This window comes from Cornus florida, unplaced genomic scaffold (assembly GCF_030987335.1).
Source record: "Cornus florida cultivar Cherokee Brave unplaced genomic scaffold, ASM3098733v1 CherokeeBrave_3.0.0_Hap2_Chr01, whole genome shotgun sequence".
Classification (NCBI taxonomy): domain Eukaryota; kingdom Viridiplantae; phylum Streptophyta; class Magnoliopsida; order Cornales; family Cornaceae; genus Cornus; species Cornus florida.
Genome location: NW_026775571.1, coordinates 95,660,579 through 95,785,631, shown reverse-complemented (window position 1 = coordinate 95,785,631; position 125,053 = coordinate 95,660,579). Strand labels below are relative to the sequence as shown.

Genomic DNA, 125,053 nt, shown 5'->3' with positions numbered 1-125,053 from the left:
GATGTTGTCCATGATGGGTCCATTTGCCATTGTTTGAGCAAAATTTTCCACCATATTATTTTCATCGGGTGCGAATCGTGAACTTTCCACTAGAAGTTCACTGACTTGCATCTCTTCTAGTTCGGCAGGGTCTTGGACAGACTTGCCTTGCCTTCTTCCACCGGCCATTAAACAATCTGTCTAGATGTCCAGCCAGGCGTGCCAAGAATGTTCGGCTCGCGAAAAAGCGCTAGTTCCACTTTCCAGGTGAGTGGAAAGTAGGAGTGGATGTCGGGCGTGCCAGGAACTGCTGTCGTTCCAAAATGGATATCCGAACAACTATCCAGTAGGAGATTGTAAGAATTAGGCGATTGTATGAAGGACTGGAATTACCACCTTCAAGGGTTCTTTTTGACTGAACTATGGCTAGTGGTAAGGAAAGCTATATTGAAAGTGCAGGACTTCAAAGTAAAGTGCTGAAAAGTATGAATAATAAGTGTATGACTTGAATTAAATATATTGAAAAGTACATTACATGAATGTAAAGTAATTGAAGTGCTGTTGGTTGTGTGTGTTGAACAAGATTTGCAAACTAGCTCTAAGTGCTATATTTATAGGACTTTCCATGCATGCAGTAGCTTAAGGTGGCAGCTTCAGCAGCTTCTACATAGACTGACTCCGGACTGCTACGTATCCCATGAACTTCTAACCTTCTCTAGATATTACCAAGTGTAAAACCATTTTCTTCCATGATCTACAACTGATAATTAGTGGCCTTGGCAGTTATATACATGTTGGTGAGCCTTCTCCCACGTTCTGGAACTGCCCAGATGGAAAAGCAACAATTGTAGCAACAGTTAAGAATTTCCACCTGGAAGGTCCGGATCATGCCACATGTCCCATGTCTTCCTTAGTCTTCTCCCTCATGCGTGGTCTTCTCTTTTATTTCAGACCCTGATTCCCTTAATTTTAGCCATGTCATCCATTATCTTCAAACACTCCCTTAGTTAGTGGTAGTTACCATATGAAGTTCCACCACTTTCAACCGACGTGTTCTTATTTGGCCAAATGTCCCCACGATCCTTGTAATTCCATATATACATGTATATATATATGTGTGTGTCTAATTCTGTAAACCCACATCTCCTTTATTTGCTGCTGATTTCTTCCTCTTCTCAAACACGAATTACTTACTTCAAATAGTGGTAGTTACCTTTCATGGTTCAACTACTTTCAACTGATCATGTTCCACGATTTCTTGTAATTCCTCCCTTCTTTAGAATCATTCTCTCCCTCTAATTCCATACACCATGCATATATATGGAAGTTATTCCATGACCCACGTTTCCCTTATCCTTTTGCACCCATGTTTCCTTAATTTTAGTAACCCCCTCAATTAGACTTTCCTTTCTGATTTTGGAATTCATGCGTCGTGGCTGGAGTTAAAAAAAAGGCCCCAAGACTCCAGCGATTTTTCTCTTCATGGGTAAGATATATATAAATATATAACCAGAAATATACGTCATTGTCCACGATCTTCTGCCAACCACGTTCCCTTGGATTTTGGTAACTTCCCTTCTTGAGACTTCCCTTCTAGGTTTGGAGTTCATAATGCCTTGTACTCCCTAATTTCAGTAGCTTCTTCATCGTGGATAGTATCTTGATATAATATATATATATATATATATATATATATATATATATATATAAGTCGCTGCCCACGTTCCCTCTTTTGCCAAATTATCTGCTGAAGCCTCCTATAATTTAGGAGAAAATCCGGCCCAATTACCTTACTTAGTCAACTTTGGTCTTGCCACCTTTGGTAAGTCTTCATTTTACTTAGGAATATACGATCTTTTGCTCCCCTGAAATCTTTATAACAAACAAATAATTCCTAAAAGAATTGAAATATTTCATGGTAAGTTCTATAGAACTCGCCATGTGTCGAAAGCCAATTGATTGAATTTGTCTTGAACAATTGCATGATGGTAGTATTTCATAAAATAATTCCTTCATTCCAAATAGGAATTTGTAGGCCATCGCTTTAAAGATGACAAGTCCTAATAGGACTCATCTCTTTCCTTTTAAAATAGAAAATCCCATATGGCAGGATTATACTGGTCCACTTGTTTAATTACTACGTAATATTGCATAATTTTCAATAATAATTCATAAGAGTTGCAATTCAGCGTGGTAAGTTCCATTGGAACTCGCCACATGTCGTCTTTTCATTGGGCCAAAAATAATAGAATAAACAATATGTGTTTATATTTTATATATTATATCTTTATAACAATAATATAATATGTAGAAAATATTTAAGACAAAAATATAATATATACAGTATTCAGATTTCAACTTTTACATTTAACAAATTTTAATAAATTTAATACTTAAAATTAAAATAATATCAAATAAATTTACAAATCAGAACATTTAACACTTAAAATTCGAATGACGTCCATGGAAGCTACCCTTCCAAAGAAAAGTATAATGTTAAATTGGACGGTCCAACACCTGTCATCATCAAAGTCATGGACTGGTTCCTCATTTCCACACCGAACAACCTAACCTATCTATTCCTCCATCTGGATCCTTTATTGACCCGGCTTCATTTAGTCCTCTGGGCCCAACTTGATTTTGATAACTTAACCCTTCGCATTTTTTTGGTAAAGTGCTCAATGATAATAACAATGCTTTTCTTTAATTATTATTATCCTCCCAAGTTCCAAACAGAGCCTATCATGGCAAATATTGATCGGATGTCATTAGCATTTTTTTAGTTTTAAACTAAAACCACTCCCAACAATTTTGTTGGGAACAGACGAAATTAGAAATGAAAGGGATTAATACAATGAGATATTATATTATTTTGAAAATTCCAACGAAATGATTGGATTTTATGAAATTTAAAATTACTAACGAACTTGTTTGATTGTTAGAAAACAATTTTTTTATTTTTTTATTTTTATTTTTTTTTAAGGAATAACAAATAAGAACTAAACTTTTATCATTTAGTCAGTGCCACCCTTATTTTAATATACTTTAAATTCCAAATGCATACACAGGATTTCATTTCAAACTAGTACAAATTCTTTTATTATGGTCCAAATACACATTAATTCCACGAGATGTTTTCATTAATTGCTCAATTTGGGATCACTGTTAAAGAATTTTTTTTCAGTGCGTGTAAAATGAAAAATTATATATATTTAGTGATAAATTATAAATTATGACATGTTCTAAGAAATTAAACATCTTCATTATCTCCAAAGAGAATATATATATATATATATATATATATATATATATATATATATATATATTTCTAAGACAATACTATAACTAGAGTTTAAAATTGAAATGAAAATTGTGAAGTTGAACATGATGTCATGCTCTATTTTGTCACGGCAACGCTCCACTCAACTTTTGGAGACTACTAATCTTCCATCATGCTCTTGCTTTTATTCTCATAAACAAAGAATGATCAACTCAAAGGACTAAATTTTAAAATTAAAGCTTGGCTTTGCATGATTAACTTTCCTTGCAACCTTTTGATCCACTATGTTGGCTAAAAATTAAAATTGGGTCCTGATTCAGATAACCCAATTAATCAATTTAGGGTTATTTTTTTAAATGTCTTCTTTGAAAATTGTGATTAATAAAATTATAAGTCACAGTTCTTAGTGATGACATTTAAAATGGGACAAAAGTAGTATTTCGTATTATCATTAGATATTTTGTAATGATATTTGAAATGAACCGTACTGGAGATATTATTTTAATGAATATGAATATAATAAGTAATTTGGTGAAAGTATCGAGCTTGATTATTTATTTTAAAATTTATCTTTCTTTTGATAGATGGAGTTTTTTTATTTTTATTTTTTTATTTTAAATTAGAGCATGAAATTGAAAAGAAAATTGTGAGGTTGAAAGTTGTCTTAGTTTTTTTTACTTCACTTAATACAAAGTTGGCACCACTTCACTTTCTGGACTCCACTAATCTTTCATGGTGGACTTGCTTTTTCCTTAAATCAAAGGTATGGTTGTTAAAAATAAGGATAAATTTCATTTACCATTTTTAAAGTTTGTCAATATTTTATATACACCGTTTCTATATTTCATAATTTTACATAATTTTCTAATCAGTGACAACCATCAAACTTTAATAACAATAGTATGTTATTTTATTATTTTTTTCATAAATTATATATTGATTAAAAATATCATTTAACATATTAGAACGGCAAAATTAGCATTTTATTAAATTTGTCTTATGATATGAGTAGAATTTATCAGATGCTAAATGACAATAAAAATTTGTTACATAAATCAGAATCTCAGAAAAAGGAGTGAGATTCTAAAAACGTTAAAAAGAGTGTCCATGTTTTACATTCGTGTGCGTCTTTTGGATCCACTGTGCGCTTAAAGAATGCTTTATGATTCACACAAAATAACCCAATAAACCAAGCCCAAAATGGGTCACCCTTTTCTTAAATGCAAGAAAAGTTCCAACATATCATCAATATTCGACACCTGTCCTCATCAATGTCTTTAGTTTCTGCAACCAAACAATGTCAGTGCTCTACGTCTTGGGGCTAAAAATCAAAATTGCTTTATCACCGCCATGAATAAGTCTTCCTTAACCGCCCTTTGCACATTCACCACTCATTTCTGAATCCGCTAAATCTGATTTGGATAAGCCAAACCCCTTTCTGTATGCCCAAAAAAAAAGTCTGATCACCCACAATGCCTTTCTTCAATAACTTCACAGCCCTTCTCTCTCTTTGCTTGCTCATCCTCACCACTAAAATTAGCTCCGAACCTCTTTCAAGTTACTGCCCAAATACAACCACTTTCACTCCTAACACCACCTACCACACCAATCTCAATCTCCTCCTCTCCAACCTCTCCTCCAACGCCACCACACCCGACAACGGATTCTATACCACCACCGCCGGTCGCAGCCCCAACACAGTCCACGGCCTCTTTCTATGCCGGGGCGATGTTAGCACCGATCAATGTCACAATTGTGTCAAAACTGCAAGTCAAGAAATCCTACAAGAGTGTCCCAATAGGACCGTTGCCACGGTTTGGTATGACGAGTGCTTATTGCGTTATTCAAGCAGAAACATCTTCTCCACAATGGACACATCTGTTTGGATTATTCTGCCCAACTCTACGAATGTGAGCGAGGAACCTGACCGGTTTATGGAGCTGTTGGCGAGCACAATGAATGAGTTAGCGGCTTGGGCAGAGATAGACCGGTCAGGTAAGAAATTTGGTGCTAAAGAAGCTAACTTCACAGCGGTTCAGAAGCTGTATGGGCTTGTGCAGTGCACACCGGACTTGTCTACCGATGATTGCAACACCTGCTTTCGAGATGCTATAGCACGTCTTCCAAGTTGCTGCGGCGGAAAGCAGGGTGGAAGAGTTCTGTTTCCGAGCTGTAATATTCGCTACGAGACTCACCCTTTCTTCAATATCTCTGCCTCTACTCCAGTGCCTGCGCCAGTTCTTCCTCCTCCTCCGGGTTCTAGTACAGGTAAATATGAACTCATAGAGTCATGAATTTGTTGGTAGTATAATGTATAAGCCATTGCTGGAGTGATCAAAATTGATAACAATGCACTGGAGAGGGTCTGGATTGCATAAACACTTTAACATATTATATTACCCTTTAGTCTTACTATTTTATTTATTTTGTTGTCTACAAAATCAAGGAAAATATTATTTGTTCATAGAGGATTTCCAATCAAGCAGTTTTCTTTCTTTGGTGCAGTAAAAGGAGGAACCTCAACGGGGGTAATTATTGGCACTGTTGTGGCAGTAGTTGTGGTAGCGGTGCTCTTTTCCGTTGGCGTATGGTGCAAAGTGATGAAAACAAGGAAGGAATACAATAACATTAGAGAGGAATCTGGTAATACAAAAAGAAGAAAGAATCCAACTGCACTTGTTTAAACCAAATTTGCTTTTTCCAGTATGACAAATACTGATGTCAATAATACATTTCATTTTTGATTGTGTAGTTGGGGATGATATCACAACATTACAGTCCTTGTCATATGATTTTGGAACAATTGAAGCAGCCACAAATAATTTCTCTCATCAAAACAAAATTGGTGAAGGTGGATTTGGTGTGGTTTATAAGGTAAGTGGTTAGTGCCTGTACTTTATGTCAAGGATAACTACCAAATTATATGGTTCAGAACCCATGTTTACTGAAGTATGAAAAACTAGTTGGACCAATTCCATTTACATAAACTTTCAGCTGTATATACTTTGTTAAAGACCAAAACCCCAATTGCCAAGACACATCGATTTGTAATTTTGGCGTACAAAAAATTATGCACTGGTTCATAAATTTATCAATGTGTATGTTCAAATTTACAGATTGGAACATAAAGTAGGGATGTCCAAGTTTTCACTCATTCGGTAATTTAGTACCACAGTCCAAAATATACATACTGGTGCATGGGACAATAACATCTTATGAATTAGTCCTCATCTTATGAATTGTTCACAGTTTTGTAATTTAAGGAACAAAAGTCAATACTTATATAGTTCGTCCTTGATTTTAAGTATGCCAAATTCAGACACTCCAAAACTTTACAGATTAATGAAGTTTTAGATAAAATATTCAATAATTGATTATCATTATAACATAAATACACAGGGTACACTTTCAAGTGGACAAGAGATAGCTGTGAAGAGACTATCCAAAAGGTCCGGACAAGGTGCAGAAGAATTCAAGAATGAAGTTGTATTGGTAGCCAAGCTTCAACACAGAAATCTAGTTAGACTGCTGGGATTCTGCTTGGAAAGAGAAGAAAAGTTGCTTATCTATGAATACGTCCCCAACAAAAGCCTTGACTATATCCTATTTGGTTTGGCCCATCTTTAAAAATTTATCCAGTTATTGAATTTATCTATTTTTTTTATGTTCTACTACTTACAAATACATTATCTCCATAACACCCTATTTGAATTAGCAAACAAAAAAATTGGATCTTAAATAAACATATATACTGTGTATATAGATGTTCTAAAGGCCAAGAAATAGTTTATTTATTTTGGGTTTCTATATTGTGAGTCATGGCATTAAGTACACTGCATTTGTATGATTGTTAAAAATAAATAAAAATATTGTTATGAAATCTAAGTTCTCTCTATTCTAACTCTGAATATTTATTATGATCAATGTATAGATCCGGCAAAACGAGTTCAGTTGGATTGGTCAAGACGTTACAAGATTATAGGAGGCATTGCACGTGGAATTCTTTATCTTCATGAAGATTCTCGACTTAGAATTATACATCGTGATCTCAAGGCTAGTAATATACTTTTAGATGAAGATATGAGTGCAAAAATTTCAGATTTTGGCATGGCAAGGATTTTTGGCGTGAATCAAACTCAAGGAAATACGAAAAGAATCGTTGGGACATAGTGAGTTTTCCAATCCCAAAATCCCCAGCTTCATTCTATCCCATAGTTTGAATTAACAGATAAAGAATGTCTAATCTCAACTAGAAGTTAGGTGGGGAAGAAAAAGCCAAAGGTCATTTTGATAATCCCACACTTCTTCGACTCAGACAAAACAGCTAGCTTCCTTCTAACAAGTACTAGTCTGTGCTTTAATTGTTGCTTATGCATTGCATTATCAAATGTTTAGCTTTACTATTAAGTGTCAAACATACTTTGTTGTTGTATTCTTGAATTGATGTGTTGGATTACAGTGGTTACATGTCTCCAGAGTATGCAATGCGCGGACAATTCTCTGTAAAGTCTGATGTGTTCAGTTTTGGAGTACTAATTCTAGAGATCATAACCGGCAAGAAAAATAGTAATTTCAATGAATCAGATGGTGCCAGAGACCTTCTGAGCTTTGTGAGTGCAAAACTGAATATTAAATTTGTTATTTTTGTTTGTTAATATCAATATGAGCATTGCAACGTGCATTTAGGGACAAAACACATCTTTTAAACATCAATTGACAAATTGTCACAGGCTTGGAAACATTGGAAGAATGGAACATCCATGGAATTGTTGGATCCAATTCTGGCAGATTCAAATTCAAGAAATGAAGTCATTAGATGCATCCATATTGGCTTATTGTGTGTTCAAGAAGATGTGGATGCCAGGCCCTCCATGGCATCTGTGGTTGTTATGCTCAACAGTTATTCTGTTACTCTAAAATTGCCCCATCATCCTCCGATCTTTGGCCGTAGCGAAACCGGGTCGACCATACCAAAAGTGCTGGAGTCAGATCAATCTACAAGCCAGTCAGTCCAATGGTCTTTGATTGAAGCCTCAATTACTGAACTACACCCTAGATAATGTTAGAAAAGTAAGTGTATGCTGTAAAGAGTGAAATAAATAAATTCAAGGTCACAGGATCTGAATGTGTATATATATCATCAGAGATTGAGAGATTTGCATTTGTACTCACCTATTGCTAATTTTAAAATTTTCAGCATGTTTCATTACTTGTCAAACAAAATCCCATTTTCCATCTCTAATTACTGCACAAATGCATCTTTGACTCTCCTAACAGGACCTATCATGGAAATTATTGATCGAATGTCCTCCTATCTGCTCTTTCTCTGTGATTTACTAATCAATTTCCTGAAATATCGCTATAGGCGCATCACCATCATTAAATCCCACTTTACTTTACTAGTGTAGTGGGATTACTAGTGTTGACGCTAAAATCATCGATTCTAATTTTGTATGTTGCGGGAGTGCCAGAACTAATTGTATGGTTCAAGTCTATTTAGTCAACGATAGTCTCTTTGAGGATTTTGACTTCCATACAATTATAGGAGAAAGAGAACAAATATACTCCTTCGTGAGTTCAATTTGCCTTAATTAGTGAGATAATAGAAAGGGGAGAAGATATAGATATAGAAGGAGATTGAGAGAAAGAGAGATAGAAAGAGATCCTATAAAAAGAGATTGAGAGAGAGAAAGAAAGAAATAGCAAGGTTGTTGTGAAGACCCCATGGGCGGGTGCGAGACACTGATAGGCGGCTACCACACTGGCGAGTTACGGGTGCACAATCCTACATCGCCTGGGAAAGGAAAAGGTGAAGTGTTTATATGTAGGTGTGTCATTATAATTGGTATATATAAGGCCTTTTAGGGTAAAACTCAAGAGCAAAACTATGCGGGCGCAGATCCAAAGTGGACAATATCATACCATGTAGTGGAGTGAGTCATTACAAATTGCATCAGAGCCTGACCTAGCCGGAATTGTGCCGACGGGGACATCGGGCCTCCAAGGGGGGTGGATTGTGATAGACTCTGTGGGCAAGTGTGCCGGCGAGATAATAATACTTCGTAAAACAAACTCCTAACCATTTCAGTCCAAATTATAGCCACGTCACTGCCCAGTAATTCTACCGGATGTTCCACTTCAAACCATTGCTTACTCCCACGTCAATGCCCCGAAAATTCAAATTACACCCATTGTATCAAGTTGAGCATCTCAACGGGAACAACACACGTCTTTTTAACTTCAATTGTCACAGGCTTGGAAACATTAGAGGGATGGAACACCCATGGAATTGATGGATCCAACACTGGCAGATTCTCATTCAAGCAAGGAAGTCATGAGATGCATCCACATTGGCTTACTGTGTGTTCAAGAAGATGAGGATGCCAGGCCCTCCATGGCATCCGTGGTTCTTATGCTCAACCGTTATTCCGTTACCCTACAATTGCCACAACATCCTCCTATCTTTGGCGGTAGCGGAACTGACTCGAGCATACCAAAAGGGCTGGAGTCAGATCAATATACAAGCAAGTCTGTCCAATGGTCTTTGAATGAAGCATCGATTACTGAACTACACCCTAGATAATGTAAGTTAAATAAGTGTATGCTATAAAGTGTGAAATTAATAAATTCAACGTCACAGACTATGAATGTATCGTCAGAGGTTTAGAGATTAGCATTTGTACTCACCTATTGCTATTTTTTGAATTTTCAGCATTACTAGTCAAACAAAAACCCCATTTTGACATATAATCACTCCAAAAATGCATCCCTTACTCTCCTAACAGGACCTATCGGGGCAATATTGAACGGATGTCCTCCTATCTTCTCTTTCCTCTTATTTACTAATCAAGTTCCCGAAATAACACTAAAGGTGTATAACCATCATTAAATCCTAAAGGACATATATGCAAATGAAAATTATTTTGTTTGGAACAAACAAAATTTGAAAGAGTTAACGTAAATGAGATATTATACTATTTTGAATATGCCATTAAGAAATGATTGGATTTTATGAAATTTGAAAATTACTAAGGACTTGTTTGATTATTAGAAAACATTTTTTTTCCCTAAAGAATAACAAATAAGAACTAAATTTTATCATTTACTCAGTGCTTTTCTTATTTTAACATTTTAAATTCGGTCAGTGCCACCCTTATATTTTAACATTATAAATTTGAAATGCATGTAATGGATTTCGTTTCAAAATTTTTTAATTTTTTTTAAGGTCCAAATATACAATGTGTTACTGTTGGTTCCCTTGTGAGGAAAGATATTACACCGCATGGAGATACTTGCACTAAAAATAATTAATTGTTACTCAAAGAATTAGTTTCAAAGGAATCAAGGGGCCGAGTCAGTGTATGCCCGGGGCACTTGCCCTCCTTATATAATATATATAGTAATTTTTTTATTTTTCATATATGTATATAAAAAATTTATGTAATGCCCCCTTAAAATTATTAATTTTTTAAAATTTAATATTTCAGTTAAAGCATGAAACTAAAAAAAAAAATTTGTGAGGTTGAACGAGATGTCATATATTTTATTTTGTCACTTAATACAAAGTTGGCAACCCTCCACTAAATTTTTGGAGACCACTAATCCTTTCATGATACATTTGCTTTTATTCTCATAAATAAGAATTATCAAATCAAAGGAATAGATTTTAAAAATTAAAGCGTGGCTTTGCATCTTCTTGATCCACTATGTTGGTTAAAAATTAAAATTTGGTAATGATTCAGATAACCCAAATGACCAAGGCAAAAATGGGTGACCCCTTTTCTTGGTGCGATGTGCAAAGAAAATTCCAACCTATCATATCCATTCCACTCCTATCCTCATCAATTATGTCATCACTCTCTCATTATTTTCTACAACGAACAATCTGGTAAAAATTCCAAACTAAAAATCATAATTGCTTTATTGACTCCAATCAATCGAGTCTTTCTAAGCCGCCTCAACCCTTAACACCTTCACCACTCATTTCCTGTGAACTTATATCTCAATCTGATCGATTTTGATAAACCAAACAACCTCTTTCTATGCCCAAATCCAAGCAAGAGATTGATTGATCACCCACTATGCCTTCCTTTAATATCTCCATAGCCCTTCTCTACTTTCTTTGCTTGCTTAGCCTCCTCACCACTAAAAGCAGCTCCCAACCTCTTTCAGATTACTGTCCAAACACCACGACTTACAGCACTACTCTTAACAGCACCTACCATGCCAATCTCAATCTCCTCCTCTCCAACCTCTCCTCCAACGCCACCAAACCCGACACCGGATTCTATAGCATCATCGCCGGTCGCAGCCCCAATGCCGTCTACGGCCTCTTTCTATGCCGGGGCGATGTCACCACCGATCAATGTCACGATTGTGTCCGAAATGCAAGTCAAGAGATACTGCAGCGGTGTCCCAACAGGACAGAGGCCGTGATTTGGTATGACTTTTGCTTATTACGTTACTCCAACAGAAATATCTTCTCCATTGCGGACTCATCAGTTTGGATAACTATGTGGAACCAACAAAATGTGACCAACGAGCCTGTGCGGTTTATGGAGGTGATGGGGAACGCAATGAACGAGTTAGCGACTCGGGCAGCAAGTGGCGGGTCAGGTAAGAAGTTTGCAGTCCAAGAGACCAACTTCACAGTGTTTCAGAAGATATATTCACTTGTGCAGTGCACACCGGACCTGTCTACTAATGATTGCAACACCTGCCTTCAAGATGGCATTAGCAAAATTCCAGGTTGCTGCGACAGAAAGCAGGGGGGGAGAGTAATATTTCCGAGCTGTAATGTTCGCTACGAGACTTACCCTTTCTTCAATGTCACTGCCTCTACACCACCGGTGCCTACACCACCGATTCTTTCTCCTCCTCCTCCTCCAATTTCTACTGGTATGAACTTCACATCCCACATACCTTAATTATAACCTTATACTACTAAAATTGAAGACATTGCTTAAAGAACCTCATGTCATGACATTTATACTATGTTCCATTGCATATAATAGCTGCCTTAGAATTCGAATTGGAGATAATTTTATTAATAATTGGAATTGGAGATAATTTAATTAGAAGAAAACTTAGTTTGATGCACCAATTCCATGCAACCAAACATAGGATAACTGAAATTTGTTCAGTGCATAATTTATTAGAATTAATTTGGTGGCGATCACAATATTACCAGTGCACATGAGAGGATCTGAATTCGATATATGACCCTTACCATCAGGCACGGACCCAACATAGAACCAGTGGGGTGGATTATTTATTTTTTCTTTTTATACCTCAAATTTTTTGAAATTTATGAAGATGTCTCTACTAAAATTATAATTCGCCCGCACTGGATTCTTTTTTTTTTTTTTTGGCATTTTATACTTTAAAATTTTTGAGAATTTTTGAAAATGCCCCCACTAAAATTATAATTCTCCCCATTGATTTATTATTATTATTATTATTTTTTGCATCTTATACCTTAAATTTTTTAAAATTTATGAAAAAAAAAAAAAAACAATTGGAATTACAAAATAGACTCACTATATAAGTTTGCCCCCACAAATTAAAAGACCGCCCCTCACAAAATTTTTTGGGTCACTTAATGTATAGCACTTTCATCTTATTTTATTTTTTATTTTTTTTTTGGGGTATGAAACATAGTCTACCAAATTAATTTCATCAAGGGAATATTATTTGTTCATATGGAATTTTCAATCAAGTAGTTTTCTTTGATGCAGGAAATGGGGGAATCTCAACCGGAGTAATTATTGCCATTGTTGTCCCAGTAGTCGTGGCAGTGCTGCTCTTGTCTGTTGGCTTCTGGTGCATAGCGAAGAAAGCAAGGAAGAAATCCAATACAGTCAGAAAGGAATCTGGTAATACACATACACGGAAAATATATATATAGATATCCAACTGCACTTGTGTAAACCAAATTTACTTTTTCAGTGTCAGAAATATTACTGATTTCAATACATTTGGTGGTTGATCGTGTAGCTGAGGATGATATCACAACAGTACAGTCCTTGTCATTTGATTTTGCAACAATTGAAGAAGCTACAAATAACTTCTCTGATGACAACAAAATTGGCCAAGGTGGATTTGGTGCCGTTTATAAGGTAAATGGTTTGTATAAAACTGTACTTTATTTCAAGGATAGCTATGAAATTATGTGGTTCAGCACCCATGTTTACTGAACTATGAAAAACAAGTTGAACCAATTCCATTTATAAAATTTTCATAGAATAATTACCAAACCCCATTTGCAAATACATATCAATTTGAAATTTTGGATATAAAATATTCGTTCAAATTTAAAGATTGGTACATGAAGTTAGGAAGTGATGTTCAAGTTTTTCTCTGTCTAAAGATTGGTACATGAAGTTAGGAAGTGATGCTCAAGTTTTTCTATGTCTATAAGATTGTTACATAAAGTTATGATGATCAAGTTTTCACTCAGAATTTAGGACCGTTGATGATTCTGCTTTTATTTATTTATTTATTTATTTTTTTTTTTGCTGATTTTGAATCTTTTGCATCCTTTTCTAGTTTTTATATGTTCCAATTTAAAGATTCGAACATAAAGTTCTGAAGTGATGATAAAATTTTCACTCATAATTTAGGACCAGAGTCCCTAATGCGGGGCAAAAGTTTGGTACCAGTGTGGATGTTTATGCCCAAATATGTATACTAGTAGCATCTTATGAATTAGTACTATGTTTATGCTCACATTTCAGAACCACAACATTTTATACGATTAGCTATAGTATTTCCACAAACAGTGGAAGTTCATAGTTCTCACAAATTCATGGATGTAGACCACTTTGATTGTTCACAGTTTGGTAATTTAAGTACCAAAAGTCCATATTTATGTATTCTCCCTTGATTTTAATTATGCCACATTCAGGCACTCCAAAACATTACAAGGCAGATAAAACATTCAATAATTGATTATCATATTATTACATATATATGCGCAGGGCACACTTGCAGATGGACAAGAGATAGCTGTGAAGAGACTGTCCAAAAGATCCAGACAAGGTGCACAAGAATTTAAGAATGAGGTTGTATTGGTAGCCAAGCTTCAACACAGAAATCTAGTGAGACTGCTGGGATTCTGCTTGGAAGGAGAAGAAAAATTACTTGTCTATGAATTCGTCCCCAACAAAAGCCTTGACTATTTCCTATTTGGTTTTGTTCATCTCTAAAAATTTATCTATTTTTGTCTTATGTTCTACATGACAACACATTATCTGAATTTGCAAACAGAAAAAAAAGAAAAAAAAGAAAAAAAAGAAAAAAAGGGTATCTTAAATAAACATATATATTGATGTTCAAATGCCCTACAAAATGTTGATTTATTATGGGTTCCAAACATTGTGAGTCATAGTATAATGTACACTAGATTCGTCTATTTGCTGAATCACATTTTTATTTAGTATTATGAAATCTAAATTCTTGATTCTAACTTGAATTTTTTTTTTTTTTTTTTTGATCATGATTAATGTATAGATCCGGTTAAGCAACTTCAGTTGGATTGGATGAAACGTTACAAGATTATAGGAGGCATTGCACGTGGAATTTTGTATCTTCATGAAGATTCTCGACTTAGAATAATACATCGTGATCTTAAGGCTAGCAATGTACTTTTAGATGAAAATATGAATGCCAAAATTTCAGATTTTGGCATGGCAAGGATTTTTGGTGTGGATCAAACTCAAGGAAATACGAGTAGAATCGTTGGGACATAGTAAGTTTTGAACCCCAGACATCCCTTGCTTCTTTCTTTCCCAAAGTATGCATTAATGAATTCAGAATGCCTAATCTCAATTAGCACTTATTGGAGGCCAAAAAAAAAAGAAGGGTAAAGGTCATTTTGATAATTCAAACAGTGTCTGCTTTAATTGTTGCTTTTCCATTAACTTTTGTGCATTCCATCACCAAATGTTTTGCTTTACTATGAAGTACTGTCAAATAGACTTTGTTGTTGTGTTCTTAACTTCTTACGTTGTTGTACCAATGATGCTGGGTTGCAGTGGTTACATGTCTCCAGAATATGCAATGCATGGACAATTTTCTGTGAAGTCTGATGTGTTCAGTTTTGGAGTCCTAATTCTAGAGATGATAACTGGCAGGAAAAATAGTAGTTTCTATCAATCCGATGGTGTTGGAGACCTTTTGGGCCATGTGAGTGCAAACTGAATGTTACAAATGTTATTCTTCTTTGTCAATATCAATATGAGCATCTCAGCATGCATTTAGGAGCAACACATCTTTTTAACATCAATTAACAAATTGTCACAGGCTTGGAAACATTGGAGGGATGGAACACCCTTGGAATTGATGGATCCAACTCTAACAGATTCTTATTCAAGAAATGAAGTCATTAGATGCATCCATATTGGCTTATTGTGTGTTCAAGAAGATGTGGATGCCAGACCCTCTATGGCAACTGTGGTTCTTATGCTCAATAGTTATTCTGTTACTCTACAATTGCCTCGACATCCTCCGGTCTTTGGCCGTAGCAGAACCAAGGCGACCATACCAAAAGGGCTGGAGTCAGATCAATCTACAAGCAAGTCAGTCCAATGGTCTGTGAATGAAGCATCAATTACTGAACTACACCCTAGATAGTTAAGGTTAGAAACCAAGACACTTATTAAAAATTCCTCTTCAAAGTTTAATGTGAGCTTTCGATCACATCACAATAGATAGCCTTTTCCTAAACAAAGAATTAAGCAATTTTAAAAAATTTCTTTTCTTTTTATGCTGAGTAATCTTTTTTTTTTTTTTTTTTTTTTTTTTTTTTAAGCTCCTATTATTATGTTTTTTTTTTTTTTCAGACAATAGCTTTTATACCTTTTGTGATCAATAATATCCTAGTCAACAATTCAAATATTTTCAATCAAATTTTCCAAAGATGGACCAGTATGCTATGAAATGTGAAATGAATAAATTCAAGCCCACGTGATATGAATGTATCAGCTGAGGTTGAGAGATTAGTATTTGTACAGACCTATTGCTTAAGTCTTGAATTTTCTGCTTGTTACATGACTTGTCAAACAAAAACCAACATTGCACATTCAATGGAAAGTTCAACATGTTCTGTTTGAATGCCAAATTGAGCACTAGAAGTAAATTACAATTCTATTCTGACTTTTCTATGACTACCATTCCAGGTAGCACAAGTTACATTAGAAGACTTTGTGTGTGATGGTGGTAAAACTGGAAGAAATTTAAGTCCTTTCCTGGAAATTGATCATATGCTTTCTTCAATTAGTTCAGACCATAGTGCTCAAGAGGCTGACTTGGTCAACATGACTTAAAATTGTGGTTTCTCGATGCTTAGAATTTTCCTTGGGTTGTCCAGTGTCTCAATCTGTATCAATTTTTGTATCACGTATATATTACGTTGTCTGTTTGTCTTGACCACTCCCATCAGTGTCAGCTTTTGTTTGATTTTGAAAAGTCTTAGACGTGTCATCCGGAATGAACATATTTTTCATAGATTTTTTTGGCTACATTTTGCAGCCAATTTATTGCTGCTAGCAAGGATTGAGCACACGACTTGTAACGCAGTCAGAATTGACCAAATAGTTTAGGGTATAGCCCAAAAGCTAGATAAATTATTGGGAGTCATGTTATTGTTAGAGATGTGAGAATTTAAATTTTGCAATAATTTATAAGAATCAGATATGAACTAGATAAAGCCTGCATTATTGGAGAACATCAGAGGGCCTTTGTTAAGCCACGTCTAGAATTTCAAGAATCAATTGAGTTCAAAGCAATTGAATAATCATACTGGTCTATAAATTATTATTTTTGATTCAGCCATTATCTAAAACTATGTTTGTATGATCACGAAAAAGAGGTTTAGAGTTCTTTTTAAGAGGGCATAACAAGATGTGGCTACTGGGATTCGGCCACAACGTGGAATTCTTACAACAAAACTACAGCCACATAGTGGCTACAAAAGTGCGCGTCAAAATTCAACATATACAAGTCAAGAAATCACGAATTTTTGTGTATTCACGTATAATTTACAAGATTCAAGTTTCAACATTAATATAATCATGTGTTACATTTGATATAAGCCTAAAATATCATACATGACCAAGGATTACAGTGTAGTGAAATTTTCTTTACATTCCAAAGTAAAAGGGTGATGGTTCAAGTCTTGTATAATTAAGGATAATTTATACAAACTTCCTCTATGGTTTGTCATAATTACAGGCGATACCCTTCCTGTTACGAAAATTACGCAGACTTTCCTTACTTTTTAAAATATCTTACACGGATCTTCCTTCAGTTACGGTCAACGCCAGTCTATATAATTAAATAAATATTATATTTAAAAGATAGATAGATATATATATATATATATATATAGCCTTCATCTGGTTTAGTTGGTGATGGCGGTGAGTATCTATGACGGCGGCGAGGATCTGTGACGGCGACGGGTTGTGGTGGTGGGTATCTGTGATGGCGACGGGTTGTGGTGGTGGGTTTGAGATGGTGAAGCTGTGAGATGGCGACGGCAAGGCTGTGAGATGGCGACAGTGAGGATCTGTGACGGTGAGGATCTGTGATGGCGGCGAGGATCTGTGGCGCGACAGGTTGTGGTGGTGGGTTTGAGACGGTGAGGCTGTGAGATGGCGACAGTGAGGATCTGGGACGGCGAGGTTGTGAGACAATCTAATTTCCGGCGAGCTTGGACCTGAAAGTTCCGGCCGAAGGTGGGTACGATTCCTCCAGCACTGCAAGAGAATTTGGACTAGAAACATGAATTTGCTGATCTAGTGTGAGAAAGTGATTGGTCATCTCTTGAAATACACATCATGTGAAACTTAGGCACCAGAGACCAGACCATATGGTCTACCACATCTATATATATATATATATATATATATATATATATATTACCATCAAAATGATATCATGATATATATACTATGATAGACTAAGATCATTAGATTTACTGCTCCCAAAAATATATAATTAATTTACCTTTTAATTGCTATACCATTTATGACACAACATTTTTTCTTGTTTCAGTAAATTATGATTCCACATACTTTCTGCAGGTTTATTGTCTTTCAATGAAGTGCCATAAGGATCACTGGTCATTCTTTTTCTTGTTCCTAGTTGACTAGAAACATGAACTAGGGCGCCACCAATTTCCATTCAAAACGATCACAAATTTCCAAAACACAGAGAAAAAAAAAAAAAAAACAAAAAAAAAAAATCTAGATTGCTGAACTTTTAACAAACTTGGAATCCGAAAGTGAAAAAAAAAAATTTGTGAATTCAGAGTTTCTATAGATTTATCATCTTCTCTCTCTTTCGCCGGTGGCTATTGTTTGACGCCGACAAGTATTTCCAACGCCGGTGAGCTTTTCTATTTTCAGTGGTAGTCTCTTCAAATTGGTATTCAGTATTCCTTTTCAACCAATTTTTAAGTTTTTTTGGTTCAAGTAAACTATTATTTGAGGTGATTAGGGTTTTGAATGATGATATTGGTAGTTCAAAGCTAATGGTGTTCTCTGTTCTGTACACACACATGAAAATTTGCTTTTGGAGAAGATGACAAGCTGATGTCATGCCTACCCAATAACTGAGAGGGGTAGTTTCGTAATTTTAGATGCCAAGGAGAGGGTATTTCAGTAATTTTGATAGCTCTATAGGTGTATTTGACCATCCGTCACAGATGAGGAGGTCCTTGTAAGATATTTTAAAAAGTATGGGAGGTCTGCGTAATTTCAAAAACAGAAAGGGTGTCGTCTGTAATTATGACAAACCATAAGGAATGTCTGTGTAAATTACCCTATAATTAAATATGTGCATGAGTTGACTCTCTCTAACCTTCTTCTCTAGAGGCTTCGCGTCGGGATCTGACGACAACGACGTCGTGGTGATCGACGGCGGCTACGCCTAGGGCTTCTAATATATCTTTATAGTTTATGTATGTGTACATATGTATATAAAGATAGCTGTATATTTCAATCATCAAATTCCTAACCAGTTATACTGAAGAAGATAAGGGTGTTTTTAGAATTTTAATTTATTCAGTACATGAAATTTGTAAAATTCATCATTGACTCGTGTTGAATGTCACGTAAAAGAGGTTTGTACAGGTCAGTTACATTTTTAAGGGAGTCTGTGTAATTTCTGAAACTACAGAAAAGCGTATAATTAACCCTATATATAATAAACCCTATACTAATAAATGAAAATATAAATTTAATCAACTGATAGCTTTAAATTAAAGGAAAAAGATAAATGAGCTCTAGGGATGAGCTTTCAAAACCAAGTGCAATTTTGTCTAGTTTTAGGATAAAGATTGGAGACACAAATTCTGCACAGACTACTTAGGTTCAGCTCATGGTGTAGAACTAAGAACCCTGGGTATTGGGGGCCACTTAGCTCGAGCCCATTTTCACTCAAAGCCTTGACCCGAAACTCAGTCCAAACTTCAGGTTCATATCAAGTTTGTGCATGCACAAGTGAGTGGCCCATGTATGTGTACCAAAAGGCAAAATGGCTAGGCTAACTTTCCATCACTAGCAATGGCCCACAACTCAGCCATAAGACTACCACAGCCTTTTAATTTCAAGTGGCTGAGATCTTGTAAAGCTCTGTAAATCTTGTTTTGGTGGCCTTCTATGGCCTGGTATGGTGATGTATCTCTGTACAGATTTTTATTTCATCTATAAAATTACCCTTGACCAAATAAATAAATAAGTTCCGGAGATCAATGCCAACATTCTGTCGATAAATACGGTGACGAATTTTTTTGGAATTGTTTAGCAACTAGTGTATGTCTTTCAATAAATGCCCCAACGACGACATTTTAGAAGAAGGGTTTCTTTTAGGGGGATGCCACCAAACCTGAAATTGCAGCTATTGTGATTAGTTGCAATAGAATTAGGTTTTTCGGTTAAATTCTAGTTCCGGAATATAGCATTTGATTTTTTTTGAACTTATGATCAGCTGAATCAAACCCATTAGAGCAAATGATCCCAAATATTTGATGTAAATAATGACATGATATGATTTGATAATATTTTACAAGTACTATCCGTAGTTTAAACCATATGTTTGACAATTTAGTACAAACCCCTAGAAAAAAACTTTTCCATAGCAATCTGATTTTTTTTTTTGGGAAAATGAAGCAACTGAAATATGTACAAGGTTGGGGCCATAGCCCATTACAAGACCATAAGTAAAACAGGCCCAAGTAGGCAATCTAGGGCACAAGCCCAGCCAAAATAACAAAAGATGAGCAATCAAATAACTGCCATTTTAACCGTTAATTGAGATCATTTTAACCACATTCCGGTGTCCGATTCAAGGTCCGGTTGTTGTCATAATTGAGTTAATCTGGAGGACGGGGAGGAGGTTTGCAGTAAGAAGGAGGAAGATTCCATTCAGTGAGGATTCTCGTCGAAGTAGCGTAATCCTTTAGAAACCCAAGTCTAAGAATTGATGTGATAGAGGAATTGATCTTGGCCAGCACTACTCTCTATGAACATTTCTCTTTCCTAAATATTCTTCTGTTGCGTTCCTCCCAAGTGTGATGTGATGAAGGTGTAAGATTATTTATTTACTTATTGCTCACATGATTTGGACATGTGACATATTACTTGGTGGCTAAGTAAATAGATATCAATTAATTTTTCTTGGTCAACTTATAATTACCTTTTTGGTAATTACTTATTGGAGAAGTGTTTTCCTTCTAATTCCTTACTTTGATGGAAAGTAAAATTATGTTACTAAAAGGAAAACTGGTTCTCTCTCTACCTTTATAAAAGTGCATATATTCCATCAATTATGTACGATTATTGATATAACGCGTAATAGTTTTATGTGTGCAAAAGGCCAGGAGAGAGAAACCAGTTTCCATCTTTGGCTGTTGATCAGAGTTGCAGATTAGTTCGCGGTTAAAGGATCTAGACGTTAGACCTAATCTCAACAAGGTTTGATATCATGAATCGAGGTATGTATATCTAACTATATAGATATATGCGTTATGAGGATATGAAATTAATTGAAATTCTAAGATCTAGGGATTTATGATTATTTGTGATTAATGTTTAACACAAATTAATTAGGGTTTTTACATGTGGTATCAGAGCCCAAGTTTTGGAACTCATTATTTTTTCATTATATTTGCATAAATAATATGTTTAAGTTTAAATTAAAATTAAACAATTAAATAATTTTAATTTAACAGATCTGATCAAACCTTTTTCAATTTCGTACACTAGTAGCGTTTTTTGAATTACTGTCACGGATCTATTTGTCTGTGATCAGTTTTGTCTCATTATGATACACCTATATATGTTGTATGTGATCTGTTTTGTCAGATTTTGGTTTCATAAAATATATCTCTCAGTACATATAATATTTCAATTACTAGATTTGTTATTTTTATTAAATTGCGTGACCTGATTTGGTACCTAATGAATGGTTAATAGTTATATATATATATATATATATATATATATGCAACTTATATATATATAAGCATAATGAGACAAATCTAAGTGTTTTTCGTGCATGCCTATCAGTAGTATAGAGAATGAAATTTTATTTTTTATTTTTACTTTTGATTCTGCGTAAAACGAGATGCCAAATTGTAATGATGTCTTTTGTTTTGTACATGATTACATATGCTTATTGATATACACCTACAGTACATATATCTATGAAATTTTTGGGCACTCACTAGCAATTTAATTAAATGATTTTGTAAAATATGTGTGCATAATATGGTGGGTAATTTAATGTTGAATTTATCACTAAATAATTAAATATTCGTATTATAGAAAGGTTGGTAATTACCAAAGTGGCCTAACCATAATGATTAATGGATATTAATTTTAGTGGTAGACATACTTGCAATATTTCATGAATAATGATGCTTATAATTTTTTGTAAAATTCATGAATATTGGGTTTATTCAATTATTAGAAATAATTCCTCAAAGGGAATTAATTTTTAAGTGATTAAATAAACATTAAGGGTTTATATGTAATTTTTAATTGGGTAGATATTGGATATCCAAAGGTAACTTGTCTATTTAATTACTTTGTGCATCACCAATGAAGCTATATATAAATAAATACATCTAAACATCATTTTTTTTGTATTTTGATATTACTACCCAAAGGGGTACCATAGTTGTACAATGTATTTATTTATTTTTAAATGTGTTGTTATCTCAAAGTATTAATGTTATGAGCATTTACCTTATTATGATTATTTTATTGCAGTATATCTTCCTGTTTCAGTGAATTCGCATGCTTCATCTGTTCCAATTCTCAATGGGACTAACTTCTCAGAATCGAATGAGCAAGTTCAGTTCAACTTAGGTGTGCTAGATCTTGATTTAGCATTTCAAATTAAGAAACCTACTGCTATTCCTGGTGAAAGCAATGAGGAAGAAAAGTCTCTCCATAAAGTTTGGGAGAAATCGAACAGATTGAGTATTATGTTTATGCGAATGACTATTGCAAACAATATCAAAACAACTCTTCCCCAAACTGATAGTGCTAAGGAATATTTGAAAAATATTGAAGAACGTTTTCGTATTGCAGATAAGTCTCTTGCAGGAAAATTAATGGCTGACCTCACTACTATGCATTTTGATGGTACTCGAAGTATGCATGAGCATGTTCTTGACATGACTAATCTTGTTGCGAAATTGAAAACTTTAGGGATGAATGTGGATGAGACTTTTCTCGTTCAATTTATTCTCAATTTCTTACCTACTCAGTATGGGCCATTTCAAATTCACTCTGACACTATTAAGGACAAATGGAATGTGAATGAATTGGCCAGTATATTAGTTCAGGAGGAAGGAAGGCTTAAGCAACAAGATAATCATAATGTTCATCTCATGACTCAAAAAGCTAGAAAAAAATTTGGGAAAAGGCCTGGAAAAGGCATTAAGCGAGCAACATCCCAAATAAAGGATTCTGATCAAGCTACTCAAAAGAAGAAACGCAAGAATGATAAGTGTCATTTTTGTAACAAATCTGGACACTTTCAGAAAGATTGCATAAAACGTAAAGAATGGTTCAAAAAGAAGGGTAAGCCTTTAGCTTTTGTATGTTTTGAATCAAATTTAATTGAAGTTCCTTCTAATACTTGGTGGGTTGATTCAGGCTCTAATGTTTATATTTCCAATACGATGCAGGGATTCCTTTTAACCCAAACCACAAATCCAAATGATGATTTCTTATTCATAGGGAATAGGGAGAAAATTTCAGTTGAAGCCATTGGGACATTTCGTTTAGTTTTAGATAGTGGATCTCATTTAGATTTGTTTAAAACTCTTTGTGTTCCTTCAATTTCCCGTAATTTGATTTCTTTGTCCAAACTTGATATTGATGGTTTTTTCATTTAAATTTGGTAATGGATGTTTCAGTTTGTTCAAAAAATCCCAATTTGTTGGTTCTGATATTCTTGTTGATGGTTTATACAAGATAAAGCTTGATGATTTATTTTCTTAAACACTTTTGACCTTGCATCATAATGTTGGAACCAAACGTAGCTCAATTAATGAAAATTCATCTTTCTTGTGGCATAAAAGATTGGGTCATATATCCAGTGAAAGGTTAAAAAGATTAGTAAAAGATGGAATTCTTTGAAATCTAGATTTTACTGATTTTATTGTGTGTGTGGATTGTATTAAAGGTAAACAAACCAAACACACAAAGAAATGAGCCACAAGAAGTATAGAGCTTCTTGAAATTATTCATACTGACATTTATAGACCTTTTGATGTTCCATCTTTTGGTGGAGAAAAATATTTTATCACCTTTATAAATGATTTTTCACGTTATAGATATATCTATTTGTTGCATGAAAAATCTCAAGCAGTGAATACTCTTGAAGTATACATAAATGAGGTTGAAAAGTAACTAGATAAAAAAGTGAAAATAGTAAGGTCAGATAGAGGTGGTGAATATTATGAAAAGTATGATGAAACGGGTAAATGCCCTGGACCATTTGCTAAATTCCTTGAAAAGCGTAGCATTTGTGTACAATACACTATGCCAGGCACACCACAGCAGAATGGTGTAGCTGAAAGGCATAATCATACTCTTATGGAAATGGTTAGGATTATGTTAAGTAATTCCTCTTTACCCATATCATTGTGGATGTATGCTCTTAGAACTGCTATGTATATATTAAACAGGGTTCCTAGTAAGGCAGTTCCAAAAACTCCATTTGAATTGTGGACAGGAAGGAAACCTAGTTTAAGGCACCTGTATGTTTGGGGTTGCCCAGCGGAAGTTAGGATTTATAATCCACATGAAAAGAAATTGGATTTTAGAACAGTTAGTGGGTACTTTATTGGTTACCAAGAAAAATCCAAAGGGTATAGGTTTTACTGTCCTACACATAGTACAAGAATTGTTGAAACCGGTAATGTCAGATTCATTGAGGATAGTGAAATCAGTGGGAGTGACATAGTACAAGAATGATTGGGGCAGTAGCTTATCGTCTGGCTCTACCAGATAATCTTCATAGGGTACATAATGTTTTTCATGTATCCATGCTGTGGAAATTTCTACGGGAAGAAGATCGATATCAACACATTGATGTGGGTGAGATTGAGTTGCAACCCGATGCAACCTATTTAGAACAACCTTACTGTATTCTCGATCGTAGGAACCAGACACTGCGCACGAAGACTATTCCATTAGTACGTGTACCACTATAGTGAGACAGAATCTACTTGGGAACAGGAAAATATTATCCGTGCCAAGTATCCAGAGCTCTTTAATACAGGTATGTAGTGAATTTCGGGGACAAAATTCCTTTGTTAGGGGGGGAGAATGTAATACCCCATATTTCATAAAAAGTTTACTTAAATTATTTCTGTATTGGGTTAATTATTTAATGTGTAGATTTATTCACCTATTAATTGTGTATGTTAAATTTTAAATTTATTTTATTTATATGTGCATGTAATATTAATTATATGTTCTTTATATTATAATGTTAGTTTATATATTTTATTGGTTATATTCAATATTAGTAGTGCATTTGTATTGTAGTGTATTATTACATAAAATAAAAAAATAAAGAAAAAACATGTCATGACTTCCATTAGATATTAGTTTGGAATGATAGGATTGCATTTACTGTTATATAAGTTTATGTAAATAGGTTGACTTAGATTGTATTGCCTTAACTTAAATTAGGTAGGAATGTTTTGGTATTTATTATAAGTTAGATATTTATAATATTTATATTATACAAGTTAGTATATATATTAGTTAGCTAGCTTACCATTTGAAGGCAACTCACTTAATAGAAGAGGAAAAAAATAACAGTGAGCTATTCTAAAAGAGTGAAAGGAAAAGAGAGAGAAAGAAGCTTGGACCGGTGTAGGTGATTTTACCCGACTACGCGCAACCGGCGGATTTGTTTCAAATCCTTAAGGCAAGTTATTATCTACTTTTCCCCTTTGAATCCATAAATTATTCATTGAATTTATTCGGCTATTTTTTAGGTTAGAAACCATGCTAGGACAATGATAAATTAAATTTAGTTTATTAAATTAATGTGATATTAATTATTTAGGGTGTTAGATAATTTATTATTGGCCTATATAATTAATTAAAGCTTAGGAATAATTATTTAAGGCTTTAGGAATTTTTATAGAATTTTTCGGGATTTTTCAGGGATTTTCTGTAATTTCCGGCGAGGTTTTCGACCACCAGCAGTGAGGAAGGTGACTTGAATGATCCCGTGTGATGCGGCGTACTGTAGGTTAGTGTACCCGTGCATCCTGGCCATTGGTAGAATCAGATGGATCCGGTGCATCGTAATTCATGTTACTGCAGTACACCCGGATCAATAACCGTTGGATTAGGTGAAGATAAGATAGATTCATCCACTGCAGCGAGCCCATAGTAAGACAATGCAACCAACAAGTCAGCAAGTGCCGCGTCAGCAGGAAGCGTTAGCGTGCGCGTGTGAGCGCGTGGAGGCACGTGTGAGAGTGGGGAAGGTGGCAGCGCATGGGGGAGGCTTATGGAGGCGCGTGAGGGCGCGTGTGGGACCTCTACAACTGCTGAAAAAGTCCAGAATACCCCTAAGGACTGTTTTGTAATTTCCAGAACCTTAAACTTTCATTTTTGGGCCTATGGTTGGTATTTACGGGTTTAACGGGACATTAAATTATTATTTTATTACCCATTAATTATTATGATGTCCGATTAATGTTTCTAAGTATTAATTGTATCGTTTACAGTACGGATTGCTCTTAAACAGATGTAATTAATTTAATGACATTGTTAAATATTAATGGTGCTATTATTTTATTAAATGGTACTAATTATTAATGTTAAACTAAATGATTACATGATTTTATTCATATAAATTGTCCATTATACATTATGAGATTATTTCTGTTGTTAATGATATGTAAACCATTATTATTATGCTGTGTGCATTTCAGGTAAGAAGTGGACTGCTTAATAAATTAAGTTGCATTTACATTATACGGATGTGTTGCCATATAGAACCATGTGAGTTGACTAATAAGTTGAGATTCATTTATACCTTATGCATTCGTTGCCATAGACAGATGTGTGACTGTCGGGGTGTTTGGTTTAATATTATTGGCATGTGTTGCCTAAGTGATATGCTCAGTATATTCATTAGTACTTTGAAATATGTTACCACTGTGTAGGACTTATAGTTTGTGTTGTCAGTACCATGCACCATGTATTAATAGCTGATTTCCCAGGTAGGGAAATGAGACACTTAACCACCTTGTGTGAGTCTAAGTGATCACCGTTGATTCTGGTTGAGGTCATATTATACATTGTGTAGTTTCATTAGGGTGTATACATATATAGTATACTTCTGAATAATAATGATTAATTTATTTGATTTTCTGATTTGGGTCATAGTAAAGAAGACTTGCTCGTGGGTTTGACCCACCATTGTTGTTATTTCAGGACACTGCCAGTACCCGTTTCAAGGTTGAGGTTTAGCAGTGTGGGACCACCATCCGAAATCATCTACTCTTACGGTCTTGTTCAGGGTAGCAGTTTTATGTATTATTTTCATTCCAGTTTTATTTATTTCAGATGTTGAACTTTCGGGTTTGTATTGAGGAATCCTTGACATAGGATTTCCAAGTATGTATAAAGGAGTATTGTATTTAATAAAGGATAGATGGATGTTTTATTATTTAGATTTCCTTTCTTGTCTAAGTTCTTCTATTATTATCATTTTGTATTCCATGTTTGTATATTACCAATTGTTTTTTATATCTCTCATTTTTCGTGTATAAGCCTGATCAACTTATGAGTGGAAAATGTGGGGTATCACAGTTGGTATCAGAGCATTCCAAATTCGAGTGTCTTAGGGATCTGTGGTTACTATACTTCCGCGTTGTGTATTATGATAATTAGAGCCTAAGTCTTAAAGTTCTTTGTACTCTTTTAGTCGGTCCATTATAATGTACTGCAATTAGATTTTTCTAAATCGACAGAAGGATGGTTAGACGTGGGACAAGGAGTGTGAACAGAAATCGCAGTATTTCCCCAAATCAAGATGAGAATCAGGAATTTACTCCTCAAATTGCTGATATCATTGCATGAGCTGTAGCAGCAGGAGTAGCATTTGCTCTACGAAACCAGCAACCTCCTCAGTGGCACCTGCTCCTGAACCGGTAGCACAGCCAATTTCATGGGACAAAACTCGTCACTCGTTCATCAGAGGGAATCCACCATCATTTGCAGGGTCTACAGATGTCATGTTAGCATATCAGTGGAAACAGGAAAGCGAACGTTATCTTCGGATGGTAGTCTGTACCAAAGTGCAGAAACTGATGCTAGCTACTTTTATGCTGATAGGCAATGCGTTGCAGTGGTGGGAGTCTATCACTACCATTGAAGAGAGGACCAGATTGACATATGCTGAATTTCAGACTCGCTTTGATCGTAAGTATTTTCCTTTACCAGTAAGATCAGCAATAAAGACCGAATTTCTGGATCTAGAGCAGGGGGATAAGACCGTGGCCGAATATGAACAGAGGTTCATCAATTTGTCTTTATTCGCACCAGAGGAGGTGATACTAAAGAAAATAAGAGAGATCGTTTTGTTAAGGGGTTAATATGGCCCATTAAAATGGTGATCGTAGGTAGTCCTGCATATACTACTTACATATAGGTGGTTAATGCCGTTTTACAGTACTGCCAGATAAGGAGTGATTACCGAAAATCCAAGGGAAATAAGCGGGCTGACCGAGACTTTACTCACCAGACAGTGGAGAAGGGAAGCAGTAGTGGTACCAAGTTCAATGACCAGGGCAGAGTTCAAGGACGTCAACCTTGGAAGAAAAACAAAGGAAACATAGATGTGCAGAGAGATAGGGTTCCTAATCAGGGTAGGCAAGTTGGGGTACCTCAGACTGGACAGGAACAGTTTTCGGGAAATCAACCGAGGAGGCAGACTGGTCCTTTCCAGGGACGTTGTTATCACTGTAGAGAGATTGGGCATCCAGCCAAGATGTGTCCGAAAGCTAAACAAGGACAGTATGGGCAACCGAGACCTAATCACAAAGCGAGGGGGAACAACTCCATGAGACTTGGGAGAGATTTCAAGACCTCTTAAGGAAATGTCCGCACTACTTAATTCCAAAATGGCAATTGGTGCAAGCCTTCTATGCTGGGTTAACCAACCCACATAGATTCATGGTTGATTCATCTTGTGGAGGGATGTTTATGTCTAAAAGTGCGGATGAGGCATGGACCTTACTTGAGAATTTGAGTGAAAATCCGTTGCAGCATAATTCTCGTAGTGGTCCAACCTCAACCAATACAAAGAACACCAACCCTTGTCAACCAAAAACACTGAGGGAGGAATCCTCCCAGGTGGATACCATAGCTCATAAATTCTATCAATTGATGGCACCACATCTCTCCCCCTCTTTGTCTCAAAATTCAGTAAGTGCAGTTTGTGCATCATGTACTAGTCCATTCTATCTCTCGGAAGATTGTCCCACACCGGACTAATTTCCTAATTCCAATCAAGAGCAAGCAAATGCAATGTTCTCAAGGTCCGAAAATAATCCATATTCCAATACTTATAATCCGGGATGGAGAGATCATCCGAATTTTTCGTGGAGGCAACAAGCCCCATAAAATTTGAGTTTTCAAAATCAAGGGCAACAAAATCAGCCCTCTTCTCAATTTCAAAATAGGCAATTTCAGGCCTCATCAAGCTACCGTCCTCTATACAATCCAAATGTCTCAAATCAACCCCATGTGTTCCCAACTAATGAAATCGTGGCTACAAACAAGCAAATGATGGAATCATTGAATAAGCAAATGATGGATGCCAACAAGTAACTATTGACATCTTTGCAACCCACTCTCCAAATGGTTCATTCTCATACTCAGTTCATAGCTAAGCTTGAGAATCAAGTAGGTCAAATAGCTAACTCCATGAATCAATTGCTCCAGAAGGACAAGGGTAAGCTTCCCACTCAACCATTTGAAAATCCTAGAGGGATGCATGTGATTGATGAAACTCCTCCTCCGAGTGGGCTAATTCATGAACAAGTCCAAGCAATCACCACCCTTAGGATTGGTCATGTTGTTGACAACAAGGTTGATGGAAACAAGGATGAGAAAAATTCTCCTTCAAAAAATCCAAATCCAAGTACTAGCTCTTCTAATCCAAATCCTACTCATGAAAATCCCAAGCTTGTCACCCCAAATGTGGACTTCTTATAAGCCTAAAGCTCCGTTTCCTCAACGTCTCCAAGAGTCGACATATATTGGGAATAAGAATTGCAAAATTCAAGACATGTGGGAAGTTTTCAAGCAAGTAAAGATCAACTTGCCTCTCTTGGATGCTATAAAGCAAATCCCTCCCTATACAAAATTTCTCAAGGATTTGTGCACTCAAAAGCACACTTCCAAAAATCATTTGCCAAAGAAAGTGAGATTAATTGAAAATGTGAGTGCAATCATTCAACACAGTGCTCCTCCAAAGTATAAGGATCCGGGTGCCCCAACGATCTCGTGTGTCATTGGCGACAATAAGATAGAAAGGGCCCTCCTTGACTTAGGAGCTAGTGTCAATTTGATTTCATATTTAGTTTACTTACAGCTTGGGTTAGGAGATCTAAAGCCAATCTCCGTGGTCTTGCAGCTTGCCGATAGATCGGTCAAGCACCCATGAGGCATTCTTGAGGATGTCATTATCAAAGTGGACAAATTCTGCTTTTCGGTAGACTTTGTGGTTCTTGACACGGAACCGGTCCATGACCCAAAGAAGCATATTCCCGTGATCCTCAGTAGGCTATTTTTAGCTACAACTAACGCATCAATTAATTGCCGAACCGGGGTGATGGATATCGCCTTTGGAAATATGCAAGTCAAACTCCATATCTTCCATGCAACTCAACATCCTTCCGATGAGGATGATTGTTTCCTTATCGATGTGGTAGATGAAATGGTCGAAGAATCTCTCCCTTTCATTCTAAGCAAAGATCTTTTGGAAACTTGCATGTCTCATTTTGACTTCTCAAACTTTGATATTGACCAATCAATCCAAGAAGTAAACTCCTTGCTTGACATTAATGCTGTCATGGATACTCCTCATTGGAAAATTCCAAAAGAATCGCTTTCTCAACTTTCTTCTACTCCTCTAGTCCCTTCCTTGAAGTCTCCTCCACAACTTGAGCTAAAGCCGCTCCCGGCTCATCTCAAGTATGTGTTTTTTGGTGCAAATCAAACTCTTCTGATCATCATTGCTTCTGACCTTTTAAAAGATCAAGAAACTAGCCTTTCAGCGGTGCTACAAGAGTACAAAGAAGCTATTGGCTGGGCAGTGGCTGATTTGAAAGGAATCGACCCTTCTATTTGCATGCATCGCATCCATATGGATGAGGACGCTAAACCTTCTAGAGAGGTGCAACGCCTGTTGAATCCCAACATGAAGGAAATGGTCATGAAAGAAGTGATCAAGCTATTGGATGTAGGAATCATTTACCCTATTTTCGATAGCAAATGGGTAAGTCCCACTCAAGTTGTTCCTAAGAAATCCGGCCTCACCGTCGTTGAAAATTCCTCGGGAGAGCTCGTGCCACAACGCATCACCACCGGGTGGCGTGTGTGCATTGACTACCGGAAACTTAACTCTACCACTAGGAAAGATCATTTTCCACTCTCGTTCATTGATCAAATCCTAGAGAGGTTAGCCGACCAAAGCTTCTATTGTTTCCTTGATGGTTATTCCTGCTATAACCAAGTGGCAATTGATCCACAAGATCAAGAGAAGACCACATTGACATGCCCCTTCGGAACCTTTGCCTATAGACGCATGCCTTTTTGGCTATGCAATGCACCGGCCACGTTTGAAAGATACATGATGTCCATATTTTCGGATATGGTTGAAAAATTCTTAGAGGTACTCATGGACGATTTCTCCTTCTTTGGATCCTCCTTTGACTCGCGTTTCCAAAATCTATCTCTTGTACTTCAAAGGTGCAAGTAAACAAATCTCATTCTAAGTTGGGAGAAAACTCACTTTATGGTCCAAGAAGGCATTGTTTTAGGACATGTCGTTTCAAAAAGGGGAATTGAGGTTGACAAAGCCAAAGTAGAGTTAATCTCTAATCTCCCTCCTCCAAATTCGGTCCGTCAAATCCGCTCTTTCCTTGGACATGCCGGTTTCTATCGTCACTTCATCAAAGATTTTAGCAAAATCTCTCGGCCCTTGTGTAATCTTCTTGCCAAGGACGTTCCATTCAATTTTGATGAAGTTTGTATGGAAGCTTGCGTGAAACTCCGCACTCTTCTCTCATCCGCCCCAATCATGAAACTACCTAATTGGTCTCTTCTATTTAAGATCATATGTGATGCATCCGATTATGCATTAGGTGCAGTTTTGGGCCAACGTATGAAAAAACTTCCATACGTCATCTATTATGCTAGCAAGACTTTCTTCGATGCTCAATTAAATTACACCACCACTGAAAAAGAATTGCTAGCTGTGGTGTATACCTTGGATAAATTCCGTTCCTATCTTCTTGGATCCAAGGTCATTGTCTTCTCGGATCATGCCGCTCTTAGGCATTTGCTAGCTAAAAAAAAGACCAAACCCCGTCTAATTCGATGGACATTCTTACTTCAGGAGTTTGACATTGAAATCCGGGACAAAAAAGGGACCGACAATGTTGTCGCAAACCATCTCTCTCGTTTACTCATTGAAAAATCTTCTGAATTTGCTGCAGTCCATGATTCCTTTCCGGATGAGCAACTTTTTCAGATTTCCCATTCCAGTCTCCCTTAGTATGCGGATATTGTCAACTATCTAGCGATAGGCAAAATTCCATCCAATTAGTCTAAACAAGAGAAAGACAGGTTCTTCTCCCAAGTTAAGCATTTCTTTTGGGAAGATCCGGAGTTGTTCAAATATTGCCCAGATCAAATCATCCGGAGATGCATTCCCGACAATGAAACCACAAGTGTCCTAAATTTCTGCCACACTCTTGCTTGTGGGGGACACTTTAGTGCCAAAAAGACCGCCGACAAAGTCCTTCAAAGCGGATTTTATTAGCTATCCTTGTTTCGGGATGCTTACAATTTCTGTAAATCTTGTGAGCGATATCAATAGCTCGGATCCATGTCCCAGAGGGACATGATGCCCCTCACTCCCATCTTAATCATAGAAATTTTTGATGTGTGGGGGATCGACTTCATGGGACCATTTTCATCTTTTTATGGCTATGAGTACATCCTTGTAACGGTGGATTATGTTTCCAAGTGGGTTGAAGCCGAAGCTACTAAAACCAGTGATCATAAAGTAGTGATCAACTTCATTCAGTCCAACATTTTTAGTCATTTTGGTACGCCCCGAGCAATCATTAGTGACAGTGGATCTCATTTCTGAAATTGTTACCTTAAATCAGTCCTCTCCAAGTACTCCGTCCTTCACAAGGTTGCCACACCTTACCATCTTCAAACGAGTGGTCAAGTGGAAGTATCTAATCGGGAGATTAAGCACATCTTGGAAAAAACGGTTCGACCGGATCGCAAAGATTGGTCCTTGAGATTAAACGATACGCTTTGGGCCTACCGGACAGCTATAAGACACCCATTGGCATGTCGCCATATCAACTTGCCTTTGGCAAGGCGTGTCATCTCCCCGTTGAACTAGAACACCGTACTTATTGGGCCATAAAAAGGCTCAACTTTGATCTCAATCAAGCCGGCTCTACTCGAAAATTGTAGCTCAATGAGCTTGAGGAACTTCGCAATGATGTGTATGAAAGTGCAAAAATCTATAAGGCAAAGACTAAAGCTTTTCATGACAAGCACATTGTCAAAAAGTCTTTTACCCCTGGACAAAAAGTTTGGCTTTTCAATTCTAGATTGAGACTCTTTCCCGGTAAACTCCGTTCACGATGGGATGGTCCATATGTCATCACCGCCGTCTTTCCTCATGGTGTCGTCGAACTCTAAGATCCTACCAATGGATCTCTCTTCAAGGTTAACGGTCAACGGTTAAAGCCTTATGTTGATGGCATAGTCCCCATCCGCAAAGTAGAGAAAGTCCTATTAACGGACCCAATTTACGAGGATTGATGTGCCATGCAACGCCCGGTTCGTCTAGCTATCGACATTAAATTTAGCATTCATGGGAAACAATTCTTCTATAATCTAAGCTTCTCTCCCAAAGTTGCCTTAGCCAATAATTTTCTGGAAATTAGCTAAGTATAACCAAAATGTGAACCCCTTTCCGAAATTATCTCGAATTGCGTTCCAAAAGTCACATTTGGTTTTCTCAGGTCTCAGTACCATTTTCGGACTTTTTCAAGGTTATTCCGGCAATTTTCTCGACAAATCCAAAGATAACGGGAAATTCGGACCTCAAGTCTAGCGTTTTTGCAAATGCGCTTCAATTCCTGTTCCGCAGGTTCTACGAGGTGTCACAGGTCCATAGACATTTAAATTTCCAAATTCGGCATTCTTCGACCCTGGGCCGGCCTTTGTAGGCCAAAACTTACTTCAAAAAGTAGTTTCTGCATAGCACCCGTGGGCGCTCGCCAATTTGGGCAGTATGGTGAAGAGGCCGCGGGCGCCCGCCATTTTGAGCAGTAGGCTAATGAAGACCCGCGGGCTCCCGCCTTGCGTTCGCGAGCACCCGCCACTGTCACGCCTATTTTTAAAATGGGCTTTCAAGCCCATTTTTCCCCCTTTTTATTTTCCCTTCAACCCTCCCTTCTCTCCACTCTAGTCCTCAACCCTTTCAAACACCTTCATTCACCTCTTAATCTCTCACTCTCACTCAAATCTCATCCATCTTCATCCATCCTCATCCTTCATCCATCTTCCTCATCATCTTCCATCCCCAAGCTCCAACAAGAGAGCTTTTGGTTCATCAACTTGGGGTAAGTTTTCTTCTCCCTTTCTTTCAATTTGTGAATCAATGGAGGACGGGATTGATTATGTGGAGGATTTGCAATTGTTTGGGGTTGTGTTTTGTTTATTACAGGTTAGAATTTTGGGGTTTTCACATTTCTAACCTTATTTTTGCTCTTTTCCCAATTCTGTTGCACGCCAGGTGTTCGTAGAAATTCCCGAACCATCTTTCTTCATTTCAATGGCTCTTAGGGTTATTTCCAAGCGTGCTCGTTCATCTGAGGGTCCTTCTAATGTTCCTCCGACCCCAAATTGGGCTGACTGGCCAATTAAAACTGAAGCCAGATTCGACATTGCAAATACTTTTGAGAACAATTTGGAGACCGCAAGGTCCGTCGGCGAATTGAGGGCCCGTGGCCTTGCCTCTCTTTTCAAACCTCGCATTCATTCTTACTACCCGCGTATGGTCTGTCTGTTCTACGCCAACATGTTCCGCTCATGTGAGGATCCGAACAAACTCAAAACCACCATTGATGGCTATGATTATGAATTCGACCTGGATGACCTTGCTATGGCTATGGATTGCCCCTTGGTTTCGCCGGTGGATGAAGTGGGCCTCCTCCTTTATGTTGAAGGTCCTGATCAGCTTACCTTAGTGGACATTGTGGGAGAAATTTGTCATGGTTTATTCACCGGCAACAGAACCACAAGCACCAATAAATCTTTCTTACCATGCCGGCTATGGTTTCTCGATTTGGTCCTGGCCAAGAACGTCCTACCCGTGCCAGGCCATTCTGAGCACAAGGGGGATTTTCTGAAAACCCTCTACTATACTGAAAAGGAGTGTTGGTTTTGTATTTTATAGCTTGTCTGGACCAATTGCTAAAAATCTACAATGAATTAACCTTAATTTGGTCGCGCACCACCATCACCTGGACATTCCCATTTCTATACCTTATTACAAGGTTGCTCAAAAATGCGGGGTTCTGAGCTCCCCATGGTGAGCAGAAAGAGAAAGATGTGTTGAACTTCAACCTTGGGGTCTAGAAGTCCAACATAGTTCAGCTTCAAACGTCCCGTCAGGCCCGCATTGGTGGCGAGTTGGATTGGGGTGCTCCGGCCCCCCCTGTGGCTCCTGCCCCTCCAGCTCCTGATGCCCCCGCTTCTTTAGCTGCCCTTTTTGTACCGCCGCCGGATGTCATGACTCACGCAGACTATCTCACCTTGAATGCTCGTTTCGATGCCTTTTCTTTGCGCTTTGACGCCATAGAGGGTGCCGTCCAGAAAACTCAGGAGAATCAAGAGATTCTGCAGGCTATGCTCCAGTCATTGATTAACTGTGCGCCTGGCCCACCTGGTGCTTCCTCCTCTACTCTATTGGTGGAGTGATTTCATATTTTTCGTCTTATTTCCCTTTTCAGTAGTACTTTTTAGACTTATTTTGGGCCACGTTTGGCATTTGCTACTTTGCATGGATTATAGTTTTTAGTCGAATAAATTGCAGTTATTTTCATTGAATTTGGATTCATATGATTTTTGCTTTGTATAGATATCTTTTGACAGGTTTTTTAAACCAAGTTTGGGGGCATGCTCATGGAATTCACGAGCTGGCCTATTTTTGCACCGCCACTCCAATCCTCTCAACTTGGTACTATTTTTCCTTTCCCCCTTTGTTTATTCTCTTTGCTTGTCCCTTGTCTTCTTACATTGGGGACAATGTGACATTAAAGTTTGGGGGTGCATGTGCATGCTCTTACATTTTTGGTGCATGTGCATGTTATTGCAGCTTTGATATTTTTGCTCATTTTTTATGCTCGTAAATTAATAAAATCATATTGTTTAAAGCAATGATAGTGGAATAATTGAACTTTTTGAAGGATGAAACATGTGCTTAATACTTTGTGTATAGAAGCCAAGATAATTTTTTTGAAAATAAAGAAACTTTTGAAATAAGCATGTTGATTCATAATCAGTTTGTATAAAAATTTCAATTAAATTTTTGTCGGATTTCATACTCTGTTATGCTTCACATTGCACATTTGCACACCAAAAACCTAATTGTGAGACATGCAACCCAAATTGACCCTGATCGAGACTCAGTGATCTGAATTAATAACCCTAATGAGTGGATATCATTGGCATAAGTCAAAAAAAAAAAAATCAATGACCAGTTGAAGTTCATAGCCTTTCCAACTCGAGTTATTAAGCCCTAGAAGTGTTTCTACACTTAGCACCCTAGACCTATCTGGCTTGGGAGTTGTTGGCCTAACACTTGTTACATGGGTTGGTTAGAAAGCTTAAAGAACTTAGACATTGCACGGTTGTTCAAAAATAAATAAAGATGGTTTGTCGAAATTCGTAACCTTTCCAATTCGAGTTATTAAGCCCTAGGAGTATCTTTACACTTAACGCCCTAAAGCCATCTGGCTTGGGAGTTGTTGGCCCAACACTTGTTACATGAGTTGGTTAGAAAGCTTAATGGATTTTCGACATTGCACGACCATAGTAAGTGATCTTTTGAGTTGATCAATAAAATTGTCAATAAGCAACAAAAGTTGTTTAGTGAATAAAGTTATGCCTTGGAGACCTCATTTAGAAGGAGATTTAAGGATGTGAAAATGTGTTCTTGAGATTGAAAAAAGAGGGTAAAAGCCACATATTGGGAATCCGGCTCACTTTCACTGAAGTTAGAGTTCATGTTATTCAAGAGATGACAATTGAAGTGTTTATATAAACCTTGATGATTGATGCATTTAAGTTGAACTTGTTTTGCCATTTTGTGTGTTAAGGCTTCATATATACAAGGTAGTCTGCTCAATGTCTATCTTCGAATTTTTTGTGTTCCAAATCATAGTTGAGTTTCGTCGATACTTTTGTTTGATGATTGATACATGTGTCAACATTTTATTGGTCGTCATTTTCATTAAGCTCTTTGTTTTGTTTTGCTAAGGGACTAGCAAAATGTAAGTTTGGGGGTGTGATAAACGCCGAATATTACATATTCAAGCGCCTTTTCTTGCATTAGTTAAGTCCATTATTAGAGGATAATGTACAATTTTAATTTAGTTGTGCAGTTCTTTCTGATTTCAGGTATTTTTCCCAAGAATGATCAAAGAAGCAGTTTTGACATCATTTGTGTTGAAACACGTGCGCCGTGCCGGGGAGTCATCTTTTGGACCGAACCTCTTATGTTGCAGTTCTTGTGAAGCCATGGCTTAGTGTTCATTGTGCTTCTGAGATGGAAGCATGTCTACGATCCGGTTTGATGAAGCTTGCAAGAAGCATGGTCAAAGCTGCAAAGGCAAGCTCCCGCGGGCGCCCGCCTCGCCACCGCAGGTGCCCGCCGCGCCCCCTTTACTCTCTGCCAGCTTTTGCTGGCCCTTGATTAGCCCCCGCAGAAGCTCCAGTGAGCCACCGCAGGCGCCTGCCGCGCCATCACGGGCGCCCGCCAAACACTCCAATATTGCCCTCGCTAACCCAAGCCCCTGCGGGCGCCCGCGAAACTGTAGCAGGCAGTTCAACTGCCCCTGATTTTCAGCATTTTGGTCCCCTTATCCTTCTTTTGTGTGGTCTAGCTTCATGCAGAGGGGGGAGCTCGGGATTTTGAGTATGGGGAGTAGGTTTTGAGTGTATATAGAGGGGAAGCTCATTATTTTGGGGATATCTCACATTTTGGAGAAGCTAGAGAGAAGGTGGAGAGGTTTTTGTGTTCTTGGAGTTCAGGTACAGCAAAAGAGTGTTCTTCTTCATTATCTTCCTTCCTAGCATTAATGGGTAACTAAACCTCCATCTAGGGAGGTGATGAAACCCTTTCTTGTAAGCATGTTTAATTTTTGATTTATTTTGGGGACTGAAATGTATGTATGGCCAAGTTCCATAATCTAGAGCATATTACAATTTGTAATGAATGTTTTTAATTATAAATGATTATGTTGAATCAAATGTTCTTGTCTTAGATTATTTATTCTCATGGTTGTATGGCTAATATTTTCATAGTGACAATGGAAACAAGATTATGGAATGGTTTTAATGGCATGGTTTTTGAGAAATTTGTTTATCCGTAGCTTAAGACTTTCTTTTGATGGGTTAATCTTGTATCTTGATTCCATGTGCTTTTACCATTTAATTAAGGGTTTGATAATCTCTAACTTAGCGAGCATGTCTAAGGTTACACCATAGTCTAGGTAGCTCAAGCATGTGAAGCTTTGATAGGTTATTCTTACTTTGTGATTAAATGAATTTCTTGAAGATATTGTTGTAATTAAGTGTTGCTATGTATCATGGTCATGTATGTACATTAATTCCCCAAATCAATCATATGCTTAGCATGTGTAAAAGGTTGGAGTGGATTCACTTCCCTAGACCTCTCTATCTAGATATTTTCTTTCTAAACTCTTTGCAATTTAATGTTTTATGCACTTTTCAATTCATAATCTTAGTGACAATCCAACAAATCCTCTATAACCCCCTTTATCATTATAAAAATGACTCTAGAAACCTAAGTTGCCATAAACTAGCAATCCCAGTGGTTCGACTTACCCGACCAATAGCCCTATTTTACAATGATTTGTGCTATTACAAAAGGGTTGAATTATAATTGATAGTATAGCCTTCGATCATTACTATACTTCCGCGTTGTGTATTCTGATAATTAGAGCCTAAGTCTTAGGGTTCTTTGTACTCTTTTAGTCGGTCCATTATAATGTACTGACGTTAGATTTTTCTAAATCGACAGAAGGATGGTTAGACGTGGGATAAGGAGTGTGAACAGAAATCGCAGTATTTCCCCAAATCAAGATGAGAATCAGGAATTTACTCCTCAAATTGCTGATATCATTGCATGAGCTGTAGCAGCAGGAGTAGCATATGTTCTACGAAACTAACAACCTCCTCAGATGGCACCTACTTCTGAACCGGTAGCACGGCCAATTTCATGGGACAAAACTCATCACTCGTTTATCAGAGGGAATCCATCATCATTTGCAGGGTCCACAGATGTCATGTTAGCATATTAGTGGAAACAGGATAGCGAACGTCATCTTCAGATGGTAGTCTGTACCGAAGTGCAGATACAGATGCTAGCTACTTTTATGCTGATAGGCAATACGTTGCAGTGGTGGGAGTCTATCACTACCATTGAAAAGAAAACCAGATTGACATATGCTGAATTTCAGACTCGCTTTGATCGCAAGTATTTTCCCTTTTCAGTAAGATCAGCAATGAAGACCGAATTTCTGGATCTAAAGCAGGGGGATAAGACCGTGGCATAATATGAACAGAGGTTTATCAATTTATCTTTATTCGCACCAGAGAAGGTGAATACTGAAGAAAAGAAGAGAGATCGTTTTGTTAAGGGGTTAATATGGCCCATTAAAATGGTGATCGTAGGTAGTCCTTCATATACTACTTACATACAGGTGGTCAATGCCACTTTACAGCACTGCCAGATAAGGAGTGATTACCGAAAATCCAAGGGAGATAAGCGGGCTGACCGAGACTTCACTCACTAGACAGTGGAGAAGAGAAATAGTAGTGGTACCAAGTTTAATGACCAGGGCAGATTCAAAGGACATCAACCTTGGAAGAAAAACAAAAGAAACATAGATGTGCAGAGAGATGGGGTTCCTAATTAGGGTAGGCAAGTTGGGGTACCTCAAACTGGACAGGAATAGTTTTCAGGAAATCAACCGAGGAGGCAGACTGGTCCTTTCCAGGGACGTTGTTATCACTGTAGAGAGATTGGGCATCCAGCCAAGATGTGTCCCAAAGTTAAACAGGGATAGTATGGGCAACCGAGACCTAATCAGCCATTATCTTTACCGGCCCCACAGATACCACGTGGGCAAATTCAAAACTTTCCGATACTTCCAGCACCACCACTTCCTCAGGGACAACCTCCACCACAGTTGCAGCATGGCAGGGTATATAACTTCATGCCACATTATGTGCAGTCTCCTCAGGCTATTGAGGGTATGTTTTCTATACATGGTAGATCTGCTCATATACTGTTTGACACTGGTGCATCACATTCTTTTGTGTCTAGATCTTTTGTTATCTTATCTGGTATGGAGACTCAGTTTTTTGACCAACCTTTCAATATTTAGACACCATTGGGAGTTAGCACAATTTTACGAGAGCGTAGTGGTGATATTCTTATAGATATGGGCTGGCTTCGATTTCTTACAAATTTGTTGGTTTTGGATATGCATTCTTATGATGTTATACTTAGAATGGACTGGTTATCTCAGTACTATGCTCAGGTTAACTGTTACGAAAAGTTTATTGTATTTGTTATACCAGGATATGAGATGTATCTTATTGTTGTACCACAACCTCATAGAGGGCCTAGCACTTATTTATTCTTTATTGAGGAAGACTCACAGGAAGAGACCGCAATATCTCTTGACAGTATCTCGGTAGTGCAGGAATTTCAGGATGTATTCCAGGAAATTCCAGACTTGCCATCAAGTCTGGAGATAGACTTCGTCATTGATTTAGCTCTAGGCACTACGCCTATTGCTAAGGCACCATATAGAATGGCACCAGTGGAGATGCGAGAGTTGAAAGATCAAATTCAGCAGTTGCTTAGCCAGGGATTTATTCGTATGAGTACTTCACCATGGGGAGCACCAATATTGGTTGTTAAGAAGAAGGATGGATCTCTTCGTCTTTGTATTGATTATAGAGAACTGAACAAGGTCACTATTCATAACAAGTACCTGTTGCCCAGAATTGGTGACTTGTTTGATCAGTTGAAGGGAGCTACTTACTTCTCGAAGATCGATTTGAGATCTGGTTATCATCAGCTACGAGTCAGAGAACAAGATGTTCCAAAGACAACATTTCTCACAAGGTACGGATCTTATGAGTTTCGTGTTATGCCTTTCGGCTTAACTAATGCCCCAGCTGTCTTTATGGACTTAATAAATAGAGTATTCAGAGAGTACTTAGATCAGTTTGTTATTGTTTTCATCGATGATATTCTGGTTTACTCTAAGTCGGAGAAAGACCATGCCAGACATTTACGCATCGTCTTGTAAACACTTCGACAACATCAGTTGTTTGCAAAGTTTGAGAAGTGTGAATTTTGGCAGAAAGAGGTCAAATTTCTGGGCCATGTAGTGTCAGAAGAAGGGTTAGCAGTGGATCCAGCCAAGGTTGCGGCAGTTATGGAATGGGGACAGCCTACCTCCCCGACAGAGATTCGCAATTTTCTGGGATTAGCGGGGTATTACCGCAGGTTCATCTAGGGATTTTCCAAAATTGCGGGTCCACTTACTCATCTGACCAAGAAGAATGTACCATTCCTGTGGGATGATTCTTGTCAGGCTGTTTTTGCTGAATTGAAGAGTAAGTTAACTTTTGCACCAGTCTTAGTCACACCTCGGAATGGAATCCAGTATTTAGTATATACCAATGCTTCTTTGAAGCGTTTGGGTTGTGTGTTGATGCAAGAAGAGCGACCAGTTTCTTATGGGTCCCGGAAGCTTAAGCCTCATGAGCTTAATTACCCGACTCACGATTTGGAGTTAGCAGCAGTGGTTTTTGCCTTGCGTATATGGAGGCATTATCTTTTGGGTGAGACTTTTCGATTGTTTAGTGATCATAAGAGTTTACAGTATTTGTTCACACAGAGGGACCTGAATATGAGACAGCGCAGATGGTTAGAGTTCGTGAAAGATTATCACTTCTCTATTCAATATCATCCAGGAAAAGCGAATGTAATAGCAGATGCACTAAGCCACCGACCCTATGTTAGCCTTTCAGCTTTGTTTGCAACAGAGTGGGATGCTTTGAAGGCTATTGATGAGTTAGCAGGAGCTTTTATGGCATGTGTGGTAGTAACTCCTTCTATCATTCACCAGGTCATTAAAGTTCAACTCACAGATCAACAGTGTATTGATCAGGTTTTGGAGTTAGCTTCAGGAGATGTTCCTTTTTATTCTATGGTACCGATGGAGGATTGAGGTATAAGGGACATTTAATTGTTCCTTCAGTTGACAATTTGAGAAATGTTGTGATGAGAGAGACACACACTTCTCATCTAGGGGGAGACAAGATGTATCAGAACATGAAACGCCTGTTTTTGTGGGTCGGTATGAAGAGAGATATAGCTATCTTTGTCTCTAAATATAGCACTTGTTAGATGGTTAAGATTGATCATCAGAGACCGCCAGGATCATTACAGCCACTTCCCATACTAGAGTGAAAATGGGAGAGTATTTCTATGGACTTTATAGAGGATTACCTACTTCATATCATAATCACAATTCTATTTGGGTCATTGTTGATAGATTGACCAAGTCCGCTCATTTTCTGCCTGTTCATATAAACTTTACGTCAGAACAGTATGCTAAGCTTTATATTGCAGAAATAGTGAAACTTCAGGGCATACCATTGTCCATCGTATCAGATAGAGATCAGAATTTTGTATCAGGATTTTGGAGGAGCTTTTAGTAGGCTTTGGGTACAGAACTGTATCTTAGCACTGCCTATCATTCTCAGACAGATGGACAAACTGAGTGAGTTAATAAGATTTTAGAAGACATGTTGCGGGCATGTGTTCTTGATTTTAAGGGCAATTGGGAGGAATATTTGCTGCTTTCAGAGTTTGCTTATAACAATAGTTATCAAAAAACTATTGGTATGGCACCATTTGAGACTTTATACGGTAAACCATGTAGGTCTCCTATTTGTTGGCTTGGATTCGGCGAGAGCAGATTTTTGGGTCCTGAATTTATTAAGGACACGTCAGAAAAGATCGCTATCATTAAGGATCGGATGCGTACAGCCCAAAGCAGATAGAAAAGTTATGCTGACCATCGAACTCGTGTTTTGGAGTTTAAGGTTGGTGATCAGGTTTTACTTAAGGTTTCTCCCATGAAGGGAGCAATGTGGTTTGGGTCAAAGGGTAAGTTTTTACCTCGTTTTGTGGGTCCTTTTATGGTTACAGATCGGATTGGGGCAGTAGCTTATCGTCTGGCCCTACCAGATAATCTTCATAGGGTACATGATATTTTTCATGTATCCATGTTGCGGAAATTTCTACGGGAAGAAGATCGATATCAACACATTGATGTGGGTAAGATTGAGTTGCAACCCGGTGCAACCTATTTAGAACAACCTTACTGTATTCTCGATCGTAGGAATCAGATACTGCGCACGAAGACTATTCCATTAGTACGTGTACCACTATAGTGAGACAGAATCTACTTGGGAACGGGAAGATATTACCTGTGCCAAGTATCCTGAGCTCTTTAATACAGGTATGTAGTGAATTTCGGGGACGAAATTCCTTTGTTAGGGGGGGAGAATGTAATACCCCGTATTTCATAAAAAGTTTACTTAAATTATTTCTATATTGGGTTAATTATTTAATGTGTAGATTTATTCACCTATTAATTGTATATGTTAAATTATTAAATTTATTTTATTTATTTGTGCATGTAATATTAATTGTATGTTCTTTATATTATAATGTTAGTTTATATATTTTATTGGTTATGTTCTATATTAGTAGTACATTTGTATTGTAGTGTATTATTACATAAAATAAAAAAATAAAGAAAAAACATGTCATGACTTCCATTAGATATTAGTTTGGAATGATAGGATTGCATTTACTGTTATATAAGTTTATGTCAATAGGTTGACTTAGATTGCATTGCCTTAACTTAAATTAGGTAGGAATGTTTTGGTATTTATTATAAGTTAGATATTTGTAATATTTATATTATATAAGTTAGTATATATATTAGTTAGCTAGCTTACCATTTGAAGGCAACTCACGTAATAGAAGAGGAAAAAAATAACAGTGAGCTATTCTAGAAGAGTGAAAGGAAAAGAGAGAGAAAGAAGTTTGGACCGGTGTAGGTGATTTTACCCGACTACGCGCAACCGGCGAATTTGTTTCAAATCCTTAAGGCAAGTTACTATCTACTTTTCATTTTTGAATCCATAAATTATTCATTGAATTTATTCGGCTATTTTTGAGGTTAGAAACCATGCTAGGATAATGATAAATTAAATTTAGTTTATTAAATTAATGTAATATTAATTATTTAGGGTGTTAGATAATTTATTATTGGCCTATGTAATTAATTAAAGCTTAGGAATAATTATTTAAGGCTTTAGGAATTTTTATAGAATTTTTTGGGATTTTTCGGGGATTTTCTGTAATTTCCGGCGAGGTTTTCGGCCACCGACAGTGAGGAAGGTGACTGGAATGATCCCGTGTGATACGGCATACTGTACGTTAGTGTACCCGTGCATCCTGGCCATTGGTAGAATCAGATGGATCCGGTGCATCGCAGTTCATGTTACTGCAGTACACTCGGATCAATAACCATTGGATTATGTGAAGATAAGATAGATTCATCCACTGTAGTGAGCCCATAGTAAGACAATGCAACCAACGAATTAGCAAGCGCTGCGTCAGCAGGAAGCGTCACCGTGCGCGTGTGAGAGCGTGGCAGACTCCAAACGCGCGTGGAGGTGCATGTGAGAGTGGGGAAGGTGGCAGTGTGGGGGAGGCTTAGGGAGGCGCGTGAGGGCGCGTGTGGGACCTCTACAGCTGCTGGAAAAGTCCAGAATACCCCTAAGGATTGTTTTGTAATTTCCAGAACCTTAAACTTTCATTTTTAGGCATATGGTTGGTATTTACGGGTTTAACGGGACATTAAATTATTATTTTATTACCCGTTAATTATTATGATATCCGATTAATATTTCTAAGTATTAATTGTATCGTTTACAGTACGGATTGCTCTTAAACAGATGTAATTAATTTAATGACATTGTTAAATATTAATGGTGATATTATTTTATTAAATGGTACTAATCATTAATGTTAAACTAAATGATTACATAATTTTATTCATATAAATTGTCCATTATACATTATGAGATTATTTCTGTTGTTAATGATATGTAAATCATTATTATTATGCTGTGTGCATTTCAGGTAGTAAGTGGACTGCTTAATAAATTAAGTCGCATTTACATTATATGGATGTGTTGCCATATAGAACCATGTGAGCTGACTAATAAGTTGAGACTCATTTATACCTTATGCATTCGTTGCCATAGATAGATGTGTGACTGTCGGGGTATGTGGTTTAATATTATTGGCATGTGTTGCCTAAGTGATATGCTCAGTATATTCATTAGTACCTTGAAATGTGTTACCACCGTGTAGGACTTATAGTCTGTGTTGTCAGTACCCTGCACCATGTATTAATAGCTGATTTCCCAGGTAGGGAAATGAGACACTTAACCACCTCGTGTGAGTCTAAGTGATTACCGTTTATTCTGGTTGAGGTCATATTATACATTGTGTAGTTTCGTTAGGGTGTATACAGATATAGTATACTTCTGAATAATAATGATTAATTTATTTGATTCTCTGATTTGGGTCATAGTAGAGAGGACTTGCTCGTGGGTTTGACCCACCATTGTTGTTATTTCAGGACACGGTCAGTACCCGTTTCAAGGTTGAGGCTTAGCAGTGTGGGACCACCATCTGAAATCATCTACTCTTACGGTCTTGTTCAGGGTAGAAGTTTTATGTATTATTTTCATTTCAGTTTTATTTACTTCAGATGTTGAACTTTCGGGTTTGTATTGAGGAATCCTTAACATAGGATTTCCAAGTATGTATAAAGGAGTATTGTATTTAATAAAGGATGGATGGATGTTTTATTATTTAGATTTCCTTTCCTATCTAAGTTCTTCTATTATTATCATTTTGTATTCCATGCTTGTATATTACCAATTATTTTTGATATCTCTCATTTTTCGTGTATAAGCCTGATCAACTTATACGTGAAAAATGTGGGGTATCACAAAAATAGTCCATTATTGCTTCATCCACTATGGAGGCTGAGTTTGTAGCATGCTTTAAGGTTACAAATCATAGTTTGTAGTTGCGGAACTTTATTTCGGGATTTGGTATTATGGATTCAATTTCCAGACTGCTGAAAATTTATTGTGATAACACCGCAACTGTCTTCTTCACTAAAAACGATGAGTATTCCAATGGCATTAAGCATATGGAGCTGAAATATCTTACCGTTAAAGAAGAAGTTCAGAAACAACGAGTGTCTTTTGAAAATATAAGCACACAACTTATGGTTGCAAATCCATTAACAAAAGGATTACCGCCCAAGACATTCATAAGACATGTTGAAAGAATATGTTTTGAATGTAATCAAAGTTAACTATTATTTTTGTTATGGATTGCTTAACAATGCTTATATATATTTGACATTTTGAGCTCATTAAAATGTGTTTCTGTTATTTTCTGTTAATTTATATATGTACATGTATGTATTACTTTAAATGATGAAAATATGAATAGTCTTAGAAAAGGCATTATTGCTAGACCTTTATTATTTCTTCTCACTTATAGACTATGTTAAATGGGTTACTAGTGTTGTGGTACATGAAAGGGACTGTGTCATTTAGTGACATACAATCGCCATGACTCACATTGGTAGTTTGCTTACCATGGTATTTATAATGATCATATTAATATCTTAATTTGATTTATGGTGTACACTAATGACTATTTTACTAAACCACTACAGAAGTTATCATATGTGCCAAGTGGGAGAATGTAAGATTATTTATTTAATTGTGGCCCACTTGATTTGGACATGTGACATATTACTTGGTGGCTAAGTAAATAAATATCAATTAATTATTCTTGGTCAATTTATAATTACCTTTTTGGTAATTACTTATTGGAGAAGTGTTTTCCTTCTAATTCCTTACTTTGATGGAAAGTAGAATTATGTTCCTAAAAAGAAAACTGGCCCTCTCTCTGCCTTTATAAAAGTGCATATACTCCATCAATTATGTACGATTATTGATACAACACGTAATAGTTTTATTTGTGCAAAAGGCCAAGAGAGAGAAACCAGTTTTCATCTTTGGCTGTTGATCAGAATTACAGATTAGTTCATAGTTAAATGATCTAAACGTTGGACCTAATCTCAATAAGATTTGATATCATGAATCGAGGTATATATATCTAACTACATATATTTATGCGTTATGAGGATGTGAAATTAATTGAAATTCTAAGATCTAGGGATTTATGATTATTTGTGATTAATGTTTAACACAAATTAATTAGGGTTTTTACGGAAGGAATAATGGATGGTTGCACTGAGGTTTCTCCAATAGCAGCTGCATATTTAAACTTTTTCCTTCTGACAGTGACCCATTCTGTGGTTGGTTGAATTGAAAGACAATGGTCCTTTGTAGGTGCCTTGGAGTTAATCAGTGAAGTTATTGCAGTGGACATTTGGTGAGGTGGTTTGATGAAGTTCAGAGGGCAAGAGGTATCAGTGTGATTAAGCTGGTGACATTTATTGCAAAATCTTGGAAGCCATTGGTACTCAAGTCTTATTCCTACTATTCTGTTATCATCTTTTATGGGAAGTACCTCTTTTTGAAGTGGTTTTTGCAGGTCAAGATTAACTCAAAGTTTAGCAAACTTTAGTTTAGTTCTGCTCTCTGTAGCTTGATCTGCATAAAGTGGCTCTCCCACTGAGCTAGCTATGTAGCTCAACCCTTTAACAGTCCAAAACTTGAGTGGAATGTTGTAGAATTTGATCCAGGTTGGAATGCATCCAAGACTTGTGGGTTGTGATTGTTGTTCATGGTTCCATTTCATTAGTGAGAAGGGGTGGCCAGCAATAGACCAAGGATCTAGAGATAGGACCTGTTGTGCCTCAGTGCTTGTGTTGAACTTGAAGAGGTAAGAATACCTGGTTGGATGTAAGCCATTTGTAGTTTGGTTATGTGGAAAGTGGACTGGGCTAGTACCATTTTGGGTAATATTAGTGTTGTTTGAAAGTGTAGCATGCAGTGGTGACTTGACAGTACCATTAGAAATCACATTCAAATTCAAATTTAAGTTTGAATTCAAACCTAGGCCCCCCTTGACAGGTAGCTCATCTCTGCCGGATGGTGAGGGGGTGGAGCCTGGAGGTGGCTGGTGGTGCTTTTGTAGGTTGGACACGGCCAGCACAGCTCTCGCATCAGAGCTAGTAATGTGGTCACCTATATGCATGACAGGCTCTCTTGCAGTGGAGGTTGTTTTGGTGGTAGAGGAGGGAGGTGGTACTTTGCGGTGTTTGATGAACTTTTTGAAGCTTGAACTCAGCAGCAAGCTCAGCTCTCTGATTTGAAATAATCTTGTCCATTCCATAATGCATGTCCATTGTTTTTCCCAAATTCTCTTCAGCCCATTCAAGTTGTTCCTGCAATCTTTTCATTTGGTGACCAGGTGAGTCATATAACAAAGGGTTGAATTTCTTGGGGGATAGGTGTATTTTGGTGGGTGGCATGGAGTACTGGTTTTTGGTTTACAGTCATTCATGAAACAACTTTCAACTTTTGGAACGAAATATTATTTTCTTTACCAATATGTCAGGTAGGGTCTGAAGACTTGGTCAACAAATACTATGAAATTGGCCAGTCCAACACCTGTCATCATCAATGTCATGACTGGCCCCTTACTTCCACACCGAACTACCTATCAGTTCTTCCGTCTGGACTCTATTGACAGCTGTTTAGGTTCATTCGTCCTCTCCAATAATTTGACCTACTTAATTTCTACTATTATCATTAGATATTTTGTACTGGTATTTGAAATGGGCCGTACTAGATATATTATTTCAATAAATATGAATGTAATAAGTAATTCGGTGAGAGTATTGAGCTTGATTATTTTATTTTAAAATCTATTTTTCTTTTGATAAATGGAGTATTTTTTTTATTAATTAGAGCATAAAATTGAAAAGAAAATTATGAGGTTGAAAGTGATCTTATTTTTTTTTTCCTTTACTTAATACAAAGTTGGTACCGCTCCACTAAACTTTTGGAGACCCCACTAATCTTTCACAGTGGACTTGTGTTTTCCTTAAATCAAAGTAGGGTTGTTAAAAATAAGGATAAATTTCATTTATTATGTTTAGAGTTTGTCAATATTTTATATACACCGCTTTTATATTTTATAATTTTACATACTTTTCTTGTCAGTGAAAACTATCCACCTTAGTAACGATAGTGTATTATTTTACTATTTTTTTATATAAATTATATATTAATTAAATATACTAATTAGAAAGGCCTCAGTAAAGGTGGTGTGTTATTTTACTATTTTTTTATAAATTATATATTAATTAAATATATCATTTAATGTAATAAAAAGGCAAAATTGGCATTTTATTAAATTTCTCTTACTGATATGAGCAGAATTTATCAGATGCTAAGAATCTCAAAAAGAACAAGTGAGATTCTAAAATGTAAAAAGAGTGTCCATGATTTACATTCCTGTGCGTCTTTTTGATCCACCGTGCGTTTAAGGATTGGTTTATGATTCACACAAAATAGCCCAATAAACCAAGCCCAAAATGGGTCACCCTTTTCAACTACTGGTACAATCTGTGCTCTATAATATGATCAAGTACTGGTCTAGCCTATTTGTTCCACCCAAGGCAGTGCTCTCTGAGGTTAACAATCTACTAAGAAATTTCCTTTGGTCTGGCACTAATTTTAAATACACTGGGGTCAAGGTTAATTGGGCAGCTTGTTGTTTCCCTAAGGAATGTGGCGGGCTAGGTTTCAGGAATTAGGAGGTTGCTAATATGGCTGTAGGATTGAGACATATTTGGACTCTATTGGCTAATCACAGGAACAATCTTTGGGCAGAATGGGTTCGAGCTCAGCTTATTAGAGACCGCTGCTTCTGGACAGTGGGGATCCCACAGGCCTGCTCTAGCAATTGGAAGAAAATTCTACACCTAAGAGAAGTGGCTAGGTCGATGTTCAGGTGGAAGGTTGGGGATGGGTCCACAATTTTTTTCTGGGATGATGTTTGGCTTGGTGATGGTCCTCTTTCCCTAAGAGTCTCAAGGGATTTTATCGCTAACTCACACATTTTCCTTGATCAGAAGCTTGCATCTTTTCTCTATGATGGCCACTGGCAGTTTCCTCAATTTCTCACTAACATCATTCCGGAATTAACTAATTTTGATCCTCCAAGCTCACCTGTTGATACTTCGATCTGGGCTCCGGCACCAACAGGATCCTTCTCGCTTAAGCACACCATTGATTTTTTGAGCTTGCATCAACAACCAAAGCACTGGACCCATCTCATCTGGAATGCCCTATCAATCCCACATTACAAATTCACTCTTTGGCTTGCCGTGCAGAACAGATTGCCCACTCTTGATCGGAGCTGAATGAGATCATTCCATGGTTCCAGATGCTGCCTCCTTTGTAATTTAGTTGATGAATCCCACAACCATATGTTCTTCTCTTGCTCGTTCACGAGACCCATATGGATTTCGCTGCAAAACAAGAGTAGATTTCGCTTCTCCCCGTCTTCTTGGAATGAAATTGTTGATCAAGTTTCACATCGGTGGTCGAAAAGGGGGGTTGAGATCATCCGTGAATAAGCTTCTTCTCTCCACAACCATCAACATAATTTGGTTGGAGCGTAATAATCGGATTTTCAACGCACACAAATCTTCACAAATTTCCATCTATAGAGAGATCATCACCCTTGTTCGTTAGAAATTGCTCACCGTATCTGTCAAGGACTCTCCTGTTGCACGATCGCTTCAGCTGGAATGGGATCTACCGGCGTTCATCCGTCCACCACCGGAGCCTCCTGATTGGGTGATTTAGCGGCACGAAGGAGCCCGAAGGAGCCCTAGTTTTTCTCACCGGATGGTTGATATGGCTGATACATGTATAGTCTAGGGTTCACCTAGACTAAGAATGTCTTGTGCTATATTGTTGGACTTGGGCCTCTGGTGTTGTTTACTTTTGTTCACTTTTGGGTTGTAGTCCCTTACCGTATTTGCTGGCTAGTTGTAACGGGTGGACGCTTGCCCATTTACCCAAAAGCTCGAACTGTTAGGTAAGGCTGCATACCCACCCATTTATACTCAATCTCTTTCCCATCCGATTCCGATGTGGAACAAAATGACCCTTGTTACATTCTCCCCCACCCAAACTCGCACCGCCCTCGTTGCGGTTGGGCCACCCTGCCTACCCGGGTGGACTCACCCGGACGCCTTCCGGGCCGGGCGCTTGGCGTGGCACCGGATCAAGGATTGGGTTTGGCTCTGATACCAACTGTAACGGGTGGGCACTTGCCCATTTACCCAAAAGTTCGAACTGTTAGGTAAGGCTGCATACCCACCCGATTCCGATTCCGATGTGGGACAAAATGACCCTTGTTACACTAGTCCATAACCGTCGGCCTCATTAGCAAATGATTTGTAATATTTTGTATTTATTATATACTACTAACTTACCTGCCAAAAAAAAAGAAAGGAAAAGTCCAACCTATCATCACTATTCGACACCTGTCCTCATCAATGTCATTATTTTCTACAACGAAACAATGTCAATGCTTTACGTCTTGGGGCTAAAAATCAAAATTGCTTTATCACTGCCATCAATGAGTCTTCCTTAAGCGCCTCAACCCTTTGCGCCTTCACCACTCATTTCCTATGTCATTTCTGAATCTGCTGAATCTGATTTGGATATGCCAAACCCCTTTCTCTATGCCCAAATAGAAACTAAGGAAGACAATCTCAGTGCTTCTCGGTTTTTTTTTTTTTTTTTTTAATAAAGATTAATTATCAAAAAAAAAAAAGAAGGTTTGATCACCCACCATGCCTTTCTTCAATAACTCCATAGCCCTTCTCTTTCTTTGCTTGCTCATCCTCACCACTAAAATTAGCTCCAAACCTCTTTCAAATCACTGCCCAAATACAACCACTTTCACTCCTAACACCACCTACCACACCAATCTCAATCTCCTCCTCTCCAACCTGTCCTCCAACGCCACCACACCCGACGACGGATTCTATACCACCACCGCCGGTGGCAGCCCCAACACAGTCTACGGCCTCTTTCTATGCCGGGGCGATGTTACCACCGATCAATGTCACAATTGTGTCAAAACTGCAAGTCAAGAAATCCTACAAGAGTGTCCCAATAGGACCGTTGCCACGGTTTGGTATGACGAGTGCTTATTACGGTACTCAAGCACAAACATCTTCTCCAGAGTGGACACATCTGTTTGGATTATTCTGTCCAACTCTACGAATGTGAGCGAGGAACCTGACCGGTTTATGGAGCTGTTGGCGAGCACAATGGATGAGTTAGCGGATTGGGCAGAGACAAACCGGTCAGGTAAGAAATTTGGTGCTAAAGTAGCTGACTTCACAGCGGTTCAGAAGCTGTATGGGCTTGTACAGTGCACACCAGACTTGTCTACCGATGATTGCAACACCTGCCTTCGAGATGGCATAGCACGTCTTCCAAGTTGCTGCGGCGGAAAGCAGGGGGGAAGAGTTCTGTTTCCGAGCTGTAATATTCGTTACGAGACTCACCCTTTCTTCAATATCTCTGCCTCTACACCAGTGCCTGCGCCAGTTCCTCCTCCTCCTCCGGGTTCTAGTACCGGTAAATATGTACTCTATGAGGTCATGAATTTGTTGGTAGTATAATGTATTAAATTTAATTTATAAGCCCATTGCTGGAGTGATCAAAATTGTTAGCAATGCAATGAGAGGATCTGGTTTGGATAAATACTTACCATATTATGTTACCCTTTAGTCTTACTATTTTCTTTATTTTGTTGTCTACAAAATCAATTTGATCAAGGAAAATATTAGTTGTTCATAGAGAATTTCCAATCAAACAGTTTTCTTTCTTTGGTGCAGGAAAAGGAGGAACCTCAACGGGGGTAATTATTGGCATTGTTGTGGCAGTAGTTGTAGTAGCGGTGTTCTTTTCCGTTGGCGTATGGTGCAAAGTGATGAAAAGAAGGAAGGAATACAATAATATTAGAGAGGAATCTGGTAATACAAAAAGAAGAAAAGAATCCAATTGCACTTGTTTAAACCAAATTTGCTTTTTCCAGTATCACAAATACTAATGTCAATAATTCATTTCATGTTTGATTGTGTAGTTGGGGATGATATCACAACAGCAGAGTCCTTGTCATATGATTTTGTAACAATTGAAGCAGCCACAAATAACTTCTCTCATCAAAACAAAATTGGTGAAGGTGGATTTGGTGCGGTTTATAAGGTAAGCGGTTAGTACCTGTACTTTATTTCAAGGATAAGTACCAAATTATCTGGTTCAGAACCCATGTTTACTGATGTATGAAAAACTAGTTGGACCGATTCCATTTATAATGTTTTCAGAAAATAATTACCAAACCATAAACTTTCATCTGTATATACTTTGTTAAAGACCAAAACCCCAATTGCCAATTCACATCGTTTGCGTATAAAAAATTATGCACTGGTTCATAAATTTATCAATGTGTATGTATGTCTATTTTCAAATTTACAGATTGGTACATAAAATAGGGATGTCCAAGTTTTCACTCATTCTGTAATTTAGTACCACAGTCCAAAATATACATACTGGTGCATTGGACAATAACATCTTATTAATTAGTGCTCGTGTTTATGTTCACATTTTAGAACCACTACATTTGATACAATTACCAATGCTATTTCAACAAACAGTGGAAGTTCATAGTTCTCAGTTCTCACAAATTCATAGATAGGTTAGACCACTTTGATTGTTCACAGTTTTGTAATTTAAGGACCAAAAGACAATACTTTATATAGTTCGTCCTTGATTTTAAGTATGCCAAATTCAGACACTCCAAAACTTTACAGGTTTATGAAGTTTCAGATAAAATATTCAGTAATTGATTATCATTATAATATAAATACACAGGGTACACTTTCAAGTGGACAAGAGATAGCTGTGAAGAGACTATCCAAAAGGTCCGGACAAGGTGCAGAAGAATTCAAGAATGAAGTTGTATTGGTAGCCAAGCTTCAACACAGAAATCTAGTTAGACTGCTGGGATTCTGCTTGGAAAGAGAAGAAAAGTTGCTTATCTATGAATTCGTCCCCAACAAAAGCCTCGACTATTTCCTATTTGGTTTGGTCCATCTCTAAAAATTTATAGAGTTATTGAATTTAACTATTTTTTTATGTTCTACTCCTTAAAATACATTATCTCCATAACACACTATCTGAATAAGCAAACAAAAAAATTGGATCTTAAATAAACATATGTACTGTGTATATAGATGTTCTAAAGGGCCAAGAAATTGTTGATTTATTTTGGGTTTCTATATTGTGTGTCATAGTATTAAGTACACTGCATTTGTATGATTGTTGAAAATAAATAAAAATATTGTTATGAAATCTAAGTTCTCTATTCTAACTCTGAATATTTATTATGATCAATGTATAGATCCGGCAAAACGAGTTCTGTTGGATTGGTCAAGACGTTACAAGATTATAGGGGGCATTGCACGTGGAATTCTTTATCTTCATGAAGATTCTCGACTTAGAATTATACATCGTGATCTTAAGGCTAGTAATATACTTTTAGATGAAGATATGAGTGCAAAAATTTCAGATTTTGGCATGGCAAGGATTTTTGGCGTGAATCAAACTCAAGGAAATACGAATAGAATAGTTGGGACATAGTGAGTTTTCCAATCCCAAAATCCCCTGCTTCATTCTATTCCATGGTTTGAATTAACAGATAAAGAATGTCTAATCTCAACTAGAAGTTGGGTGGGGAAGAAAAAGGCAAAGTTCATTTTGATAATCCCATACTTCTTCGACTCAGACAAAACAGCTAGCTTCCTTCTGACTAGTACTAGTCTGTGCTTTAATTGTTGCTTATGCATTGCATCATCAAATGTATAGCTTTACTATAAGCGTCAAGCATACTTTGTTGTTGTATTCTTACTTGTATTGATGTGCTGGATTACAGTGGTTACATGTCTCCAGAGTATGCAATGCGCGGACAATTCTCTGTAAAGTCTGATGTGTTTAGTTTTGGAGTGCTAATTCTAGAGATCATAACCGGCAAGAAAAATAATAATTTCTATCAATCAGATGGTGCCAGAGACCTTCCGAGTTTTGTGAGTGCAAACTGAATGTTAAAATTGTTATTTTTGTTTGTTAATATCAATATGAGCATTGCAACATGCATTTAGGGACAATGCACATCTTTTTAACATCAATTGACAAATTGTCACAGGCTTGGAAACATTGGAAGGATGGAACACCCATGGAATTGTTGGATCCAACTCTGGCAGATTCAAACTCAAGAAATGAAGTCATTAGATGCATCCATATTGGCTTATTGTGCGTTCAAGAAGATGTGGATGCCAGGCCCTCCATGGCATCTGTGGTTGTTATGCTCAACAGTTATTCTTTTACACTACAATTGCCTCAACATCCTCCGATCTTTGGCCGTAGCGAAACCGGGTCGACCATACCAAAAGTGCTGGAGTCAGATCAATCTACAAGCCAGTCAGTCCAATGGTCTTTGAATGAAGCATCAATTACTGAACTACACCCTAGATAATGTTAGAAAAGTATGTGTATGCTGTAAAGAGTGAAATGAATAAATTCATGGTCACAGGATCTGAATAATGTATGTATAGATCATCAGAGGTTGAGAGATTAGCATTTGTACTCACCTATTGCTAATTTTTTTAATTTTCAGCATGTTTCATTACTTGTCGAACAAAAACCCCATTTTCCATCTCTAATTACTGCACAAATGCATCTTTGACTCTCCTAGCAGGACCTATCATGTAAATTATTGATCAAATGTCCTCCTTTCTTCTCTTTCCTCAGTGATTTACTAATCAATTTCCTGAAATAACGTTATAGGTGTATTACCATCATTAATTCCCACTTTACTAGTCATAAGCATTTTTTTAGTTCTAAAATAAAACCAGTCATAATATATATGTGTAAATGAAATTTATTTGTTCCCAACGGACGAAATTCGAAATGCAATAGAATTTGAAGGGAATACAGATGAGAAATTATATTAGTTTTAAAATTCCATTAAGAAATGGTTGGATTTTATCAAATTATCAAAATTTGAAAATTACTAAGAGTATGTTCGGTTGTATGGAATTAGAATTTGTAAAATTTGAAAAAAAATAATAATAATAATTGAACCAAAATTTTATCAAATTTCACAAATTCTAATTCTAAGACTAAAATTTCATATAGTCGAACACATCCTAAAACTATATATGGCTGGCATGAAATTGGAGCTTTAGAATTGAAATTGGAGAAAAGCAATCCAGCAAAATTTTATCCAATTCCACCAATTTCAATTTCAAAACTCTATTTCCATGCCACCAAATATAACCTAAGGACTTGTTTCATTATTAAAAAACAAATTTTACCTCCCCTCCCCCTCCCCCTCCCCCTCCCCCTTATTTAAAAAACAAATTTAACCCCGCGCGGGCCCCTTTTTTTAAACTTAGTTTCTAGAAAAACGGACAACCAATATTCCAATTGCTTTTCGGTATTGAAAAATAAAAAACTTAATGCCCGCCGCTCCAACCCCTTAAATTCCTCCTCTCCTCTAGAAAAAGAAAGTATGTCATTGGACCAATGACCCACTAATGTGACGTCATCTCTTTTATTTTGTCACTTTTATACAAAGTCCATTTCACTAAATTTTTAGTGAGTCCATATATAAAATAAAGAATTATTAAATCAAAGGGGATAGATGTTAGTAAAAATAAAAGCTTGGCCTCCCATAATTAACATTCCTTTCAACTTTTTGATCCACTATGCGCATAAGTTTGTTTAAAAATTAAAATTTGGGTATGATTCACGTAACCCAATCAACAATGGGTGACCCTTTTCTTGATGCAATGTACAAGGAAACTTCCAACCTATCATATCCATTCCCATTCCTGTCCTCCTCATCAATATTGTCAATTTGTCACTACTCTCCCATTATTTTAATGCAAGCAGCAATCCCAGTGGTCTCCATCTGTGCCTAAAAATCAAATTACCATCTAACAAGTCTTCCTAAGCCGCGTCAACCCAGAGTCCCTTTACCACTCATTTCCTGTGTTATATCTGTGAATCTAATTTTGATAAAAACCAAAACCCTTTCTATGCCCGAATCTGAGACAGGTTTGATCACCCACAACCATGCCTTCCTTCAAAATCTCCATAGCCCTTCTCTACTTTCTTGGCTTGCTTAGCCTCCTCACCACTAAAATCAGCTCCCAACCTCTATCTAATCACTGTCCAAACACAACCACTTACAGCACTACTCTTAACACCACCTTCCACTCCAATCTCAATCTCCTCCTCTCCAACTTCTCCACCAACGCCACCACACCCAACAACGGATTCTATAACACCACCGCCGGTCGCAGCCCCAACGCAGTCTACGGCCTCTTTCTATGCCGGGGTGATGTTGCCACCGATAAATGTCATACTTGTGTCCGAGATGCAAGTCAAGAAATACTACAGCTGTGTGCCAATAGGACAGAGGCCACGGTTTGGTACGATGAATGCTTATTAAGATACTCACACAGAAATATTTTCTCCAGTATGGACACATCCATTGCGTTCATTCTGATCAACACACAGAATGTGACCGAGCCTGTGCGGTTTAGGCAGGTGTTGGGGAACACGATGGACGAGTTAGTGACTCGGGCTGTGAGTGCTGGCGGGTCAGGTAAAAAGTTCGCAGGTACAGTAAGCAACTACTCATCGTTTCAGAAGTTGTATGGACTTGTGCAGTGCACGCCGGACCTCTCTAGTGATGTTTGCAACACCTGCCTTCGCGATGCTATAGCAAGACTTCCAAGTTGCTGCGACATAAAGCTGGGGGCTAGAGTTCTGTTTCCGAGCTGTAATATTCGCTACGAGTTTTACCCTTTCTTCAATCTCACTGCCTCTACACCGCCGGCATCTGCTCCCGTGCCTGCACCAGTTCTTCCTCTTTCTCCTCCGGCTCCTCCAGTTTCTACTAGTAAAGGTGAACTCCACATCTTACATACCTTACTTGAATTTCAACTAGAGTAAGGCTGCTAAGAGAGCTTTCTCAGAGTCATGAGATTTCTGTATTTAATAAGTGAATTAAGACTATTTTTGAAATCTGTGACAAAATTATTTTATCCATATTTCTATTAAATATAGAGAGCTAGTGACTCTGGAGTTCTCTTGGATAGCATTATTCTTTCAATTATAAAATTGAAGTCATTGGTTAAAGAACCCCAACTCATGAATTTAAATGAAATTTGTTTGCAGCATAATTTATTAGATTTAATTTAATAAATCCATTGCTGGGGTGATCAAAATTGTTACCACTGTACAGTGAGGATCTGGATGCAATATGTGACCCTTACGATATTCTATACCACTTCCCTCTTATTTAATGTAAATTTTTTTTCTTTTTTTATGAAATCAATTTCATTGTGGAAAAATTATTTGTTCATAGAGAATTTTCAATCAAGCATTTTTCTTTGATAAAGGAAATGGGGTAATCTCAACGGCGGTAATTATTGCCATTGTTGTCCCGGTAATTGTGGCAGTGCTGCTCTTTTCCATTGGCTTCTGGTGCATTGTCAGGAAAGCAAAGAAGAAAAACAATACTATTAAGGAGGAATCTGGTAATACAAAAAGAAGAAAAGAATTCAACTGCATTTGTTTAAACCAAATTTGCTTTTTCAGTATCAGATATACTAATGTCAATACATTTGATGTTTGATTGTGTAGCTGCAGATGATATCACAACAGTACAATCCTTGTCATATGATTTTGCAACAGTTGAAGCAGCTACAAACAACTTCTCTCCTGCAAACAAAATTGGTGAAGGTGGATTTGGTACTGTTTATAAGGTAAGGGATTATTACCTGTATTTTATTTCAAGGATAGCTACCAAATTATGTTGTTGAGGATCTATGTTTACTGAACTATGAAATAATATAACTTACCCAAAAAAAAAAAACTATGAAATAATATAATAAAAATTGGACCAATTCTACTTATAAAGTTTTCATAAAATAATTACCAAACCATAAACTTTCATCTCTATATATTTTGTTCAAGACCAAAACCCCATTTGCCAATACACAACAACTTCTAATTTCGGATATTAGAAATTGTGCACTGGTTCATAAATTTATCGAAATGTATATCCATGTGCATATTTACAGATTGGTAAAAAAAAGTTATGAAGTGATATTCAAGTTTTCACTCAGGATTTACCACCAGAGTCTGCCAAAAAGCTTCGTACCAGAATGTTTATGCCCAAATATACATACCGGTGCTTGTGGCAATAAAATCTTATGAATTAGTGATCATGTTTATACTCATATTTTAGAACTAATAAATTTGATACAATTAGCCATGCTATTTCAACACCCAGCGGATGGGTTAGACCACTTAGATTGTTCACAGTTTGGAAAATTAAGCACCAAAAGACCATATTTATTTAGTTCCCCCAAATATGCCAAATTCAGGCACTCCATAGCATTACAAGTTTCTGAAATTTCGGAAAAAATATTCAATAATTGATTCATTGTGGCATATATATACGCAGGGTACACTTCCAAGTGGACAAGAGATAGCTGTGAAGAGATTGTCCACCAGTTCCCAACAAGGTGCAGAAGAATTTAAGAATGAGGTTTTAGTGGTAGCCAAGCTTCAACACAGAAATCTAGTGAGATTACTGGGATTCTGCTTGGAAGGAGAAGAAAAGATACTTATCTATGAATTCGTCCCTAACAAAAGCCTTGACTATTTCCTATTTGGTTTGGCTCATCTCTAAAATTTTATCTAGTTATTAATTTTTTCTATTTTTGTCTCATCTTCTACTCCATACAAAATACAAATATGATGTCTATGACAATACATATATTATCTGACTTAGCAAACAGGAAAAAAATATATATTTGGATCTTAGAAGAACATATATACTGTTATATAGATGTTCAAATGCTGAAGAAAATGTTTATTTATTTTGGGCTCCATTCTGAGACATATATTAGTACATTGCATTTGCCTGTTTGTCGAATCACATTATTATGTAATGTTATGAAATCTAAATCCTAGAGTCTAACTTGAATATTTATCATGATCGATGTATAGATTCGGTTAAACAAGTTCTATTGGATTGGTCGAAACGTTACAAGATTATAGGAGGCATTGCACGTGGAATTCTCTATCTTCATGAAGATTCTCGACTTAGAATTATACATCGTGATCTCAAGGCTAGCAATATACTTTTAGATAAAGATATGAATGTAAAAATTTCAGATTTTGGCATGGCGAAGATTTTTGGCGTCGATCAAACTCAAGGAAATACAAGTAGAATTGTTGGGACATAGTAAGTTTTCAATCCCAAACGTTCCCCTGCTTCTTTCTTTCTCATATTTTGCATTAATGAATTCAGAATGTCTAATCTCAACTGGAACTTAGTAGGGGGAAAAAAAATTAAAAAAAGGTAAAGGTCATTTTGATAATCCAAACTTCTTCAACTTAGACAAACTGCTAGCCTCCTTCTACCCGGTACCTGAATGTCTCCTTTAATTGTTGGTTTTCCATTAACTTTTGTGCATTAGATCATCAAACGTTTAGCTTTACTATGAAGTAGTGTCAAATAGACTTTGTACTTTGTTGTTGTGTTCTTACTTGTGTTCTTGTACCGATGGTGTTGGATTGCAGTGGTTATATGTCTCCAGAGTATGCGATGCATGGAGATTTCTCCGTGAAGTCTGATGTGTTTAGTTTTGGAGTGTTAATTCTAGAGATCATAACCGGCAAGAAAAATAGTAATTTCTATCAATCAGACGGTGCAGGAGACCTTCTGAGCTATGTGAGTGCATTCTGAATGTTACAATGTTATTTTTGTTTGTCAATATCAATATGAGCATCTCAACAGGACAACACACATCTTTTTAACTTCAATTGTCACAGGCTTGGAAACATTGGAGGGATGGAACACCCATGGAATTGATGGATCCAACACTGGCAGATTCTCATTCAAGAAATGAAGTCTTGAGATGCATCCACATTGGCTTACTGTGTGTTCAAGAAGATGTGGATGCCAGGCCCTCCATGGCATCTCTGGTTATTATGCTCAACAGTTATTCTGTTACTCTACAAGTGCCTCAACATCCTCCGATCTTCGGCCATAGCGGAACTGACTCGAGCATACCGAAAGGGCTAGAGTCAGATCAATGTACAAGCCAGTCAGTCCAATCTACAAGCCAGTCAGTCCAATGGTCTTTGAATGAAGCATCAATTACTGAACTACACCCTAGATAATGTTAGATAATGAATAAATTCAAGGTCACAGGATCTGAATGTGTATATATGTCATCAGAGGTTGACAGATTAGCATTTGTACTCACCTATTGCTAAATTTTTAATTTTCAGCATGTTACATTACTACTTGTCAAACAAAAACCCCATTTTCAACTATAATTACAGCATTTGTACATCGTTTACTCGCTTAACTGTGGAAAAAAATCCACTTCTTTTACTCTCTCACTGGATGACGTCTAGTGAGTATCTAACGATGGTGATTAATGCCATACTTTTAACATAGCTTTGTCATCGCCAAGTCAGCAAGGTGAGTAAAAAATTTACTAATCTACACCTTTTTGACCATATATACTAATACTGATTTATACGGTTATATTTTATACGATATATTATAGGGATAATTTTACTGACACCCCTTCAGGTTTGGCCAAATACCACCCTTAAATATCTTTTGAAAATAACTATCACTCATATTACAAACGTTTGCTCCGTTTTTCACTTACACCCCAAAAGTTAGTTGACAGGTGTGTCAGACCACTTTTTACATGTAAAAAGATATCATTACCCTTTGACTTTGGTTTGACCTACTAAATTGATTCAAATGACATGTTTACCCTAATTTGACTGACTAACTTATTTCTTTAAGTATACACACACACACACATATATATATCAACCATAGCTTGTTTCATGTAATTAAGTTTGGTTGCTGAGAAACTTGAGGAAAGTTAAATTATAAATAGAAAAATATTTCTAAAAGGATTTCTGATATGACACTTCTTTTTTTTTTTTTTTTTTTTCATTTGATCACTATAGTAGAGTTGTGATCCAGTGGTTGCAATCATCAATTCATCTACATACAAATCACTATTTTCTTCTACTTTAAATCCATTATATAGGTTGAGACTGAAGTCCTTACACGGCAAGAGCTCAATTTTTCTGCCCCCACCTTTTCCACCCTTTCTTATTTTTTCTCATCAGCCCAACAGAGCCAAGCAAAAACGCAAGAAACGAAGACCAATTTCTACACATTCAGAACAGATCGAAGTTTAAACTGAAATTTGTTTTATTTTTAGCAATTAAATTATTGACAATATATATATATATATATATATATATATTAGATTGCCAGACTTTTCGCAAATAACCCCTAGACAAACAAATGATGGTTTTTATTGTCTTCTGTAAGAAAGATAATAGAAGGTGAAGGTGAGATTGGACAATTGATATAAAAGTTTTTTTATTTCTTTTTCTTTGGCCAAATATATGAGTGAATCTTAAATTAAAGATCTCTCTGCAACTTCGAGACAAAAATATGAAACGACCCGAACCCGTGGGTCCGAACCGTCAATCGGGTCCTTATCCGAACCCGAGGTTACCTGAGTCATTTTCGTCACTTCTAATGTCAAAACATCATTTTTAAGTCATGGTTAAACTCCATATTGGTTCAATGCAGATCACCCAGGACTTAGGATAGATAGACCAGAAGATAAGACAAAGATAGACCAAGCAACATCACTTCGGTCGACTGAAGTGAAGCTTCGGTCGACCGAAGCAAAACCCCCTATATCGGTCGGCCGAAATGGCCAACCGGTCGACCGGTTGTGAACCCAAAACTTTCAGAAGCTACTGGAAGAATCGGTCAACCGAAGTACCCATTTCAATCGACCGAAATGGCTCTTTGAGCTATGATTTAGCTGTTGAAATGCTGTGACTAAGAGAATGAAGTAAGGCTTTGGTAGAAGCCTCAAAACTGTTCTAAACCTATCCCAACACACTTTAAAAATGATACTTCATACCATAATGAAAAGTATCGACAATTTATCACATTGTTACAACATTTCCCATTCATTTCGGATACGAAAAGCATAGTCTTTACATTTTATTCAAATTTACATCGAAACAGAGCTAAGGCTCATACATGAATTACATGGCCATGCTAGCAAGTTTAAATATAGTCCAAAATAAGCTTTTTTAAAAGGATAGCCAAAGGTACAAAAGATAACAAAAATTGGACATCTAGCAACCCTCAAGCTTGCGGTGGATTGTCATCCGCCACTTTTTCCCATAACCTGCAAAATATAAAATATAAGGGGTGAGCAAATTGCTCAGTAGGTGATGCCTAAGACGCACTTCTTGTGACCCCGTGAATCCAAACAATGAATAGAATAAAAGAGAATGGGATTATGCTATGCTGGGGAAATACGACATCAATTTCAAGTCCAAATGAACAATATGGTGCTATGAAATGTAATGTCGTGCTATGTCGCTCCCCATTTTCAAAACCATCCATCACTTTTCATATTGTTAATATAACCCGTCCTTTAGTGACTCTGCAGTGACATGAAAGAAGGATTGGCTATTGTCCATGACCCTTGGTACCTCCGCGGCGTCATTTGGGCCCAGATAGCTCAACTACGTTAGGGTGATTTCCCTACTTCCCTTTAGTTTACATTAACTCCACGGATCCTTGGTACCTCTGCGGCGTCCGGGTTTTCTCAAAACCACTTTATAAAAGCCTTTTCCGAAAATCCATTTTTCATTTCTTTCAAAACTTTTTCCTTCATTCATTCCCCATGATATGCATGTATGTCTCATGTTTTCAATGCTATGACAATAAGGGTTTTCATACCGCACAAATGAGCACACTTCCATCTAACAAGTTTTAGCAAGGTAACAAACACAATAGGAATATAAATTAATAATTTGACATGTTTTGCATACACATCAACATATACACATATTCATGCACTTCATACACAATAATTAAGTCATTTTAGAGGCAATCAACTCAAATTAAGCATGTTTGACAATAATCATAGTAGAAAAATTCACAAAGGTGTAAGAAAGTGGGAATTAGAAACCCCTACCATTAAAATGATGAAAATCCCCAATTTATGCCCTAGAACTCGAAATCCCTATGGTGCACCAAAGCTGAAATTACTTGTACTCATACGTAGATCTCGTCGTGCTCTTCGTTTTGTCGCAAACGGTGTCCAAAATTTTCAAGGAATGAGAGACTAATTGAAGATTGAAGCTTTCTTGTAGAAAGAAAAAGAAAAAGAAAAATGGGAGAAAGGAAGAGAGAGTGCCAGGAGATAGAGAGAATGTGAGGCCACACAATGGCCTCTTAGCCCCAAATGTGTTAGTGGTGGCTCCACTAACACAAAAAATATCCTACCTTAATTTAATAAACACACAAACACACACACACACACACACACACACACATACACACACACATATATATATATAGTCCATTTAAATCACAACTATACACCAACATTTAAATAATATAATTAAGCACAAAATAACCATGCATGGTATGCAAATGACCCGAGACATAACTCCCGCACATAACAATGCCGGTAGTAAGTCCCACCCGGGACTGTCCAGCTCGAAAAGCAAAAAAATGCCGAAATGACGACTTTTTCATTTTCAAGAGTCCTTAACTCAATGGAACACCCCAACCAACTCTCTGACACACCTGGCACACCCCATGGTTTCCGGTACGCAAAACGTGAAAAGACGAGAATGCCCTTGCCAAAATGGAAATTTCCCAAAAATAGAAAATGGTGAAAAAATGAAAACATCACAATCTCCCCAACTTAAAAGGATTTCGTCCCCGAAATCATACCTGTGGGGGAGAACAACGCTGAATACTTGGAGCGAACTTCCTGTTCAAGCTCCCAAGTAGCCTCCTCGACTCTGTGACTTCTCCAAAGAACTTTTACTAACGGTATCGTCTTATCCCTCAAAACCTTCTACCATGTGTCAAGGATCTAAATTGGTCCCTCTTCATAGGAAACATCTTCATCAATATCCACCTCGACCCAACTCAAAATGTGAGACGGATCCGGCTCATACTTCTATAGTATCGATACATAAAAAATATTGTGAACTTTGTCCATCTGCAGTGACAAAGCAAGTCTATAAGCAACCTCTCCTACCCAGTCCAAGATCTCAAAAGGTCCAATGAATCGTAGCGACAACTTACCACTCTTTCTGAACCTCATCAAACCCTTTCGTGCAGAAACCCAAAAAAAAATGTGGTCTCCCACCTCGAAGGATAGTGGCCGTCTCCTCTTATCCACATAGTTCTTTTATCGGCTCTGAGCTGTGAGCAACCTCTATCTGATCAACTTAATCTTTTCAGTAGTCTCGAGTACAATGTCGAGTCCTAAGGCGGCTGTCTCGCCTACCTCGGTCCAACAGACTGGAGACCTACAAGGTCTACCGTACAACGCCTCAAATGGAGCCATCTCAATGCTCGCCTGATAACTATTGTTGTAGGCAAACTCAATGAGTGGAAAGTGCTCCTCCCAACTACCTCCCAAATCGAGCACACAGGCCCGAAGCATATCCTCTAAGATCTGGATGGTACGCTCTGACTAGCCGTCCGTCTGTGGATGGAATGCCGTACTAAGGTGCAACACTGAGCCAAACGCTGCGTGAAGTCCTTCCTAGAACTTCGAAGTGAACTTGGCATCCCTATTCGAAATAATGGCTACTGGAACTCCATGCAACCTCACAATCTCTTTCACATATAGCACACCGAGTGCCTCTGCATCATCTGTTATCTTAATGGGCAAGAAGTAAGCCATCTTGGTCAATCTGTCAATGATGACCCATACAGCTTCATTCCCACACTGTAACCTTGGAAGACCTGTCATAAAATCCATAGTAATCTACTCCCATTTTCACTGAGCTACAGACAATGGCTGCAATAAACCGACTGGTCTTAGATGCTCGGCCTTCACCTGCTGATAGGTAAGGCATCTAGCCACAAACTATGCATCATCCTTTTTCATCCCACTCCACCAATACTGACGTCTCAAATTGTGATACATCTTAGTACCACCTGGATAAACTGCAAAGCGGGAAGTGTAAAACTCAAGTAGAACGTCCTCACGACATCCTGTGGAAATGACCAACAAACCTTTGAACCATAGACCTCCATCTGCATGTAAGGTCCAATCATTCACTGTTTCACCACTGGAGATCAAGATGTAAATGGCATCCAAATCTAGATCCTGTCTTTGCGACTCAATCACTCGTCTAACAAGAGTTGGCTGAGTCACAAGACTAAACAAGAACGCCGACTTACAACAGGCATCGTTATCAAAACACTGCGATCCCATTTATACCAAATCCTCAAGCATCTTCCATTTCTGAATGGCTAATCCAGCCAAACTTCCATGTGATTTCTGGCTTAAGGCATCAGTTACCATATTTGCTTTGCCCAGATGATACTTTAAGTCAAAGTTATAATCTTCTAAGAACTCAACCCATCATCTCTGTCTTTTGTTCAAGTCCTTCTGGGAGAAAAGGCATTTGAGAATCTTGTGATCCGAGAACACCTCGAATCTCTCACCATACAAATAGTGTCTCCAATACTTCAAGGTAAACACAATCGCCGCTAACTCTAAATCATGAGCAATGTAGTTAAGCTCATGAGTCTTCAACTGTCGAGACCCATAAGCCACTACTCTACCATCCTGCATCAACACACAACCCAAACCGTCACATGAATCATCACAATAGATCACATAACCCAAGTTACGCTCAGATATCACCAATACTGGTGTTATAGTCAACCTTGTCTTCAACTCTGGAAAGGATGACTCACAGGCTTCATGCCACACAAACCTGATTCCCTTTTAGGTCAAGCGAGTCATAGGTGCTGCCAAACGGGAAAAATCCTTCACAAATCGACGATAATAACCCGCTAGGCCAAGAAAACTGCGGATCTCAAACACATTCTTGGGAGGCTCCCAATTTAAAACTGCTTCTATCTTTGATAGATCAACTGATACTCCACCTTCTGAAACAACATGTCCCAAGAACTTCACATCTTATAGCCAAAAATCACACTTCTCATATTTGGCATACAAGCGGTGCTCCCGCAAAATCTGCAATACAATTCTCAAATGGATCTCGTGCTCCTCCTGAGATTGTGCGTCATAAGAATATCATCCACAAAAACTACCATAAACTGGTCTAAGTAATTGTGAAAGACACAATTCATTAGGTCCATAAATGCCGCTAGCACATTAGTCAAACCAAAGGGCATAACAAAGAACTTGTAATGTCCATACCATGTACGGAACGCTGTCTTTGGAATATCTTCTGTGATACCCCCTAATTTTGGAACACCGGTTGATCAAGTCCGCGTACAAAATCATGGAATATCAGTCAATCAATAAAAAACAAGCATGGAATACAAAAGAAATAATGATAAAATAAATAAATATCGCTGAAAGGGAAAACTAAAATAATAATTAAATAATAAATTCTCTGATACCATAATCTCCAATAAATTCTCATTAAAAGATTAAAATTTCGAGATTACAACTTGGGAATCCATATAATGTAGACCTGTGATACCCCTCGAATCCGAGACCTGGGTTGATCAGGCCCAAGCCCAAACCCGAGGGAATATCAAACAATTAATATATAAATGAACACAGAATACAAATCGAAGTAATAAGAAATAAATAAATAAAGGCTCAAAGAATTCTAAATTAAGAATCCTTAAAAATTAAAAACTTAATATCCAATAATCCAAAACCACCATTAAATTAACAACTCGGGAATCCATCCTGTGGACCCATAATAATATTCCAAACTGAAACTGAAACAACTGAAATAAAATCTAAAGCCAAACATAGAAAGTAGTCCTACGTAGTCGGAGGAATGAGTGTCTGTATCTGCTCTGCACGACCAAGCTCTAACCCTGAAACTGACGAGTACCTGAAAAATAAGAGAGTGGGACAGGCCCACATGCAAGTCCTATTCTACTACGATCCATACAGAAACCCGATACGCAGATACATCCTAGATAGCTCAAATAATAACTAGAGTAGTCCATATATGTATAAGTAATCACTATAGGACACTCACTAGTCCAATAGGTCTGTCTCAGCCTGAGTAGAGATATCATGCAAATCGCACATAATGTGGTCATATATACCTAGACCTACTAGGGAACAACAGTTATTATCCAGTTATCCTTCCTAGGCGATATACGCACCCTAACCATGGTCCTGAGACTCAAGCTCATACCATGACACCATAACATAAATATTTAAAGTCCATACACTCCTAATACAAAATATCATTCATCTGGTATAGTGGCCTAATATATGTATAACAATCAATGCAGAAACCAAAGTAGGTCATTCAATTATTTTATTGACATGACACAAGTATAAGTTGGAATTAACCTTTGTGGTTAATCTATACCTCAATCCAGATTAGGTAGGGCTTAGTATTTGAACTAATCCATCCCTAGTATGCTACCATCCCATACCGGTGCATACAATCCTCCAAATAACATAGTTAATAAAACAACACTATATTTTCAACAACCATTCTCCAAAGTATGCATCAATATAAATTAATACATATATTTATCAATATTAGGCACTCATTATAGAGCCTAAAAATCATATTCCAATAATGTAAACTGCTAAAATAAATCTAAACATTTACATCCTCCAAATTGTCCATAAATTGATGCAGTTAAATAGCAAGATGAATATCAATTTGTTCCAACACAAGCATGGTTAATTTCAAGTAATCCATGATACTTATAACCCTGTTTAAATATAATTAATTAATATTGAATTACATATAAACAATTTTCCAAGTTCCAGTGTGTAAGCTGATTAACAATCAAAGTGCAATATGTAAGATTTTTCCCTAATTTTACACTGTCCAATCCCTAATCCATTTATGAATTATTGTTTTCCAATATTTCATAGGCCTATGGGAATCATTTACATCAGTTAAAATAGTTTAAACGAATTTAAAACACCCTGCACAGTCCAAACAACACCTTAAAACCAACGGTATGCAATTCTGGGCGAGAGCAGGCTCTCACAAGTTGAGAGCCTGCTCCTTTAGCATGGGAGCCAGCTCTGTGATACCCTCGGATTTTCAGATACGGGTTGGCCAGGCCCACACCCAATTACCCGAGGATATCAAACCAATTAGCAATAAATGAACACAGAATACAATTAAGATAAATATAAATAAATAAAATTTCTGAAAAGAAACATGAATGATAATCCAAAAACTGAAACTTCCGAATAAAATTTTATAGATAAAGAATTATTCTGATACATCCAACTTTTTCATTTTTAATATAACTCGGGAGTCCATCTGGTGGACCCCTAATAAACTTCAGCACTGGAAAGTAACAACTGAAGAACTCTAATGCTAAACCATGAAGAAAACTCCTATATCATTGGAAGAATGAGTAATCGTCTCTACTCAGCACGAACAACCTCTACAACCTGGAACCGTCCGTTACCTGAAAAATAATAGTGGGTCAGGCCCATGAATAAGTTCTAATCTAACTGCAATCCATACAGAGACCCGATACGCAGATACACCCTAGATACCTCACAATATCGATTTAGTCCATAAGTATATATATATATATATATATATATATATATATATATATATATATATCCACACTAAGGACATTCACTGGACTACAATAGGGGTCTCAACCTGAATAGAAGGCATCATGTGAAAACGAACCCAAAGGTAGGAATGAGTACCTAGACCTAACAGCGTACACCTACCTACTATATCCAGTTACGCATCCACTGCATATATACACTCTAACCAACGAGTCTGAGACTCAAGCTCATCTCGTGGTATCATAGTCATATATTTAAAGTCCGTCCAAAACCAGAGTAAGTCATTCAATTATTCATTGAGGAGACATACAAAATGCAGTCCAGATAGTCACTCAACTTATTCAGCTAATATGACTTAACTACAACCAACCAATCCAGGAAGTCACTCAACTTAGTCAGTTGATCTGACTTAAACACAAATTTAGGATTCAATAGTTTACAATCCCTTCCGTTAATCCGATAGGTTAGGTCTTAGCATTTTGAAGCTAAACCGTCCGTAGTATGCCACCGTCCCATACTGGTGCATACAATCCTCCATATCCATGTAAATTACAATATATAAATCATAATTTAGTAATTTACAGTCCAAACCATTATCCAAATAATTGCAGAAAATGTTTCATTATTCTAGCAATTTCAATCCAACAGTAATCCAAGTAATTGCAGAAAAGGTTTAATATCTCGACAATTAGCGTCCCAAAACATGAATAGATCAAAACAAATACATAGATCACCCTATCATGCATTTAAAATAAGTGTTATAAACATATTAGATCCCACTGGATTGCCAAAATTAAGCTTAGGCAATTTAAGTTTTCTTCCCTCCGTTAACCATATACAAGATGCGTAGATTTTATATGGTTTGTTCCGTTAATTCAGAGGTAAACTTTAACCAATTAAAGGTCCTATTAACACCCTACATTAATTCTTAATCACTCTATAAAGTCCCAGAATAATCAGAATAATTCCCATGCTCCAACAGTAACAACAGCTCGTAACAAAAACACACAGAATATCAAAATTGAAAAGAGAGCCTTCTCTTTTAAAACAAAGAGCCCTCTCTTTTGACATGGAGCCTTCTCTTTCTAAATCCAGAGCCTTCTCCTTTCCATTGTGTAATACCCCATATTTAATTAAAGAGCTTAGTTTATTTTCATTTATGTGTAGATTTCTCTACCTATTATTGTGCATGCTACATTATTATATTAAATTCATTTAATTGTGCATGTGAATTAATTGTGTATGTTAAAGTAGTCAATTGTGCATGTATTGATATTTTATATTTTTTTATTGGTAAGGTTTATATTAAGCAATATTAGTTAATTAAAGTATTATATTTATATGGTAAAGTATGATTATGATTGTAATGTATTCTTATGTAATAATAATTATTATTATTATAATAGTTTATTAATAATAATAATATAATATTAATAATAATAAAAGTTTATTAATAATAATAAAATAATAATTATTATTATAATAATAATAATAAATCAATGTAATGATGAAAAATTAAATATTAGGATAGAATTTCATTTACTATGGTATAATGGTAGATCAAATAACTTGACTATGTTTTGCATTGCCTTAAAGCCATATAGGTGGGAATGTTGAAAGTTAATGAAAATTTAGATATTTGTATTATATATATTATATAAGTTGTATATATATATTAGTTAGCCAACTTACCCTTAAGGCAACTCACTTAAGTTAGAAAGCTTAAAGATTTCAGAGAGCTATTTTATAAGAGTGAAAGGAAAAGAGAGAGAGTAAGAAGCTTGGACCGGTGTAGGCGATTTTACCCGACTACGCACAACCGGCGGATTTATTTTAAATCCATAAGGCAAGTTATTATCTATTTTTCCCCTTTGAATTAATAAATTAATTGTAGAGTTTATTTATATTATTTTAGAGCATAGAGACCATGTAAGAAGTTTAATAAATTAGGAATTTTAGTTTATTAAATTTGTGAAATTTTAATTATATAGGATGGTATATATTTATTTAATGTCCTATGAAATTAATAATGGCCGAAAATAATTAAATGAGGCTTTAGGGATTTTTCTAGAATTTTCTAGATTTTTCCGGGGCTTTTCTGCAATTTCTGGCGAGCCTCCGGCGAGGTTTCCGGCCACCGGCAGTGAAGAAGATGACCGGAGTGATCCGGTGTGATGCGGCGCATGGTAGGTTAGTGCGCGCGTGCATCCTGGCCATTGGTAGAGTCTGATTGATCCGGTGCATTGCAGTCCATGTTACTGCAGTACACCCGGATCAAGAACCTTTGGATTAGGTAGATTCATCCAGTGTAGCGCGCCCATAGCATGGTCACCAACGAATCAGCAAGTGCCGCGTCATCAGGATGCATTAGTGCGCGCGTGGCAGCGCGTGCGCGCGCGTGGAACTCTCCAGACGCGCGTGGGAGCGCGTGTGCGCGCGTGGCTGATGCCAGACGCGCGTGGAGGCGCGTGGGAGAGTGGGGAAGGTTGGGCTGCGCGTGGGGAGGCTCTGGGAGGCGCGTGAGGGCGCGTGTGGGGTCTCTACAGCTACTGGAAAAGTCCAGAATACCCCTAGGGACTGTTTTGTAAATTCCAGAACCTTAAACGTGGATTTTTAGGTACTGTGTTGGTATTTACAGGTTTAACGGGCCACGAAATTATTATTTTAATACCCGTTAATTATTCTTATGGCCAATTAATCTTTTCTAAGCATCTATTGGCTCGTTTACGGTACGGATATTAATGCGATTTATTTAATGACATTGTTAAATATAAATAGTGTTAATATCTTACTAAATGGTATCAAACATTACTGTTAAATTAAATAATGTCATGTTTTAGTCATATAAATTATCCAATATATATTATGGGATATTTATACTGTTAATCATATATCAACCATGATTATTATGCTGTGTGCATTTCAGGAAATAAATGGACTGTTTAAATTATGTCGCATTTATATTATATGGATGTGTTGTCATATAGAACCATGTGAGCTGGCTAATAAGTTTAGACTCATTTATACCTTATGCATTCGTTGTGATAGACAGATGTGTGGCTGTCGGGGTATGTGGTTTAATATTATTGGCATGTGTTGCCTAATTGACATACTCGGTATATTTATTAATATTGTTGGCATGTGTTGCCTAATTGATATGATCAGTATATTCATCAGTACTTTGAGAGGTGTTATCACTGTGTAGTTCGTTATAGTCTGTGTTGTCAGTACCGTGCACCATGTATAATAACTGATTTCCCGGGTAGGGAAAGGCGACACTTAACCACCTAGTGTGAGTCTAAGTGATCACCGTCTATTCTGATTGAGGTCATGTTATACATTGGATAGTTCCCTTAGGATGTATACAGATATAGTACTCAACCGATTCATAATGATTAATTTATTTGATTCTCTGATTTGGGTCATAGTAGAGAGGACTTGCTCGTGGGGTTGACCCACCATTGTTGTTATTTCAGGATACGGTCAGTACCCTTTCCAAGGTTGAGGTTAGCAGTGTGGGACCACCATCCGAACTCATCTACTCTTACGATCCAGTTCAGGGTAGAAGTTTTATGTATTACTTCAGTTTCAGTTTTTATTTACTTTTGACGTTGAACTCTCAGGGTTATATTTAGGGATCCTTGACATAGGATTTCCAAGTTGTAATGAAGTACTGTATTAAATAAAGGATGGATGGATGTTGTATTATTTAGTGTTCCTTTCCTGTCTAAATTCTTTTATTATCATCATTTTGTATTCCATGCTTGTATATTGCCAATTGTTTTTGATATCCCTCGTTTTTTGTGTATAAGCCTGATCAACTTATGCGTGGAAAATGTGGGGGTGTCACACATTGAGCCTTATCTTTTTAATTCTAGAGCCTTCTCCTTTCCATTGAGCCTTCTCTTTCTAATTTTAGAGCCTTATCTTTTCCTTACTACACGTCTTCTGCTTCATCTCCGGCAACATCTGACCTTACTGTTCTTCCTCTAAATTGAACTTAAAGGTCTTAAATTACATCTAGTATTAATTCAGACCTTGGTTTGTTTCAGTGAGTTTCAAAACAAACTTAAAATAGTGAGACGTTTTATGCCGAAACAAAGACGAGAAAAACACACATAATAGAGCTATAGCAAATACGTTTTCACAAATAAGAGATGACCAAAGTCAAATATAAAAATCATGCATTTTAAACAAGATTTATATTTATGCTATAACCAACAAATTGTTAAAATTAAATTAAACAATTCAATTCCTCCCATCCATTAACCGTATGTTAAATTGTTTACTTTTATACTGTTCCATTCTTTTGCGTAGAACATAAACCATGCAATAAGAGATTTTAATAACTCTTAAAACTTCACTGAGGAACCCCAGTACACTCACAAAGCAGTTTAGGAAACATTAAACCATCCAAACACTGCCCAGAAAACTTCAGAAAACAACTCCCGTGGGAGAGCCTGCTCTAAAACTTGTAGAGCAGGCTCCAGAAAACAAAACAGCAGGGTCCAAATTCTTAGAGCCTTCTCTAGGTAGGTAGAAAGGGCTCTACCTCTCCTAGAGCCGGCTCTACAATGGGGGGAGCCGGCTCCCTCCTCCTGGAGCCGGCTCTCTCCCTCTCTGAGAGCCGTCTCTTGTGTCTGCGCTTTCTGCGACCTTCTTCTTCAATGCCGGCCACTTTCAACCCTTTCTATCTACTTTTAAACTATTCCTAAGAGTCTTAACTGTGTCCAGTACAATCCCCATGGTGTGTTTACAGCAGTTGAAATCCAATACAGAGATTGCAAGTTCTACAAACTAAACATGCTTTATAAACACAATTTAAATCAGACATGCATGAACTATACTTGAACAGATTCAACACATACAGAGCATCAATATAGCATCTAGTATAACTGTAAAACTCAGTTCATAATTAATTAAACCCTCGAGGCTACCTAGGTGCACAGAATATAAGCCAAAGGGAAGGAGGAAGAAAAGAACTTGCCTTTATAGTTTTGGATTCAAAACTCTGTTGCCATCTTTCTAAGTTTTTCCCGACGATCCAATTCACTGTTCAATCTCTTATTGCTCCATCTTCCTCTCTCCTACGTCCGTCTTTCAAGCCACGGCCAAACCCTCACCAAAGTTGCTCTGTTGTTTCTCACAACCTCTCTCTGTTCCTCTCTGTTTTCTCTCAACAACTCTGAACGTAAATAGGGTCTGTGTTTGCTAAAACCCTAAAGTGCCATACTGTTATATATATATATAGACTTAATAAAACCCTACTCCCTGTAGGATTAAAGACAGAGCCCTAATCTAAATCCTAGTCGGCCCATAGAACAAAACCTAAGTTATCATCCACGGCACCTAAATTATAATCTACGGCTCCACATACGTGACGTTCAAAAGACTGTAAGTAATTAACGTAATTAAAATACAATTAATTAATGTAACTACCGAAAATCAAAATACAATTACTTAATTCAAATAAACACGATAAAAAAAATAATTCATTTAAATAAAACAATTAATTAAAATAAACCACTATTCAAATAAACAATTTGACACATAGAATCAAATTTAAATTCCAATCTTATCCTTTTGAAAATTAGGGGTATTACATTCTTCCCCCCCCAACAAAAGGAATTTCGTCCTCTGAATTCACGAAACTCTGAATTATTTCTTTTAAAATTCATTTCCGTTCTCGTGTGGACTCAGCTCTATCAGTACGAATATATTGAGTCATAACTTGGCAACTAACCCATGCCTTCCTAAATATAACTATTTATACTTTGGCAAATAAACCATGCCACTTTTTTTTTTTTGTATATTGTATTAAACCTTTGCAAATCAACCATGCCGACAATTCAACCATGTTTGTGGCAAATCACCCATGCCGCCTTAAGTATGTTTAGTTATACTTGACAAATCAACCATGCCGACAATTCAACCGTGCCTTTGGCAAATAAACCATGCCACCTTAAGTCTATTTAGTTAGACTTTGGCAAATCAACCATGCCTTAATTTAACCATATACCGATTTAGAACTGAACAAAGAACTAAATCACCCATAGTCCGAGCATGCATATCAAACGCATAACATTAATTTTAAATAAACAAACAATCCAGATAAACAAATTAAACCTGTCTTACATTATCAGGTTCACTTGACCAGACATTCGACATCCTGATGTACCTTATAATCGTCCGAGTGCATTGAAAAGAAGTGTCGATGTTAAATCGCAATGCATTCTGACAACACTAACAAAATGACTACTCCTTCGTCAGTACTTTAAGCTCGAGTTGATTAAAGTAACACCTCCACGAAGATCAACCCCAATATTTACAGTTGTCTTCCTTAATTTCTGTGATAATAGCCAGTGTCATTATTATACAGGCTAAAACTTCAACTGCGAACCCAATAAAGAATCACAAATTCTGCAATATCTTAGCTATTGTTGAGAACGTCCACTTCCCTATTCCCTTCCACCGGACCGAACTTAATGCAAAGTGTGAATCACCATTTTGATGCATCTAAGTAGTCTTGTAATCCCCTCTATGCATATGAACTGATATCCTACCAGTCCAAAATAAACCAGAATTGAGCTGATTTACTAAAGAAGCTTAACCAACATCCCAACCAAAATCCTAACCCTTGTGACAACGCAACAATCCCTCCACCAAATCCGTGAAAATGCTCTACCATTTCCATTTTAATATAAAAAATGTCTACAAGGATCCAGTAATCTCAAATGGTCCAGCTCGATCATAATAGTGATAAACATACCGATAATAAAATCAACTGGTAATTCCATGGATCGAAAGTCAACTCATTATGACTTTTTACACACACCGTGCACCGCTTCCTTATATAGTTGTTCAGTCTCACCTTCCTGTCCTTAACACACCCTACTTCTCTAACATAGGTAAGTGTCCAGTTAACTCCTTGTCTCGTTTCAATTGAATATGAAACCTTTCCCATCCTCCATATAGTCATCAGTATCGGAGCAACAGCTAATTGTTGCAAAAGATACCCCTAAAAAAAATTTCCCACATTTTATACAGTGTAGAAACTTTGGTTCCTCCTCCAAATGCAACCCTAGCAACTCCTTCAAATGACACCCTCGAAAAATCATGTAGTGATTACGAATAGACTGATGAAGATTTAGTCAGCCCACTATCCTCACTTGGCGTCATTCCAATAAATACCTACCAGCCCGAAATCCTCCGTCCGAACCATAGTGGCATTATAGTAATCTTTACCTACCACAACCTCACGAATCCCCCAAAACATCCACAACCACCATTCTTATAGCGTTGTAAAAACGAATCCCTACCTAGCATAAAGCATATCAAACTAATCATTGTAGATCATTTGACTCGTATTGGTAATTAACTATCCCTTCCCAAGTAGCATACCCTATTGATGCATATCCAGGTCCAATAGATTAGTGAGAAGTTTGTATCTCTACCAAATCCTATGACCATATATCCACAAATCCTAGCACATATAGCGCTATTACTCCATGTTATTAAAACAATAGTTGGCTGATCACATGCTTGTGCCCCCAACTAAACCATATTCCAACTCCTGGACCAATTAACAAAAATGAAACACGTAATAACAAAATACAACCCAAAATCACAAAAAAAAAAAAAATGAAACACGTAGATACACGCAATACAACAAAACAACCAAAATATGATTCTAATTAAGACATCCTCCATTCCAGAGAAGAAAACCTCCTTTGAACTCAAGTTGCCAAATTTTCGCACTTAAGTTCATTTTATAGTTTCGTTGGTAAGCATTCAACCATGAAACATATCCCTAACCACAGCTTAATTGCATAATCGCTTGCCTAAGCAAAAACCCAAAGGCTTAACCCTTATCCTCCTTATACGCGGAATGCAAACCGTCTATCGCGGCTTTACAAAGCAACTTATAATGTCACAGCCTAATCCACATACTCTCGTGAACGTGATCTAAAATCACGTCCTTGTTCTGATAAGAACTCCATCCGATTCCCAAACTCCTAAAGAGTACTCTTCAATTAACTCTTTAAGACACGATACGAAAATTCATCCATATGTAAATTGCTTCACACCAACGCTACCAGTATCATTCACTATACTGCTGGTGAATGAGAGCACCACCCTCGTACAATCCTTCATCTTCAAGCTTCAATATCCCCTTTCTTGGAGATGCTGATCTCTCCTCCCTTAGGATCCCCTTCAGAATCCTACTCTTCGCTCGTCTCCCTTTTTGAAAACAACCGAAGTTGTGTTGGCCACGTTATGCGGTGACCTAACACCTATACCATAATCTGTTCTTGGCGTATATTTCCTAAGTAATGCCAATCCCATAACTAAACCTTCGATTCCCAGTTCTGTTTCTGGCAAAGAACTCGTCTACGTACTCCTTTACTCCTTAGGGTCTTTATTGCTTTCGCCTTGGACCCCATCTTCCTCCTAGTGTCAACCATTCTATATCTACAGAATATAATTGACATCAGCTCCTCCTACGAACCATAAAAAGAGTACAACAAATCCTAATATGGCTCTAAGTTTTAAGAGACATAATGCGGAAGTCCTATAACGAAAAACACTCCTAAGGACACTAGAACCTGGAGTGCTCTGATACCAACTGTGATACCCCGGATTTCCGGATGCGGGTTGGTCAGGCCCACGCCCGATTATCCGAGGATATCAAACCAATTAGCAATAAATGAACACAGAATACAATTAAAATAAACAGGAATAAAAAAAAAATTCTGAAAAGAAACACGAATGATAATCTAAAAACTGAAACCTCCAAATAAAATTTTATAGATAAAGAATTATTCTGATACATCTAACTTTTTCATTTTTAATACAACTTGGGAATCCATCTAGTGGACCCCTAATAAACTCCAACACTGGAAAATAACAACTGAAGAACTCCAATGCTAAACCATGAAGAAAACTTCTACATCATCGGAAGAATGAGTAACCGTCTCTGCTCAGCACGAACAACCTCTACAACCTTGAACTGTCCGTTACCTGAAAAATAATAGTGGGTCAGGCCCATGAACAAGTTCTAATCTAACTGCAATCCATACAGAGACCCGATACGCATATATACCCGAGATACCTCACAATATCTATTTAGTCCATAAGTATATATATATCCATGCTAAAGACATTCACTGGACTACAATAGGGGTCTCAACCTGAATAGAAGGCATCATGCGAAAACGCACCCAAAGGTGGGCATGAGTACCTAGACCAAACAGGGTACACCTACCTACTATATTCAGCTACGTATCCACTGCATATATGCACCTTAACCAACGAGTCTGAGACTCAAGCTCATCTCGTGGTATCATAGTCATATATCTAAAGTCCGTCCAAAACCAGAGTATGTCATTCAATTATTCATTGAGGAGACATACAAAATGCAGTCCAGATAGTCACTCAACTTATTCAGCTAATATGACTTAACTACAACCAACCAATCCAGGAAGTCACTCAACTTAGTCAGTTGATCTGACTTAAACACAAATTTAGGATTCAATAGTTTACAATCCCTTCCTTTAATCCGATAGGTTAGGTCTTAGCATTTTGAAGCTAAACCGTCCGTAATATGCCACCGTCCCATACCGGTGCATACAATCCTCCATATCCGTGTAAATTACAATATATAAATCATAATTTAGTAATTTATAGTCCAAACCATTATCCAAATAATTGCAGAAAATGTTTCATTATTCTAGCAATTTCAATCCAACAGTAATCCAAGTAATTACAGAAAAGGTTTAATATTTCGACAATTAGCGTCCCAAAACATGAATAGATCAAAACAAATACATAGATGACCCTATCATGCACTTAAAATAAGTGTTATAAACATATTAGATCCCACTAGATTGCCAAAATTAAGCTTAGGCAATTTAAGTTTTCTTCCATCCGTTAACCGTATACAAGATGCGTAGATTTTATACGGTTTGTTCCGTTAATTCAGAGGTAAACTTTAACCAATTAAAGGTACTATTAACACCCTAAATTAATTCTTAATCACTCTGTAAAGTCCCAGAATAATCAGAATAATTCCCATGCTCCAACAGTAACAATAGCTTGTAACAAAAACACACAGAGTATCAAAATTGAAAAGAGAGCCTTCTCTTTTAAAACAAAGAACCCTCTCTTTTGACATGGAGCCTTCTCTTTCTAAATCCAGAGCCTTCTCCTTTCCATTAAGCCTTCTCTTTCTAATTCTAGAGCCTTCTCCTTTCCATTGAGCCTTCTCTTTCTAATTCTAGAGCATTCTCCTTTCCATTGAGCCTTCTCTTTCTAATTCTAGAGCCTTCTCTTTTCCTTACTACACGTCTTCTGCTTCATCTCCGGCAACATCCGACCTTACTGTTCTTCCTCTAAATTGATCTTAAAGGTCTTAAATTACATCTAGTATTAATTCAAACCTTGGTTTGTTTCAGTGAGTTTCAAAACAAACTTAAAACAGTAAGACGTTTTATGCCGAAACAGAGACGAGAAAAACACACATGATAGAGCTATTGCAAATACGTTTTCACAGATAAGAGATGACCAAATTCAAATATAAAAATCATGCATTTTAAACAAGAATTATATTCATGCTATAATCCAACAAATTGTTAAAATTAAATTAAACGATTCAGTTCCTCCCATCTATTAACCGTATGCTAAATTGTTTACTTTTATACTGTTCCATTCTTTTGCGTAGGACATAAACCATGCAATAAGAGATTTTAATAACTCTTAAAACTTCACTTAGGAACCCCAGTATAGTCATAAAGCAGTTTAGGAAACATTAAACCATCCAAACACTGCCCAGAAAACTTCAGAAAATAACTCCCGTGGGAAAGCCTGCTCTAAAACTTGTAGAGCAGGCTCTAGAAAACAAAACAGCAAGCTCCAAATTCTTAGAACCCTCTCTAGGTAGGTATAGCCGGTTCTACCTCTTCTAGAGCTGGCTCTACAATGGGGGGGAGCCGGCTCCCTCCTCCTGGAGCCGGCTCTCTCCCTCTCTGAGAGTCGTCTCTTACGTCTGCGCTTTCTGCGACCTTCTTCTTCAACATCGGCCGCTTCCAACCCTTTCTATTTGGTTTTAAACTATTCCTAAGAGTCTTAACTGTGTCCAGTACAATCCCCATGGTGTGTTTACCGTAGTTGAAATCCAATATAGAGATTACAAGTTCTACAAACTAAACATCTTTATGAACACAATTTAAATCAGACATGCACAAACTATACTTGAACAGATTCAACACATATAGAGCATCAATATAGCATCTAGTATAACTGTAAAACTCATTTCATAATTAATTAAACCCTAGAGGCTACCTAGGTGCACAGAACACAAGCCAAAGGGAAGGAGGAAGAAAAGAACTTGCCTTTATAGTTTTGGATTCAAAACTCTATTGCTATCTTTCTAAGTTTTTCCCGATGATCCAATTCACTGTTCAATCTCTTATTGCTCCATCTTCCTCTCTCCTACGTCCATCCTTCAAGCCACGGCCAAACCCTCACCAAAGTTGCTCTATTTGTTTCTCACAACCTCTCTCTGTTCCTCTCTATTTTCTCTCAACAACTCTGAACGTAAATAGGGTCTGTGTTTGCTAAAACCCTAAGGTGCCATACTGTTATATATATATATAGACTTAATAAAACCCTACTCCCTGTAGGATTAAAGACAGAGCCCTAATCTAAATCCTAGTTGGCCCATAGAACAAAACCTAAGTTGTCATCCACGGCACCTAAATTATAATCTATGGCTCCACATACGTGACGTTCAAAAGACTGTAAGTAATTAACATAATTAAAATACAATTAATTAATGTAACTACCGAAAATCAAAATACAATTAATTAATTCAAATAAACGCAATAAAAAAATAATATAAAAAAAACTATTCATTTAAATAAAACAATTAATTATAATAAACCACTATTCAAATAAACAATTTGACACATAGAATTAAATTTAAATTCTAATCTTATCCTTTTGAAAACTAGGGGTATTACAAGCTCCCTAACTTAGGGAGCCTGCTCTATGCAGCTAGGAGCCGGCTTCATACCCCTTGGAGCTGGCTCTATTGATGAGGGAACTGGCTCCCTCTTTTTGGGAGCCCTCTCTCTCATTCTCTTAAGCCTTTCTGTGATTTCTGCTTCGTCTTCGTCGCCTCCAGCAATACCCAGGCCTCTGTAATTCTTTTAAACACTTGTTCTAATGTTTAATCAATGTCCCAGAACAGTTATAAAGCATCAACATGCATCAACGACATCAATTAAACTAAACTTAAATTTAAACAAAGCATGCATCAGTTAACAGAACTGTAAGAACTTGCAACCCAGTTTAATTCAACAAAATTAAATATTGTTTAAACATGCATAAACGACTTGTTTTAACATTAATTAAACCCCTGGAGTCTACCTAGGCATGCACAGAACACAGGTTTAGGGGAAAGAGTTAGAACAAGACTTGCCTCTGATTTCAGTTTAGAAATCTTAAACCTCTGTCTCTAAGTATTCCGACCACCTCCTAGACTGCCGTTCCACTCTTCTGATGCTCTTGGTTTAACCCAGAAGCACTCCATCCCGTCCTCCTTAAACCTCTCTGTCTATCTCTCAAATTTCCCTCTCTGTCTCTCAATACTTTCTGTTCGTGGTTTATGTCGTAAACCCTAGACAGACATCATATATATATATATATATATATATATATATATATATATATATATATATATATAGGCGTCTCTGAAAACCCTAGTCCACTTAGAATTAGAGATTGAAAACCCTAAATTAAATTCTAGTCGGCCACAACGTGAAACTTAGCAGAATAATACAATCCTAATTAAATCCAATTAACTTATTTAAATCATTAAACAATTACAATAATTCAATTAAAAAACAAATAATAATAAAATAAAACAATTTATTCAATTAATTCAAGTAATTCAAATAATAACAATTAATTCAAAGAATTCAAATAAGTCAAATAATAACAATTAATTCAATTAATTCAAACAAATAAGCAATTAAACAATTAAACCAATAAAACTTAAATTAAATAATTAATTAAAATACCAGGACTATCCTTTTTAAAATTAAAGGTATTACACTCTTCCCCCGTAACAAAAGGAATTCCGTCCTCGGAATTCGCTCTTATCTTCTTCTAATATTTCAGAAAACTGTGAGCGAATGACATCCTCCCGTTCCTAAGTAGACTCAGCCTCATTGTGACGACTCCACTGAACACGCACCAAAGGAATAACCTTATTACGAAGGATTTGATCCATTCGGTCAACAATCCGACACGGTAGCTCTAAATATGTTACATCCGGCTGCAACTTAATCTCCCCAACATTGATATGCTGATACCGATCCTCATCTCGTAGAAATTTCCGCAACATGGAAACATGAAACACATTGTGTACATGATCTAATAAGAGTGATCTTCTCAGAAGTATCCTTAATGAACTTAGGACCCAAAAATCGACAAGGTACCTAGAAGTGTTGGAAGATCACTGAGTCAACCCCTTGGCTGGGTAATTCCATACCATCTGACAAACTACACCGAGAGACAAAAAATAGCAATGTCCTTCTTCATACCTGCCCAGCAAAACTACCGCTTTATATCCTGATACATCTTGTCGCCTCTTGGATGAACAGAAAACTCAGAGTGATGAGTCTCAGTCATCACATTCTTCCTCAAATCATCAGCATAAGGTACCACCAACCATCCCTTGTACCTCAAACCTCCATTAGCCCCAACATAATAAAATGGAACCTCCCCGGAAGCTATCTCTATAACTCTGTCAATGCACCACTGATCCGTGAGTTGTGCTTTCAAAACTTTGTGAATAATAGAAGGTGTAACTACCATGCAAGCCATAAAAGCATCCGACAACTCATCCACCATCCTCAAAGCATTCCACTCAGTGGTGAATAGAGCAGAAAGACTAGCAATAGGTCTGCAACTGAGTGCATCTGTCACCACATTCACTTTCCCCAGATGGTACTGTATAGAGAAATGATAGTCTTTCACAAACTCTAACCATCGGCGTTGTCTCATATTTAGCTCCCGCTGAGTGAACAAATACTGCAGACTCTTGTGATCACTAAATAATCTGAAAGATTTTCCTAACAGATAATGCCTCAAAATGCGCAAGGTAAAGACCATAGCTGCCAACTCCAAATCATGTGTTGGATAATTAAGCTCATGAGGCTTAAGCTTACGAGATCCATACGAAATCGGTCGCTCCTCCTACATCAAAACACATCTAAGACCCTGCAAAGAAGCATTTGTGTAGACAAAATACTCTATCCCGCTCTGTGGGGTAAACAAAACCGGTGCAGAAGTCAATTTGCGTTTTAACTCTTCAAAAACTTTCTGACAGTGTTCATCCCACACGAACCGTACACCCTTTTTAGTCGAATAAGTAAGTGGTCTTGCCATCTTGGAGAACCCCTGGATAAACCTAAGACAATCTCCCGCCAATCCGAGGAAACTCCGAATCTCGATAGGTGAAGTAGGTTGTCCCCACTTTACCACTGCTGAAACCTTGGCTGGATCTACCGATATTCCTCTTTCTGACACCACGTGACCCAGAAACTTCACCTCCCGCTGCCAAAATTCACACTTCTCGAACTTGGTATATAACTGGTGCTCATGAAGTGTCTGTAAGACTATACAAAGATGTCTAGCATGATCGTCCTCTGACTTAGAATAGATCAAGATATCATCAATGAAGACAATGACAAACTGATCCAAATAAGCCTTGAAGACTCTGTTCATTAAGTCCATGAAAATGATGGTGCGTTAGTCAGTCCGAATGGCATCACACGAAACTTATAAGATCTATATCTAATGAGAAACGCTATCCTCCGAACATCTTACTACCTAACCCGAAGTTGATGATATCCAGAACGCAGATCAATCTTAGAGAAGTATGTAGCTCATTTCAACTGATCAAAAATATCATCAATCCTGTGCAAAGGATACTTGTTACAAATAGTAACTTTGTTCAACTCCCAATAATCTATACATAGGCGAAACAAACCATCATTCTTCTTCACAAACAGAACTGGTGCTCCCCAGGGTGAAGTACTCTTGTAAATAAAACCATGGCTGAGTAATTACTGAATCTGATCCCTCAGCTCTCGCATCTTCACTGGTGCCATCTTATATGGTGCTCTAGCAATAGGCGTAGTGCCTGGAACTAAGTCAATCACAAAATCGATCTCGCGACTAGGCGGCAACCCTGGAATCTCCTGAAATACATCCGGAAAATCCTATACAATTGGTATGCTATCCAAAGATACAAAAATCCCTTCCTCTGTTTCCTCCTCCATATGAAACAAATAAGTACTACTACCCCTATTAGAATATGGCATAGCGACGATGTACATATCCTGACCAGGTATCGTGAACACAATAGACCTATCATAACAATTAACTTGGGCATGGTAATGAGATAACCAATCCATCCCAAGTATCACATCATAAATGTGCATGTCTAGGACCAATAGATTGGCTAGAAACCTGAGTCTACCAGTATCTAGTATCACAGGCCCATCACTCTCATGTAAAATGGCTGTATTGCTTAAAGGTGTAGTAATACTCTGAGGTATACTGCATACCCGCGTCGTCATCCCAGATAAAGTAACAAAAGATCTAGCTACAAATGAGTGTGTAACACCCGTATCAAATAAAACACGACCTTTTGAACCATGAATAAGAAACATACCCTCAATAGCCTAGGGTGCCTACATATCCTGTGGCATGGGGTTGTACACCCTGCCATAATGCAACTACTGCGGTGCCTGTCCCTGAGGCTGTGGCGGTGCTGGCAAAGCCAGATATGTCTGTCCCTGAATCCGTGGAACCTGTGGAGCGGGTAAAGGTACCGATGTCCTCTGTCTCTGCTGCACATGCTGTCCATGTCCCTGTCCTGCTTTAGGACACTGCCTCGAAGCATGACCATACTCTCCATAAGTGTAGCAACTACTCTGGAAAGTGCCAAATGGCCTCCTCTGTCGGTTAGCCTGTGGCTTACCCTGTCCTGCCTGTGGTCCCCCATTCTGCTACCTCTGAATAGGTGCCCCATCCCTGTGAGCATCTGAACCACCCTTATGCTTCTTCCAAGATTGTTGTCCTTGGAATTTGCCTTTGTCATTCTGTTAGTGACCATTACCATTTCTTTTCTCAGCTGACTGATTAGCAGAGTCTTTGTCACCCCGCTTCTCACCCTTGGCTTGTCTAAAGTCCACAGTCAACTGATACTGCTGTAAAACAACATCTACCACTTGAGCATATGTAATATAAGTTGAACAACCGGTAATAGATCACTTAATAGACCACATGACTCCCTTAACGAAACTATTACGCTTTTTTTCCTCTGTATCCACCTCATCTAGAGCAAAAAGAGACAAGTGCGTGAATTACTGTTCATACTATACCACTGTCATGTTCCCCTGTTGCAGATTAAGGAACTCCGTCTTCATAACTGCCCTGACTGTATAAGGAAAGTACTTCTCGTCAAAGCGAGCACTGAACTGATCATAAGTTAACAAAGTCCTCTCCTCTGTAGTGGTAGCTGACTCCCACCACTGTAGTGCATCTCCGACCAGCTTGAATGTAGCAAGCATCTACTTTTGAACCTCCGTGCACTACACCAATAGAAGATGTCGCTCGATATCCTTCTTCCACTGATGAGCTGCTTTTACATCGGTAGAGCCTGTGAACTCAGGTGGGCTCCCTTCTGTGAAAGAACCCCCTAGCCTTCTCCCAAGAATCAGTAGGAACCACTGGTGCTGGTATCGGTGCCCGCTGAACCTGTGGTTGATTCCGAAGTGCAGCTACTACCCCTGCTTTTATAGCCTAAGCAATGAGGTCATTGATATGAGGAGGATACTCTGGATCTCTGCCCTGATCCTGAGTCTGCTGAACGTCCTCCTGCTCTCTATAGAACTGACCATCATTATCCTAAAATTGCTTACGGGCCGCTTCCCTTCGTCGCTGATTGTTCCGTCTAGTTCTAGAGTTAACCATTCTATTAACACAGAAAGACAGACATCAGTACGATTAAACCGAACCATAAAGGAATACAACGAATCCTAAACTTAAGCTCTAAACAATAGAGTACGCTATGCGGAAGTCTTATACGATAGATCCTAGAGACACTGAACTTGGAGTTCTCTGATACCAACTGTGATACCCCTCGAATCTGAGACATGGGTTGATCAGGCCCAAGCCCAAACCCGAGGAAATATCAAACAATTAATCTATAAACGAACACAGAATACAAATTAAAATAATAAGAAATAAATAAATAAAAGCTGAAAGAATTCTAAATTAAAAATTCAAAAAAATTAAAAACTTAATATCCAATAATCCAAAACCTCCATTAAATTAACAACTTGGGAATCCATCATGTGGACCCCTAATAATATCCCAAACTGAAACTGAAATAACTGAAATAAAATCTAAAGCCAAACATGGAAAGTAGTCCTACGTAGTCAGAGGAATGAGTGTCTGTATCTGCTTTGCACGACCAATGTAATGACTCGGTCATTTTTCTTCCTTTTCTTTTTCTTAGATTTTAACGGATATTTTTTTTTTTTTTCCGTTATCTTTTCCTTTTTGGGTTCGGTTTTTCATCACTTGATGTCGTCTCGAATGCTCTGGAATGATTTCCGAGACTCTTTTCCTTGGATTGACAACTTCCTTTGGGGATTGTGTCATTTCCATATTTTATTTTTCCGAACACTATTCACATTTTGTCTTTTTCTCGTTTATCCTTTTTCCTTTCACAACCTCACTTTTTGTGCTCGGATTTGATTCCGGTTTTGCATGCATTCATGATATTTGATTTCCATGATAGTGGTATTTTTAGTTTTCTAGAAAAGCATGTTGATTGCTTACTTCCTTCATAAAGGGGCATTAATGCATACTTTAGTGTAATTCTTCTTAACTTGTGGGGTTTTAGTGTAATTAAATAAAGTAATTATTTTTCATCTTGGGCATCATTTTGCAATTAAATTTGGAAGATATTTTCAAAAAGGGCCTTTTTGTAATTTTTGAAAAAGTGTGACAAGTGTCACACTCTCATTGGTCCACTTGTTGACATTTGTGTGGAAACACTTTGATGCATTGGATGATGACATTTGGAGGGGGAGGATTCACCCACTTATTGGCCTAGGATTGGTGCACTTGTTGGCTTGGATGGTTGACAAGTGTAGGTGTGGGATTAAGCCTAGGAAGGAGCCATGGATTGGTGACAAGTGTAGGTTCACAATTTAGTCTTGCAAATATCTTTGGGCCACTTTGGGATTATGGTTTTAAAGGAGGGTTTTTGTGCAATTGACCATAGATGTGTGTGTTGACCATGGTGTAGGATCACATAGTGAGTGGAGGATTTCTATTTCCTCCACTCACACATTTTCACATTTCATCTCTTTCTTCCTCACCACAAAACCCTAGCCTCCATGGATGAAGCTTGAAGTTTTAGGCATTGACCTTGATCTTTGAGGCCCTTCCACTTACTTTAGACCATAAAATTTGGAATACTTTTTGTTCCCCTTTATCCTCCTCTTCAAAACTCTTGAAGGATCTAGCCTAACTCCTAGTTTTGTTTTGGTATCTAGGGATTCAATTCTCTAGTAAGGTATGGATTTATTATTTTGAAGTATTTTTATGTCATTATTGAGTGTTTTACATGCATAGAAGAGAAAGACTTATATTCTGCCCTTAAAATTTTTTAACTTGAAATAAATCTTGTCAAATTAAATATATAACATGAAAATATAATCAATTAGCTTCCAATTAGTTTTGGTTTCATGTAATTTGGATTTAAAATGAATTAGTTATGAATTTTTGAAGTTGCAAGCTAGTTGCTAGAAATTTAAATCTTTTCTTATCCGGTCCGGAAACGAATTTTTATATGGAGTTGTAGTGCTTCAATTACCTTTAAATTTTTACTAGAACTTTCCCCATGGATGTTACACTACCCAGAATTTTTTCACGATTTTAGAGCATTTATAAAAAAATTTTAAAAATCCGAGACTACCTACTATCCATGTTTTTATTGCAGCTGGAAAACATATTTTTAGATGATTTATTTCACTAATCTTTTGACCTTGGATCATGGCTTAAATTTCCAGTTTTACACTCTCATATATTTACTTCCAAAATAAATTAGGTTTGCCCAATTTGGATGTCAAATGAATTTTTCCATGAATTTTCAAAGTTGGAAGCTACAGGCTGAAAATCTGTTTTCTAGGCAGAATTTGTTGCAAAGTTGTGGGTCAAAACTGTTTCAACTGGGAAAATATTTTGTTAAACTAAATTGATATTATCAAATTACAGTGTTTAAGCTTTCATTGGGCTTTGGATTCATTCAATTTGGATTAGAATTGAATTTTTTATGAATTTCCTAATTTGAAGGTAACAAGCTGAAATATCTGTCTTGCGGACCAAAAATTTGGGGCGATTTCACTTCAGTGGTAATTAGGATTTTCATTCCAATTGAGGTAAGGAATGTTCTAGGCTTTTGTGTGTGTTGTATTGAGTGTTTAGCATAATTATACAACTTAATTGCATGTCTTGTATCGATTTTAGAAAATTAGTATTAATTATTTTTTTCTATGAAATTTAATTCACAAGGATGTGTATAACTTAGAACGGAATTGTGGCATGCTACAAAATCATGTTTTAATATATTTGTTAACATATATTAAATTGGAATTAATTGAATAAGAATTGCATATTTTGTTTAATATTTATCTTTTATAAAAGATTAAATCCCATGGTCGTACCTAGCATAAAATTGACTTGTGATATGCTTTTAAATTATGTCTTGGCATGTTGTTTAACATACTTTAATTTGAGAGCATTTGGACAAGTATAAAAATCTAGAAATTTTAATTAAAATGATTAATTAAAATCTAATTAAAGGTTCCATTGGCCTAATTAAATGTTTAACTTGATATTTGTGATAACTATGACTTATGTTCTAGCATATGTTAATTTGGAACCACTTGATGTTATTTTAGAAGTTAGGGATTTGATTATCATGATTTAATTAAATTCCATTTTATTGTTCTTATGGCCTAATCGAGTTTTGATGTGGTGTATGTAATGACCATGCTATATTGTTTATCATGTATTAATTGGAGGCCATTTGATTGAGATTTGAAACCTAGGGAATTTAATTAGTTTATTGATTAAATTTCGTTTCTATTGTATTATTGATTAACTCATGTATTTGACATTGATAGCATGTTTAAAGCATGACTTTTGACTTATAATGGATTTATGAGTTATGTTTTAATATTGGATTATATTGTTATAGCGTGTAACGAATCGCGCTCTGAAGATTTGACATGTGATGTTATTATAACGCATAACGAATCACACTCTGAAGATTCGACATTGTCATCCTATAGAAGTTGTGGATTTAGAGCATGTGTTGTGTGGTTTCAGCCTACTTGTGCATGAAAGTAGTTTCGTGTACTAATCAATACGTATATAAGTTGTAAACTTATCTAATTATTTTGGAACCACTTCGGACATTGCATGATGGCTAGGGTTTGGCTCTAGTACGGGGACAAGAGTCCTCTAAGTCAAAAGTTCGCGCATTGGGTAGGCTGCCTGGGGGTTAGTAGCTCCAAATTAGCCCAGAAAAGTTCGCACGTTGGGTAGGCTACCTGGGGGTTAGTAGCTCCAAATTAGCCCTGTATCGGTCTCATCCGACTGATGTCTGAGTCTTCCACTATTTGTTTTCGCATTCAATTCCAAGTTATCAATCATGTTTATATTGTGACTATGGTTTTGGCTATTGGCGATTTGATGTTGTTAAGTACATCCATACTAAATTGCTATATTTAGTTGATTTAGCATTTAGATTTCAAGTTGATAACTTTGAGAATCTATATCTAATTGTTTTGTGTAAGCATATTTCTATTTAGTTGCTTTGTGTAAGCATGTTTCTATCTGGTTGCTTTGTGTAAGCATGTTTCTAACTAGTTGCTTTGTGTAAGCATGCTTCTAACTAGTTGCTTTGTGTAAGCATGTTATATCTTGTTGCTATGTGTAGTATGCTCTTGTGTTGTTGAAATTGCATAAAGAATGTGTTTTATGCTAGATTTGATCTTAGGTAGCTAGGATGCTCCCTGAGTCTCACCTTTGACATAGACGTTAGGTGGAATGAACCACAATGATTAAATCATGTACACTTGTAAAACGTAGGACGATGCATGCTCATTTCCTACGAGTAACTTTATGTTACTCACCCCTACGATACTGGGGCATATTTCAGGTACAGGATACAAGATTGGAGATTGCAATTGCTTGGGTGATTTGCTGAGTTGAGCTTCTTTAGAAGCATTCTTGTTCACATGCAAGTGTTAGCATGTTCATGATTTGTCTATGATATGTAATTTTTCTAACTTGGAGGTCTGACATATCAAATGTTGTAAATGAGTTGTAATAAGCCCATAGGCCATTATAGCATGTTTAAAATACCATTTTACCCTTGCGTGTATGTTCACATCATCACACAATAGCATATAATGCAATTTGATTATACCATGGGGAGTCATTTTGATGCCTTAGGGATGACGTACATCTCTAGTGGTCACTTAGTTTCCTTCGTTTCCGCATTTCGGATCCGTTATCGGGTCATTCTTTTGGTTCATCACAGGACACACTAGGTTGAAAAATCTAGGGTTGTCACAACCAGTTCTAACCCTGGAACTGACGAGCACCTGAAAAATAAGATAGTGGCTCAATCCTACATGCAAGTCCTATTCTACTACGATCCATACAGAAACCCGATACGCAGATACATCCTAGATAGCTCAAACAATAAATAGAGTAGTCCATATATGTATAAGTACACACTATAGGACGCTCACTAGTCCAATAGGTTTATCTCAGCCTGAGTAGAGATACCATGCAAATCGCACATAATGTGGTCATGTGTACCTAGACCTACCAGGGAACAGTAGCTACTATCCAGTTATCCATCCTAGGCGATATACGCACCCTAACCATGGTCTTGACACTCAAGCTCATACCATGGGACCATAACATAAATATATAAAGTCTATACACTCCTAATACAAAATATCATCCATCTGGTATAGTGGCCTGATATATGTATAACAATCAATCCAGAAACCAAAGTAAGTCATTCAATTATTTTATTGACATGATACAAGTATGAGTTAACCTTTATAATTAATCCATACCTCAATGCAGATTAGGTAGGACTTAGTATTTGAACTAATCCATCCCTAATATGCCATCGTCCTATACCGGTGCACACAATCCTCCAAATAATATAGTTAATAAAACAACACTATATTTTCAACAACCATTCTCCAAAGTATGCATCAATATAAATTAATACATATATATCAATATTAGGCACTCATTATAGAACCTAAAAATCATATTCCAATAATGTAAACTGCTAAAATAAATTTAAGCATTGATATCCTCCAAATTGTCCATAAATTAATGCAATTAAATAGCAAGGTGAATATCAATTTGTTCCAACACAAGCATGGTTAATTTTAAGTAATCCATGATACTTTTAACCCTGTTTAAATATGATTAATTAATATTGAATTACATATAAACAATTCTCCAAGTTCCAGTGTGTAAGCTGATTAACAATCAAAATGCAACATGTAGGATTTTTCCCTAATTTTACACTGCCCAATCCCAAATCCATTTATGAATTATTGTTTCCCTATATTTCACAGGTCTATGGGAATCATATACATCAGTTAAAATAGTTTAAATGAATTTGAAACACCCTGCACAGTCCAAACAACGCCTTAAAACCAATGGTATGCAATTATGGGCGAGAGCAGGCTCTCACAAGTTGAGAGCCTGCTCCTTTAGCATGGGAGCCGGCTCCCTAACTTAGGGAGCCTTCTCTATGCAGCTAGGAGCCGGCTCCATACCCCTTGGAGCCGGCTCCATTGATAAGGGAGCTGGCTCCCTCCTTTTGGGAGCCCTCTCTCTCACTCTCTGAAGCTTTTCTGCGATTTCTGCTTCGTCTTCCTCACCTTTGGTGATACCCAAGCCTCTGTAATTCTTTTAAACACTTGTTCCAATGTTTAATCAATGTCCCAGAATAGTTATAAAGCATCGACATGCATCAACGACATCAATTAAACTAAACTTAAACTCAAACAAAGCATGCATCAGTTAATAGAACTGTAAGAACTTGCAACCCAGTTTAATTCAACAAAATTAAATATAGATTAAACATGCATAAATGACTTGTTTTAATATTAATTAAACCCCTGGAGTCTACCTAGGCATGCACAGAACACAGATTTAGGGGAAAGAGTTAGAACAAGACTTGCCTCTGATTTCAGTTTAGAAATCTTAAACCTCTGTCTCTAAGTATTCCGACCACTTCCTAGACTGCCGTTCCACTCCTCTGATGCTCTTGGTTCAACCCAGATTCACTCCATCCCGTCCTCCTTGAACCTCTCTGTCAATCTCTCAAATTTCCCTCTCTGCCTCTCAATACTCTATGTTCGTGGTTTATGTCGTAAACCTTAGACACACATCATATATATATATATATACGTCTCTGAAAACCCTAGTCCACTTAGAATTAGAGATTGAAAACCCTAAGTTAAATTCTAGTCGGCCACAACGTGAAACATAACAGAATAATACAATCCTAATTAAATCCAATTAACTTATTTAAATCATTAAACAATTACAATAATTCAATTAAAAAACAAATAATAATAAAAGAAAATAATTTAATCAATTAATTCAAGTAATTCAAATAATAACAATTAATTCAAAGAATTCAAATAAATCAAATAATAACAATTAATTCAAACAAACAAGCAATTAAACAATTAAACCAATAAAAATGAAATTAAATAATTAATTAAAATATCAGGACTATCCTTTTTAAAATTAAGGGTATTACAGGACCCCTAAATAAATCCCAAACTAATAAATGAATAATAAATGTCTATCTCATAAATAATAAATAATAACGAAAACATAATGGAGGTCCTACGTTTATGACACCGGAAGAGTGATGAAGTCTGGCCTCTGTTTTGCACGAACTGACTCTACGTCTGGAACTGTCGAGTATCTGAAAAGATAACAACAAAGATGGGTCAAAACCCATTAACAAACCCTTTCTACTACATCCCAAACAGAGACCCGATAACAATCCATCCTAGTCCGACTCATGCAATAGCTATGTAGGTCAATATACATAAGTATACACACTATAAACTCTCACTGGATCATAAGACAACCTCAACTGGATAGTAGGTCTCATGCAAGCGCACACAAGGTGGTCACGAGTACCTCTTCTACCAGGGCACACACATTCCTAGATCCAGCTACCCATCTCATATGGCAATATACGTCAATCCTAACCATCGATCACGAGATTCAAGCTCGTATCATGGTACCCAATAAAAATATATTTATATAAATAACTGTAGCCATATCCTGACAATGGCATAATTAAGGTCATAACCATATCCTGACAATGGTATGACAAAACATGTATGTCTAGACTTAATAGCTAGCCCATGTATGTATTAGCAAGCCATATCCTAACAATGGTGCTGCTAAGACCATATCCTGACAATGGTCCTCCATTATACACTTCTATACAAGTATGTATACTTAAAATTAATATACATTATTATTAGAATTTATCTGAATATTTTAAATGGCAGCATAGGCTTCTATACTTAACATGCAATTAACTTAATGCAAGTAATATTATTTCCATTAACTCTTAGATGATCAACTATTATATTACCATCAAAATATATAAAAATAAAATTACAAGCTATTCAAAGTCTCATGCTAATAACTTAAAATGCAACCAAAGCCATTTATCGTTTCTTGAACAATTATCATAGCATTAACTCTACAATAATTTTTCATGAGAAGGTAAACCTTTTTAGACTTTAAATTAATAACTTATCACTTAAACAAGTCCCATCATAATTCTTTATTTTTATTACCATACTTACTATACAAATAATCCATAATAGTAAACATAAAAGTGACTAAAAAATAATAATAATCAAGCTAGGACTATCCTATAACTAACCACAACATCCTAATAAAATGTCAACATGCTATTAAAATTACCCAACCTGTAGGTGCTACCATAGCTTGATATTAAATTGCTCACATGCTATAATATAATTACACAACCTGTAGATGCCCAGTTCACCACGGATACCCTTTGTGGTCACATGATTTCACAACCTCAAACAACCCACTTCAGTATGGTCACATGAATTTCATAACCCCAAAGAACCCAACTCGCAGCATGAGTCGGCTTCTTCATACTAAGCTTGGTAAAATAGATTTAAAGCACCATGTCCAGAATAATCGCTAAAATTCATACTAAGCTTGGTAAACTAAATTTAAAGCACTAAATCACGCATAGGTACATCTAAACTTCATAAAATAATAACTATGGTCATGAATATATATATATATATATACACACACACACATATATATATATACCTATATAATTTCATACTCTCTGTTGATTCATATTTATAATTAAATCCTAACATCATTCTAGAGATGAACCGATCACGAAATCTAAGAGAATGAATATAATAAGGGTTTGCCTCAAGAATTTCGGCCCGGAAATCCTACACCCTTCTTCCCGGTTTTTCCTTTAATGCCGGTGGCTTTCAGGTCACCGTCGTCCGCCTCTGCACTCCAAATAACGCCCACAACAGTCGGCCTCACTACTCTCTTCCTTCCTCTCTCTTTTTCTGTCTTCTTCTTTCCCTCTTTCTTCCTCTCTTTCCCTCTTTCTTCCTCTCTTTCTTTCTTCTCTTTTCTCGCCGCCGCTCTCTGTAGTTTTTCTTTTCTGCGTACAGGTTACTCCAGCCCCCTAAGCATAACATATATATATATATATAGGTTAGCAGTTGGGTTGGGTAGGACTTAGTTACTTTATATATATATATATATATATATATATATATATATATAAAGTAACTAAGTCCTACCCAACCCAACTGCTAACCTATATATATATAATAGAAATAATAATAATAATATTAGACCAACACTCCTTCATCCAGCCGGGTACGGATTCCATCTCACAACACAACATATATATATATATATATATATATATATCCCACTATCATATTAATTCTAATAATAAATTTTTTAAAAAAACACTATTTTAATATAATACAACAACACTAACAGTACCAAAATATAAAGCCACCAACCAAACTATACTAATGTCATGCCACATGATAACACACCTATATATATATATATATATATATATATATATATTAATCACATAAGCTACAGGACAAACAATTACTATAAGACATTAATTTAATCAAATAAGACATCTTTAATCACATACTACAGGATAAGCAAAATATATATACCTATGTTACTAATAATAATTAAAACAACCAAGTAATTAATAAAAACAAAGACTACTAAATAATTAAAATAATAATAAACACTCCAAAACAAATTTCACACACAAAATTCAAATAACCAAGTAAATAAACAAATAAAATAAAATACTCACCAAATAATTAACATTTAAATGACCAATACTAAATGCCAAAATAAATGCATAAACAATACAAATAGCCACGTAAAAAAAAAAAAAAAAAATTGAAATAAATAAATAAATAAAAGCCTTTAAAAGTTTATGGGTATTACATCTTCATCCTTAACCCGCAACTGATAGTAGCCTGACCTCAAGTCAATCTTCAAGAAATAACTGGCTTCCTTTAATTGATCAAATAAATCATCTATCATTGGCAAAGGATACTTGTTCTTGATGGTGGCATGATTCAACTTCCAGTAATCAATGCACAACCTCAAAGAACTATATTTTTTCTTAGCAAACAAGACAGGTGCGCCCCACGGCGACACACTTGGTCGGATGAAACCTTTCATCCTCAAATTATTGAGCTACTTCTTTAATTCTTCTAACTCAACCGGTGCCATAGAAATAGGCGCGGTACCAAGTATCAAGTCAATAGTAAACTCCACTTCCCGATGTGGAGGCAACTCTGTCAAGTCTTCCGAAAAACATCCAAAAAGTCACAAACAACTATTGGATAAACCCTTTCCACAACATCATCTTCTTCGGCTAACAGACTAGCCAAGAAGTAATCACCATGACCTCTTCCATGAATTCCATAAAGCGATGAAGATTGGGAATCACTTCGATCTCCCATGAAAAAGAAGCAATCCCCCTCGAGAGTGCAAACTGTGACTCTTCCTCTAAAACAATCGATCGTAGCATGAAATGAAGCTAACCAATCCATCTCGAGAATGATATCAAAACCAGTCATCTCCAGGAGGATGAGATCAAACACAAAAGTCCGTCCTGCTATCACAGTAGAACAATCCCTTACAACTCGGTTCAAAGACACTGAAGCCCCAACCGGCGTGTCAACACACAACATCCAATCCATAAAACTGACCTCTAACCCCGATGTAAGTGCAAATGATGATGATATGAAAGAATGAGATGCACCAGAGTCAAACAAAACACAGGCCCAAGAACCAAATACTCAGAGAACTGATGGTCCAAAAGATGCGTCAGCCTGTGCAAGTGCAAAAACACGTCTCTGTGGTACCTATGCCTGAGAACTGCCAACCTGAACACCAGACTGTTGTACTGACATAGTAGGGGTATCCCTCCTAACTGGCCATGAGCCCTGCGAAAACATGGCAGGTTGTGGTGGTGGCGGTGGTTTGAAATCTGACTAAGCTGTAGCCGACTGTGACGGCCTCTGCTGTGACCCTCTACCACTACCCGTGCTTGATCCCCGATTTGGATAGTCCCAAATTATATGGCCTTGTTAGCTACACCCATAACAAGCTCTCGGTACTGTAGAAACTAAAGACGATTTCATAGGGAAATTGGACTTGTAATGTCCAGGCTATTGACACCGAAAACAAACAACTCCACTCTTCTCTGATCCAGCTGGCATAGAAGTAGTAGGAGTGGATCGTGTAGACTGCTGCTCCTGAAATTGAGACTAACTACCCCTGTTCCTCTTCCATGAAGTTCCCTCTGAAGATGGTCCTGCATTCCTCTTTTGCTTCCACCGTTCCTTCCTGCAATTCTATCTTTAGCTTCTACCTCAAGCATCAATGCTCTTTTCACTACCCCTTAATAAACCTTAAAGTATTGTGCCGTTATCAACGGCCTCATTTGGTAGTGAAGACCAGAAACAAACTTCATTGTCTTGTCAACCTCATTTCTCACTAACTCAGGAACAAAGCAAGAAAAAAAGGTGAACTTGTTCTCGTATTCCATCACCGACATATTGCCTTGGATAAGGCTATTAAATTGTTCCCTTAACTCCCATCTCTTGGTAACCAGAAAATACTTCTCATAAAACAGCTCCTTAAATATATCCTTACTCATCTCCTCCACCTTGTGTTGATTAGTGACCGACTTCTACCAAAACTTGGCATCCTTAGAAAACTTGTAGGTAGCCAATATAATTTTCATGTGATCATCCATCACATCCATAGAAGTCAAGTGAGTTTCCACTTGGTCCATGTAGTCATCAGCTTCCATTGGATCCGCATCGCCCTCAAACATCATCGGCATCAACTTAAAAAATCCCGCAATCAACTTAAGACGTTTCTGTGCTGGCGTCTCCTCAACTTGAACTATCGGTTGTGGTACTAAGAAGCAATCGATGCCCTCAAGGCATTCTGCAACAAACGGTTCAATGCTAGTTCTGCCGAACCTTCATCCTCTTCAACGGGTGTCATAACATTATCCCTCCCAATGGAAACACCTCTACGGGGAATCAAGTCCCTAAGAAGTGTGTCCTCATCCACTTGCTCCGCGAGATTGGAGCTAGAGCTTTCACCGACATCCCCCCTTGTCGGGCCTAGGGCCAACACCCCGCGGTTCCTTCCACGGTGGCATCGTACTATAAAACGAAAAAACAGTTCAACAACGATGACACTAAGGCCCAACCGTGGACGACTCAACAAAGTGATGCAATACGAACACTTAGCATGCGAAACAAAACAACAAGTACATCACCATAGGCATATAAGCACATAAACACATATGCAAGTAGTCAATTAAGCATGCCTTTGCAATTAATTCAACACCTTGGCAAATAATCATATAATCAATGCAAATACCTTCCCATGCAACACTATGTAGGCCTCTACCCATCATCCTAATGGTTTTCGAACCACAGCTCTGATACCAATTCTGTAACGACCCGAACCGTCAACCGGGTCCTTACCCGAACTTGAGGTTACCTGAGTCATTTCTGTCACTTCTAATGTCAAAACATTATTTTTAAGTCATGGTTAAAATCCACATTGGTTCAATGCAGATCACCCAGGACTTAAGATAAATAGACCGGAAGATAGGACAAAGATAAACCAAGCAGCATCTCTTCGGTCGACCGAAACAAAACCCCCTGTACTGGTCGGCTGAAATGGCCAACCGGTCAATTGGTTGTGAACCTAAAACTTCCAAAAGCTACTGGAAGAATCGGTCAACTAAAGTACCCATTTCAGTCGACCGAAATGGCTCTTCAAGCTGTAATTCAACTGTTGAAATGCTGTGACTGAGAGAATGAAGTGAGGCTTTAGTAGAAGCCTCAAAACTGTTCTAAACCTGTCCCAACACACTTTAAAAATGATATTTCATACCATGATGAAAAGCATCGACAATTTATCACATTGTTACAACATTTCCCATTCATTTCGTAAATGAAAAGTATAGTCTTTACATTTTGTTCAAATTTACATCAAAACAGAGCTAAGGCTCATGTTGAATTACATGGCCATGATAGCAAGTTTAAATACAGTCCAAAATAAGCTTTTTCAAAAGGATGGCCAAAAATACAAAAGATAATAAAATTTGGACTTCTAGCAACCTTCAAACTTGCGGTGGATTGTCATCCGCCACTTCCTTCCCATGACCTGAAAAATGTTAAATATAAGGGGTGAGCAAATTGCTCAGTAGTTGGTACTGAAGACACACCTTTTGTGACCTTGTGAAATTAAACAATGAATAGAACAATAGGGAATGGGATCATGCTATACCGAGGAAATACGACATCAATTTCAAGTCCAAATGAGCAATGGTGCTATGAAATGTAATATCGTGTTCTATCGCTCCCCATTTTCAAAACCATCCATCACTTTTCAAATTGTTAATATAACTCATCCTTTGGTGACTCCGCAGCAACACGAGAAAGGATTGACTACTGTCCTTGACCCTTGGTACCTCCGCGGCGTCATTTAAGGCCCAGATAGCTCAACCACGATGTGGTGATTTCCCTAATTCCCTCTAGGTTACATTAACTCCACAGACCCTTAGTACCTCCACGGCGTTTGGGTTTTCTCAAAACCCACTTTATAAAAGCCTTTTCCCAAACCTTTTTCATTTATTTCAAAACATTCCCCTCTATTCATTCCCCATGATATGCATGTATGTCTCATGCTTTCAATGCTATGACAATAAGGGTTTTCACACCACACAAATGAGCACACTTCCATCTAACAAGTTCTAGCATGTTAACAAATATAATAGGCATATAAATTAATAATTTGACATGTGTTACATACACATCAACATATACACATATCATAAACTTTATAGACAATAATTAAGTCATTTTAGAGGCAATCAACTCAAATTAAGCATGCTTGACAATAATTATAATAAAAAAATTCACAAAGGTGCAAGAAAGTGGGAATTAGAAACCCCTATCATTAAAATGATGAAAATCCCCAATTTATGCCCTAGAACTCGAAATCCCTAGAGTGCACCAAAGCTGAAATTACTTGTACTCACATGTAGATCTCGTCGTGCTCTCCGTTTTGCCGCAAACGATGCCCAAAATTTTCAAAGAATGAGAGACTAATTGAAGATTGAAGCTTTCTTGTAGAAAGAAAAAGAAAAAGAAAAATAGGAGAGAGGAAGAGAGAGTGCTGGGAGATAGAGAGAATGTGAGGCCACACAATGGCCTCTTAGCCCCAAATATGTCAGTGGTGGGTCCCTCCACTAACACAAAAACTATCCCACCTTAATTTAATATTCATATATATATATATAGTCCATTTAAATCACAACTATACACCAACATTTAAACAACATAATTAAGCACATAATCACCATGCATGGTATGCAAATGACCCGAGACATGACTGTAGCGTCCCAGATTTTTTTTTTGGCATTATTTTCATTTATTTATATTGTGCATCGTTTTGCCTACCATATGGGTCCCGGCATTATTTTCCCATCACCATGCATTTATCTATATGTGAGTTAATGTATTAAATGTGTATGTATATGTATCATGTGGGTGGATATGGATATTTTGTGGCAATGGTGATGTTTTAGTGATCTTTGGAGGGTATTTTTGGCATTTGAGCATGGGTGGACTTTTGACCCATTTTAGACCACACATTTAAGGAGAAATTGGCCAAGCTTGGACCATATTTTCATTCTTCTCTCCCTCACCTCCAGTCACACTCTCTTTCTCCTCCATTTCACTTTCTCTCTCTAAAATCTCAAGTTTCTCTCTAAGATTTGAGCTAGCTAAGGAAGATTTAGGTGGGGAGCAAAAAGAAAAGTTGTTCTACTCTTTAAGATCTACATTTCTCAACCAGTCTTGCATGTATTTGGAGAATTTCAAGCTTGGGAGTTAAGGGCTTTGGGTTGCATTTTTAAGGTAGGGGTGTTTAAACCATCTTGCTTTGCATTCAATTGAGTTCATGTTTTGATCCCATGCTATATATGTGAAAAATTATGATTTAATAATTGATTTGGTGCCTTTGTGCTTAGTGTTGAAACCATGCTTTAAATGTTGTTAAAATGTATATTTGAGATGGTAATTTGTAAAGAAAGCATGTTGAAATTGATGATGATGGTGATGAGCATGTTCTAATATGTAATTAGAAATTATAAGCATGAAAATATTAATCTCTCTAAAGCATGATTTCATTCATGGCATAAGCATGGTTTGGGAATAGCGGTTGAAATGTTTTTAAAAAGAAAGTGATTTTATGAAAGGAACCGGGTTTCGTGAGCCCGGGGCTAATTCGACCTAGAGGGAGTGCGTGCCGGATTTGAACGTGTAATGTTGATTGCTAGGCCTAAATAGTTGTCGGATTTGGAATTACAAATGGCTAATCAATCTCACCTCAGTAAAGTCAATTAGCAGTTTTCAGTGTGTGTTGAGTTAGGCCGGGAATGGTGGTCGGGAAAGCATGGTATTTCATAACATGATAGTATGTTTGTGTTGATTGCGGGTTCCTTTAGCTATTCCTTGTTTGTTGAATCAAGGGAGCCTAAAGCTAATGTTTTAGGATTCTCTACTGAGCCGTTGTGCTCTCCCCGTATTTATCATTTTCAGGATATGGCAAGGATGTCGTAGACGATGCGCCCTCACAAGCTTAGAAGTGTAGAACGGACTTTTGACATCTTTTGAAATAGACTAGCATGAACAATGATTTTGCAATGTAATTATATTATTTTGTGAGCTTCAAGTGAAGCTTTTGTAATTATGGCCATGGAGGTCTCATCATCTTGTAAAACATATTATTTTGTACTTGTATAAATGTTTCAAAAATGTATGAATGATGATATTTGTAAATTTTATGCAATGTTTAATGGTTAATGATGTTTATGGAACCTGAATTTCATGTTTAGGTGTTTTGAAGATTGCATTTGATTGGGTGTGGGAAGTAAAAAATTTCGTTAAATTCATTATGTGGGCATCATCTAACCAGTTAGATAGGATCACCTAACCAGTTAGATGAGAAGAGGCAGTGCGTTGGTTTGATGGGCTTTTCCCATCTAACCGGTTAAGAGGGGTTTTCCTAACGGGTTAGATAGCTTTTGGATGTTGTACTACCCGAGGAGGAGATTCTTCGTAACCGGTTAGATGTAAGGGGCAGATAAGGGATTTGATAATTTTCCTTAGTAACCGGTTAGATAAGGTTTCCTAACCGGTTAGATTTTGTTTTTACAATTTCTTTTCCACTGGACCATTCATACACTCGGTTAGGAGAGGTTACATGTGATCTGATGACTTGCAATCTTATTGGACCATTCATCTACTCGGTTAGGAGGAATCTCTTAACCGGTTAGATGAATTGAGATTTGCACAAAAACTTCATATTTTAATATAATTACCTAATGACCCCCAAACCCCAGCCAAAGCATAGAATAACCCTAAAAAATGACAAAATTACCCCCGAAGGGTATGAATGTTGTATTTTGACCAGAAAATGACTATTTTGTCCCTGAAGGCTTTCATATCACTATTTCAATACGGCAAAGGTCTATTTTACCATTTTTGGGTTTATTATTATTATATGACCATGCAAAAAGACCATTATACCCCTATGAACTCTAAGAGTATTAGAATGACATGGCAAAGGTCTATTTTACCACTTTACGTTTGGTCTAGTTTTGCTTCTTTCAGACTTAATTTTGAAGAGGGGAATTTTTCATTTCGTTTGGATACAAAGCTGACTTTTTGTAGGGAATGTTTCGTTTTTTTCTCTTTAGGAAGTTTAATTTTCAACTTTTTTGCCACTTATTTTGTCAAGTGGGATCCATAAAGTGAAAATTAAATTAATTAAATATTGCAATACTGTCACTTACTCTGTCAAGTGGGACCCATAAAGTATATATGTTTTATAGTACGTATAAATTGCGAGACCCATAGACTGAAAATTAAATTCATTAAATATTGATATATATATATATATATATATATATATATATATATATATATATGTTTTATATGAAAATTGTATATATAAATTGATAGTTTGGTAAATATAAATTTCTCAAATGTCGAGTCCTGTTTACCCTTTATTAGACCAATCCAGTGATAAAGTAAATGGGGAAGATTTTTTTCCCCAAACCTTTCATGGCAATATTGAATTATGATTAGATGTCCTCCTATCTTCTCTATCCTCTGATTTATTAATCAATTTCCTGAAATAACACACTCTAGGCGTATAACCATCATTAATTCCCATTTTAAAAGAAATAAAGATTTTTTTTAGTTCTAAAATAAACCAGTCACGACATGTATGTAAATGAAATTTATTTGTTCCGAACATACAAAATTGGAAATGAAATGTATCAACGTGTATAAAATATGGTCCGATTGTGAGTACGGGCACGCCAAATACCTGCAAAAATGGGTGGACCTTTTCATGGTGCAATCTGCGAGGAAACTTCCAACCCATCATATATCCGTTCCACTCCTGTCCTCCTCATCAATATTGTCATTACTCCCCCATTATTTTATACAACAAAGAATCTCAGTGGTCTCCATCTGGGCCTAAAAATCAAAATAGCTTTATTGACTGCCACCTAACAAGTCTTCCAAAGCCGCGTCAACCCAGAGCCCCTTTACCACTCATTTCCTCTGTTATATCTATGAATCTAATTTTGATAAAAACCAAAACCCTTTCTATGCCCGAATCTAAAGAAGACAGGTTTGATCACCCACAACTATGCCTTCCTTCAATATCTCCATAGCCCTTCTCTGCTTTCTTTGCTTGCTTAGCCTCCTCACCACTAAAATCACCTCCCAACCTTTGTATTATATCTGTCCAAACACAACCACTTACAGCACTACTCTTAACAGCACCTACCATGCCAATCTCAATCTCCTCCTCTCCAACCTCTCCTCCAACGCCACCAAACCCGACACCGGATTCTATAACTTCACTGCCGGTCGAAGCCCCAACGCAGTCTACGGCCTCTTTCTATGCCGGGGCGATGTCACCACCAATCAATGTCACGATTGTGTCCGAAATGCAAGTCAAGAGATACTGCAGCAGTGTCCCAACAGGACAGTGGCCGTTATTTGGTATGACTATTGCTTATTACGTTACTCCAACAGAAATATTTTCTCCAGTGCGGACACATCCGTGGCGGTTTATATGATCAACCCACAGAATGTGACCGAGCCTACGCGGTTTAGGGAGGCGTTGGGGAACATAATGGACCAGTTAGCGACTTGGGCTGTGAGTGGTCGCGGGTCAGCTAAGAATTTTGCAGGTACAGAAACCAATTACTCATCGTTTCAGAAGCTGTATGGACTTGTGCAGTGCACGCCGGACCTGTCTAGTGATGTTTGCAACATCTGCCTTCGAGAGGCTATAGGAAGATTTCCAAGTTGCTGCGACATAAAGCTGGGGGGTAGAGTTCTGTTTCCGAGCTGCAATATTCGCTACGAGTTTTACCCTTTCTTCAATCTCACTGCCTCTACAACGCCGGCATCTGCTCCGGTGCCTGCACCAGCTCTTCCTCTTTCTCCTCCAGCTCCTCCAGTTTCTACTAGTAAAGGTGAACTCCACATCTTAAATGCCTTACTTTAATTTCAACTAATTTCAACTAGAGTAATGCTGCTAAGAAAGCTTTCTCAGAGGCATGAGATCTCTGTATTTAGTAAGTGAATTAAGACTGTTTTTGACATCTGTGAAAAAATCATTTAATACATATTTATGTTAAATATAGAGAGCTCGTGACTCTTAGTTCTCATTGATAGCATTATTCTTTCAATTATAAAATTGAAGTCATTGGTTATAGAATCTCAACTCATTGAATTTAAATGAAATTTGTTTGCAGCTTAATTTATTAGATTTAATTTAGTAAATCCATTGCTGGGGCGATCAAAATTGTTACCATTGTACAGTGAGGATCTGGTTGCAATATATGACCCTTGCGATATTCTATACCACTTTCCTCTTATTTAATGTAACTTTTTTTATGAAATCAATTTCATCAGGGAAAAATTATTTGTTCATAGAGAATTTTCAATCAAGCATTTTTCTTTGATACAGGAAATGGGGGACTCTCAACGGCAGAAATTATTGCCATTGTTGTCCCGATAATTGTGGCAGTGCTGCTTTTTTCCATTGGCTTTTGGTGCATTGTCATGAAAAAGAAGAAGTACAATACTATTAAAGAGGAATCTGGTGGTAAGACAAAAAGAAGAAAATAATTCAACTGCATTTCCTTAAACCAAATTTACTTTTTCAGTATCAGAAATACTAATGTCAATACATTTGATGTTTGATCGTGTAGCTGCGGATGATATCACAACAGTACAATCCTTGTCATATGATTTTGCAACAGTTGAAGCAGCTACAAACAACTTCTCTCCTGCAAACAAAATTGGTGAAGGTGGATTTGGTACTGTTTATAAGGTAAGGGATTATGACCTGTACTTTATTTCAAGGATAGCTACCAAATTATGTTGTTGAGGACCTATGTTTATTGAACTATGAAAAAATATAATAAAAATTAGACCAATTCTATTTATAAACTTTTCATAAAATAATTACCAAACCATAAACTTTCGTCTCTATATATTTTGTTCAATACCAAAACCCCATTTGACAATACACAACGACTTCTGATTTTGGATATTAAAAATTGTGCACTTGTTCTTAAGTTTATCGAAATGTATATCCATGTGAAAATTTACAGATTGGTAAACAAAGTTATGAAGTGATATTCAAGTTTTCACTCATGATTTACCACCAGAGTCTGGCAAAACGCTTAGTACCAGAATCTTATGAATACCGGTGCTTGTGGTAATAAAATCTTATGAATTAGAGCTCATATTTATGCTCATATTTTAGAACTAATAAATTTGATACGATTAGCTACGCTATTTCAACAACCAGTGGATGGGTTAGACCACTTAGATTGTTCACATTTTGGAAAATTAAGGACGAAAAGACCATATTTATTTAGTTCCCCCAAAATTTTAAGTATGCCAAATTCATGCACTCCATAACATTACAAGTTTCTGAAATTTCGGAAAAAATATTCAATAATTGATTCATTATGGCATATATACGCAGGGTACACTTCCAAGTGGACAAGAGATAGCTGTGAAGAGACTGTCCACAACTTCCCAACAAGGTGCAGAAGAATTTAAGAATGAGGTTTTAGTGGTAGCCAAGCTTCAACACAGAAATCTAGTGAGATTGCTGGGATTCTGCTTGGAAGGAGAGGAAAAGATACTTATCTATGAATTCGTCCCAAACAAAAGCCTTGACTATTTCCTTTTTGGTTTGGCTCATCTCTAAAACTTTATCTAGTCATTAAATTTATCTATTTTTGTCTCATCTTCCACTCCTTTCAAAATACAAATAAGATGTCCATGACAACACATTAACTGTTAAAAAAAAAAAATGGATCTTAGAAGAACATATATACTGCCATATAGATGTTCTAATGCCGAAGAAAATGTTTATTTATTTTGGATTCCATTGCGAGTCATGGTATAATTGGTATTAGTACACTGCATTTACCCGTTTATTGAATCACATTATTATGTAATGTTATGAAATCTAAATCCTAGATTCTTACTTTAATATTTATGATGATCAATGTATAGATCTGGTTAAACAAGTTCTATTGGATTGGTCGAAACGTTACAAGATTATAGGAGGCATTGCACGTGGAATTCTCTATCTTCATGAAGATTCTCGACTTAGAATTATACATCGTGATCTCAAGGCTAGCAATGTACTTTTAGATGAAGATATGAATGCAAAAATTTCAGATTTTGGCATGGCGAAGATTTTTGGCGTTGATCAAACTCAAGGAAATACAAGTAGAATCGTTGGGACATAGTAAGTTTTCAATCCCAAACGTCCCCTGCTTCTCTCTTTCTCACATTTTGCATTAATGAATTCAGAATGTCTAATCTCAACTGGAACTTAGTAGGGGCCAAAAAAAAAAAAAATTAGGGGTAAGGTCATTTTGATAATCCAAACTTCTTCAACTTAGACAAACAGCTAGCCTCCTTCTAACTAGTACCTGTAATGTCTCCTTTAATTGTTGGTTTTCCATTAACTTTTGGTCATTAGATCATCAAACGTTTAGCTTTATTATGAAGTAGTGTCAAATAGACTTTGTACTTTGTTGTTGTGTTTTTACCAACGGTGTTGGATTGCAGTGGTTACATGTCTCCAGAGTATGCGATGCATGGACAATTCTCTGTGAAGTCTGATGTGTATAGTTTTGGAGTGTTGATTCTAGAGATCATAACCGGCAAGAAAAATAGTAATTTCTATGAATTAGACGGTGCCGGAGACCTTCTGAGCTATGTGAGTGCATACTGAATGTGTCAATGTTATTTTTGTTTGTCGATATCAATATGAGCATCTCAACAGGAACAACACACATCTTTTTAACTTCACTTGTCACAGGCTTGGAAACACTGGAGGGATGGAACACCCATGGAATTGATGGATCCAACACTGGCAGATTCTCATTCAAGAAATGAAGTCATGAGATGCATCCACATTGGCTTACTGTGTGTTCAAGAAGATGTGGATGCCAGGCCCTCCATGGCATCAGTGGTTACTATGCTCAACAGTTATTCTATTACTCTACAATTGCCTCAACATCCTCCGGTCTTTGGCCATAGCAGAGCCGATTCGAGCATACCAAAAGGGCTGGAGTCAGATCAATCTACAAGCAAGTCAGATCAACCTACAAGCAAGTCAGTCGAATGGTCTGTGAATGAAGCATCAATTACTGAACTACACCCTAGATAATTAAGGTTCGAATTGAAGCCTAGACAATGTTTAAAACAAGTGTATGCTATATAAATGTGAAATGAATAAACTCAAACTCACATGATATGAATATGAATGCATCAGCAGAGGCTGAGAGATTAGTAATTGTACAGACCTATTGCTAAGTTTTGAATTTTATGCATGTTACATTACTTGTTAAACATGACGTGTTTGAATGCAGATTGAGCTTTGACTTTTCTGTGACTCCCATTCTAGGGAGGACAAGTTGGACCAGAAGACTTCTTGTGTGTGATGGGGGGTAAAACTGGAAGAAAATTGAGTCCTTTCTTGGAAATTCATCATATGCTTTCTAATAAGTTAAATACCCTTGTTCAATTAGTTCTGATTTTCTCCACAGGACTCAAGAGGCTGACCTGGTCAAGACGACTTATAAATGTGGCTTCTGGTCACTTTGAATTTTCCTGGGGTGGTCCAGTGTCTCAATCAGTATCGACTTATGTATCACGTTTTCTGTTTATCTTAACCACTTCCATCAATATCTACTTTTGTTTTATTTTGAAAAGTCTCATGGTGTCGTCTGAAATGGGGAAGATGGTTTTCAAAGATTTTTTTTGGCTACATTTTGGAGCCAATTTATTGTGTTGACATTTTTACTGATTCTAGAAATTTTTTTTTGATTCAGCCATTATCTAAAATTACGTTAGTATGATCTCCAAAAGAGGTTTAGAGTTCTGTTTTACAGGACATAACCAAAAAAAAAAAAAAACCATACAGTACATTGTAAAAAGAACCTTTATAAATAAAAAAAGTATCATCAGCAGAAATTTGGGGCTGCTGGGATTCGAGCCCAGGTCTCCACGGCCACAACGTGGAATTCTTACCACTAAACTACAGCCACAATTCGATTAAAGAATTGTGGTTCAAAATTCAACTTCATGGTCTACAATTCAAGAAATAATGAATTTATGTACATCCATGTATAAAATAATTTACGAGACTCAAAATTAATTATATTATAATCACGTGTTCACCCTTAAATAAGGGTAAAACATATAAACGAAGGGCTATAGGAGTATAGGGTAATGGAATCTCCAGTCGAGGCAAATATGTGTATCAATTTCTTAACAATATATATATATATATGTGTGTGTGTGTATCAATTTCTTAACAATATATATATATATATATCAGTTGATTAAAATTGTACTTATATATATATATATATATAAGTACAATTTTAATCAACTGATAGCTCTTAAGGCTAGTGTGATTAAATAGAATTAACTAGAAAGGAAAAAAAAATTGAAAATTTTAAAATACTTTTAGAGTTTTGTTGGATCTAAAATGAAAAGTTCTTAAAAATTAAGATTTTCACAACCCTCTATTTTCTCCAAAATATTTTCACATGAAAGTAATGTCTTATTTTTTTGTTTTTCTATTTTATCCAACAACTTCATTAATAGTATTTACTTAATAACTTCATCAATATTTGGGACCAACAACACAATTTTTATCGATTTCAAAAAACTACAGTCCTACAATAACTTTATCATTGATAGGATTTGAATTAACTTGACTTGTATTCCTATTTGTTTTCCATCATATATGAAAATGAAATAAATAATAGTTTGTAAGGTCTAAATTAATTAAAAACTTTATCATTATTTTTATATACATCACTAATTATTAATTCTTTATTATTCTACTATTTATTATATTATTTTACTATTTTTATAAAATAAGAACAATTTTAATATCTAAACTATAATGTGAAATTTTTTAACATTTTTTTTTAAAAATTTTTTTGTGATAACGCATACTAGAAAAATAAATTTTCTTTTCACTCATTTTTTTTTTTTTTTTTTTTCCCTTCCTGTTTCTATTTAACAAACTGAGTGAGAAAACGATAAATGAGAAAGGGAAGGGCACTCTAAACTAAGTGCAATTTTGTTAGGTTTTAAGATGAAGTTTGAGATGCAAATTCTCCCCGGACTACTTAAGTTTAGCACATGGAGAAGAACCCGGGAATTGTGGGCCAGTTAGATCAAGCCCATTCTCACTCAAAACCCTGAGCCAGAACTCAGTCCAAACACCAGGCTTCATATCAACTATATGCCGGCCCAAGTGACTGGCCCATGTATGTGTATCAAAAGGCAAAATTGGCTGAGCCAACTTACCAGCACTAACAATGGTTAACACGCCACAGACCCACAACTCAACCCATAAGACTACCATAGACTTTTAATTTTAAATGTTAATTGGTTGCCCCAAAACTGGCTGAGATCTTGTAAAGCTCTGTAAATCTTGTCTTGATGGCCTGGTGATGCATCACTGTACAGGTTTTTATTTCATCTATAAAACTACCCTTAACCAAATATATATATATATATATAGGTTCCAGAGATCTATGCCAACATTCTGTTAATATATACCTTGATGAATTTTTCAAGAAATGTTCAGCAACTAGTGTATGTCCATAAGTTTCTTTCGGAGGATGCCACCAAACCTGAAATTGCAACCATCGTGATTAGTTGTCATAGAATTCGGTTTTTAGGTTAAAAGCTAGTCATGGAATGTAGCATTTGATTTTTTGTACTTATAATCAGTTGAATCAAACCCATTAGAGCTAATAATGATCCCAATATTTGATATAAAATAGTGACAGGATATGATTTGATAAGATTATACCATCACTATCTGTAGTTTAAAGGATATGATTTGATAACATTATACAATCACTATTTGTAGTTTAAACCATATGTTTCACAACTTCATAGTGGAAGTTACCCTAGTAAAAACCTTTCCCAGAGCAATCTGGCTTTGATTGGTAAGGCTAGGATAAGAATATTTAGGACCACCAAAGCATAGAGAGGAAGACGAGAGAAAAAATTGTGGTGATTGAGATGATGCAAAATCAATGTGGATGAACTGTACAAAAGTATGGCTGAGAATATGCAAAATCAAACCCTTTAACTTTTAGAATTTAGAATTTACTGATAAAAGTATGAATAATTGACAAGTCGAGTTTTTTTTTTTTTTTCTTTTGAAAGGTAAAGTTGAGTTGACAAGGCTCTCTTGCTCACGGACATTAAATTTTTTATCTAAATTTATTTTTGGCAATTAGGATATCTAGGGATTTGCCCGTGAATGTAACTCAAAAAATTTATTTTCATTTAAGAGAGGTTAAATTTTAAACATAATATTTTGGGAAGCATCAATTTCAATTGACTTACTAGACTCTTGAGTGTACTGAGATAAATTTTGATATTGGATGCATTTTTTTATGGCTTTTAAGATAAATTTACTTCGATCTTAAATAAAGATTCCAATTATCATTCCTAACTTTGATATGAATGTTAACCTACTTATTGTCTTGTACTAATAATGGTAATGTATTGTGGTTAGCATTAATAATTACTCCGTAAACAATAATTAGGTTGTTTTCTTTATAGCCACGTGGTTGGTGATTATTGAAGTATTATTATACTGGCCAATAGGTAAGTTGTTAACGACGTTCATCTTTTCAACATGGGTGATAATGGAGTCTGAGAGATATAAAGTCGGCCGGTGTTAAAAAGCAATACAAGAATAAAATAATGATACAAAAGTGCTAGTGCCATCAACATGAGCCTTTTAACCTGTTGAATTGTCACAATGGGCATCTAAATGGGGTGTCACTTTCATTCCAGAGGAGTCTTATATTAATTTATTTATTTATTTATTTATTATTTTTTTTTCAAATGTGTCATGAGAGGATCAAATGAAATTTATGAAAATAAGAAATAAATAATAATTAATAAATTAATAAAACAAATAGACTTTTAATTTACGAGAGATGACTCTACAAAATTTCACTTTGAAAATAAAAATAAAGACGTACAAACAAAGTGGTTAAACCTCAAATCCAATTACACGGATTTACACAAAATTATCTCATCCATGAAGATCTAAAGACTTTTTTTTGAAGCTAGTTGTGACTGACATAGTGACATGGCAACTGCATCACTGCAGTAAATTTCCTATAGCAATGGTGATGAAGTTATTTTTAACACAGTATATCTGGACACAATATATTTGTTTTTAACGTAATTTAATATTATGTATATTAAAAAGTGTTTGTTGTAATCAAATTTATTTATTTATTTTAATTGATCCATTTAAGCATGTAGCAAATAAGAAAATGACACTTATATTTATTTGTATTGTGCATAAATAATTAATTAAAAATATTAAATTAGGTAATTCATTCTAATAAATTATTGATAAAAAATATTTTGAAAAACTTAACGCATAAAATGCTAAAAAAATATTTTCTCTTTTAAATGCCAATTTCGAAAACTATAAGACTTCAGGAACTGTAATTGTGAATTACAGTTTTCGAAATCGCCTCTTGAGGAAAGTAATAGATGTAGCAGTACGCTGGAAAACGCTGCGGAGATTTACAGCAGACGAATGGGGCACACTGCCGTGAATATACGGTGAATGGCACAACACCTAAAAGTTGGCCGCCGCTGCAATTTCCAAACACGTGCTGCAAAAGTCGCGTGTAGGGTCCGCACGCCTGCCAGCCCATTCAACAAATATTCTTTTCCATTCTTCAATCCATTATCTTCGACTTATTTATTTACAGTACATTTTGTCTGTTGTTTTTTTTCGGAAGTTCCATTTTTTTTTAGGTTGTTTGATAGTGATTTGAGATATTTTTTTGTCAGGGTTCTTGAGTAAATTTTAAGGGATTATTACATACACAATAGTTTTTCGTCTTTTCTATATTTCAGCTCTATTGTGGTATTATTAGTAATAGTATATAAAGTTGGGTAAAGTGTGATGACCTTATGAGTGGGTGTGTAGTGGTCAGGTGTGAGATATTGACAGATTATCAAATTAGTAAGTTACGAGTGCTCAATTCCACATCATCTGGGAAAATGAAAGGTGAAGTGCTTATATGTTGGTGTGTCACTCTAATTGGTATGATCCCTTTTGAGAGTAAAACCTAAGAGCAAAATCGGGCGGGCTCAGGCCCAAAGCGAACAATATCATACCATGTGTCAGAGTGACTTACATTCCCTTAAAACTTTACTGTTTAAAGTAAATTTTATTATACTCAATGTAAACTTCTTTGCAAGAAAAAAAAATAATTTTTTAATACAATATATTAATAAAAAATAAAAATTACTTAAATAAAAAATTACTCAAAAATTTTCTAATTAAGATTTTTATTATTACTTAAAAAAATTTTAAAAAAAAAAATTCTACTTTAGACTTTTATTAAAGAAAATTAATTTCAATAATTAATGGTAAATTATGCACATTTAATGGGAAATATGTCATTAAAATAGTATAATTTTGTCCGTATTTACTCTATAAAAAAATATATATTAAGTGTAATTTAATAAGAAATGGCATTATGACCATTTAACAAAAATGTGATCATTCATATGGCCAGGCGTGATAATAAAATAAGAGCAGATGAATGCCAATAGCAACAAATGCAAATCGTTTTTAACACTTTCAAATGTTTGCCTACTTCAATTTAAATGAATATCCAGCTCAAGATCCATATACATCAGCAAAGTAACAGGAAAAGTGTTGTCCTTTGTTTTGTCAAATAAATAGTAGAATTTTCCATTTTATGCAGTCTCATTGCATTTTTACAACCACATAGAGAGATTAATAGAATGGTTGTTTATACAACTATAAATGGCTCCCACTGATGAGAGTAGAGATGGATATAGGTCAGGGGGGTTATTGCTAAATTTGGACATAGCTCAAGGGGTTATTTGCACTTTAGCCTTATATATTCTAATGGTAAGAAGGGTAACATTGTCATTTTTAAATTACAACCTAGGTTTAACCGGAAAAACTAAACAGAATAGTAATGTCGGTGTTTTTTTGCAAAAAATAGGATAATTTAGGAGGTTTATTGTAAAAATAGAAGTTCAGGATGGTTTCTTGGGAGAGAGAGTAAAGATCAGGGGATTTTTTTCACTTTACCCTATAAAGTTTAACACACATAATAAAAATTCATTTTTTTCTTACTAATGAGAGGAATTTTTCTTACCCAACAAAAGAGATGGAAGAATGTTTTATTATTATTAGTATTGTATTTGGGTTCAAGATTGGGATAACTAAAGCTGATTTGTTAGTACGACGCTTTACTATCAATTTAAGAAAAAGTTATGATACACGGTCTGAAAATTGACACATCTAATTAAATTTACATGACAAAAGAATGACATAATATTATTCTATAGTCACATAAAAAATCGTATATGTCCCAAGTATTATATATATATTTTTAATATGGAGGATGTAACGACCCAAATTCGGGGATCCGGATCGCTAACTGGGTCCTTACCCGGACCCGAGGTGACACAAGGGTACTATGGTCATTTCACATTAATTTAATGATTTAAGGTCCACTGAGGGTAAAACCGTCATTTACTTAAGTCATTCCATGAATTAAATTAGGTCCGGAGGCCTTATAGCCAAACCACGTCATTCTAATACTCTTAGAGTTCATAGGGGTACAATGGTCTTTTTGCATGGTCAAATAATAATAATAAACCCAAAAGGGTAAAATAGACTTTTACAGTATTAAAATAGTGATATTAAACCCTTGGGGCAAAATAGTCATTTTCTAGTCAAATTACAACATTCATACCCTTCGAGGGTAATTCTATCATTTTCTAGGGTCATTTTATACTTTAGTCGAGGTCTAGGGATTATGGGGTAATTATATTGAAATATGAAGTCCTTGTGGAAAAATTAGCTCATCTAACCAGTTAGAAGATTTCTCCTAACCGGGTAGATGAATGGTCTAGTAAGCTTGTAAGTCATCAAATCACATGTAACCGGTTAGGAGATTTCTCCTAACCGAGTACATGAATGGTCCAGTGAAAAAAAATCGTAAAAAAAATGTCTAACCGATTAGGAAACCCTATTTAACCGGTTAGATAATGAAAATTATCCAACCCCTTCTCTACCCTAAACATCTAACCGAGTACGAAAAATCTCATACCCGGGTAGTAGAACACCCAAAAACTATCTAACCAGTTAGGAAAATCCCTCCTAACCGGTTAGATGGGAAAAGCCCATCAAACCAACACACTGCCCCCTTTCATCTAACCGGTTAGGTGTTCCTATCTAACCAGTTAGATGATGCCCACAGATGAATCTAACGAAAATTTCTGCTTCCTAAAACCCAATCAAATGCAATCTCCAAACACCTAAACATAAAATTAATGTTCCATGAACATCATCAACCATTAAACGTTTCATAAAATTTATAAATATTATCATTCATACATCTTTGAAACATTTATACCAATGCAAAAGAATATGTTTACAAGATAATGAGGCCTCCATGGCCATAATTACAAAAGCTTCACTTGAAGCTCATAAAAGAATATAATTACATTGCAAAATCATTATTCACGCTAGTCTGTTACAAAAGATGTCAAAAGTCCATTCTACACTTCTAAGCTTGTGAGCATGCGTCGTCTACAATATCTTTTCCATGTCCTGAAAATGATAAATATGGGGTGAGCACGACGGCTCAGTAGGAGATGCCTAAAGCATTAGCTTTGCGCTCCCTTGAGTCAACATACAAAGAATAGCTAAAAGAAATCGGGGTCATGCGCGGGAATGCTAATAAATCACAATCAACATAAACATACCATCATGCTATAAAATGTCATGCCTTCCCAACCACAATTCCCGGCCCAACTCAACACACACCGAAAACCGCTAACCGACTTTACCGAGGCGAGATTGATTAGTTATCCCTAGTTCCAAATCCGGCAATTATTTGGGGCCTAGCAATCAACTTTACACGTCCTACCCGGCATGCGCTCCCTTTAGGTCAAATTAGCCCCGGGCTCGCGAAACCTGGTCCCTTTCATAAAATCATTTTTTCCAACCATTCCCAAATCACTTTCTTTTAAAAAACAAAAATTCAACCACAATTCCCTAACCATGCTCATGCCATGAATGAAATCAAGCATTATAGAGATCAATATTTTCATGCTTTTAATGTCATAACAACCAAATTACACATATAATCAACATCACATTTAGACATGCTTTCCATATTGAGTAGTTAGAAATGAGTCAAAAGTTCACCTCACACAATTACCATAAATGCCCTTCAAAACTCACTAAAACTATACTATGCCACATAATATCTATCTCCACCCATATGACACACATATATATATCCATACACATCTAACACATTAACTTATGAATAGATAAATGCATAGCAATGGGAAAATAATACTGGGACCACACGGCACACAATAACGATGCACGAAGAAAAATAAATAAATAAATAAAAATAATGCCGAAAAATCCGAAAAAAATCCGAGACACTACAATCTCCCCAACTTAAAAGGATTTCGTCCCCGAAATCAACCATACCTGGGGGAGAAAACAATACTGGATACTTGGAGCGAACCTCCTGTTCGAGTTCCCAAGTAGCCTCCTCAACTCCGTGATGTCTCTAAAGAACTTTCACCAATGGTATCATCTTGTCCCTTAACACCTTTTGCCGTGTGTCAAGGATCTGAACTGGTCCCTCCTCGTAGGAAACATCCTCATCAATATCCACGTCAACCCAACTCAAAATCTGAGATGGATCTGGCTCATACTTCCATAACATCGATACATGGAAAATATTATATATAATGTCCATCTATGGTGGTAATGCAAGTCTATATGCAACATTTCCTACGTGGTCCAAGATCTCAAAAGGTCCAATGAATCGTGGTGACAACTTGCCACTCTTTCCGAACCTTATCAACCCCTTCTGTGGAGAAATCCGAAGGAAAACGTGGTTTCCCACCTCAAAAGATAGCGATCGTCTCTGTTTATCCGCATAACTCTTCTGTCGGCTCTGAGCTATAAGCAATCTCTGACTAATCAGTTTAATCTTCTCAGTAGTCTCGAGTACAATGTCGGGTCCAAAGGTGGCTGTCTCACCCACCTCAGTCCAACAAACCGGAGACCTACAAGGTCTATTATACAACGCCTCAAATGGAGCCATCTCAATGCTCGTCTGATAACTGTTGTTGTAGGCAAACTCAATAAGGGGAAAATGATCCTCCCAACTACCACCCAAATCAAGCACACAGGCTAGAAGCATATCTTCTAAGATCTAGATGATACGCTCCGACTAGCCGTCCGTCTGTGGATGGAATGCCGTACTAAGGTGCAACGATGAACCAAACGCTGCTTAAAGTCTTTCATAGAACTTCGAAGTGAATTTGGCATCCCTATCCGAAACAATAGTAACTGGAACTCCATGCAACCTTACAATTTCCTTCACATATAGAACACCAAGTGTCTCTATGTCATCTGTTGTCTTAATAGGCAAAAAGTGAGCCGTCTTAGTCAATCTATCAATGATGACCCATACGGCTTCATTTCCCCTCCGTGACCTTGGAAGACCTGCCACAAAATCCATGGCAATCTGCTCTCATTTCCACTGCGCTACTGGCAATGGCTGCAACAAACCAACTGGTCTTTGGTGTTTGGCCTTCACCTGCTGACAGATGAGACATCTAGCCACAAATTGTGCAACATCCTTCTTCATCCTATTCCACCAATACTAGCGTCTCAAATTGTGATACATCTTGGTACCACCTGGATGAACTGCAAAGCGGGAAGTGTGAAACTCCCGTGAAACGTCCGACAAACCCTTGAACCGAACACCTCCATATGCATGTAAGGTCCAATCTTTCACTGTCTCCCCACTGGAGATCAAGGTATGAATGGCATCCAAATTCGGATTCTGTCTCTGTGACTCAATCACTCGTCCAACAAGAGTAGGCTGAGCCACAAGACTGAACAAGAATGCCGACTCACTGCCATAGCCATCATCGAAACACTGTAATCCCATCTTTGCCAGATCCTCAAGCATCTTTCACTTTCGAATGGCCAACCTGGCCAAAGTTCCACGATATTTCTGACTTAAGGCATTAGTTACCACATTTGCCTTGCCCGGATGATACTGTAAATCAAAGTTATAGTTCTCCAAAAATTCAACACATCGTCTTTGTCTGTTGTTCAAGTCCTTTTAGGAGAAAAGGTACTTGAGACTTTTGTGATCCGAGAACACCTCGAATCTCTCACCATACAAATAGTGCCTCCAACTCTTCAAAGCAAACATAACTGCCGCTAACTCCAAATCATAAGTAGGGTAGTTGTACTCATGAGTCTTCAACTATCGAGACCCATAAGCCACAACCCTACCATCCTGCATCAGCACAAAACCCAAACCGTCACGTGAAACATCACAATAAATCACATAACCTAAGCCACGCTCGGGTATCACTAACACTGGGTCGTAGTCAACCTTATCTTCAACTCTTGAAAGGGTAACTCACAGGCTTCGTTCCATGCAAATTTGGTTCCCTTACGGGTCAATCGAGTCATAGATGCTGCCAAACGGGAAAAATCCTTCACAAATCGATGATAATAACCCGCTAGGCCAAGAAAACTGTGGATCTCAAAAACATTCTTGGGATGCTCCCAATTCAAAACTGCCTCTATCTTTAAAGGATCAATTGAAACCCCACCTTCTGAAATAACATGCCTCAAAAATTTCACCTCTTGTAACCAAAATTCACACTTCTCATATTTGGCATATAAACGGTACTCCATAGAATCTACAACACTATACTCAAATAGACCTCGTGCTCTTCCCGAGTCCGTGAATATACAAGAATGTCATCCACGAAAACTACCACAAACTGATCCAGGTAATCGTGGAAGACACAGTTCATTAGATCCATGAATGCCGCTGGTGCATTAGTCAAACCAAAGGGCATGACAAGAAACTCATAATGTCCATACCGTGTACGGAACACTATCTTCAGGATATCATAATCCCTAACCTGCAACTAATAATAGCCTGACCTCAAGTCAATCTTCGAAAAACAACTGGATCCTCTCAACTGATCAAGCAAATCATCTATCCTTGGCAAATGATACTTGTTCTTGATGGTGGTATGATTCAACTTCTGGTAATCATTGCAAAACCTCAAAGAACCATCTTTCTTCTTAACGAATAAGACTGGTGCGCCTCACGGTGACACACTCGGTCAGATGAAGCCTTTCATCCTCAAATCATCAAGCTGCTTCTTTAATTCTTCCAACTCCACTGGTGCCATACGATACGGTACCATAGAAATTAGCGTGGTATCGAGCATCAAATCAATAATAAACTCCACCTCTCGATGTGGAGGCAACTCTGTCAAATCCTCTGAAAAAGCATCCAAAAAATCATGAACAACTGTTGGATAAACGCTTCATACGACACCATCTTCTTCGGCTAACAAACTAGCCAAGAAGTAGTCACCACGACTTTGTCCACGAACACCGTAAAACGATGGAGAATGGGAATCACTTCGATCTCCCATAAAAAAAGAAACAGTCTCCCTCAGGAGTATAAACTGTGACTTTACCTCTGGAACAGTCGATCGTAGCATGAAATGAAGCTAACCAATCTATCCCAAGAATGACATCAAAGCCAGTCATCTCTAGGAGGATAAGGTCAAACACAAAAGTCCATCCGGCTATCACAATGGAACAATCCCTCACAACTCTGCTCAAGGACATTGAAACCCCAACTGGCGTATCAACACATAACGCCTGATCCATTCAACTAACCTCTAACCTTGATGCAAGTGCAATTAACAATGAAATAAAGGAATGAGATGCACTAGAGTCAAACAGAACACGGGCCCAATGACCAAAAACTAGAAATATACCTCGGAGAACTGATGGACCATAAGATGTGTCGGCATGGGCAAGTGCAAAGACACGTCCCTGTGGTGTTTGTGCCTGAGAACTGCCAACATGGACACCTGACTGATGCGCTGACATAGTAGGAGTATCTCTCCTAACTGGTCGTGAACCCTGAGAAGACATAGCAGGCTGTGGTGGTGATGGTGGCCTGAAACCTGGCTGAGTTGTAGCCAATTGTAACGGCCTCTGCTGTGACCCTCTGCCACTACCTGTGCCTGCTCCCGATTTGGACAATCCTTAACCCTATGGCCTTGTTGGCCAAAACCAAAACATGATTCCGTGTTAAAAGACATCTGGGGACAGTCTGCCTTGTAGTGACCTGGTTGATTGTAGTGAAAATAGATGACACCACTTCTAGCAGGCCCTGCTAGCATAGGGGTAGTAGGAGCGAATCGTGTTGACTGCTGCCCCTGAAACTGAGACGAACTGCCCCTGTTCTTCTTCCATGAAGGTCCCTCTGAAGATGGTCCTGCATTTCTCTTTTGCTTCTATTGTTCCTTTCCTGTATTTCTATCTTTGGCCTCCGCCTCTAACATCAATGCCCTTTCCACTGCCTCCGAGTAGACCTTGAAATACTGTGTCATTATCAACGGCCTCATTATCAAGACCGGAAACAAACTTTCGAGTCTTATCAATCTCATTTCTCATTAACTCAAGAGCAAAGCGAGAAAGAGAAGTGAACTTGTTCTCGTATTTCGTCACTGACATATTGCCTGGATAAAGCCACTAAACTGTTCCCTTAGCTCCCACCTTGAAACAGCTCTTTGAACATCTCCCAACTCATCTATTCTATTTTGTGCTGATTAGTAACTGATTTCCACCAAAGCTTGACATCCTTAGAAAACTTGTAAGTGGCTAGGATGATTTTCACATAATCTATAATGTTTTATGGTTATATATATATATATGTTAAAGTTATTAGATTTTTTTAAAAAAGTAAGTGGGCACCACCATTATATTAAACCTCACAACCATCAGTTTTCCTCTCTGGGCGTAATACTCTCTTCCAGACTTCCAGTGGCTTCTTTTCTTTCTTTTTCTTTTTTTTGTTCTTCTACAATTTCAAGGCTTGATCTAACTTTATCCCTTTGGAATTTGGTAGAACCTTGTGAAGCAAAGTTGGAGAGCTCGTCGAGGCCGTCGATTTGATAGGAGCCAATCACCATTTGGCCAAGCCTAAGGATTTCGAATTTAGGGCTCAAATTGGGGCTTTTTCTCTCAATTGAGGTAGGGGATTTTTAAGGCATAAATTCTTTGATTTTTGTGAATTACTTCTCAATTCTTGTTGAATATCATGTTTAATTTGTGGCAATTTTATGGAATATAAATTTTCAATGTTATAAGTGATATGCATGTGTTGGATTTTGTTGATTTTATGCGAAGAAGCATGCCTAAGTAATTGATTCAATGTTTTATATGCCTAATGTGCCGAATACTTGTTATTAGAAAGCATAATATGATTTTTATTAGAATTTATTTATTATTATTATTTTTTTTTTGTTAAGCATGCTATGTGATTAAGGTTTAAATATGATACATGAGATTATATAATTGACACGGCATCGAAAGGCATGATTTTTCCTCATTTCACAGCATTGTAATACATGGAGTATTCTTACATCCATCGAGAAGAGAAAAGGGAAAAAATGTTTTCAAAACAAAGGAAATAATTTTTTTTAAGAAAGTATTTCTAAAAGTGTTTGCAAAAACAGGACGCTTAGGAGGCGCCTAATGGTCCGTGATGTTAGTGTAGTCTAGAAGGGAGTGTGGTTGAGCTAACTAAGCTGAATACGACGCCTTGGAGGTGCCATGTGGTCGTGGATAGTTAGTCAATCCCCCTTTTGTGACGCCTTGGAGGTGCCTTGGGTCGGATTACACTAACGGTTTGGTTGTTGAAACGGAATTGTTTCGAAAATGGGGAGTGACATTTGCATAACATTGCACTTTATGGCATTATAGTAAATCTGTGATCAATTGACATTTGCAATATACTTGTTGTTGTGGTTGAGAATATGTGTTTCCCTGCGGTATGATCCCGTTCCTTTTTACCTCTTCCTTATGTAGATTTACAAGGTCATAAGAAGTGTGTTTTAGACACTTCCTACTGAGCTTATACTCACCCCCATTATTTTTAACATTTTCAGGACACGAAAAGAGGTGGCGGACGACGATCCACCACAGGTTTAGACGACCTTGGAGATCTATTTTATTTTGATATCTTTTGTATTAGAACTTTAATATTTTGTAATGTAATCTTAACTATTTTGTGAAACTTTAGTTTAATTGGTATAATGTTGTAAGTTATGGACTTTTGAATTCTAGCTACATTTTATGGACCGTAACTTGATGTAATTAAGGTGTGTTCCTTGTTTCGATGAGATGGTGGAAGGGGATTTTTGATACATATGCAATCATTTTGGGAATATGATATAATAATTGTATTGTGCGTTGAGATAAGATATGTTATTTTTAAGGCCCGTGAGGCTATTGCATTTTTTTTTTTTTTTTTTTTGTATTTCGACAAGTTGTAGAGGAACTTTTTCTGCGGAGGTCATGCCGAAATTTTATATATTTTATTATTATTATTTTGGTATCTTTTTGGGTAGTTACATGATCATCCGTCACATCCATAGAAGTCAAATGTGATCATCCGTCACATCCATAGAAGTCAAATGGGTTTCTACTTAATCTATGTAGTCGTCCGCTGCCATTGGATCTGCACCACCCTCAAACATCACTGGCATCAACTTAGAAAACTCTGTAATCAACTTGAGACATTTCTGCGCTGGTGTCTCCTCAACTTGAGTTACCGGTTGTGGTACCGGTTGCAGAAGATAAGCAATTGTAGCCCTCAAAACACTTTGCAACAAACGATTCAGTGCTAGTTCCGTCAAACCTTCACCTTCTTCAATGGGTGTCTCAACATCGTCCCTTCTAGTGGAAACACCTCTCGAGGGAATCAAGTCCCTAAGAAGTGTATCATCTCCAACCTGCTCTACGAGATTGGAGCTAGAACTCTCACCAAAATCACCCCTTGTCGGCCTAGGGCCAACTCCCCTTGGTTCCTTTCGCGGTGACATCGTGCTATAAAACGAGAAAACGGTTCAATAACGATGACACTAAGGTCCGCCCAAAAATGACGTTCTCCCATGAATGATTCAACACAATATGGTAATATATTAACACTTAGCATGCAAAGCTATGCAATAAATACACTAACATAAGCATATACGCACGTAAGTAAGTAAACAATTAAGCATACTTCTTCACATAACAAAACACTTTAGCAAATAATCACATAACAATGCAAATCACTTCCCACATAACCCTAGGTAGGCCTCTACCCGTCGTCCTAATGGTTTTTGAACCATTGCTCTGATACCAAATCTGGATCCCTAACCAAGTCCTTACTCGGACCCGAGGTGACATAAGGGTACTATGGTCATTTCACATTAATTTAATGATTTAAGGTCCACTAAGGGTAAAACCGTCATTTACTTGAGTCATTCCATGAATTAAATGAGGTCCGGAGGCCTTATAGCCAAACTACGTCATTTTAATACTCCTAAAGTTCATAGGGGTACAATGGTCTTTTTGCATGGTCAAATAATAATAATAAATCCAAAAGGGTAAAATAGACTTTAACCGTATTGAAATAGTGATATAAAAACCCTTGGGGGCAAAATAGTCATTTTCTAGTCAAATTACAACATTCATACCCTTCGAGGGTAATTCTGTCATTTTCTAGGGTCATTCTATACTTTGGTTGGGGTCTGGTGGTCATTGGGTAATTATATTGAAATATGAAATCCTTGTGGAAAAATCAGTTCATCTAACCGATTAGAAGATTTCTCCTAACCGAGTAGATGAATGGTCCAGTAAGCTTGCAAGTCATCAGATCACATGTAACCGGTTAGGAGATTTCTCCTAACCAAGTACATCAATGGTCCAGTGAAAAAAAATCGTAAAAAAAAATGTCTAACCGATTAAGAAACCCTATCTAACAGGTTAGATAATGAAAATTATCCAACCCCTTCTCTGTCCTATACATCTAACTGAGTACGAAAAATCTCCTACCCAGGCAGTAGAATACCCAAAAACTATCTAACCGGTTAGGAAAACCCCTTCTAACCGGTTAGATGGGAAAAGCCCATCAAACCAACACATTACCCCCTTTCATCTAACCTGTTAGGTGTTCCTATCTAACCGGTTAGATGATGCCCATAGATGAATCTAACGAAAATTCCTGCTTCCTAAAACCCAATCAAATGCAATCTCCAAACACCTAAACATGAAATTAATGTTCCATGAACATCATCAACCATTAAACGTTT

General features: G+C 36.9%; 3 protein-coding genes and 1 non-coding gene across 14 annotated transcripts; 3 read left to right on the top strand and 1 right to left on the bottom strand.

The window, feature by feature from the left end:
* Window positions 1–4,642: 4,642 nt before the first annotated feature.
* Window positions 4,643–56,340, top strand: LOC132307637 (cysteine-rich receptor-like protein kinase 10). Of its 3 annotated transcripts, none has more exons than XM_059805468.1 (7): window positions 4,643–5,254; window positions 53,427–53,564; window positions 53,675–53,796; window positions 54,463–54,673; window positions 54,992–55,229; window positions 55,523–55,673; window positions 55,793–56,340. In XM_059805468.1, exons 1-7 carry the CDS (start codon window positions 4,732–4,734, stop codon window positions 56,120–56,122), a joined length of 1,713 nt encoding a protein of 570 aa, XP_059661451.1. In that variant the 5' UTR covers window positions 4,643–4,731; the 3' UTR covers window positions 56,123–56,340. The 3 variants fall into 3 exon arrangements, with proteins under 3 accessions (XP_059661451.1, XP_059661433.1, XP_059661442.1); XM_059805450.1 differs by lacking the exons at window positions 53,427–53,564; window positions 53,675–53,796; window positions 54,463–54,673; ... (1 more) ...; window positions 55,523–55,673; window positions 55,793–56,340 and adding exons at window positions 5,765–5,902; window positions 6,012–6,133; window positions 6,659–6,869; ... (1 more) ...; window positions 7,719–7,869; window positions 7,990–8,482 and having other exon boundaries at window positions 4,645–5,527; XM_059805459.1 differs by lacking the exon at window positions 4,643–5,254 and adding an exon at window positions 52,113–53,166.
* LOC132307611 (cysteine-rich receptor-like protein kinase 10) lies at window positions 11,157–16,950 on the top strand. Of its 2 annotated transcripts, XM_059805430.1 has the most exons (8): window positions 11,157–12,157; window positions 12,997–13,134; window positions 13,256–13,377; window positions 14,239–14,449; window positions 14,771–15,008; window positions 15,295–15,445; window positions 15,563–15,897; window positions 16,438–16,950. In XM_059805430.1, exons 1-7 carry the CDS (start codon window positions 11,341–11,343, stop codon window positions 15,890–15,892), a joined length of 2,007 nt encoding a protein of 668 aa, XP_059661413.1. In that variant the 5' UTR covers window positions 11,157–11,340; the 3' UTR covers window positions 15,893–15,897; window positions 16,438–16,950. The 2 variants fall into 2 exon arrangements, with proteins under 2 accessions (XP_059661413.1, XP_059661407.1); XM_059805424.1 differs by lacking the exon at window positions 16,438–16,950 and having other exon boundaries at window positions 15,563–16,067.
* Window positions 56,341–57,576: 1,236 nt separating the features above from the next.
* LOC132307571 (cysteine-rich receptor-like protein kinase 25) lies at window positions 57,577–109,589 on the top strand. 8 transcript variants are annotated; one of them, XR_009482262.1, is made up of 9 exons: window positions 104,761–105,693; window positions 106,191–106,328; window positions 106,435–106,556; window positions 107,220–107,430; window positions 107,759–107,996; window positions 108,323–108,473; window positions 108,576–108,931; window positions 109,129–109,206; window positions 109,306–109,589. XR_009482262.1 is itself a non-coding variant. In XM_059805390.1 (8 exons), exons 1-7 carry the CDS (start codon window positions 104,856–104,858, stop codon window positions 108,924–108,926), a joined length of 2,049 nt encoding a protein of 682 aa, XP_059661373.1. In that variant the 5' UTR covers window positions 104,761–104,855; the 3' UTR covers window positions 108,927–108,931; window positions 109,129–109,589. The 8 variants fall into 8 exon arrangements, 7 of the variants coding, with proteins under 7 accessions (XP_059661385.1, XP_059661379.1, XP_059661400.1 ...); XM_059805390.1 differs by having other exon boundaries at window positions 109,129–109,589; XM_059805402.1 differs by lacking the exons at window positions 104,761–105,693; window positions 106,191–106,328; window positions 106,435–106,556; ... (4 more) ...; window positions 109,129–109,206; window positions 109,306–109,589 and adding exons at window positions 57,577–58,564; window positions 59,061–59,198; window positions 59,311–59,426; ... (2 more) ...; window positions 61,255–61,405; window positions 61,507–62,048.
* A 145-nt stretch (window positions 109,590–109,734) lies between these two features.
* On the bottom strand, window positions 109,735–109,806 carry TRNAH-GUG (transfer RNA histidin (anticodon GUG)). Its single transcript has one exon. It is a non-coding gene; the product is annotated as a tRNA-His (tRNA).
* Window positions 109,807–125,053: the final 15,247 nt, after the last annotated feature.

Coding starts and splice junctions, on each gene's coding strand:
- LOC132307571 (XM_059805390.1), top strand. CDS start 104,856: ATGCCTTCCTTCAATATCTCCATAGCCCTTCTCTGCTTTCTTTGCTTG. Junction 105,694..106,190: donor TCCAGTTTCTACTAGTAAAG/GTGAACTCCACA, acceptor TCTTTGATACAG/GAAATGGGGGACTCTCAACG. Junction 106,329..106,434: donor TATTAAAGAGGAATCTGGTG/GTAAGACAAAAA, acceptor TTGATCGTGTAG/CTGCGGATGATATCACAACA.
- LOC132307637 (XM_059805459.1), top strand. CDS start 52,371: ATGCCTTTCTTCAATAACTCCATAGCCCTTCTCTTTCTTTGCTTGCTC. Junction 53,797..54,462: donor GATTTGGTGCGGTTTATAAG/GTAAGCGGTTAG, acceptor ATAAATACACAG/GGTACACTTTCAAGTGGACA. Junction 55,230..55,522: donor AATAGAATAGTTGGGACATA/GTGAGTTTTCCA, acceptor GCTGGATTACAG/TGGTTACATGTCTCCAGAGT.
- LOC132307611 (XM_059805430.1), top strand. CDS start 11,341: ATGCCTTCCTTTAATATCTCCATAGCCCTTCTCTACTTTCTTTGCTTG. Junction 12,158..12,996: donor TCCTCCTCCAATTTCTACTG/GTATGAACTTCA, acceptor TCTTTGATGCAG/GAAATGGGGGAATCTCAACC. Junction 14,450..14,770: donor CCTTGACTATTTCCTATTTG/GTTTTGTTCATC, acceptor ATTAATGTATAG/ATCCGGTTAAGCAACTTCAG.